The 105,957-nt window shown below is 44.0% G+C and overlaps 5 protein-coding genes across 7 annotated transcripts; 3 read left to right on the forward strand and 2 right to left on the reverse strand.

Annotated features, from left to right (window-relative positions):
* Positions 1 to 10,360: 10,360 nt before the first annotated feature.
* Positions 10,361 to 16,234, reverse strand: LOC120036765 (UBA-like domain-containing protein 1). The gene is made up of 3 exons (XM_038983138.1): positions 15,993 to 16,234; positions 15,587 to 15,646; positions 10,361 to 11,894 (listed from the first exon to the last, which is right to left on the reverse strand). The coding sequence occupies exons 1-3, from the start codon at positions 16,098 to 16,100 to the stop codon at positions 11,598 to 11,600; spliced, it is 465 nt and encodes a 154-aa protein (XP_038839066.1). The 5' UTR covers positions 16,101 to 16,234; the 3' UTR covers positions 10,361 to 11,597.
* A 127-nt stretch (positions 16,235 to 16,361) lies between these two features.
* LOC120044555 (E3 ubiquitin-protein ligase MGRN1-like) lies at positions 16,362 to 24,773 on the forward strand. 3 transcript variants are annotated; one of them, XM_038989215.1, is made up of 16 exons: positions 16,362 to 16,706; positions 16,982 to 17,100; positions 17,299 to 17,387; positions 19,103 to 19,249; positions 19,905 to 20,022; positions 20,123 to 20,189; positions 20,378 to 20,421; positions 20,564 to 20,611; positions 20,818 to 20,886; positions 21,134 to 21,293; positions 21,543 to 21,652; positions 21,844 to 22,058; positions 22,808 to 22,965; positions 23,139 to 23,249; positions 23,898 to 23,943; positions 24,189 to 24,306. In XM_038989215.1, exons 1-15 carry the CDS (start codon positions 16,619 to 16,621, stop codon positions 23,936 to 23,938), a joined length of 1,584 nt encoding a protein of 527 aa, XP_038845143.1. In that variant the 5' UTR covers positions 16,362 to 16,618; the 3' UTR covers positions 23,939 to 23,943; positions 24,189 to 24,306. The 3 variants fall into 3 exon arrangements, with proteins under 3 accessions (XP_038845143.1, XP_038845141.1, XP_038845142.1); XM_038989213.1 differs by lacking the exon at positions 23,898 to 23,943 and having other exon boundaries at positions 24,189 to 24,773; XM_038989214.1 differs by lacking the exons at positions 20,818 to 20,886; positions 23,898 to 23,943 and having other exon boundaries at positions 24,189 to 24,773.
* A 9,395-nt stretch (positions 24,774 to 34,168) lies between these two features.
* On the forward strand, positions 34,169 to 36,181 carry LOC120044756 (forkhead box protein J1-B-like). Its single transcript, XM_038989432.1, has 2 exons — positions 34,169 to 34,741; positions 35,342 to 36,181. The coding sequence occupies exons 1-2, from the start codon at positions 34,169 to 34,171 to the stop codon at positions 36,179 to 36,181; spliced, it is 1,413 nt and encodes a 470-aa protein (XP_038845360.1).
* Positions 36,182 to 59,824: 23,643 nt separating this feature from the next.
* On the forward strand, positions 59,825 to 61,000 carry LOC120044556 (serotonin N-acetyltransferase-like). The gene is made up of 3 exons (XM_038989216.1): positions 59,825 to 59,993; positions 60,363 to 60,517; positions 60,695 to 61,000. Exons 1-3 carry the CDS (start codon positions 59,828 to 59,830, stop codon positions 60,998 to 61,000), a joined length of 627 nt encoding a protein of 208 aa, XP_038845144.1. The 5' UTR covers positions 59,825 to 59,827.
* A 1,778-nt stretch (positions 61,001 to 62,778) lies between these two features.
* Positions 62,779 to 79,204, reverse strand: LOC120036772 (inactive rhomboid protein 1). Its single transcript, XM_038983142.1, has 17 exons — positions 79,069 to 79,204; positions 78,586 to 78,725; positions 70,348 to 70,567; positions 69,895 to 70,101; positions 69,116 to 69,241; positions 68,670 to 68,839; positions 68,174 to 68,425; positions 67,941 to 68,052; positions 67,600 to 67,674; positions 67,258 to 67,419; positions 67,031 to 67,131; positions 66,827 to 66,890; positions 66,631 to 66,725; positions 66,205 to 66,280; positions 65,450 to 65,550; positions 64,206 to 64,359; positions 62,779 to 63,943 (listed from the first exon to the last, which is right to left on the reverse strand). Exons 1-17 carry the CDS (start codon positions 79,183 to 79,185, stop codon positions 63,524 to 63,526), a joined length of 2,592 nt encoding a protein of 863 aa, XP_038839070.1. The 5' UTR covers positions 79,186 to 79,204; the 3' UTR covers positions 62,779 to 63,523.
* Positions 79,205 to 105,957: the final 26,753 nt, after the last annotated feature.

Genomic DNA, 105,957 nt, shown 5'->3' on the forward strand with positions numbered 1-105,957 from the left:
TTCACAGCCTTGTGGAAGTTACCTGTGGTGTTGCTGTTTAGGTTGAGGTAAGTATAGTTTGTGTGCTCTGGGGGCAGTGGTTTCCAACGCTTTTCAGTTATTGTACCACCAACTGAATTTTGCTCTGCCTGGAATACCCCCTCAGGTCCTAGTATCCCTGGTGGGGAACCACTGCTCTAGGGCAATGGTGTCTAGATATAATTTATATTTGTTATCCTGGCTACTGGACCATTTTTGGAACACCATTAGTTTTGTCTTACTGAGATTCAATGTCAGGGCCCAAGTCTGACAGAATCTATGCAGAAGATCAATGTGCTGCTGTAGGCCCTCCTTGGTTGGGGACAGAAGTAGCAGATTATCTGTGAACGGTAGATATTTGATTTCTGAGTCCAGTATGCTGAGGCTGGGTGCTGCAGACTATTCTAGTGCCCTCGCCAAATCTACAACTTCTGACTTCAGTGCGTTCAAGACAGCTGGGAACGTCATCTAACCCGGAATTCCAAGTCGAAACTCTTTCTAGTGCTCTGACTTTCCGACCTGAAGATCACTGACGTCATTATTTGACCCACTTTTCTTTCTTATTTTTTTGTCTTGAAGTCGGAGGTTTCAGAGTTCCCAATTGTTTTGAATGCGGCATTAGAGGGATTTGACTTAACCGTGCATAGCGAGATATATTAGAACTGGAAAATTGGACATCTCCGACTTCAGGCTTCAATGTGTTCAAGACTGAACTTCCGACTGGGAAAATCGTTTCGAACGGTCATCCAACTCGGAATTCGAAGTCTGAAACTCAGACATCTTTCTTGAGCCCCGTCATGATTTGACATGTTTTTCTAGTCGTCTTTAAAGCACAATTTCCCCAGCCACCTACTGCTCTGGGTATGATGACTTCTTTTTTTCCTGTTTTAGACACATTGTTGCACCTTTTGGAAGTGTCACGTTTGTAGACACCTATGATACATTATTGAGTAACAAAGATGAGAATTTAAGCTTTTCTTATGTAGACTGATTGCCTAAAATTAAATGTATTATGGATATGTCAACATTGGCAGTAACATAATGTTGAAGTTATTCTATTTGATGTAAAAACATTTTGAGCATAGGATATTTACTGAGTGTGTGTTTTATATGGGGGCTTTTGGATAGCTTATGTTCAGCAATCTGTAAATGTAGGGCAGAGGCTCTTCTAGGCTTGATGTGCATTCCCCGTAATACACTCGTGGACCGGTTCGTACTGTACATGAAGCATCCTCAATTCAGGCTGCAAATGCATCATTTTACTCCTTAACTAGCTACATTGACAAGAAGGCAGGTAAAAACACAATTTTCGTATTTTCTGACACCAGTGGCTGAACGCGTTGTGCAACATCCTAAATTGCCCCAAAATAAAACCAGTGAGTGTAACGAACACTGATTCGGTTGGGGAAATTACAGGACTTTCTAGTGTAGGAAAAAATAAGAATATACAAATGCATGGCATCTGAATGTATGGCACAGTTCTATACGAGCTAGGCTAAGTTATCCGTATTTGGCCTAAGGCAACCTAGATGAGGTCATGAGTTTGCACTTACTTTACAGTTTAATCAAACAGAACATGCATTTAGGCCTCATGCATTAATGGAATAGCTTTAGAATCAGAGAACAGAACACTTAGGCTTGATGGACATCCAGACAAGCTTCAGTCATGCACTTCATTATGTCTGGATGAGTTTGATTTGATCACAAACAGTTGCTATAACTTTACCTTGATGTCCAATTAGTGAGCAACAAAGTAATTAAGGATCAAGGTTGACACCATTTTCCACCACCATTTTTGTATTTTCTGACAATTTAGGATGTTGGACACCTGTGGCTGAATGGTGGTGGAAAATGGTGTTTCATAAAGAATGTATGCATAATTTCCCTGTTTCTGCCTTTTCCACTCCACTCTCACTCTAATAACAAGTTGCATAATTTAGTGATAGTTCACACTTAAACACTATGGCAAAATATTCACATTACATGTCGGTTAGGACATCTACTTTGTGCATGACACAAGTCATTTTTCCAACAATTGTTTACAGACAGATTATTTCACTTATACTTCACTGTATCACAATTCCAGTGGGTCAGAAGTGTACATACACTAAGTTGACTGTGCCTTTAAACAGCTTGGGAAATTCCAGAAAATGGTGTCATGGCTTTAGAAGCTTCTGATAGGCTAATTGACATCATTTGAATCAATTGGAGGTGTACCTGTGGATGTATTTCAAGGCCTACCTTCAAACGCAGTGCCTCTTTGCTTGACATCATGGGAAAATCAAAATAAATCAGCCAAGACCTCAGAAACGAAATTGTAGACCTCCACAAGTCTGGTTCATCCTTGGGAGCAATTTCCAAATGCCTGAAGGTACCAATTTCCAAATGCCTGAAGGTACCACGTTCATCTGTACAAACAAGAGTACGCAAGTATAAACACAATGGGACCATGCAGCCGTCATACCGCTTAGGAAGCAGACACATTCTGTCTCCAAGAGATGAATGTACTTTGGTGCGAAAAGTGCGAATCAATCGCAGAACAGCAAAGGACCTTGTGAAGATGCTGGAGGAAACCGCTACAAAAGTATCTATATCCACAGTAAAAACGAGTTCTATATCGACGTAACCTGAAAGGCCGCTCAGCAAAGAAGAAGCCACTGCACCAAAACCGCCATAAAAAAAGCCAGACTACGGTTTGCAACTGCACATGGGGACAAAGATTGTACGTTTTGGAGAAATGTCCTCTGGTCTGCTGTCTCCTGAAGGGACACGTTGAGGGACACGTTATTTTCCTGGCACCACTCCACCAGGGCCCTCACCTCCTCCTTGTAGGCTGTCTGGTTGTGGTTGATAATCAGGCCTACCACTGTGGTGTAGTCTGCATACGTGATGATTGAGTTGGAGGCGTGTGTGGCCATGCAGTCATGTGTAAACAGAGAGTACAGGAGGGGTCAGAGCATGTATCCTTGTGGGGCCCCTGTGTTGAGGATCAGCATAGTGGAGGTGTTGCCTACCTTCACCACCTGGGGGCGGCCAGTCAGGAAGTCCAGGACCCAGCTGCACAGGGTGGGGTTCAGACCCAGTTCTTACCCTGGCGAGACATTTTGATGTTTGTAAATCTCTCTTGGACAAGGTGATTTTTGCAATATATTCAGCTCTATTTACTCTCAGATTTGAAAATGCTAATTAGCATCAAAGTACACATCATGTACACATGATGCACATCATGCAAGACTACAAATCGCTGCAAGCTCCTGCATGTCATCTCTAGCTGGCACCTTTGTGAACAGGTTAATTTAATGACATTTTAAATAATTTTTTCATTACTACATTTAGATATTCTTACCTTTTCCTCGATTCATCAGTCTCGTCCAGATTATCAAGGCATTTGTAGTTCTTTATGATAGCTACATTAGCAGCTAATTAGCATTACATTTTGGGGGGGTAAATACAGGCAAGTATATTGATAAAATTCACCTTGTCCTAGAGAGATTTACATGGTTATTAAAAAGTCACACCGGGGTAAGCCTACACGAAACAGCCCTTATTTTAAGCGTTTTAAAATCCCCTATGGGAAAAATGAATGGTGGAAAAACAATTGGAACCATTTCCCTGTTTAACCACTAGGTTTTATGGGTATTATGACTCATACTGTGGTACTCTATGGACATATAGCAATGAACCGAACAGTGGCAACCCGTCATTCAGAGCCCCACAATTTTTGCAAACCCCCCCCCCCCCCCCCCATAATAATTAATGTTATTTTGGCATTAATACGTGTCACATATCAGTTTTCAAACAAAGTTAAAAAAACATATTTAAAAATCATTTGGTTAATAAAGCCGCATACAAACATGGTCTCTTTTTTGCTTTCTTGAGTAAGGCAGCTCCAAAATGCAGGTGTTTCAGCCTACCTTATTGCTTTCTGTGGTGGTGGGGCAGCCAGCGGAAAATACGGAGCGTAGGTCTTGGTAATGTTCTTTACTTGTGCCATGATTAGCTCAGTGTTCTGTCACTCGTGGGGACAGTATGTCAAGTCTAAGGGTAGACCTCGAAAATTCAAGCCCCTTGGGTGCTGCCATAGAGTTACATTAGAAGTGCCCATCCAAGAAGGCTCAAGGTCATTGGCCACAGATAAAATGATGTCAAATTACATTATCTCTACAGTAGCTTTGATTGGACTGTCAATATCATACTTTCAAAATCTTCGCTTTCAGGCATCATCAAGAATCATGTCGACTGGCAAATCCTTTTTAATCCTTGTCATATGAAGAGAAATTATAGGTAAAACGTATCGGTGCTCATGGGCCATTGGACATAAACATTACACGAGTTTGGAATCGTAAATTCAACAATGAATGGTTTGGAAGGAATCAGTGACAGTGACTAACTGCAAGCGTTGCAAAGCAATCACTAGCCTGCTATTCAGTGGAGTGGCTGTGTGGTCCCAAATCTGGGATTAAGTGTCTCTTTTCCAAGTTTAAAACGATAAATGATAAATCATGCTGTCAATGAAGTGTGACTTGTGCTGCGCTCAAAACAGCTGTTAACTCAGAATTGCGAAAAGTTGACTTCAGTGAGTTCAAGACAACTGGGAATTCTGGAAAAAATGATCTCCGACTGGGAAATACGTTTTGAATGGTCATCCAACTCGGAATTGTAAGTCGGGAACTCAGGCCTCTTTCTAGAGCTACGACCTGAAGATCATCATGATTCAACCTTGTTTTTTTCAGAGTTCCCAGTTGAAAGCACCATAAATCCAGAGAAGGCCAGACTTTGTTGACAAAATTTGCCAAGGAAGGACTGCCGGGCCACCTTCCTGTTCAAGTGAGTACAGCACAACAAGGTGAGTCCAAAAATGTCCAGTATGCTGCTGCATAAATTATGTAATATGCCAGGGAGATATGTACACTGTATCTAAGAAGGTAATGCTAAGTGTACGTTGTGTAGTAAGCTGTTAGTAGCCCATGTGCCTCACCCTAATAATTTGGTCTATTTACCGCTCTTAATTTCACCAACTGTTTTGACTTGGTGGTGCACATGTAGCCTATAACCTGTTTTAGAGAAATGTAATCAACAAATTTTGTAAGGGCCTTCATTGTCTGCTTATATGCCCCCTTTTATTTATCCTACGGTTCTGACTTGGTGTACAGGGAGAACACTGTAAGAATGACCCATGTTCTGAATTCTGTAGCTGTACATTTCAAAAGTGCTAAACAAATAGTTATATCAACTACGTCTGTCCTAGCTCGCTCATTAATGTCTCAATCGAAATTACGGATGGCCTCTTATCCGCTTGTCGTCCCCTTATGCCAGTTTGTACATCTCAATTGTCATTAGAAATCACATTTGTTTAAGCAAGTCAGCCATATCAGCTATGTTTTTTTAAAGGCAGTAAATGAGGCTGATTGAACTGTTTTGCTGGCAGACAAGGCCAGGTGTAGCAGTGGTAAGATGTTGGGACTGCTGTTGGGACAGCTTTATGTAGGCCCTAACAGTTTGTGGGCACCGTTTGTCACCGTTATAGTGCAATTAATGTATTGCTTAGTGTTGTGGCTTTGCTGGCATGCATCCCACTTATTATTCTTTTTTTTGCCCCAACAAGATTTAAATGCTAAAATCGCCACTGGAACCACAATGATTTGTCTTTCTTAACATATATTAATATGCCTCGTGTGTTTTGTTTGTAAGCTCAAGTGGGCAGTGAAGTTCAACGGGCCTTCGAAAACAAAATACTTTTTCTGTCTGTTATCATAGAATATGAGGTCATCCTGCAGGTTGTTTCTGAAACTAATGAAATATTTGTCAGAACCCATTGAGTCTAACATAGGGAGGGTTTCCTCCCAAGGCCAAGAGAGAATGCCCTGCCCTGTTGTCCACTCCAGCCACTAACAAGCTGCTTGTATCTGTGGTCTCATGTCAACAACATTGATGTGATGATTAAGCTCGTCACCTGGAAGCTTAGCCAAATATGGTCTACCTACCGGTTTTTTGAAACTCTACACTCAAGCTGATGTGATATGTTGAATTTGATTACTGTAACCAATTATTGCAAGGCACATTACGACGCAAAACCAGGTATAAACAGAGATGAACAAGAAAGTAAGGCTTTGAGAAAATGTACTTGAGACCTGTTCTAGAGTTTTCTCCCAGGGGCCCTGGCATGTATGTCTCTGCTTGTCTTTGTCAATAAAACATCTAATACTCTGAAAGCCATCTTGATCTTTCTTTATTATTGATTACCCCGAGACCTTCACTGTCATTGAATGTAACATGATAATTGTTGTTTGTACAGAACTGAAAAAGTGATATGTAGCCTCATATCTTTCTTATAATGTTCCATTTGCTTCAATAATAAGTGTGCTAATAAGCGAGTCAGAGATGTCCTTCCTGTTCTTTGGGAGATGTAGGCATATTTTCAGTCCTACAGAACCGAGAGTTATGAACCACTAGCTCCCTTTCCTTGCACAGCATGAGAGGAAGTAGTGGGTGGGTGCAAGCCAAAGAAAACCTCCTGATACAGTGCAACTCTGAAGCAGACTATCCACTGACTCTTCTCTCTGGCTCAGAGCACTCTCAGTTTCACTACCCCCAGATGGCCTCTCACAGTCTTTCTCAGACAGCTACTGTTAGAATACTCAGTAGACAGTTGAGAGCAGCTGAGCCCACAACCCTGTACCAGAACAGTGCCATGTTCTTTTAAAGCTTGGATCTCTGTTTAAAAAACATTCATTGGAGACTTGTGCATGTAAAAGGAACAAATTAGAAAAAAACAGTAACCCGCTATGTAAAGAGAGGATTACGCTATTGTTGCCGTTGGCCCTAGGATTTCCCAGACTCCCACTGTTTCCTGAGAGAGAATAAACTTAATTTAATTCCTGCCCTCTGTTGAAGATGCAATAATGATATACATCATGCTAGGGGGCAAAACAACAAAAACATTCACTTCAATACACAGACATAAACAAAAGAAAGAAAGCGGTTGAAATAGGTGTCTCAATGGAGGTTTGCGATTATTTATATAGCCTGAATTTGTATGGTGTTGCGAAGCAATGGCTCCATGCCTAAAATGTCCACTAGAGAGCACTGTGCACAATGCATAACTATAGTCAGAAGACACATTTAGTCTACCACTGCACTCAAATGCAACTATTTCCCCCGCATCTTAGGTGCAGATAATATGGACAATTTTATGCTGTTTTATCTTGAATGAGATAAAAAAAAAAATAGAGCATTCTGTATGTTTTTGTTTCACATTGCAATTTAGTCATTAGGCCTACTGTAGGTTTTCCCATGCATTCAAACTTAAACAATAGTGAAGTTCCAGGCACACAAGTTATAACAACAAAATACTGCTGTTGGCAGAGTAGACACTCCCTTGTTCTCTGGCAAGTTTTACATCCCATAGTCTGAGCCAAGTTTAGAGGCCAACCAACCCAATCTCTCCTTTTCTATCACACTCCCTGTGACTGGTGAACTTGATCGCAGTTTCCATGTGTTTATTGCCAGATAGATTTGATGTTGCTATATTAAGAAGGTTGTTACTATGTCTGGTTTTGCAGTAGGATACATATTGACACACTGTCCAGAAATAACTTGTTACATAGACTACAGTAGGCTACTAATTCATGTTTTAGTACTAATAAGAAGAGGCTGCTGTAACATGTTGAACCAGCAAAACCAGCTGTAAAGTACCCTCCCTGTCTGGAATCTCCCAAACCCACATGCCGGTGCTACAATTACTACAACTACTACACTAAAGCATGACTGGTGTCTGCTGAAACAATCTCACTCTGAACAAGGGGGTGAGGGGTCAGTCACATGCATGAATGGAATGAATGAAAGGGAGTGTTGTCTGTCCCACCAGAGCGTTATGAAAGGACATTTCTCTCTACCTGTGTTCCTGTGTCTGTTTCGTTTCACTGGAACACTACGTTTCTGTTCTCAGATCAGTCTGTATGATGAGAGACGGGGCACGCTGCAGTGCTCTTATGTAACAATGAGAAGTGGGGGTGGGGGGGGGGGAGCAAGAGAGAGAGAGAGAGAGGAAGGGAGGGTGGGAGTCATGGTGGAAAGAAAAGTGTCTCCTCCCCATCTGTTGAGAGTTGAACAGTCCTATTCCTCCCATTTACACGAGCAAATGTGAGATGTAATCAGCAGTCCCACAGCAGAAACGATAGATGCTCATGGTGTATGTGTGTCAATATGATCATTCCCTTTATGCAGTAGGCTAAATGCGACATGTTAATGCCATAGTAGCAGAGGGGCTTACGCGTGATAAACATAGCTCTTTTCTTCCTCCTCGTTGCTGTAATCTCTAGCTCCCTCTCCCTTTCTTCTATCATGTGCTGCTGTGTCCACTTTGTCCCCATCACCTTTCACCCACTTCCTGCTTTTGAGGGTTCACTCCAGGCTTACTCTCGAGTAGGTTTTTATCTCAGCAATCACGTCAGCTTCTCACAAGTTGTCCAGAAACATGTCTTATCTGAGATTGCATACTGTGACAGTCTATCCAAACAATGACCCTGACATAAACAATAGCTATCTTGTTATTGTATAGGCTAACCCACAATGTTCTGGAGATGGAGTGTGTAATTTCTGTATATTTGAACCATTTCCCATCAGTACAATAGCTGGAGCACTTATATTATGTTATGTCTTGAACACACCTACAATGCATAAGCTTCATAAACATTGCATGAAATCCATGTAAAGAACTATGAAGTCAGCCTAATGGTCATGGATGTGGTGGGTTGGAATATGAGCAGTACGGAGTAGCAGAGAGTGGGGCAGTGTATTGTAGGAATTTCAGCCATGTAGCTCTGCTCCTCCATCTCGTCTTGTGTTCCTGGCAGCTCCACTATCATCCATGGCCAACCTGGCAGCTGCCTGGTATTCATGTCACGCCCTGCAAACACAGAAACACACACAGCCAGCGAGGTGACGGGGATAGGGAGGGGGACTGGGTCCAGCAGGATGGGTCTAAAGGAGACTCAAAAGTTTTTTATGCACTGCTGCTGCCAGGGAAGTGGAGGTGAAACAAGGATAGTCATAGTCAGAAGAGACACACAACCCACCTCTCATTACTGCTGGTTATGTGGGGTGACCGAGAGATAGAGAGAGGGTGGGGTAGAAATAGAAAAAGAGGGAGAGAAAGAAAGAAAGAACAGGAGGGGGTTCTGCATTATGAGAGAAGCCGTTGTTTATGTTTGAATGCCTGAGTGTTCTCCACATTTTGGGGCAAAAGCAAGTCACATTGCTGATCTCCCCTGGCGCATGCTCTCATCATTTCCTCTATTCTATTTCAGGCTAAAAGTAAATCTCCAGTATGTATACCCAAACCATCATGTCTTAGTTTGGCTCAAACTAGCTTGTGCTTACAGTACTTGAAGAAATATTGTGCTAGCCTGCTTACAGTTTTACAGTGTAAACAAACACCAACACAACTCACCAATCCCATGAGTTTTGAGGAGTTATGAGGATGGGTGGACTGCTCGGGGGCCACTCACCTTTCATTGTCAACTCAGTACAGACAGACAGATCAGATCGATCAGTCTGATGTCAGCATGACATTATACAATGTATCAGACTAAGGCCTGTCCAGCTACAGAATACAGGGAGGTTCACCATGTGAGCAGAAGAACAATAATTGTTTGAGGTTGATAGGTGCACAGTCCAACTAGGCTCTGGTTAATGTTTGAATCCATGTCGCTATGTGTTATGACTGTTGGAACATTTAACCACACTCACAGAACTGATGACGATCTTCAAGAGTTAAGTGGAGATTTTGCAAGGATACAAAAACACTCAAGTCAAAATAGAGAGAAGTTGAATAGCATACACAGGGGATAACATGAACGAAGACAAAGTCTATCAAATGGGGAGAGCTGATTTCCTAAGCAGATGGGGGAAAAGTACAGTGGGGTGAAAAGGTTTGTCATACAAAAACAAATCTGTACCACATAGACAAGGAAGTGGCCATAACATAGCACTGTTTGGTCTCGGCTTGTCCCTGTCCTTGTAGTGTGGGATAAACAGTCTCTGACTCAACATCTCCTCCTCAGTCTGCTCTGAGGTTTTTCATCAATCCAAGGATGGAGAGAGAAGGCCAAACATTCATCTGTTTAGACCATTTCACATTTCCCCTGGTTTTTAAACAGTGTATCTCTCCTTGATGTGATGTGTGTGACTGAAGATTGCGTCATACCAACTCACTGGATTTAACATCCGCTGAGAAATAAACTGCCATCTGGAAAATACTAAAAGAGCACAGGATGTTGTGGGTTATAGTTCCATTAGAGTCCCATGTCCATTTGATACATAGTCAGACTTCAAGATCTAATGCAGTGTAATACATACAATATTTATTCAGAAACACAAAATAATTAAGTTAATTGTCTGGTAATCCACAAAATTGTTGTGGTAGCTGTCTCATGGAAAACGTCGAGGAACAGGCGTGTTCAGATTAACCGATGTGCAAAGCAAAACTAGTGTGATTATCAGATTAACAGATCGTAGAATAGAAAACGTTTGGATGGGGCCTTCCCTGAATTTATCAGTTCCTTTCAATTGCAATATTCATTCCATTGTACAAAATAAAAAAGATGATCAGGTGCCTAGATGAAACATTTTTGAGCCGAGAGTTCCTGAGACAGCATCACCAGATATGCTGTTTTTTTCTTATTATTTTTCTTTTTTAAATCCTATATTTTTTCAAATATATTTTCCCTCTTTATTATTTTCCCCTAATATGCTGATTTCCATCTTAAGCAACGACAACGCTGTATCAAAAACTATCTGTCTGCTACTTAGAGATGGTGCACAGCTGGAATATCAAGCAAGATGTCTCACTCTGACAGAAACATTTATCTCACTTTTCCTCTGAACACTAGTGGCTGAAAACAAAATCATACAAAAAACACTGAACCACGATTGAAGTATAACATCCTTTAGCATTCAACGCAGACAGAAACACTGTATATAAAGAGGAGCAGTTTGTAAAGTTGCTTATTAAACATAGTTGGATAGCTGGTGTTCCTTGATTGTGTGAGTGGGACAGTCAATGTCATTACCCAATGTTTGAAAAAGCAGATCCAAGTTGGTTTCTAAGCACATTAGAATAGTAGAACACATGATATTCACACACTTACACTGGTTAAAAAATAAAGAAGAATGATGTTATTTATGCAGTGCACCCCCAGTATATAAGGCATCCAGTCCATTGACACCACTCCAGAAAGACAAAGGAAAGATGATGACACTGTCATACACATCGGTGTGTACAACAAGAAGATCCGTCTTCGGCACTAGTCATACAAGTCCATCTTTGTCTCTGGTTTCAGATCAATGAAAAAAAATTAAACATATGCCTAACTAAAATTGTCTGCAGATTTTACAATGTGGGGTCATGTGAATGTTCATCAGCTGTATGCTCATAATTCCTCCTTTCTGTCCTCAGTGCATGTCCACAACATCGCTTGGTTTTCTGCTTTCCCTTGCAGCCAATTCATTTCTCATTTTGTCAAAGAGGACTGCCCGATATTGGTTCCTCTTGTTATCGCGAGGCCCCTGCAGTGCTCTCATCTCTCTGCCTCCATGGTGACGCTGGCCTGTTCACTGGAGTCCTGCTGAGTGACGGCTTGGGGCCACCCAGGGGGAGGCACCTGAGAGGGCAGCTGCCCAGAAGTCCACAGGCCCTGCTGGGTCTGACCTGGAGCAGAAGGGCCCATGGCCCAGTTGACCTGAGGAGGAGAGGTCGCCATGGAGGCTATGGGACTGCTGCCGTTGAAGCTCTCTGAGGCCTTGAGGCGGGAGAACATGGCCAGGGCATCTGGGAAGTTGGGAGGTGTTGCTGGTGTGTTGGCTGGAGTGTGCATCTGTGGAGAAAGGAGAGAACCATTACTAAGAGAACATCGATCTGTAAGCATTTCTGATTGCATATTTCACTACTGACTTTTGTAATTACTGGCGCATTGTCTCCAGTTCTAATTGACATGCTTGGTTTGATTTACCATCTTGACACTTATGTCCTCCCTCAACTGGTCCTTAGAAGTGCCTACATCATAATAGTTGTGGAAGCGAAAAAGGAAAAATATTTTCCCTTCGAAGCCTAACTTCCTCAGACTGACCCTTTGTCTTTCCACCAAATTCTACATCCTGCCCTGAGTCTGCCCTCTCAGCTGACACTACAGAGAGCAGGCCTCAGGAGACTGCTCCGTGACTGCCAAACACTGGACTAGTCAGCCAAAACAAACACCATCCCATGCGTAAGAACCTAAGAGGGTCCAAAGGAATCGTACCTTCTAGGACATGAAAGGTCAAAGCAACCAGTGTTAGGATTCACCCCAAACATCTGAAGGCTTCCAGACTGTCTGTTTTCTCATTGTGTGGACAGGATATCCACCACATAATAGATTATGCAATATCTCAAACAGTCATGTGATTTGTAGTGGAACTAGAGGAAACAGATACCCTCCCTCCAAGGCACATGCTTGCCTTCAGAATAAGTTTGGACTGCGGTAAACATATTTCTTTAGGAGGATTGTCAGACAATTTAACTACATTTTGTTAATGAGAGCTGAAATATGTACAAGAAGAAAAAGATCACCACAGGCTAATAAAGAAATCCTTATTACTTGATAAGAACATTAGTGGAGTATCCCACCCACATGGATTTCTAAGGTTTCTATGGTGCAGTAAGAATGAATGAGTGAATGAATGAACGAACATTGGATTTCCCACAGGCATTAGCGTTGACCTGCTTCAATAGGAACGAGACATGCCTTTATTCAACGTAATCATTTATGATGCACAGTGAAGCTAGTGTGTGCATTGCTCAGTTCAAGACAAGCATGTCTTTGTACAAAAAACAGGTCAGCAGCAGCCATACTAGCATAAGGCTGGCTGCTTCAGAAATGTCATTTAGCATTTTGCAGATCACTGGTAGCCTACATTTGCTTCAGTCAATAACACTGCAATAAATTGCAGCAATAAATTTTAAGTGATCATAACAGACTTCCTGTCAATTGACACACATGGAGGCAACAAAACCATGACCTAAGATATGATTTTGAACTTTTTTTTTGTACTGTATCGGTTTACAAAACGGTTAAAACTGTACAGCTGAAAAACACGTATAATACAAAGGCCTTCCGTTATTTGATCACAATAACAAGACAGCCTGGCCTGTGTGGGAGTTTCCACACAGGCATAGGGATAGGGAGAAGGGTGTTGAAGGGGTTGGCTATGTGGACACAGGGTGTGGGCCTCAGTGTGTGGCAGCTGCTCAGTCAGATCAGCTGGCTCTGTACACATAAACACACAGGAGACCGACCGTGCATTTTCTCATCTGGAGCTGCAAAGTTGCTATAGAAACAGTCCTGTTTGATAGGGATGGATCCTGTAATAGCAGCTGCAGCCAGGGAAACAGTACATGAGAGCTTGTTTTAGAGAGTGTGGTCTTTCTCATCCCTTTTCCTATTGTTTATTGTCAGTTTGCCATATTTGTGCCTCAGAATAAACAATGGCAAACTGTACCCTGTACTAAAGCCCTGCATCCTGCCAACAAGCATTGTCCATATTAAACACAATGTGCTATTGTACAACAGGCAGTCTACTCTGTCATTGTTCAAAGGGCTTGTAAACAGACACATTCTCCTTTCAAAATGATATCCCGCATCAGAGCACATCTAAATGTAGACACTAAACGTCTAATAGCATCCCAAATAGTAATAACAAGGGTAGTAATACAGTTTACAAAAGCTGTTTCTTTTGGACGATGTTATGAAGACTCTTTAACTGACTCGATTCATGACTGCCACAGACCTCCTGGCATCCTAAACATTGACTGGGACATTGTGATACGCCACACGTCTACAATATTGCCACCAGCCTATGCCTTATTAGCCTGCTGTAGTTAAAACCCCTATGTACATTTCAATCATGAGGGACGTAATCATCTGTGGATGTAACATCCCACAAGCACCTTGAGTTTCAACACTGACCTCCATTGTGTGATCTACAAGATACAATTGTTGAGGGCATCATGGGTAATCTGTCTTTAGCGAGGCTGCACCTGTTTCAGAGCCGTTTCACTAACTCACAGTCACCCTACACATTGTCTGCCTCCATGTATGTGGTCAACTGTCCAACGAGACGAAAGAAAGGAAATTCAAACAGCACGCGTCACGTGATACACAGCTTACATTACTGTGTCCTGTATCAACAAATCAATCTCACCAACCTCCAACACAAACAGGTCAATGAGCAACCACAGAGTGAGTCAATAATTAACCCAACACAGTCCCTTGTTGTTATTATACAGCCAGGGATAGATTAATATACAGATGCTGCTTTGTCATGTCAACTTGTTCAAGTGACAGAAGTGTCATTTTAAACCAAAGTCAGAGTGATCTTCATAGCAATACAACTCTTACTGACAACAGCAACAATAACCTACAGCACTTTCAAAAACATTACTTTTAATAGCCTTGGGTGTAACAGAGTTAGTTTCGTAACCTCACTCCCCAGCTTGAAATGTCTCCACATCATGTTACATGTGCATTGGGCCTCTCCTACGCTTGGCCTTTCTGCACTGGTCTGTTTAAGGACACAGTGAGCACATACTGCACCGTAGTTAACCTGTCAACCAATTGTCAATGAAAGGGGCTCAACTTAACCTTATGCCACGCCTGACAGCCAACCCCCTAATGTAAACAGACCACGCCAGATGTATTGCCAATGTCACTGCTTCTTATCTCATCTAATGTCTGCCCACATCCTGTTTATTTTCATCAGTTTGAAAATGAAAATAGAAGCAGAATGAGATCACTGGGAAATGGCAGAGCCAGTGGTAGGTTATGAGAGGTAAGGTTCTAGACCCAAATAAGCTGATATTTTATTGCTCATGAAGCCAGATGTTGTTTCGAAAGGAGGAAATCTATAGGCCAAATGGACAATCTATATGACAAATGGTCTAGATTAAACTGTGCTAATGTCCTGTTATACATGTGTCAAGATTTTAACACTGCCATTAAGTTTCAGTAATAATTTTGAATTAAAAGACAGTGTATGTATGTTTTGTATAGTATGTACAGTATCATAAGTGCTGTAGCACTTAAATCATTTTATTTTATAACCTTTTTTTTAAATTACTAAAACAATGTTCACTTTTGCTGGAACCATCCTCCCCCACAAGACACATTGTCAAGGCTTCAATTCAAGAAAAAGAATAGTAGCAGTACAGATCAATCATAACTCACATGACTTCATTTGACGACTATGAGTATTAGAAACATAGCAGCCTATCATGTCACCGTTCATGTGAAATAACACAGTAAGTAATATGCTACAGTACATGACAAGGCACTATGAACAACGTGGCCAATGTGTGTTTATTTTTGTCAGGCTTGTGTTTCGGTGCAACATGGCGAACACGGACGAGAAGTGCATGAATATAAATATAATCATAGATGTTGCAATAATCATCCTCATCATCACAATGTAATAATAATAATAATACATCAATCATTCATTGTTATCAATAATACTGTAGGTTTTCTATACTTACCATTTGATGATGGTGACTGTATGGAATATTGGTTTCTTGAAAAAAGGCACTTAATGCAGTCTATTGAAAAATAAAATATATGTGTCAGTAAGCACCAGTCCAGTGTGCATTAGCCTATTGCAGACAGATACAACCTAAGTCGATATTATACTATCTCCTGTGAAAATGTTACATTGTGCCATTAGGCTGCTGAATACCATAGTTAGCTACATTTTCATTGCATAATAGCATTACCCTACTGGGGTGTTGTAAAGATAACCAGATTATTTTACAATTTATTGGCATTACTGTATTAATTAGATGTATTTAATTAATGACTCCGAGAAACAGACACAGACTAATCTCTGTAACTGATCTATCTTCCATGCACCAAACTCAGACCATTGTCAAGAAAAGGTTCCCATACCTCGAACTGCCAATGTGCCGCTTGTAGAAGCTGTTTCGCTTGGTCTGCCGCGCATCCAGCAGTCAGGACGAACTGATTTATCATAACTTGGTGCTTTAGATCATCCATATTTGCAGAAGCGGACTATTCTAAACCTTTTCCCTTGGGTTGGTGCTCAGTCCTTGGGGTTATTCTCCCTTGCACTAGCCTTTCCTCTCATCGACCATGGAGACAGCACAGTCCGCAATGAAAACCCAAATATTTACTGTATGAACTATGTTCAATGTCCTTTGATCGGCAGCACGAGAACGCAAATCAGAGCGATGGGGAGTGGCGATCAGTAGGTCGGTGACAGAAAGAACTACAAGTCCCTAACACCATGTAGTTTGATGTATCACACATCAGAAGGCTTTTTGGCTTGAAACTTGTGTTTATTTTCTTTAGCGGACATCCAGTTATCCTTGGTTCTATCGTTATTCTTGACAGGTACACAATTGGATATATAAGTGGCTGTGTAATACCGAAGAAAGTCTAAAACTTGTTACAAAACGGTCCCTTGGACGATAAATACACTAGCGTAGGGGCTAGTAACGTTAGTAGTTAGCTAATTCTGTAGCTAATTAGCTAGCTAGCAACAACAAGGAAAGATGGGGTCGATTCTTAGCCGGAGAATCGCTGGCGTTGAGGATATTGATATCCAGGCGAATTCTGCATACAGATTTCCACCGAAATCGGGTAAATATAGCTATTAATTTGGATTGAAACGCTAAAACTCGAGCTATAGCTAACGTTAGCTAAACTGATATCATCAGCTCCCAACATTATAGGCATAACGTTACATGTGAACGCTATTAATGGTTAATTGTATGATATTCAGTCGTGGTGAGATGTTTATTTGATGGGGCAGAGTTGTGCATCGGTGCCCTGATCTTGTCCTGATTAAAGATAGGCCTTCCATCCTGATTTTATCCTGGTTCTAATCCAGTCACATACTTCTATTTTCTTTTAAGGGAATTACTTTGCCAGCCATTTTTTCATGGGAGGGGAGAAATTTGACACCCCCCATCCAGAGGGTTACCTATTTGGAGAAAACATGGATCTGAACTTCCTTGGAAATAGGCCTGTACAAGTAAGGACAAACAAGTTCGCTATACGATGGCAAAGGTTCTTAGCTATGTTAAGTTTTTCATCTTGCAAGCTGCTGACAGATAAGTAACATGTACAGTATATTAGTTGAAGTGGAAGTTCAGGAGTAGTCCTTGATTCACATCCCCCAGGCTATTGATTAGGCTAAAGCATCTAGTTGTCGTGTCTCACCTTTGCTTAGTTTCCGTACGTGACCCCGGCACCCCATGAGCCTGTGAAGACCCTGAGAAGTCTGGTCAATATCAGAAAGGACTCCCTGCGCTTGGTCAGGTGAGGAAAAACACCATCATATTCTACAGCAAGTAGTCTTCAGACTAACCTTTCCTCATTTATTTTTCTTAGTGGTTTTCATTTTCAAGTGATTCAGGGTCAAGAATCCTGGCTGATTGAGCTTAGCTTAACCTGTCTAGGACTGGTTCGCCAACAGCCAATGAAATTGCAGGGCGCCAAATTAAATCAACAGAAATCTCATGAATCAATTTTCTCAAACATACAAGTATTAGACACCATTTTAAAGATAAAATTCTCGTTAATCCAACCACAGTGTCCGATTTCAAAAAAGCTTTTCGGTGAAAGCAGAACATATCATTATGTTAGGTCAGCAACTAGTCACAGAAAGCATACAGCGATTTTCCAAACAAAGAGAGGAGTCACAAAAAGCAGAAATATTGATAAAATGAATCACTAACCTTTGATATTCTTCATCAGATGACACTCCCGGGACAACATGTTACACAATACATGTATGTTTTGTTCGATCAAGTTAATATTTATATCCAAAAACCTCAGTTTACATTTGGCTTTGCCTCCAAAACATCCCGTGAATTTGCACAGAGCCACATCAAATCACAGAAATACTCATAATAAACATTAATAAAAGATACAAGTGTTATTCACAGATTTAAAGATATACTTCTCCTTAATGCAACCGCTGTGTCAGATTTCAAAAAAACTTTACGGAAAAAGCACCCCATGCAATAATCTGAGTACAGCGCTCAGAGACCAAAACAAGCCAAACAGATATCCGCCATGTGTAGTCAACAGAAGTCGGAAATAGCATAAATATTCACTTACCTTTGATGATCTTCATCAGAATGCACTCCCAGGAATCCCAGTTCCACAATAAATGTTTGATTTGTTCGATAAAGTTCATAATTTATGTCCAAATAGCTCCTTTTTGTTCGCGCCTTGAGTTCACAAATCCAAATTCATGACGCACGAGCAGACGAAAAGTCAAAAGTTCCGTTACAGTCCGTAGAAACAGGATGTTAGGATGTTTTTATCATAAATCTTCAATAATGTTCCAACCAGAGAATTCCATTGTCTGTAGAAATGCAATGGAACTCAAGCTAACTCTCACGTGAACGCGCATGGTCAGCTCGTGGCTCTCTGTCAGACCTCTGACTCAATCGCCTCACTCGGCCCCACTTCACAGTAGAAGCATCAGACAAGGTTCTATAGACTGTTGACATCTAGTGGAAGCCTTAGGAAGTGCAACATGACCCATATCCCACTTTATCTTCAATACGGAAGGAGTTGAAAAACGACCAAACTCCGATTTCCCACTTCCTGGTTGGATTTTTTCTCAGGTTTTTGCCTGCCATATGAGTTCTGTTATACTCACAGACATCATTCAAACAGTTTTAGAAACTTCAGAGTGTTTTCTATCCAAATTTACTAATAATATGCATATATTAGCAACTTGGACTGAGTAGCTGGCAGTTTACTCTGGGCACGCTTTTCATCCAAACGTGAAATTGCTGCCCCCTATCCATAACAAGTTAACATCTATTCACTGTACTTGTTTAGGCTTACGTTTCGTTTGATATTGACATGCTTTCATAAGTGTGGTGCATGAGCGATTTTTTGTTGTTGTTGTTGTTGTTAACTTAATCATAGCTTCAGTTTCAAAGTTATGTCATTTTGAAATTGGCCACTTGAAAAAGCTAGCTTAACATTGTTTTGTTTATCTGCTTGACTACTAGGTACAAAGATGACACTGATGCTCCAGTAGAGGAAGGAGGGAAGCCAAAGGTTCTGTATGGTGTGGAGTTCACATTTGACGCTGATGCTCGTGTGGCTATCACCCTGTATTGCCAAGCTTTTGAGGAATTCACCAATGGGATGGCAATGTATGTAAGAGTCTGATTCAGAAACCTTTTCATTTACATGATAGACTATGCTTAGCATCAATATGCTATTTAAGTCATTCACTAATTAGAAATACATATTTTCTTCCACTGTCTCTTGCTCCCAAATATCTAACTAAATACAATCCAGCATTTTACATTTCTCATTTGAAATGAAATCCATGCCTTTTATCCGTTTCTGAAGATGTGCAGTGAAATTGATTTATTCACTTTAAAGACACATCTTATGATAGTGGCCAATATGGCCAATGTACAGCATAGCACGCCAGTCTCCAAAAAGCAGACTGGGAGATATACAATGGGTCCTTAGCAACCACCTGTTTCCATGGATACGGATGTCATATGAAGAGGGAATTAATATAATAGTTTATGCTGAGGTCATTATGTGAGTGGATGGATGTGTTATTCTGCTTATTTTGCATGTTTTTTATTGAGATTTTCCATTGACAAATTTAAGAGGGACATTTCAGGAATTGATTTTAGTTAGGCCTAATGCTGTTTTTCATTATTTGTGATCGAAGAAAGAGCTTTCAACAAGAGATCTGAAAAAGAACATCTTATATTTCCAGTGTACTAAATTAACTTTGATAGTTTTGTATTGATAAGATATTGACATCACTGTTTCTGTTCTGTGTAGGTACAACCCAAAGGGCCCAGCCCTGGTTTCTGAGACTGTACACTATAAGAGGGGTGTGAGCCAACATTTCTCCCTGCCTTCTTTCAAAATCGATTTCACCGACTGGAAGGAGGAGGATGTGAGTATATCTGGGCAGCAGCACTCAATCCTGTGGAGTGATGTCACCAGCTGACCGTTGATAAACTCATCTGTTGTCACCATTTATTTTATCTTTACAGCTGAACTTTGAGCTGGACCGGGGTGTTTTCCCCATGGTGATCCAAGCTGTGGTGGATGAAGGGGATGGTAGGTGGTCCAAACGGTTGACGCTGATGTTAATGTTCTTCGCTCCATATATATTTCAAGGCTGACCTAATAACGAACTTAGTTGGCAACTGTCTCTCCGCTGTACCACAATAGCAGGTGCTAGATTAGACATTCTGTATGCACAGAGTACAGTAATCCCTTATGAATTAGTGTTTGTCCTTTTCCAGATTGCTTGGGACATGCACATGTGCTGCTGGCAGCCTTTGAGAGAGTAAGTAACTCATTGTGATGATTCAGTAGAAGAGGACAGTGTTTGATTTTGACTCAAATTTGCATCCCGCGTCTGATGTCATGAAGTTCTGTTTTCACACATTATGAAATATGTGAAGTAAACACAATTTCTTCCTTTCAAGCATGTGGATGGCAGTTTCTCCGTCAAGCCTCTGAAGCAGAAGCAAATTGTAAGTTAACACAAGTTAATCCATGTCGTCTCTATTATATTAGTAGATTATTCAAAATACAAAATGCCCGAATAACAAAAACATGTTCATTTACAACACGTACATTTGTTAGCATGTGTGCTTACTTCTTGTTTATCTCCTATGGGACATAAGGCTACAATGTGTTCCTCCCATCATTCTCTGTCCTTGGCCACGTGTTGTTATAGGTGGATCGTGTGAGCTACCTGCTGCAGGAGATCTATGGAATTGAAAACAAAAACAACCAAGAGACCAAGGTTGTTATTCTAGAACTCACCTGGAACACTTTTTGTAGATGCATACAGTAGATTTATTTAACATGAATTTACAAAGGCTGTTGGAAAGCAGCACATTTTCACATTATAGAGGTGTAACCACACCTGGATCTTTCAGAAATGTAAACCAGAAATGTGGCTCATTATGCTGTAGGTTTTCAGACCGTTGGTTAGTCTATTTCTTTGTACATGTTCATCACTCAAACAAATGTTTTTTGGTTCTCTGCAGCCGTCGGAGGATGAGAACAGTGACAACAGCAATGAGTGTGTTGTTTGTCTGTCAGACCTCCGAGACACCATCATCCTGCCCTGCAGACACCTGTGTCTCTGCAACTCCTGTGCTGACACCCTGCGTTACCAGGCCAACAACTGTCCTATCTGCAGACTGCGTAAGGAGCGACGCTAGTTTGTTTCAGATAGGCTTCCAACTGGGATGCCTTAGCTAATAGGAAATAGACCTGCCAGGCTGCCATGTCTCAGAGCTCAGCGAGAGAGACACCTAATAGACGTAGAGATGAATGCCCTGTGGGGACTGAGCTGATTTAAGGAAAATGCTGTGAAGTTGACATTTTAGTGACGATGCAGTCACATTTGACAGTGTGTAGTGTAACCAGTGTTTGGTCTCTTTCTCTCCCCAGCCTTCCGAGCCTTGCTGCAGATCAGAGCTGTGAGGAAGAAGCCTGGGCCGCTGTCCCCTGTCTCTTTCAGCCCTGTACTGGCTCAGACCATGGACCATGATGAGCACTCGGTACGGCGCACACGACCCAGGCATTTGTTGTTAATACACACATGACATCATTGGTGTCAAGGATTGTTCCTTATTCAACTTGTATTTAACAAAACTCAATTCCATCACTATGCAATTACAAAGCCTTTAATAAATGACTGTGAATGACTAGTGAAGATATGAGCAGTCTTTCTGTGTGTGCGTCTCTCCAGAGCTCGGACTCGGTTCCCCCAGGCTTTGAGCCCATCTCTCTGCTGGAGGCCCTGAACGGCCTGCACTCTGTGTCCCCCTCCATCCCCCCCGCCCCCCTCTATGATGATATTAACTTCTCTGGGAGCCTGGTCGGGGAGGGCCGTCCGCTGGGCTCCCCAGAACACTCCGGTGACGGGGGCCTGCAGAAGGGCAAAGTCAGCAAGTCACCTGACAGGTAATCCTGGGACACAAGGGTAGTAACAAGCCCAGTTCACTTTCTCCTCCATCTGAGATGGACCATCTCCCTGAAGTGTACACTACACTCCCCCTCATGGATTTAAAAAGAATGGACAGGTGTAAGGGAAGATGGTGGAACCTCCCTCCAGCGAATATTTAAACCAATCCAAAGCTTTGAAATCTTTTGAGGTAGGGTGAACCAGTGCACACTTTAGGAAGAAGGGGGAGAAACTGAAGTGGGCTAAAGTGTCCCAGTGCTGCTCTCTACAGTCCATCTGCCTGCTACTGTAATTTTTCACACCATTACATTAACATTTGATTTGAACAGTCTCTAACTTGGAGCATATGCAATTTTGAATTATTTAGTTTTAGTATTGAGTTAATAGCCCTGACAGATTAACTGCCCTGGATGGATTTGCTTGTTGACATTGGGTTTGACTCTGGATTGATTGCTCATCAGTTTGTGTAACAGCTGGCCCAGGGTCAGAATAAAGAGTGTCCGTATGTTGTGGTGAGCTGCTGCTAGAGGTCTTCTCCTGTATCCAGCACTGTGCTACAAACTGATTAGACGACATGTCCTTGGCAATCCATCCAGTTGACATTGCTGAGCCTTGCCAACCTGCAGAAGAAAAAAAATACTAGGACAACAGTACAGAGTGCAGTCTGTTTATTATAAAGCTACACGTCGGTTGTAAATGTTTTTTTGTTTATCAATGTCACCTCATTGTAAGTGTTTGACCCCCGCAGCACCCTGAGGTCGCCCTCATCACCCATCCAGGAGGAGGATGAGGAGAAGCTGTCTGAGATGTCGGACGCCCAGCCTCACACACTGCTCTCCAGCAGCCCTGCTCCCACCGAGGCCACCGCAGCCGAGGATGTACCGGAGTCCATCTCCCCAGATGATGGTGAGTTCTGTCATGCTCTGAATGCACGTAGTTAGCTGTCCAGTCTACATCAAGTTTGGGTAGGTGACCCCTCCAAATAATGGCTTGAATTACCATTGCAAACCAGTGTAAGGACATTTAGGTCTTGTTGCATGTTGTGACCTTGTCTCTCCCTCCTGTCGTGGGTGGTCCAGAGGACAGGCTGCATTCTGGAGGAGAGAGACAGATCCTTCAGGACTACAGCAGTGAACACAGCAGCCTGACCAAAACAGAGAGTGACCCGCCAGGGGACCTGTCTCTGCCAGGTAAGCTAATAATAACACAAGGCCCAGGCCCGTGCATATCTGTGCACGTGTGCATGATTGTGTATGTTTGTCTGGATATTAAAGATATTCTCTGGTTCTTTTGTATATTCTTTAGCCAGTAGTTCTGAAAGTAGCGCCCAAGAGCCAAAAGTGGCCCCAGAAAATTGCGTACTATGTCACATATGTACAGATATGTGCACCATGTCTCTCTCTCGCTCTACTGTGTGCGTGTTCCTAGCTGTCACTCCCTTGGCAGGCTGAAGATCATTGGCTGAAACTTTAATTGCTAGGAGGCTGGCCCACGTGGGGGTCAATGGAGGGAAAATGGCACTGCACAGCTTCCAGAAAACAGGGATTTCTTGGCTAGTTCTGCTCATAGATTATGCATGAACTACACATTAACACATCAGAAACGGGAGGTTTAAAAAAAATACTTACTAGTTGCCAAAGTACCAGAGCATGTCTTTAATGCTCAAACCAATTGTAAACATACATTTTTCATTGCACGTATAACACCATTTGACTCTTTTTCTCTTTATTCTCCCTGGCTTTCAGTCCCCCAGCTTTGCATCTAACCTGTGTGCTGTTTGTTCTTCTCTGTTTCCTTACACCCTGCCCTGTCCCTTTACCTGGCCTTGCTATGGCCAGCTCTAGGTCCTGATGCCTGCTCTATTGGTATGGAGGAATAAATGTGGTATGTAGGACTTCTCTGTCCTGTCTTCACCTATCTGTTTTTCTGTCACGTTGCTTCAGAGAAACCGATCCCTCGCAATCTGTCAGATTCAGGACAGTTGGTTAATAATCTGCTGCAGGTTGTAACTCTGTTTATCATGCAAATTGACAGCAAGTTTGTATTGATAAGTATGCAACTGTTTAGATTTATTTCACCGGAGTTAGAGATCCTCTTGTTTAATTGGATCATGCTCCTTGTGTCCACAGGGTCATCAGAGTCAACAGAGAGCCTGAAGAGTCAGAGTACCAACTGCTCCAGCCAGCCCCTCCTGTGTCCCCCCAGCAGCCTTCACATGGAGGATGAGCAACTTGACCCCTAACCTCTGGGCCCAACGGTTCTCCCTCTCTGGCTGAGTCCCAATTCACTTTCTCGCATGGATTTAACAATGGTGGAAACTCCCTCCAGTCAATAATTACACCAATCCAATGCTTTTAAATCCATGACGGGGAGTGTGAAAGTGCACATTTAGCCTGAAGGATGAAACATTGGGACTTAGCCATGGTCTCCTCCCAAGCCCATCCCTCCCCCATGATCCAGTCCCCTTGGGCCTTGTAGAAGACCACTCTCCTACTTTGGTCACCGATTCATGCCATAACTGGCATTGATTCAAAATTTGGTTGTGGTGGTCACTGCAAGGATTTACTAAAACCATACTATACCTTAACTAAAAAAACAAGAAGTCCTTCATTAGATTGCTTTACATACAGTTGAAGTCGGAAGTTTACATACACCTTGGCCAAATACATTTAAACAATTTTTTTCACAATTTCTGACATTTAATCCTAGTAAAAATTCCCTGTTTTAGGTCAGTTAGGATCACCACTTTATTTTGAGAATGTGAAATGTCAGAATAATAGTAGAGAGAATGATTTATTTCAGCTTTTATTTCTTTCATCACATTCCCAGTGGGTCAGAAGTTTACATACACTCAATTAGTATTTGGTAGCATTGCCTTTAAATTGTTTAACTTGTGTCAAACGTTTTGGGTAGCCTTCCACAAGCTTCCCACAATAAGTTGGGTGAATTTTGGCCCATTCCTCCTGACAGAGCTGGTGTAACTGAGTCAGTTTGTTGGCATCCTTGCTCGCACACGCTTTTTCAGTTCTGCCTACAGATTTTCTATAGCATTGAGGTCAGAGCTTTGTGGTGGCCACTCCAATACCTTGTCTTTGTTGTCCTTAAGCCATTTTGCCACGACTTTGGAAGTATGCTTGGGGTCATTATCCATTTGGAAGACCCATTTGCGACCAAGCTTTAACTGTCTGACTGATGTCTTGAGATGTTGCTTCAATATATCCACATAATTTTCCAGCCTCATGATGCCATCTATTTTGTGAAGTGCACCAGTCCCTCTTGCAACAAAGCACCCCCACACATGATGCTGTCACCCCATGCTTCATGGTTGGGATGGTGTTCTTTGGCTTGCAAGCCTCCCCCTTTTTCCTCCAAACATAACGATGGTCATTATGGCCATTTCTCCAAAAAGTATGATCTTTGTCCCCATGTGCAGTTGCAAACTGTAGTCTGGCTTTTTTTATGGCGGTTTTGGGGCAGTGGCTTCTTCCTTGCTGAACGGCCTTTCAGGTTATGTCGATTATAGGACTCGTTTTACTGTGGAAATAGATACTTTTGTAGCTGTTTCCTCCAGCATCTTCACAAGGTCTTTTGCTGTTGTTCTGGGATTGATTTGCACTTTTCGCACCAAAGTATGTTCATCTCTAGGAGACAGAACGCGTCTCCTTCCTGAGCGGTATGACGGCTGCGTGGTCCCATGGTGTTTATTCTTGCGTACTATTGTTTGTACAGATGAACATGGTACCTTCAGGCGTTTGGAAATTGTTCCCAAGGATGAACCAGACTTGTGGAGGTCTACAATTATTTTTCTGAGGTCTTGGCTGATTTCTTTTGATTTTCCCATGATGTCAAGCAAAGAGCCACTGAGTTTGGAGGTAGGCCTTGAAATACATCCACAAGTACACTTCCAATTGACTCAAATTATGTCAATTAGCCTATTGGAAGCTTCTAAAGCCATGACATCATTTTCTGGAATTTTCCAAGCTGTTTAAAGGCACAGTCAACTTAGTGTATGTAAACTTCTGAGCCACTGGAATTGTGATACAGTGAAATAATCTGTAAACAATTGTAGGAAAAATGACTTGTGTCATGCACAAAGTAGATGTCCTAACCGTCTTGCCAAAACCTATAGTTTATTAACAAGAAATTTGTGGAGTGGTTGAAAAACGAGTTTTAATGACTCCAACCTAAGTGTATGTAAACTTCTGACTTCAACTGTACATTTAGGAGTGTGCAATTGTTTGTCCATTCTGGATGGGGTTGTGGTGCAGTGGCGGACATTGCATGATTCCAGTGGTTGAATATGACTACCATCATATGGTGGTACTAGAAGCACACTCACTTTCAGTTTACTCTAATCAAATTACTGCTTGACACTAATTGTTTTAGAGAGCATTAATACCATTCCTGTTGTATTCATCTAAACTAATAACTTTTTTAACATTTTATTTCTTGGTGCTTGTATGATATGAAACGTTTTGGAAAGCAAACTTGAAACATTTCGGTGGACATTTGACATGATTAAACATGACAATTTAATGGTGTCATTTTTAAAGGTTTTGAGGATTCATTTATTTTACTTTGTGAAATGGTGAATTCCTATGTCATAGCAAGTCAAATTGAGGCATTTCATTTCAAGTTGTCTTCAACGTAAATATTTACATTTGTTCGTTTTTATACTGAATTATGTGATGTCTTATATATTTTACCTGTACTAGACAATTATGTAGATTAATTTGCAAAATTGTATATTTGTGTATTGTAGAAGAAAATCTGGGGATTCAAATAAGGAGATTAGTAGTTACAGCTACATGCACAGTATCTCAAATTTAGCTGATAGATTTTTAGTGACAGTCCAGCTTTACACCTTAACAGCTGAACACAAAGAAAGATAGAGCCTGCAACAAGCCAATACGCTATGCTGACTGTATAGCACAAACTGTGTTATTTGTAGATGTGGCATATTTCTGTAGTTATATTGTGGCTTGTCATCCTGGCATAGTCATTGCCTTGCTCAAGTTCTATGACTTGCAGTGTCTGACTTCCCTGTAGATGTAGCACCATACATATAGATCTATGTGCCTTCAACTAAACACATATGGCTGCTGCTTGTTGCATTTTTGGTGTTCTTGTGATAAAACTGTTTCAGGATATACAGCTGTATGAGCCTGTAGTCTAGGAGGTTTTTATTCCCATTGGCTGATATACAGAGCTGTAAAGGTATGACATTTCTTTGCATTTTCAATGGTTCGTTAAATATTTTTAAAGAAACCTAATTGTTATTAAACCATTATTAAAACCAACTGTTCAGCAATTACAATTATGTTAAATCCATATATTGATACATTTAATCTATAAAAAATAAGTACATTATGATTAGACTTGGTTGTTATATGGTCTGTATTGTGTGTTTGTGTGTGTGTGTTCTAATTTTTTTCCCAGGAGGAATAAACTAAATGCTTCTTAACCATTTTACTTATGCAATATCTTGAGACATTGCATCTTTAACATTAGGTTATCTTTCGCTTGTGAGTTTTGTTGTAGAGGGGTGTAAAACTATCCAAACTGCTTTGGATTAATACTGTTCATGTCATGTGTCTTTGACTAACGATGTGCCATGTTAACTTTGATGATACACTTGTGCCTTGTTTCTGTTTCTCACTAGTATTGACCTGGTATCCAGGACATCACCACATTTAGTGATTCATAACTCTATCAATATTTGTCTGTCCCTGTGTACAGATGTAGGATCTTCATTTGCTCAATCTTCTGTTACTGAGAATATGCAAACTGTTACAGGAAATGCAAACTTGTAGTGTATTCAAGGTTTAAAAAGGCTTCTAAAGTTTGTAATTTCCACTTTAAAATATCAGACTAGATTTGCCCTAACGAAAAATGTATCAACCCCTACAAAAATGTAAATTTATTATAATTTATTATAGTCTGACATATCATTTAAATTTCCTGTTGCTGCAGGATTATTTTCCTGCTGTAGCGAACTGGCTCAAATTAAGATCCTACATGTGTAGCCTACAGCCGCATGTGAATAACAATTAAATAAATGTAATGTTGAACACTTCTGTTTTTAACTGCATGTCTCATGCTTGACTTCCATTGATATGTGAGGACCATTTAGGGTGAATTCGGAAAAAGTGGGACACTTTGCATTTCCATCTTCTGTAACCTCTTTCGACATCTATCCAACCTATTAGCCCAACACGATACATTTTTTAAATCCTCCAGCTGTTTCCTAATCACATAACACTACGGTTGATTTCATATTCACAGGAGGCATGACCATATTTTCAGTTCGCATTTGGTCGACTATGACACCATTATAGTCTTAATTGTACTTCAACGACGATTCAATTTTGTGTGATTAGGAAACATTTGAGGATTTCAGAAATGTATCATGTTGGTCCAATATGTTGTATAGATGTCTGAAGAGGTTACAGAAGATGAAAACGCAAAACGTGTCCCGCTTTCTGAATTCACTCAAATAACAGTACTACAAGACATAATTAACAGGATATAGTACTACAAGAACCAGAGCCTAACCTAAATACAGGTGGTCCCTAATGTAAACTGGTTATCTTTCCTCCATTAGAAAAGCCTACTCCATTCTGTCCTACTTTAGCTAGCTATGGTTGGTAATGCGGGACAACAACAAAAATGACAATTACAAAATTGAAGGATAATTTTGGCAACTTTATGTATTTTGATGCACCAGTACATAGTATTCACATTTACATCAACATTTGACACAGTACATTATGTATGAAAGTTTTATAACCTTAACAACAAAACAGAAAAGCTACGTCACTGATTTTAGCGTGTGCTTCCCGAGGTGAGCTTCCTATTTGAAGCTTTCTCTGCCCCTTACTGATGTCACCAATTAAGTGGTGATTTTGATCAGGCTTTTAGTAACAATAGTTTAGATGTTCTCTTGTCAGACCAGGAAATAAAGGCATCAGGATTAATCTGTCCCAGTTTATATCATGTCCAACTTTTTCCCAAGTCTCTTCTTATTGGTGTGCTTTAGTTGTGGCTTCTTTGCACACAGCAATTCGGCCATGAAGGCCTGATTCACGCAGTCTCCTCTGGACAGTTGATGTTGAGATGTGTCTGTTACTTGAGCTCTGTGAAGCGGCAGGTAGCCTAGTGGTTAGCGTGTTGTGCAAGTAACTTAAAAAGGTTGCTGGATCGAATCCCTGAGCTGACAAGGTAAAAATCTGTTGTTCTGCTGCTGAACAAGGCAGTTAACCCACTGTTCCCCTGTAGGCTGTCATTGTAAATAAGAATTTGTTATTTACTGACTTGCCTTGTTAAATATAGAAAGCATTTATTTATGCTGCAATTTATACGGCTGGTAACTCTAATGAACTCATCCTCTGCAGCAGCGGTACCTCTGGGTCTTCCTTTCCTGTGGCGGGCCTCATGAGAGCAAGTTTCATCATAGCGCTTTATAGATTTTGCGACTGCACTTGAAGAAACTTTCAAAGTTCTTGAAATTTTCCGCATGGACTGACCTTTATGTCTTAGAGTAATGATGTACTGTTGTTTTTCTTTGCTTATTTGAGCTGTTCCTGCCTTAATATGGACTTGGTCTTTTACCAAATAGGGCTATATTCTGTATACCAATCCTACCTTGTCACAACAAAACTGATTGGCTCAAACACATTAAAAAGGAAATAAATTCCACAAATTAACTTTTAAGAAGGCACACCTGTTAATTGAAATGCATTCCAGGTGACTACCTCATGAAGCTGGTTGAGAGAATGCCAAGCGTTTGCAAAGCTGTCATCAAGGCAAAAGGTGGCTACTTTGAAGAATCTCAAATATAAAATATATTTCGATTTATTTAACCCTTTTTTGGTTACTACATGATTCCATATGTGTTATTTCTTAGTTTTTATGTCTTCACTATTATTCTACAATTTATTTTATTTTTTAATATTTCACCTTTATTTAACCAGGTAGGCAGGTTGAGAACAAGTTCTCATTTACAACTGTGACCTGGCCAAGATAAAGCAAAGCAGTGTGACAAAAACAACCATACAGAGTTACACATGGGATAAACAAACATACAGTCAAAATCACAATAGAAACATCTATATACAGTTTGTGCAAATGTAGTAAGATTAGGAAGGTAAGGCAATAAATAGGCCATAGTTGCGAAATAATTACAATTTAGCATTAACACTGGAGTGATATTTAGCATTAACACTGGAGTGCAGATGATGATGTGCAAGTAGAGATACTGGGGTGCAAAAGAGCAAAAATAAATAATTTGGGGAATGAGGTAGTTGGGTGGGCTATTTACAGATGGGCCGTGTACAGGTGCAGTGATCGGTAAGCTGCTCTGACAGCTGATGCTTAAAGTTAGTGAGGGAGAAGTCTCCAGCTTCAGTGATTTTTGCAATTCGTTCTAGTCATTGGCAGCAGAGAACTGTAAGGAAAGGCGGCCAAAGGAAGTGTTGGCTTTGGGGATGACCAGTGAAATATACCTGCTTTAGCACGTGCTACGGGTGGGTGTTGCTATGGTGACCAGTGAGCTGAGATAAGGTGGGGCTTTACCTAGCAAAGACTTATAGATGACCTGGAGCCAGTGGGTTTGGCAACGAATATGAAGCGAGGGCCAGCCAACTAGAGCATACAGGTCGCAGTGGTGGGTAGTATATGGGGCTTTGGTGACAAAACGGATGGCACTGTGATAGACTACATCTAATTTGCTGAGTAGAGTGTTGGTAGCTATTTTGTAAATGACATCGCCGAAGGCAAGGATCGGTAGGATAGTCCGTTTTACGAGGGTATGTTTGGCAGCATGAGTGAAGGAGTCTTTCTTTGCGAAATAGGAAGCCAATTCTAGATTTAATTTTGGATTGGAGATGCTTAATGTGAGTCTGGAAGGAGAGTTTACAGTCTTACCAGACACCTAGGTATTTGTAGTTGTCCACATATTTTAAGTCAGAACCGTCCAGAGTAGTGATGCTAGTCGGGCGGGTGGGTGCGGGCAGCGATCGGTTGAAAAGCATGCATTTAGTTTTACTAGCATTTAAGAGCAGTTGGAGGCCACGGAAGGAGTGTTGTATGGCATTGAAGCTCGTCTGGAGGTTTGTTAACACAGTGTCCAAAGAAGGGCCAGAAGTATACAGAATGGTGTCGTCTGCATAGAGGTGGATCAGAGAATCACCAGCAGCAAGAGCGACATCACTGATATATACAGAGAAAAGAGTCGGCCCGAGAATTGAACCCTGTGGCACCCCCATAGAGACTGCCAGAGGTCCAGACAACAGGCTCTCCAATTTGACACACTGAACTCTATCTGAGAAGTAGTTGGTGAACCAGGCGAGGCAGTCATTTGAGAAACCAAGGCTGTTGAGTCTGCCGATAAGAATGCGGTGATTGACAGAGTCGAAAGCCTTGGCCAGTTCGATGAAGACGGCTGCTCAGTACTGTCTTTTATCGATGGCGGTTATGATATCGTTTAGGACCTTGAGCGTGGCTGAGGTGCAGCCATGACCAGCTCGGAAACCAGATTGCATAGCGGAAAAGGTACGGTGGGATTCGAAATGGTCGGTGATCTGTTTATTAACTTGGCTTTCGAAGACTTTAGAAGGGCAGGACAGGATAGATATAGGTCTATGTAGAATGTAGAAACTAGTAAAAAATAATGAAAAACCCATGAATGAGTAGGTGTCCAAACTTTTGACTGGACCTGTATATACAAAAGTATCTGAACCACCCTTCAAATTAATGGATTTGGCTATTTCAGCCACACTCGTTTCTGACAGGTGTATAAAATCGAGCACACAGCCATGCAATCTCAATAGAAACTGGCAGTAGAATGGCCTTACTGAAGAGCTCAGTGACTTTCAACATGGCACCGTCATAGGATTCCATCTTTCCAACAAGTCAGTTAGTCAAATTTCTGCCCTGCTAGAGCTGCCCCGGTCAACTGTAAGTGTTGTTATTGTGAAGTGGAAACATCTAGGAGCAACAATGGCTCAGCCGCGAAGTGGTAGGCCACACAAGCTCACAGGACGGGAATGCCAAGTGCTGAAGCGTGTAGCTCGTAAAAATCGTCTGCCCAAGGTTGCAACACTCACTACTGAGTTCCAAACAGCCTCTGGAAGCAACATCAGCACAATAACTGTTTGTCCCGAGCAGCCGCACACAAGCCTAAGATCACCATGCGCAATGCCAAGCATCAGCTGAAGTGGTGTAAAGCTTGCCACCATTGGACTCTGGAGCAGTGGAAACATGTTCTCTGGAGGGATGAATCACGCTTCACCATCTAGCAGTCTGACGCATGAATCTGGGTTTGGCGGATGCCAGGAGAACGCTACCTGCCCTAATGCATAGTGCCGACTGTAAAGTTTGGTGGAGGAGGAATAATGGTCTGGGGCTGTTTTTCATGATTAGGGCTAGGCCACTTAGTTCCAGTGAAGGTAAATATTAATGCTACCGCATACAATGATATTCTATACAATTCTGTGCTTCCAACTTTGTGGCAACAGTTTGGGGAAGACCCTTTCCTGTTTCAGAATGACAATGCCCCTGTCCACAAAGCAAGGTCGATACAGAAATAGTTTGTTGAGATCGGTGTGTAAGAACTTGACTGGCCTGCACAGAGCCCTGACCTCAAACCCATCGAACACCTTTGGGAGGAATTGGAACATCGACTGCGAGCCAGGTCAAAAAATGATGGATAGAGGACTATTTTTGGCCAATTTTGATGGCGATGAAATATAACACATTTTAGTGCGTCCTCCGGACATCGTTTGAAGACCGAATGCGCGAATGCGGTCCGCGGGGCAAAATGAGTTTGACACCCTGAGTTAGAAAGACAGAGTTTGTGAGCCTGTGTCCCAGACTCCCAGGATCAGAGAAAGAGTGACTGTGATGGAGTTTTCTACAATGATCATATTCATTTTAACGGAATCATAGTTTCCCTGTCAGCTGGGTATACCTACTGATTAAATAATGGGTATAGCAAATACGAGAACCTAACATCGACAATAACCAGTAGATGTCGCTAATAGATCATGTCAAAGCCAGAATTACCCAATTTCATCACAGAGCCAGTATGTTCGCAATGTCTACTACACACAATGTCATTAACTGTAACATTTATGTCTTCAATGTCTATAAAACGAGGAATTAATCAAAAGTAAATTCAAATATCGACCATGTGTAGGTAAAGTCACATCACAGTTGTAAAACATTTAACTCCAAAGGTGGCTGTTTTACAATTAAATAAGGATGTATTCATTATCTGCAATTATTCAGGATACAGTTTAAATATTATGTATCATTAACTGTCCAATAGCCTACAGAAGACCCTTAGTAACCAAACTGCACTTCCGTTTTTAAATCAAAACTCATCCTTCTTACAATTCATGAATGCACAACGTATTCAATGACAGTCAGAAGCCAATTTATTTCAGATTAATAAGGTAAAAAATATTACATAGAATATTCAGTGTAATTACATTCTGTTTGTTTTCACTGATTTAACACATTTTTCCTATATATGCACTCATACAGTGAGCCGTAGAAACAAAGGTGAAACCTGTAAATCACGGAGCCAATCAGCGACCTGCAATTTGTTTAGGGCTATTAAAACTCAAGGCGGTCTTTTCTGTCTTTCCCTCAGTATGTTCTGATCTGTCTCTCCGCCGTTATGGGATTATTATCACACATCGACAGGATCTGAATGAATGTGGAAACATAAAGGCTACTTTTGCAAATTAAGTCTTGGGTTTACATGTTTAGATAGCAGTTCCTCTCAAAGCCATCTGTACAGACATCGCAATAACGTGTAAGAGGTTTGGGTACCATATGAGAACAGTGGAGCTGATCACTCAAGCTGTACTGCGGAGTACACCAAGACCAGGGTAATTGTACTGCTTTTGCTAACACTTCTTCATGAATGAATGGCCACTGTTCTTTTATTTTTATGAGTTTATAATGCAGTATTTCATATTGTAAATTCAAAGTCAGCTGAGTGAGATCACACCAATATGTAAAGGATTCACAGGAATGACAGCCAGCAAGAAATGTAATACAGTAATCCTTTGTGGGAATTTATTAACAGGGACACTGTACAATGCCAGTACTACCAAGTCAGGAGATTGCCACCAGATTCAAGGAGAAATGGATGAAGCTTCACCCAGAAGACCAAGACAATGTGAATGGTTCAGTGCACCTGGATGACAGTCTCACCAGCCTCCAATGGCTCCAGGACTTCACCATAGTCAGTGGGAGTCTAGAAAGCCTACCGGGCTCCACTTGCCAGCCGTACCAGCTGCCTCAGCCCAGCCACCTGCATCCTCAGGGCTCCGACTCCCCCTCCAGTCCACCTGCTGGGGACACTGCAGCCTCCGGCATGCCTCAGAGTGCAGGCAGCCCCATCACCTCCAGTGCCTCAGCCAACAGGACTAGTTACTACTCACTTCACCCGACAGTGACCAACAACCACCACCAGATCACTGTGCCAGCCAAGTCCCTGGAGGAGGTAGACTTCAAGACCAACCACGAGGTGAAGCCTCCCTACTCCTACGCCACACTGATCTGCATGGCCATGCAGGCCGGCAAGAAGAACAAGATCACACTGTCTGCTATCTATCACTGGATCACAGAGAACTTCTGCTACTACAGACATGCTGAGACCAGCTGGCAGGTTAGTGACTCAGTCTGTCTTCTACATTATTGATCAAACCTGAGAGAGGTACACAACACAGGGGGAGAGAGATGTGTGGGCGATTGCATGCAACTAATCCCTCAGAGATACAGTATTTATTTTGATGTTGTATGGAAAATAAGTTCTAGGCCTATCGTGGTTATATTTGTTCATCACTGACGTAATCGTGGGTTATTTGTTGTTTGATTTTTGGGGGGAAATAAGTAGAAGGTGCTCAACCAACGTGAGCAGAGGTGCAACCTAAAAATGGGTAGACATCATTGGGCAGGAAAAGACAGGAAAACGCTCGCTCACCATTCAAAATGTGTAGTTTTATTAGACAAGTTTAAATGATTGACGTTGTTTGATTTTCTTGGAATCTCTGTGATGGGGACTATATGATTCAGGAGTATAATGAACTTAAATTGTTATTACCTTGTCCTGACGATGCACATTTGACATGTTATAACCAATGATTTATATGTACACGTCATTAGTTATAACATTATGACGATCCAGCAACAAATGACAGAGAATCTTTAGTAAGACTACTATCAGTTAGCTCATCTTTTCATGAACCCCATTCTATTCTCTCCTCAGAACTCTATCCGTCATAACCTGTCACTCAACAAGTGCTTCATGAAGGTTCCCAGGCAGAAGAATGAACCAGGAAAAGGGGGATTCTGGCAGATTGACCCTCAGTACGCAGACATGTTTGTCAATGGAGTCTTCAAGCGCAGGCGGATTCCAGCCATCCATTTCAACACCCAGAGACACAGCAAAACCCAAGGATCATCCCGTAACCAAAAAACCCAGGAGTACCACCAGCATTTCCCCCAGGCCCACTACACAGTGTCCCACAGAGGGGCAGGTGCTGGGAACAGACGCAAACTTAGTGGCACAAAGTGGGAGACAGTCCATCAGTCACCACTGTTGACACCGGATCTCATGGAACCAGAGGCACCGAAGGGTGAACTAGACTGGGCCATGGTGTTTGACGATGTTCTGAATGGGAGCAGCAATAACTTTGAGGATCTAGACATTAACCTAGCTCTGAACTCCCTGGGCTGTAAGGTGGAGCTCTCCCAGCAGGATCAAGGCCGGGGCTGGCACCTGGGGAGGTGGTGCAGTGGAGGGGCTGACCGGGACCACCAGCAGGCCTGCAGGTACATGGAGGTGACCACCATGGGCTGCTACAGCATGGAGGAGATCCAGCAGCACTTCAACCCGACTGGGCTTCAGCAGCCGCTCCCTTTGGCGGTCCACCCACAGCACTTTGAGGAGCTGACACTGTTCCCTGATGAGCAGCAGAGGCACCCCTGGGAGGAGCTGAAAGAGGAGGTGCAGGCAGTGCCTATCACCCTGGACCATAGTCTCAGCTTCTGTGAAGGCTTCTTCACTGAGATGCAGCCATGGGGGACAGCAGAGTCTTATATGTGACACCCTCACCCAGCACCAGCCCCAAATACTGAACAAGCACTCCAGCAGGAAGCCAGAGGACCTATAGACTACTTTTTTTTTTATCTGAGTCACATTTACTGTGTTTTTTATGTGAATTTTCTATTTGCTTTTTGATTGTTTGCATCTATGAAATAAACATGCTGCTTTCATTGTAGCATTGAATGTCTGTTATAGAACAAAATCAATCTATCCTAATTAGCAACCACTTCATTCCAAAAATCTATACACTCAAATCTATACACCGGTCAAAAGTTTTAGAACACCTACTCATTCAAAGGTTTTTCTTTATTTTTTACTATTTTCTACACTGTAGAATAATAGTAAAGACATCAAAACTATGAAATAACACATATGGAATCATGTAGTAACCAAAAAAGTGTTAAACAAATCAAAATATATTTTACATTTTAAATTCTTCAAATAGCCACCCTTTGCCTTGATGGCAGATTTGCACACTCTTGGCATTCTCTCAACCAGCTTCATGAGGTAGTCACCTGGAATGCATTTCAATTAACAGGCGTGCCTTCTTAAAAGTTAATTTGTGGAATTTCTTTCCTTCTTAATGCGTTTGAGCCAATCAGTTGTGTTGTGACAAGGTAAGGGTGGTATACAGAAGATAGCCCTATTTGATAAAAGACCAAGTCCATATTATGGCAAGAACAGCTCAAATAAGCAAAGAGAAATGACAGTCCATCATTACTTTAAGACATGAAGATCAGTCAATCTGGAAAATGTCAAGAACTTTGAAAGTTTCTTCAAGTGCAGTCGCAAAAACCATCAAGCGCTATGATGAAACTGGCTCGCATGAGGACCACCACAGGAATGGAAGACCTAGAGTTACCTCTGCTGCAGAGGATAAGCTCATTAGAGTTACCAGCCTCGGAAATTACAGCCCAAATAAATGCTTCACAGAGTTCAAGTAACAGACACATCTCAACATCAACTGTTCAGAGGAGACTGTGTGAATCAGGCCTTCATGCACGAATTGCTGCAAAGAAACCACTACTAAAGGACACCAATAAGAACCAACTTGCTTGGGCCAAGAAACATGAGCAATGGACATTAGACAAGTGGAAATTTGATATTTTACACACACATGAAGGATAAACAATAATTTCTGATGAAAAAACAAATGTGAAAAATGTGTGTATATAGCGTTTTGGAACTCTTCACATATTAATATAATATAATTTCATAATCAGTATTTTGTGGGCAATCAGATCAGACATAATGCAAGAGAGAGTTGTGCCGTGACAGTTTTCTGGCTGTCCAACCGGCTGCATTATGCTCTGAAACTGTAAAACTTTATGATTTTTTATATTCTTTCCATTAGTAGATATTCTAAAAAGGGCTCAGGATGACCTAACATTAGTATAGCCATGGTTGTAAGGGTATGTTATGTACATGATGTTTTATGTATGATTCAAGTAATACAGTTAAAATATGAAAATACTGAATAACTTTTTCAGCATAGATGGTCATTTCTTTGGCAGTAAGTTTATCTAAACGTACATGTGATGAATGGGGTGATGAATTATTGAATTATTCATTAAAAGGCTGTAAATAATGCATCAATTAAATAAATACAGTGGACTTAAAAATAAATGCTTTCGTGATGTAGTTTCTATGATCTTCCTAGGGATAGGAAAAAGATGGAACAGAGTAAATAGGTGTTAACTTGTGGAATAGACACCGGCTGGAATAGGTTTTAACCAATCAGCATTCAGTATTAGACCCACCCGTTGTATACATCTCATTATAAACTGGGTGGTTCGAGCCCTGAATGCTGATTGGTTGACAGCGCTGGTATATCAGACCGTAAACCACAGGTAGGACAAAATATATATTTTTACTGCTCTAATTATGTTGGTAACCAGTTTATAATAGCAATAAGACAACTCTGGGGTTTGTGGTATATGGCCAATATACCACGGCTAAGGGCTGTATCCAGACACCCCACGTTGTGTCACGCATAAGAACAGCCCTTAGCCGTGGTATATTGGCCATATACCACACCCCCTTGTGCCTTATTGCTTAACTATACTCTATTATCTATTGTTAATGTATGTAGACAGACAGATAGGACAAGTACATTTACAACTCTTCTACCCTACCAGGAATGAACTGTCCTATCTCTATCCCCTACCTACACCCTCTCACCATACACCACTGAAACGTTGTCTTATGAGGACCAGCCTGCCTAAGCCCCGGTCACTCAGTGCATTCTGAAATGGATGGTACAAAACAAAGCACTTCACTCAGCAGGGCAGATGAACACACTTCCATCTCTGCAAGATGAAACGTTGCTTTCAGATCCCTCGAGGAGTTGTTTATTTATCAGCCTTTCCCAACAAATCCAAATTCCATTTCCAGAGGAGGATCCATTAGCAATAGAGTGTGATGAGGTATTGTAGCAGTGCTCATTCAATTTCACTCATGGTGGAGAAGTTCTTCCAGGATAAAAATAATCATTTGGTGATGTGGGTGTGTGCGTGTGACCCGTTCTGAACACTTCCCTCCTTCTCTTGCCCCATGTTATAATGAAGATAACCTCTTTGTCTTTCATAACAGAAAAAAGTACATATTTCCCTCAGGCAAGTCTGAGCTTGTCGAAGCTTTATAAGATGGCCAGACCCACTGGACTAATAACCATGGTGCAACTTGGTCTGTCTGTGTAAGTCTAATGTTTATGTAATCGTCACCCTGAACATGAGCAGCCCAGAGGCAGGTGTTAAGGAAGAGTGTCAGGTCAGGTGGAGGTAGTGGAGCAGGTCTGGGCATGCAGGGGCCATTGTGTTATTATGCAATTCTGAGTACCGGTAAACATAAACCAGTTGGATGTGTAGGTAGGTTAGGTCATCCTGAGGTCCATGGCCAATCTGCACATCACTTAAACTGAACCACACCACAGCTTGTGGGCCTTACGACAGTTTACTTTCTAGACAATCTAATGGAAGGTACAGCTGGGTGGTGAGCTCAAATCTAACATTCCCCCTGGACAAACTTCTTGTCTGGTGTCGAAGCCAACCCTCCTGAGCTGCCCTGATAGACTTATCTTCCAGCAGGCAGAACCATGGGGCTCTATTCAAACAAGGGGCTGTGGCACACTGTCGGCCCAACATGCAGATCTGTCAGGGTGAACAAGCAGGGCGGTCAATGCACCCTGACCCTGGCTGCTTTATGTCCTCCTGGTACTGCTGATTACAGGAGCTGACTGCTGGGGGGCACAGGACAGCCAAGGAGGAGCTGCAACAAAGGGTGAACTGATACTGATGGGTTCACTCACGTATACAATACATGAACAAAACAAATCAGTTAGGTTTTAATTAGTCTTTCCAGTGATATACAGTAGAAAGCACAACACAGAGTGGGGACGGCCTGAAAGCTCTATGGCTTGTTGTGTGTATGTTTCTATTACATCTGTGCAAACAGTCCCGACCTGACATACATATTATTAAACACATGGTCCCCAATCCCCAGAGTCCATTCACTCTGAGAATGATTGCTTCTCATTGTTCCCTGCATCTTCATCCAAACCAAGTGGAAGTCTTTGTGTGGTGGAGAGATGTCTGGGGATCCATCTCCTTCAGATGTGTGTGAAGCCAGAGCAGAGAAGGGGATGAGGAGCTGCATCTGACTGCATAGTGCCTGGCATTAGTCAAGTAAACATCTGTCTTAATGCACAGCTCTGCTGAGTTTAAAACATCATTCTAAATATATTTCTATACTCTTGAGCATGGTTATAGATATCAAATCAAAGTTTATTTCTCACGTGCGCCGAATACAACAGGTGTAGACCTTACAGTGAAATGCTTACTTACAGGCTCTAACCAATGGTGCGGGGGGAAAAGTATGTGTGTGTGTGTGTGTGTGTGTGTGTGTGTGTGTGTGTGTGTGTGTGTGTGTGTGTGTGTGTGGGTAAGTAAAGAAATAAAACAGTACAAAGTCATTTGAAAAAAGAGTAGCAAGGCTATATACAGACACCTGTTAGTCAGGCTTATTGAGGTAGTATGTACATGTAGGTATCGTTAAAGTGACTATGCATATATGATGAACAGAGAGTAGCAGAAGCGTAAAAAGAGGGGTTGGCGGGTGGTGGGACACAATGCAAATAGGCCGGTTAGCCAATGTGCGGGAGCACTGGTTGGTCGGGCCAATTAGGTAGTATGTACATGAATGTATAGTTAAAGTGACTATGCATATAAGATAAACAGAGAGTAGCAGCAGCGTAAAAGAGGGGTTGGGGGGGGGGGGGGGGGGGGGGGGGGGCAATGCAAATAGTCCGGGTAACCATTTGGTTACCTGTTCAGGAGTCTTATGGCTTGGGGGTAAAAACTGTTGAGAAGCCTTTTTGTCCTAGACTTGGCACTCCGGTACCGCTTGCCATGCGGTAGTAGAGAGAACAGTCTATGACTGGGGTGGCTGGGGTCTTGACAATTTTTAGGGCCTTCCTCTGACACCGCCTGGTGTAGAGGTCCTGGATGGCAGGCAGCTTTGCCCCAGTGATGTACTGGGCCGTACGCACTACCCTCTGATGTGCCTTGCGGTCGGAGGCCGAGCAATTGCCGTACCAGGCAGTAATGCAACCAGTCAGGATGCTCTCGATGTTGGAGCTGTAGAACCTTTTGAGGATCTCAGGACCCATGCCAAATCTTTTTAGTTTCCTGAGGGGGAATAGGCTTTGTCGTGCCCTCTTCACGACTGTCTTGGTGTGTTTGGACCAATCTAGTTTGTTGTTGATGTGGACACCAAGGAATTTAAAGCTCTCAACCTGCTCCACAACAGCCCCGTCGAGGAGAATGGGGACGTGCTCGGTGCTCCTTTTCCTGTAGTCCACAATCATCTCCTTAGTCTTGGTTACGTTGAGGGATAGGTTGTTATTCTGGCACCACCCGGCCAGGTCTCTGTACTCCTCCCTATAGGCTGTCTCGTCGTTGTCGGTGATCAGGCATACCACTGTTGTGTCATCAGCAAACTTAATGATGGTGTTGGAGTCGTGCCTGGCCATGCAGTCGTGGGTGAACAGGGAGTAAAGGAGGGGACTGAACACGCACCCCTGGGGAGCTCCAGTGTTGAGGATCAGTGTGGCAGATGTGTTGCTACCTACCCTCACCACCTGGTGGCCTGTCAGGAAGTCCAGGATTCAGTTGCAGAGGGAGGTGTTTAGTCCCAGGATCCTTAGCTTGGTGATGAGCTTTGAGGGTACTATGGTGTTGAATGCTGAGCTGTAGTCAATGAACAGCATTCTCATATAGGTGTTCCTTTTGTCCAGGTGGGAAAGGGCAGTGTGGAGTGCAATAGAGATTGCATCATCTGTGGATCTGTTTGGGCGGTATGCAAATTGGAGTGGGTCTAGGGTTTCTGGGATAATGGTGTTGATGTGAGCCATTACCAGCCTTTCAAAGCACTTCATGGCTACGGACGTGAGTGCTACGGGTCTGTACTCATTTAGGCAGGTTGGCTTTGTGTTCTTGGGCACAGGGACTATGGTGATCTGCTTGAAGCATGTTGGTATTACAGACTCAATCAGGGACATGTTGAAAATGTCAGTGAAGACACCTGCCAGTTGGTCAGCATATGCCCGGAGCACACGTCCTGGTAATCCGTTTGGCCCTGCAGCCTTGTGTATGTTGACCTGTTTAAAGGTCTTACTCACGTCGGCTACGGAGAGCGTGATCACACAGTCGTCCAGAACAGCTGATGCTCTCATGCATGCCTCGAAGCGAGCATAGAAGTGATTTAGCTCGTTTGGTAGGCTCGTGTCACTGGGCAGCTCGCGGCTGTGCTTCCCTTTGTAGTCTGTAATAGTTTGCAAGCCCTGCCACATCTGACGAGCGTCGGAGCCGGTGTAGTATGATTCAATCTTAGCCCTGTATTGACACTTTGCCTGTTTGATGGTACGTCGCAGGGCATAGCAGGATTTCTTGTAAGCTTCCGGGTTAGATTCCCGCATCTTGAAAGCGGCAGCTCTACCCTTTAGCTCAGTGCGAATGTTGCCTGTAATCCATGGCTTCTGGTTGGGGTATGTACGTACAGTCACTGTGGGGACGATATGTCTTCAATTATCACTGTTGTATACATTATGATAGGAGAAACCTGACAAGTTCCAACTTTTAAATTCTCGACTATACTTAAAAATCTTTTGGTAGACCAAATGTCATGGTTGATATTCAGACACACAAAAGAGATCCATTTTTATCAAGTGGGATGACTGTCTCTCTATCTGTCACAATATGGGTTAAAACAGACGTATCTAATTTTCTCACATGGTCATTTCATTTCCACGGTCCATTCCCAATTCTGACTTGGGCTGACTGATCAATGACATCCTCCAGAAAGAAGGACCATCTAAATATAGAAAAAAATAGTATTCGTTTTTACCATGCTGTTTGAACGACCAGGTTGCAGACCAAGTTGCCTACTGTTTGTGACTGGAATCTTCACAGGAACTCAAGAAAATTGTATTTTTCTCTCAAAGACAAAGCATTGTTGAGAATAATGGTTTAATATCCAATGGTCTTTCATTAACTTCCTCTATGACGGTATGTGGTCTCCCACATGAAAAAAATACTGTAGTATAGATGGTGTTAGGAGGTCAATGGAACGCAGACCGTGAGGGATAGAAGGAAGCTGGATTGGGGCAAGTTAAACACATTTTTTTTTATAAAGTGGATATTCATCAACTCCGTCATGATTGATAAGAGACCCAGAAGCATTTCGCTACACCCGCAATAACATCTGCGAAATATATGTATGTGACCAATACAATTCGATATGATGTGGTTACTAAAGTCCAATTTGGATATATTTGGCTGTTTTCACTGCATAAAATGTAGAAGTTGTCCCTGTTCAGGTTTAGAAGAAGTGACTGCTAAATGCTAACTCCCATAAGTATAAGCTGGTAGCATAGCTAGCATACAGAAATCGATGCTGGTAGTCAAAGTTGTTTTGAACTGTAATGCAGTTGATTGATGACATATATTGGTGAACATATATCAGATGAACATATATTGGGGTTGACGTCCATACAAAAATTATACTCCGATTTTTACCTCAATATAGTGTGAAATACACATACATGTATAAAAAATTGTATAATGTATAAATTCTATCAGCATATCGATTGTGCTACCAGGGCTGGTAAAACTCTGGATCATTGCTATTCTAACTTCCGCGACGCATATAAGGCCCTCCCCCGCCCTCCTTTCGGAAAAGCTGACCACGACTCCATTTTGTTGCTTCCAGCCTACAAACATAAACTAAAACAAGAAGCTCCCGCACTCAGGTCTGTTCAACGCTGGTCCGACCAATCTGATTCCACGCTTCAAGACTGCTTTGATCACGTGGATTGGGATATGTTCCGCATTGCGTCCAACAACAACATTGACGAATACGCTGATTCGGTGAGCGAGTTCATTAGAAAGTGCATTGGCGACGTAATACCCACAGCAACGATTAAAACATTCCCAAACCAGAAACCGTGGATTGATGGCAGCATTCGCGTGAAACTGAAAGCGCGAACCACTGCTTTTAACCAGGGCAAGGTGACCGGAAACATGACCGAATACAAACAGTGTAGCTATTCCCTCCGCAAGGCAATCAAACAAGCTAAGTGCCAGCATAGAGACAAAGTAGAGTCGCAATTCAACAGCTCAGACACAAGAGGTATGTGGCAGGGTCTACAGTCAATCACGGATTACAAAAAGAAAACCAGCCCCGTCGCGGACCAGGATGTCTTGCTCCCAGACAGACTAAATAACTTTTTTGCTCGCTTTGAGGACAATACAGTGCCACTGACACGGCCCGCTACCAAAACCTGCGGGCTCTCCTTCACTGCAGCCGAGGTGAGTAAAACATTTAAACGTGTCAACCCTCGCAAGGCTGCAGGCCCAGACGGCATTCCCAGCCGCGTCCTCAGAGCATGCGCAGACCAGCTGGCTGGTGTGTTTATGGACATATTCAATCAATCCTTATCCCAGTCTGCTGTTCCCACATGCTTCAAGAGGGCCACCATTGTTCCTGTTCCCAAGAAAGTTAAGGTAACTGAGCTAAACGACTACCGCCCCGTAGCACTCACTTCCGTCATCATGAAGTGCTTTGAAAGACTAGTCAAGGACCATATCACCTCCACCCTACCTGACACCCTAAACCCACTCCAATTTGCTTACCGACCCAATAGGTCCACAGACGACGCAATCGCAACCACACTGCACACTGCCCTAACCCATCTGGACAAGAGGAATACCTATGTGAGAATGCTGTTCATCGACTACAGCTCAGCATTTAACACCATAGTACCATCCAAACTCGCCATCAAGCTCGAGACCCTGGGTCTTGACCCCACCCTGTGCAACTGGGTACTGGACTTCCTGACGGGCCGCCCCAGGTGGTGAGGGTAGGTAACAACATCTCCACCCCGCTGATCCTCAACACTGGGGCCCCACAAGGGTGCGTTCTGAGCCCTCTCCTGTACTCCCTGTTCACCCACGACTGCGTGGCCATGTACGCCTCCAACTCAATCATCAAGTTTGCGGACGACACTACAGTGGTAGGCTTGATTACCAACAACGACGAGACGGCCTACAGGGAGGAGGTGAGGGCCCTCGGAGTGTGGTGTCAGGAAAATAACCTCACACTCAACGTCAACAAAACAAAGGAGATGATTGTGGACTTCAGGAAACAGCAGAGGGAGCACCCCCCTATCCACATCAACGGGACAGTAGTGGAGAGGGTAGTAAGTTTTAAGTTCCTCGGTGTACACATCACGGACAAACTGAATTGGTCCACCTACACAGACAGCGTTGTGAAGAAGGCGCAGCAGCGCCTCTTCAACCTCAGGAGGCTGAAGAAATTTGGCTTGTCACCAAAAGCACTCACAAACTTCTACAGATGCACAATCGAGAGCATCCTGTCGGGCTGTATCACCGCCTGGTACGGCAACTGCTCCGCCCACAACCGTAAGGCTCTCCAGAGGGTAGTGAGGTCTGCACAACTACCTGCCCTCCAGGACACCTACACCACCCGATGTCACAGGAAGGCCATAAAGATCATCAAGGACAACAACCACCCGAGCCACTGCCTGTTCACCCCGCTATCATCCAGAAGGCGAGGTCAGTACAGGTGCATCAAAGCAGGGACCGAAAGACTGAAAAACAGCTTCTATCTCAAGGCCATTAGACTGTTAAACAGCCCCCACTAACATTTAGTGGCCGCTGCCAACATACTGACTCAACTCCAGCCACTTTAATAATGGGAATTGATGGAAATGTATGTAAAAATTTACCACTAGCCACTTTAAACAATGCCACTTAATATAATGTTTATATACCCTACATTACTCATCTCATATGTATATACTGTACTCTATATCATCTACTGCATCTTGCCATCTTTATGTAATACATGTATCACTAGCCACTTTAAACTATGCCACTTTATGTTTATATACCCTACATTACTCATCTCATATGTATATACTGTACTCTATACCATCTACTGCATCTTGCCTATGCCGTTCTGTACCATCACTCATTCATATATCTTTATGTACATATTCTTTATCCCTTTACACTTGTGTGTATAAGGTAGTAGTTGTGGAATTGTTAGGTTAGATTACTCGTTGGTTATTACTGCATTGTCGGAACTAGAAGCACAAGCATTTCGCTACACTCGCATTAACATCTGCTAACCATGTGTATGTGACAAATAAAATTTGATTTGATTTGATTTGATAATAGACTAAATGTAGGCAAATTTTGCTGGGGAGCAATGAGGAGATTCAGTCTTTTTCCCCCATGGCATCTTTCTGCTACGCGTTTATATGGCATTTCCATTGTTTTGGTCGAGTTCCATTGACCTCTTTACTGTATCTATACCGCATAGTTTCTAAACATGCTGTTCTGTCTTTGTCTATATTATGGTATAAATACTATAGTATTCACTGAAGAATTTTGCCGACTTTGCTGTAGTATTCACTGTAGTGTTTTGTGCAAAAACACTACAGTGAATTCTATGGTATTTACAGTTAACTATAGTATAAATATTGTAGTAAAAAGAAAACTGTAGTATATACTATAGTAATTATTTTTTCTTCACTCTAATCGTGAGTGTAATGAAAACAGAGGCCGGTTTAAACTTTTCAAGTACATTTATGAAGAAGGTAGAAGGATGCATGTGTGTGAAAAGAACAATACAAGGAATGAACTTGGAATGCTGGAATGATAACCCCCCATGAATAAACAACTTAATTCCCAAACAGCATCTCTTTATTGTGAGGGGAACTAAATAGGCCCAATGAGTGATAATCCAATCTGTTGTGGTAAAGTATTATCGGAAGTGGCATTCCTGTTCTATTATTCACCCAGGAACATGGAAGTGCCTCTGTGGTGTCCTGCAGTGGTGGTTCACAAGTTCAGAAAGCAGTTGATTATTTTTATGAAACGGTAGCGGGAGCATGTCTCACCCCTGAGGACTCCGGACATAAAATAAAACCACAGCATGGGCTTAATGCCAATTTTAATATAGCTATGTTCTAGATCTCTCTGTGTATACACCAACACAAAGCTGGGGTCATGCAGTGTGCCCTCTGGCTTTGATGGGCAGCAGGGTAAAGGTCAGAGGTCACAGATCTGTCAGATAGTTCTCCTGTTGAGGCTGTAATTAACTTGGGCCCCTCTGAGAAAGGGGGTGAAAGGATTGTCTCCTTTAGATTTGGTCTGACTAGATTTGGTCTCATCCTTGGCCCTATAGATAGTCCAGTTTGAACATCTCCCAATCTCAGTGCATCAGCAGGATAACTGACCATTGATGTCAAAACAAAAGAGGGGTCCAATTAGAGCAGCATCATGTCAGAGAATCCTGAGGTGACAGGCTGGGGGTGAAACATCTTCACTGCTGTTTGCGAACCTCTGTTCACGTCTGTTTGCGAACCTCTGATCAGGTGATCCTTAGTCATCATCATTTATGTCACATTTTAGTCATTTAGCAGATGCTCTTATCCAGAGCGACTTCAGGAGCAATTAGGGTTAAGTGCCCCACCTCTACACCAGCCTCCACCTGCTGTGGGTCTGCTCTATCCCTATGGGGAATGTGGATTATCATCAATAAGGAATACCAAACAACAGCCTCCATTCCAGACCAGACCGAGGAAAGAAGGGAATGCCCTGTAACACAGCATGTTGAATAATTATTATGTATTGTTATTGAACCTTTATTTAACTAGGCAAGTCAGTTAAGAACAAATTCTTATTTTCAATGACGGCCTACACCGGCCAAACCCGGATGACGCTGGGCCAATTGTGCGCCGCCCTATGGGACTCCCAATCACAGCCGGTTGTGATACAGCCTGGATTCATACCAGGGTGTCTGTAGTGACGCCTCCAGCACTGAGATGCAGTGCCTTAGACCGCTGCGCCACTCAGGAATTAGCTCTTGCAAATCTCTTGATCGTTATAAGAAAGTATTTTCTGCCACATCATTGTAGTCGCCAATAAATTCATGTGTTCATTTGAGTTGTGTGCTGTGTGTGTGTAAGCGCAGATGCTCAGTCCTCTTTTCTATTTCCCTCACCTCACATCTCTCCTGATGAGTAAGAAGGTGGGTTTACATTGCAGGCATTGTCTGGGTCTTGAAGAGAGTCTTATTTGATTAGCTGCTCCCTGCTTTATGAAGCCAGGCATCTGGCTCCCTGGGCCAGCTAACTGGTTAATACAGGGTAACACTACACCTTCCTTCCCAAGGCCTGGGGCCAGGTGACCGCACTGGGAGCTCCCCTAATCAGCTGTCTGGATGGAGGGATGTGTGTATGTATGCTGGAGGTAGATGTGATGGGAGCAGAATCTCTCTCACCTGCTCTCCTCTTAGGACATCATCATACTCAACACAATAATCTCTCTCTTTTACTATCAGACTAACAATCAGTAGTCAATATTGACCAATCCAAGGAACAAGTGCCTACCATGAATCAGCCAGTAAAATCAGACCTGTTTAAATATTAGAATTACTTCCTGGAAGGACTATTCTGCTTTTGAAAACGTTTTATGTAACTGGCATTCACAAAACATTATAAACCGGACTATACTGTATATATACTGAATAACAAAGCTCATATTGTGGAACACTTCTCAACCACTAAGAAAAACATTCTAAATGTAAAATCACGCAGATTTTAATACATTGCAGAAATGATAGAGGCAAACACAAGATGTAAAAAGCCACACACCAGTCCGTAACACCATTGATCAAGATACGGCCAACGGTGGCCTCTCTTGCAGAAGAGATCAGTGGGATTCATTAAAAGCGATGTAATTACTGTAGCTGGGACTACACCTGTCCCCGGCAGACTGTTGATCTAACATGCAGTACATCTGCCTGCCTATTGTGATTGGCCAAGAGGCACAGCAGGGAAGTGCGTGCTGTGTGTGCAGCTCCTAGAAGCCTCAGTTCCTCCAGGAGAGAGAAGGGTACCCTTTCCTCTCCATCAGCGCTACTTTAAATATTCATGCTGGATCAACAGTGGAACACAATCCTTCTCCTGGGTTTTCTCCTTCCCTTCTTTGGGAGGCATAGGTCTATGGTGGCAGACCCATTATGGGCCGTTATCTCGCACATACACACAAGCAGAGCACACACAGTAAGCCATCATCATACTTAATACCTGATGAAAGCAGGCATTTGCAAGTGTTAAAGTGCATTGATCAGACAAATGTCAATTTTCACAGAAAAACAGAAAAATGGATATACACCTTATCCTGTTGGACAGCAATGTTATAAAAAGCTATCATTGATCACTCTTGACGAATTACTGCACTGTCAAATATTTGAGTCAGACGGCTCTTTTTCATCTAAAACCAGACGACGGTGTGAGACCTCAGAGAGGAGAAGCTACACTGTGGGTAGGAGCATGGCTGGTATCTCAGGAAGGGGTATCAGGTACCGGGGGACCCTGGGAGTCCCTAGGGGCCAGAGCTCATTAGGCAGCTGCTTAATGAGAGAGCTGAGGGAGAGATGGGATAACTTGTGGCTCTCGTTAATGCTGTACTAGATGGTAACAATGGGAAAGAGAGGGAGAGATACCTGGAGACCATTCTGACCTAAATAGACAGGGTGAAGAACATTGTGTGCAAATATTGGTGATGTAACAAGCACATTTACATCAGCCAAGATCTCCCTCATCACCACAGATTGGCAAAGTCATTTTGAAGTAGTAGTGCTTGGTGAAAGTATGTGTAAAGCCTAGTATGAATGCCTTATTCCAACAGACTTTCATTTTTGACATTTTGATATTGTCTTCTAGAGAGCACAAACAGATTTCAGTCACAAGGGCATATATTACACTGCACAATCAAGCACACAATTTGGCCAAATGATTCAGTGCACTTACTAAAAAACGTGTCCTCGGCCAATCCTAATTATGGGGCTTGGATACTTGATGAAAATGCAGACCTCCGCGTCATTCAGAGCATTGTTTCTGGGGTATTGTTCAATACCCCTTTTCTGATCATATGAATACATAATTGAGTAACTCTTTAGCATTTGAATCTGTCCTGAGAGAGGGGTCTTTGTGTAGTGGTAATCATGGGGGCTTGCTCTGGCATTAGGGTCAGGACCTGTCCACACTCAAGATGCCTCCCTTTTTTTTATGTCACAGCACCAATTATCCTGGACCACAGGGACACACATTAGCCAGCTTCTGTCAGGAGGAGAGAGAGAGACCAAATACTGCTGTAACCTTTGGGAATAGGACTACCCTGTATTAGAACATCTAAGGTTACAGCAGTATTACTCTCTCTCTCTCTCTCCTCCTCCTCCTCCTCCTCCTCCTCCTCCTCCTCCTCCTCCTCCTCCTCCTCCCCCCCCCCCCCCCCCCCCCCCCCCCCCCCCCCCCCCCCCCCCCCAGTGGGCTCAGCGGGGGGTGGCATTCCAAAAAGACCATGCTAACCTCCCATTGGTCAACCGCAAGCTCAAGTTAACAGCTCATATGAACACCAACTGGCTATTTGAAGAGGAGAATGTGTGCACTTATGTGGAGGGTAAACATGTGGGTAACAATAAAGACTGTCACACTAATAATAAATCATGAAATAAGTATAGAGATGGCTGGTTGGCTTTTTGGAGAACAGACAAAAAATGATTTGGGTCCATCCATCTGTAACGTGTTTACTTGGATATGACTGAATCTGTGTACAGAATTGGAATGGACAAAAAGGTGAACACTGTAACAAGAATGTTGAACCCCATGTCAGATCATAATCAATGAACAGTACTGTCAATAAGATCTTGCTTTTCTGCTCCAAAGTTATATTGGCCCTAGAGTAACTGAAGCTATTTGTTATGCACCTGTGTTAGACTAATAATGTACTAGAGGGACTGATTGAGACATTGCCGGGTCATGCAGGTTTCACAGTGCCCCCTGCTGATGGTCTCCATAAAACTGGCCTTCTGGTACTCATGGTTGCAGGTAGGTGACATAAGCCTGTGTGTGTTTACTTCAATTATACTTCGTCTTCTGCACATCAACCACACAATAAACCTACACAACCACTTACCTGAAATATGCTAATAGAATTCACAAAGTGTGGTCTCTCTGTTATACGCTTCCTCTCATCTCCATTTGACTATCTCTTTATTGCTCTCCAGTTTACATATATAGCCCTCCTATATAGCCCTCCTCTCCTCCCTGTCTGGCCAAAGTCACTATCGTCTACAAAATGACCCTGTATGTCCTTAACATGATGTCTAATGTCCGGTCCTTCATTTTAGACAATGACGATTTTATAGTCAACATGTAATACATATGTGAACGAAGAAGAGGAACAACACTTACAACACGTTTAAGAAATAGGTCTTCATAATACTAATGTTGTTATAGCAATACTGCACGGTACAAATTCATTTGATAGTTTACACCAGAATATGTGTCTGTTGAAAGAAGAGACAGGTCAGGGCTGACGTGGATACTGTGAAATGTTTGGTGCTGTCTTGTATGGCAATATACCAAAAATAATCAGAGGGGTAATATGATAGGTCTGGAACGTATAGTTACTTGGACAAGGGACACTGTTCGCCAATATTGCAAGTCTGGGCTTGAGGTGGAGGCGGCCATGGGTCAACACTGGTGGCCTTTCAACTGATAATAGAAGATTGGATCATGAACAACCTTGACAGTTTCTGACAAGCCGTTTAACATTAACTATTGTTCTTCAAAGTTTGTATTCTTTTATGATTCCTAAATATTGTTAATATAGCATGTATCATTTCTAGAATAGCCCTGTACAGATAATTCTCAACATAATTCTCAAATTCTATACCCTCCGAGGCGCCCTCTAGTGGGGAAACTGCAGTATAACCAACGGCAGATGAGTAAATATGGTCCTTGCATTAAAAACCTTAACAAAATGCATTGTAAACGATGGGCTGTCAATAAATAACATACGGACACATTTACTGAGAACCGATGATGCACATCACAACTGCAGCCGGCTTCCAAAAACAGGCGTCATGTTTGAGTAGACCAGTATGTTAGGCAAGAACCCGCTGAGACGCATAATTGTGCACCATGGATACGGACTAATAACTACTTGTCTCACTGTCCATTATGTGTTGATGTGAATGACCTATACTTCTGAACCACACCTGCTACCACAGCAAGTCCGTACATGCTCTGACTGAGTGTTGATTACTGATTGACAGTTCAGGCACATACATTCCAAACAGGAACTAGTGAAACACCTGTAACAATAATACGCTGCAATTGTTCTTGAGTCAATGGATTGGTCACATTAGGTATTATTTTGCCCATATCAGGTGTGCAAGGGGTGATACAATTTCCCACGTTGATTCAATGTCATCGCATTGAATTTTGGGTTGAAATGACGTGGAAACAACGTTGATTAAACCAGTTTTCGCCCAGTGGGCAGATACTCAGAAAAATCATATAATGTTGATAAAGATCTGTATCACCCCTTTTCAGTCCTTACTCATAATATCTGTATACACTGAGTGTACAAAACATTAAGAAGACCTTCCTAATATCGAGTTGCACCCTTTGCCCTCAGAACAGCCTCAATTAGTTGGGGCAAGGACTCTACATGGTGTCGAAAGCATTTCACAGGCCCATGTTGACTCCAATGCTTCCCACAGTTGTGTCAAATTGGTTGGATGTCCTTTGGATGGTGGACAATTCTTGATACACACGGGACACTATTGAGCATGAAAAACCCATCAGCATTGCAGCTCTAGACAGACTCAAACCTGTGGGCCTGGCACCTACTATCATACCCCGTTCAAATACACATCTTTTGTCTTGCCCATTCACCATCTGAATAGCAATACATGTCTCAATCCATGTCTCAATTGTTAAAAATCCTTCTTTAACCTGTCTCCTCCCCTTCATCTACACTGATTGAAGTGGATTTTGTGACATCAATAAGGAGTCATATCCTGGATTCACCTAGTCAGTCTGTCATGGAAAGAGCAGGTGTTCTTTATGTTTTTTACACTCACTGTATATTACGTATTTTCAAGCCCTCATACTCCCTCCCTTCATTAGTCCAAGTATGACATTGTGTGGTTTCTGTTATGCAACAAACTAGATACTGGACACTGGATAACTGCCTCTAAGCACAAAGAGGAGAGTGTCTCTCACTGGACATTTGCCAGGCTTGGCTACGGTCTGCGTCAAGTTACAAGGTCAGTCAGTCAGCAAGTGCAAGGCCAGGTCCCTCCCCAAGACAATCAACTACCCTAACCTCAACCCTAACTCTAACCCTAGCTTCATGTCCCCACTCCGTCTCAACCCTAACTCTAACCCTAGCTTCATGTCCACACTCCGTCTCAACCCTAACTCTAACCCTAGCTTCATGTCCCCACTCCGTCTCAACCCTAACTCTAACCCTAGCTTCATGTCCACACTCCGTCTCAACCCTAACTCTAACCCTAGCTTCATGTCCCCACTCCGTCTCAACCCTAACTCTAACCCTAGCTTCATGTCCACACTCCGTCTCAACCCTAACTCTAACCCTAGCTTCATGTCCACACTCCGTCTCAACCCTAACTCTAACCCTAGCTTCATGTCCACACTCCGTCTCAACCCTAACTCTAACCCTAGCTTCATGTCCACACTCCGTCTCAACCCTAACTCTAACCCTAGCTTCATGTCCACACTCCGTCTCAACCCTAACTCTAACCCTAGCTTCATGTCCACACTCCGTCTCAACCCTAACTCTAACCCTAGCTTCATGTCCACACTCCGTCTCAACCCTAACTCTAACCCTAGCTTCATGTCCACACTCCGTCTCAACCCTAACTCTAACCCTAGCTTCATGTCCACACTCCGTCTCAACCCTAACTCTAACCCTAGCTTCATGTCCCCACTCCGTCTCAACCCTAACTCTAACCCTAGCTTCATGTCCCCACTCCGTCTCAACCCTAACTCTAACCCTAGCTTCATGTCCCCACTCCGTCTCAACCCTAACTCTAACCCTAGCTTCATGTCCACACTCCGTCTCAACCCTAACTCTAACCCTAGCTTCATGTCCACACTCCGTCTCAACCCTAACTCTAACCCTAGCTTCATGTCCACACTCCGTCTCAACCCTAACTCTAACCCTAGCTTCATGTCCACACTCCGTCTCAACCCTAACTCTAACCCTAGCTTCATGTCCACACTCCGTCTCAACCCTAACTCTAACCCTAGCTTCATGTCCCCACTCCGTCTCAACCCTAACTCTAACCCTAGCTTCATGTCCCCACTCCGTCTCAACCCTAACTCTAACCCTAGCTTCATGTCCCCACTCCGTCTCAACCCTAACTCTAACCCTAGCTTCATGTCCACACTCCGTCTCAACCCTAACTCTAACCCTAGCTTCATGTCCACACTCCGTCTCAACCCTAACTCTAACCCTAGCTTCATGTCCACACTCCGTCTCAACCCTAACTCTAACCCTAGCTTCATGTCCCCACTCCGTCTCAACCCTAACTCTAACCCTAGCTTCATGTCCACACTCCGTCTCAACCCTAACTCTAACCCTAGCTTCATGTCCCCACTCCGTCTCAACCCTAACTCTAACCCTAGCTTCATGTCCACACTCCGTCTCAACCCTAACTCTAACCCTAGCTTCATGTCCCCACTCCGTCTCAACCCTAACTCTAACCCTAGCTTCATGTCCACACTCCGTCTCAACCCTAACTCTAACCCTAGCTTCATGTCCCCACTCCGTCTCAACCCTAACTCTAACCCTAGCTTCATGTCCCCACTCCGTCTCAACCCTAACTCTAACCCTAGCTTCATGTCCACACTCCGTCTCAACCCTAACTCTAACCCTAGCTTCATGTCCACACTCCGTCTCAACCCTAACTCTAACCCTAGCTTCATGTCCACACTCCGTCTCAACCCTAACTCTAAAGTTTACCGTATACTTCCCAGTCAAAACAGTGTGTGCATATATTATATATTTTTTGTTAGTTTTGGTCTTTGGCAGTTTTTTTCCGTCTGTTCGTGCACACAAAAACATTTCTTGAGGCAAGTCGAAGTTCGGTAGCCAAAGTCTACGCCCCTTAGTCTGTGATTGGTCAACAGTACTACTCCTAGTAGGAGTGGGAACATGAAGAGTTTGTTCTCATTCAACGAGAGACGACTAGGTTTCATGCATTTTTTCACTTGAGAAATACTGCACCAAACATCTTAGTTAAATGTAAAATTGCCTGACAAAGATCACCTCACCAAAAACGTCAAAATTAATGACCGATTTCTTGAGTTATCTTAGATTAATTCGGACTATTTTGAGGAAGTATTTCTGGCTATGTTGTTGCTACGGTGACTCAGGATGGACAAATGCTTTTTTCTTGTTTTTCAAGCGAAGGTCTTTAGGGAGTATGAGAGCACAGACGGTCGTTTCGCCTTGCCAAGTTCTGCTAGGAGCAAACCAAACCTACATTATGTATGCGGATTCCTTAACCCTAGCTTCATGTCCACACCCTGGCTCAACCCTAACCCGAACTTCATTTAGGAGGACTCAGACCATATTTACCCATGGATTTCAGCCATCCATCCTCCCTTTTCCCATTGGTGTTGACCTGTAGCCCAGTCTCTGTGTCATTTGTTAGGCCAGGTAGAGCTACTAGCCTCATAACCAGCTAGCGTAATCTCCCAGCACAGAAGGGTAGAAGAGTTATGAGACTACGCTGTCAGAGGATGGGTGATCCTCTGGATGTGCCTGAGCAGGCAGCAGGTCGGTACAGATTAAAACAGTCTGGCACACCGTGCCAACCTCACCCACTAACCTTATTAAGCTGACACTGCCAGTACAGCTCAAGAACCAATTCCATTTGCACACACACTGATGCACATGCAGGCACGCATGTGCACACATACACTACCGTTCAAAAGTTTGGGTTCACTTAGAAATGTCCTTGTTTTTGAAAGAAAAGCACATTTTTTGTCCTTTAAAATAACATCTAATTGATCAGAAATACAGTGCAGGCATTGTTAATGTTATAAATGACTATTGTAGCTGGAAACGGAAGATTTTTTTATGGAATATCTACATAGGCGTACAGAGGCCCATTATCAGCAACCATCACTCCTGTGTTCCAATGGCACGTTGTGTTAGCTAATCCAAGTTTATAATTTTAGAAGGCTAATTGATCATTAGAAAACCCTTTTGCAATTATATTAGCACAGCTGAAAACTGTGGTGCTTATTAAAGAAGCAATAAAACTGGCCTTCTTTAGACTAGTTGAGTATCTGGAGCATCAGCATTTTTGGGCTTGATTACAGGCTCAAAATGGCCAGAAACAAAGACCTTTATGCTGAAACTTGTCAGTCTATTCTTCTTCTGAGAAATGAAGGCTATTCCATGCGAGAAATTGCCAAGAAACTGAAGATCTCGTACAACGCTGTGTACTACTCCCTTCACAGAAGAGCGCAAACTGGCTCTAACCAGAATAGAAAGAGGAGTGGGAGGCCCCGGTGCACAACTGAGCAAGATGACAAGTACATTAGCGTGTCTAGTTTGAGAAACAGACGCCTCGCGTCTGGCAACAGACGTCTCAACTGGCAACTTCATGAAATAGTACCCGCAAAACACCAGTCTCAATGTCAACAGTGAAGAGGCGAATTTAAATCAGCACAACAGTTTTCAGCAGTGCTAACATAATTGCAAAATGGTTTTCTAATGATCAATTAGCCTTCTAAAATTATAAACTTGGATTAGCTAACACAACGTGCCATTGGAACACAGGAGTGATGGTTGCTGATAATGGGCCTCTGTACGCCTATGTAGATATTCCATAAAAAAATCAGCCGCTTCCAGCTACAATAGTCATTTACAACATTAACAATGTCTACAGTGTATTTCTGACCAATTTTATGTTATTTTAATAAACAAAAAAATTTGCTTTTCTTTCAAAAACCAAAGCATTTCTAAGTGACCCCAAACTTTTGAACGGTAGTGTACACACACACACACACACACACACACACACACACACACACACACACACACACACACACACACACACACACACACACACACACACACACACACACACACACACACACACACACACACACACACACACATACTTTTCCCCCCGCACCATTGGTTAGAGCCTGTAAGTAAGCATTTCACTGTAAGGTCTACACCTGTTGTATTCGGCGCACGTGAGAAATAAACTTTGATTTGATACACACACACAACATTCTGTAACACTACATTATAGTGCTCTTATTATTCTGTCATTACTTATTGAAAGTATTGTCACATCCTGATCCAGTGATCCATGGTTTTAGGTTATCAAAGTATTTAGGAATATAATGATATTCGTCAACAACTTTGTAAGATGGAGTCTTATATATCTGAGTGTAATCCAAAACATTGAACACTAACAAACAAGGACATGATGTCACATGGAAAACATATAGGAGGTGAGAACCTGATATGCCGTCCCAAACCACCATTGCACGTCACCACAGCATAATTTCCTCCTCAACTCTCATTTAAAGTGGCTAGAAGCTGCAGCTCAGAGGTTTGAGTGCTCCTTGAGATAATTACCTTCCTGACAACAACAGTGAGACCCTACTCTCCTCTCCTCTTTCCTTTTCAAGCAAACTAGTGAGATTAGGAAGACAAGAGCTTTAGGTGGATCCCAAAAAAATCACACCATCATAAAAAAAACAAAATCCGTGCATACGCTTTAGGCCTAATATCCAGTGAGCCCAACAAGTGGGGGTTTTCTCATTGTGATTGTCTTGGAAAGACGCAGCTGTTGGCTGGAAATAGAGATTTCACCATCCGTTTCTAAAGTAATCCTACAGACAATGCTTTTTGGTAGAATAGTGGTCTACAGAGCCGAGTTACTCCACATTCAGTGGTGTTAAAGCTGTTATGGCTTTGCTAAGCCTGTGTGGATGAGACTATGGGGGGTATCTTTAAAAAAAGTCATGTTGACGTGGGCAAAGTTGTCTTAGTTGTCTACAATATCATCTTAATGTGAACAGTATGACAAGTAATGAAAGGCTATACTAATAACTGATACGGAATGGGCGGCATGACATTATTTAGCTTTCTCATCATAAACTACTCAAGGAAGATTGTTTTGGGGATTAATGTCTATTTCAGTCACTATGTGAAGAAATGCTGCCATCTAACAATTCATCTGGCAGCCTCAATATCTAGAAACCAACGGACAATGATGCACCTTACAGATGGCCCTGGTAGAAATGTAACAGTAAAATGATCAATTACTCCATAAAAAGAAAATATAATATTCTACATGTGGATTAGCTGCATACAGCACAAAATAAAAATCACATAAATGATCACCACAGTGCTACATAAATGATCACCATAAATAACTAGCACAGTGCTACATAAATGGTCACCATAAATAACTAGCCTAGTGCTACATAAATGATCACCATAAATAACTAGCATAGCGCTACATAAATGACCACCATAAATAACTAGCATAGCGCTACATAAATGATCACCATAAATAACTAGCATAGTGCTACATAAATGATCACCATAAATAACTAGCATAGCGCTACATAAATGATCACCATAAATAACTAGCATAGTGCTACATAAATGATCACCATAAATAACTAGCACAGTGCTACATAAATGATCACCATAAATAACTAGCATAGTGCTACATAAATGACATCATCATATTTGATCATACTACTTTATTTGACTACAAATCTGTTCATCTGTCTGGTGACATCAAGAGTAGTCGTTCTGTAACCTACTCATCCTACCCTGTTCCTCCAGGCCCAGTAGATATAAACAGGTTTACTCTACTCCAGGCAGCCCAGCAAACAGGCTGCTTTCATTCTCATTAATTAGCAGCTGAGCTAAACCTCTAAGCCATGAAATCAGCCTTACAGCAATCCACCCAAATCTCCCTTTCTCTTTCTCTCTGGGTTTGTTACAGTGAAAGCCCACATGTCCTTGGAACTGCACACACATGCCTATCACGCCAGTAAGCCAGAAGCCACGCTACATCTCTTTCCATGGGGCCCTTGGGGGTGTCTCCAAAACACACCCCCAAGGGCCCCACGTGTCAACACAATGTGAGCTACAGTATATCGGCTACGTTTGCTACATGCACATACCCTGGACCAGATCCACGACATACAAACGTGGGAATATTGTAGCTCTAGGCCGGCACATGAGAGCCGTCCAGAAAAGACGATGTGGGCGCTGACGTTAGCGTGCCAAAATGACATCATCAATGTGAGAGAAAAAAACATTGGTGATCTTGGTCACACTGAGCTTTAACTTCTAAAGCTTAATGAAGGCTTCAAAACTCTTTAAGCCTACACAGACGTTTCACTAATCATGTTTTAGTATATCATATAATGGTGATATAAGGAGCCCTTACATACAGTATGGTGCTTTGAAGTGTGAAGTGTGAAGTGTGAACTTGGTGGTTTTCTTTATGGATGGATTTAATAACAGTACAGTGAAAGGGAGAATATATTAAACACTGGCCTTCAATTGAGTTTTGAGAAAACCCTGAACAAAATGAAGACTGAATGAATGAATCAATCCCTAACATAATGTATATCACAGAGTTCAATGGTTTCCTTTAATCCAGACACTGCGCTGCATAAACATGTGTGTCACCAGATTTTGTGAATTTTCCACCTCACGTGCCCAGACAGTGATCCCCTCTTTGGAATGACCACTTTGACAGATCAGGGGATGGGCCAATAAGAGAGAGAGTGCATGAAGGAGGGGGATAATGAAAGAGAGAGATAGCAAGAGAAGGAGATCAGGGAGGGTAAGAGCTTGCAGTGGAGGTGTTGAGACAAAAGGACAGGTACTATTCTACTGGTGAGGAGAAAGACTAGTCAGTTGACAGAGACAGACAGGCAGATAGAAAGCACAGAGCAAGATAACCTCAGATGTGTTTTTAGTGTTGGATTCAAAGACTATTATCATCATCAAACCACTCTGGAACAAAAAAAACGGTCAAGAGGAAACCAACATCTAACCAAGAAAATATCTACAGTATTCTCTACAACAGAAGACTGGAAAGAGAGCTGCTATACTTGTAAAGACAGCACAGAGACTGTTTCATCGTTATTATTCGTCAGCCCAGTAACTGACCATCATGACACATCAGGTCAGCCGCTCTCCGTTCCTCAAGCCCTTCTACACGAGGACCCCGGTTGGTGGGGTCATTCCGCGAACCCAGAGACGCCACACGCTCCCCGCCAGCGAGTTCAGGAACCTGACCCCACAGGACGCCATCAGCGTGTTCGAGATCGAGAGAGAAGGTAAGAGTGTCTCCAGATTCTACTGGTTACTCAGAAAATGTTGATTGCATAGGATTTGTTGGATTAGAGAGACTTTTGAGTCTTATGTTCAACAAAATGCACATTTATCTTATAATTTCTAACACATAATGACAATCGCTGTCAGTCTCCACAATATAAATAGCTCAGGAAACTAAACAATGCCTTAACCACCAAATGTGTGTTTATCACAGATTTTTGTCCCAAAAAATGGATTGTGAATAACATCAATAAACTGTGATAAGAGAACAAGCAGCCTGTAATCCCTGGTTCGTTTGCTACTCTTCCAAAATGCTTCATCTGCTCACTGACTGACTGACTGACCGTGTGTCTCGTCTTTCCTCCCACCAGCATTCGTCTCTGTGTCTGGCGAGTGTCCACTCACTCTTGACGAGGTGCTGAACTTCCTAAGTCAGTGTCCGGAGCTCTCCCTGGGCTGGTTTGAAGAGGGCCAGCTGGTGGCGTTCATCATCGGCTCAGGCTGGGGCAAAGAGAGACTGGAGCAGGTGAGACAGACACCACAATTTACAATAGCTACCTCCATTGCATATTTGGAATTGTTTTGCCCCCAAAAAACAGAAATTTGTTTTTCATAATCTAAAAGGTAACCATCAATAAAATACATGTTTTTTACTCTGATCATACCTGGTCATTAACCCTACCTTTGCCTTTCCCTACCCCAGGAGGCCATGACCCAGCATATCCCAGAAACCTCAGCAGTGCACATCCATGTGCTGTCTGTGCACCGCCACGCTCGCCAGCAGGGTAAAGGTTCCATCCTGCTGTGGCGCTACCTGCAGTACCTGCGATGTGTGCCAGGCCTCCGGAGGGCCCTGCTGGCCTGTGAGGAGTTCCTGGTTCCCTTCTACCAGAAGGCAGGCTTCAAGGAGAAGGGGCCTTCTGCCATCACCGTGCCCAACCTCACCTTCCAGGAGATGGAGTACCATATCGGCGGAGCGGCCTACGCACGGCGGAACAGCGGCTGCTAGTCACTGCCGGCCGTCACCACCCCGCTCATAATCACATCAACCCTAGCACTGGAACTCATCCACCATGTAAACATAGACTCTGGTCATCACAGTTGACCGTCCAGACCACACTATACCAGACAGACAGATCCAAGCACCAACCTGGTCTCAGAGCATTTCATAATATTCTGTACGTAAATTCGAGACACTCCATTTAGTATGATAGGTTACATTTGGTATGGTTACATAAGACAGATGGTTACTTAAGGAGGGTGGTTGGTCAGGATGGGTGGGTGTACAACACGAACATCTAGCAAAGGTTTGCGAGTTCAAATCTCATCACTGACAACTTTAACAACTTTTCACTACTTACTACTTTTTAGCTACTTTGCAACTACTTGTTATCCAAAACTTCCCCTAAGCCTAACCTTAACCCTTTTAGCTGACCTTTCACGTATAGCTAACCTTTCACGTAACTTTAACCTTAACCCTTTTAGCTAATCTTCCCCTAAACCTAACCCTAACCTTAACCCTTTAACCTAACTCATAAACTTAACCCTAACCCCTAGTCTAGCTAATGTTAGCGAGCTTGCTAACGTTAGGCACCTAGCTAGAATTAGCAACATATCATACGTTTTGTAAAATCCCAATATATTGTATATTTAGCAAATTCTGAACATATAATACGAATTGTAATTTGTAACATATCATATACGAAATGGGTGATGGACGTCTACCAATCAACACATACCATACCAAACGTAACATATCATACTAAATGGATTGTCCCAGATTTACATACAGAATCATATGAAATGCTCTGAGATCAGGTTGCAACCACAGGTGCTCCATGAGAGAAGGCACTGCCCCATCAATCTCAGCTGCAGCACCAGCAGGCTCCGAGACACCATCTTTCAGTGCCTCACAGACAGCATCCCGACGCCCTGCAACATAGAGAGGGGACATGCACCATCACATGAAGGGGACAAGAATGGGTTTTCTAAGAAAACAGCAACAGAAAGCAAAAAAAATGTCTGTTAGCGATAGAAGACAGAATCAGAATATGTTTGAGATGCAATGTGGAGTTTCAGCATACTTTGTGTACAACACGTCTTGAATTAACAAAGTTCTAATTTTGCAGTCCCGACATTCTTCTTTTTTATTATGCTTAATTTTGAGAGTATTTAAATGAAATATTCCTTGCCACAAATTGTACTTTGTAGTACTATTCTTGTTTGAGGTCTTTATTATTACTAATGCTACTATTGTTATTGAGATACTAATACTTACTATTGTTATTGGGATACTAATACTACTATTGTTTTTGGGATACTAATACTACTATTGTTATTGGGATACTAATACTACTATTGTTATTGCGATACTAATACTAGTATTGTTATTGAGATACTAATACTTACTATTGTTATTGAGATACTAATACTACTATTGTTATTGAGATACTGTTACTGAGATACTACTATTACTGAGTTCTCTGAGTGTGATGTAAATACCATTTTATTTTTGTAAACCCTATTAGTCCTCTGGTGTGTTGAAATCTTAGGCTTTTGCTTATCTTTTTTGTATTAACACTATGATGTACTAAGGCAATAAAGGGAAACGATGCCACTGATTTTATAGCTCCTCATATTCCCTTTAACATTGACATACATCATGAAAACAGTGGTGCCTTCAACAAAGCTGATTGTTAGCGAACGGTAACTAATGTTCATGTCTGAAAGTAAAGGGCAGCATCAATCACCATAGAAAATCAGACAGACTTCACTGACGGATTTCTTTTCAAGTTTTTTTTACTGTTGTATTCAGTTACATATGAGTAGATAGGTAGCTAAAACACTACCTTGTTTCAATCAATCATTACTTCTTAAGAAGCAATAAACAAATAAAAGGATAGCATTCGAGTGCTCAACGTATTGTAACAAAAATATGGCAGTAGTTGGTACATTTATCAGCAAGGCACCAAAGGTATTAATGTCTGATTTGTTTGTCCCTGGTTGTTTTGAGAGGTTGCCTGAATAATTACAAAACCTACTCCTGGATTGTGAGTGTTAAAAACATGAAAATAAAATAAAAAAATAACAAATTGAAAAAAATACAGAAATATTTCCTTCTGTCTATTGTACCAGTGATGACTCCTCCAAACCCTGCCTTACACGTGAAGAGAGAGATACATGTGGGAGGGGCTTAGATAAGTGGTTAGACCATACCCTTCTCTCATTGGTCAGTGGAGGAGAGAAAATGGTGTGTGTGGGGGGGTGAAAAGAATGTGATTAATGCAAGTCCTCATGACGAGTGCAGTGGCATTCCTACTTATTCATACAGACAGACCGAGTAAAAAACACAAGCATATTGTCATCAGAGTTCAGTTCACAGAGCCAGAGGAGAGGGAGCTCCACACAGGACCCTCCCCTCCTCTTTAGCCACACTATAAGGGCAGAAACAGAGACACGGATTGCTTGATAACACCTGCCAATCAATGCCTCTAGACCTGACGCCCCTCCTCAAGCGCTACCTTCCCACTCCTCAGTGGAGGTGGGCGTTGAGGTCATACTTCTCACAGAACTTATCTGTGAAGGGGATGCAGGTGAGCAGTTCACACCAGTCACACTTGATGGGGTAGACATAGAAAAGCACCACGAGGCCGGCGAACAGCCCCAAGAACACCACCAGGAAGACGATGATCTGCAGGCGCTTGCGGTACATGTCCATGCGTCCGAAGCTGATGTAGGGCAGGAAGGCGAAGGACAAGAAGAAGCCAGAGATGAAGCCAAAGATGTGGGCAAAGTTGTCGATCCAGGGCAGCAGGCCGAAGGCGAAGAGGAAGAGCACCACACACAGCAGCTTGATGAAGGCCCGCCACGGCTGGGCCAGGATCTGCCAGCTCTGGAACAGCTCCACAAACAGGCAGGCCAGGATGCCAAACTGGGAGCCTGCCGGACCCACCTGACGGAGGGAGGGGGAGAGAGAGGGACCAGTCAGTCAGTGGAAAAGGTCAACATAGAAATACTCAGCACCTAGAGTGGACACATTCTATTAGACACATTCTATGAGCTGCACAAAACAATGAAAAATCACCCCCAGTCTGAACCATACATCTAGTCTGTCTCATCTGACACTATTACCAGTCATGTGTTCTGAACTGTCCAAATTGAACCCTACATATTGAGGTGTGCGTGTTATTGTGTTTTATGGGGTTTATTGAGACCTCTGCTCTGTAGGGCAGGAAGATGGCGCTGGCTAGGTTTCCGGTGATGCCAGACAGGATGTATATGATGGAGATCCTCAGCCAGCCTGCCAGCTTCTCTAGGTCTCTCAGGATGGTCATCTGGAAGCACACTGACACCATGCAGTGAAGGATCCTACAGGGGGACAGAAAGACACGTTACACCATGATGTGAAGGATCCTACAGGGGGACAGAAAGACACGTTACACCATGATGTGAAGGATCCTACAGGGGGACAGAAAGACACGTTACACCATGATGTGAAGGATCCTACAGGGGTACAGAAAGACACGTTACACCATGCAGTGAAGGATCCTACAGGGGGACAGAAAGACACGTTACACCATGATGTGAAGGATCCTACAGGGGGACAGAAAGACACGTTACACCATGATGTGAAGGATCCTACAGGGGGACAGAAAGACACGTTACACCACGCAGTGAAGGATCCTACAGGGGGACAGAAAGACACGTTACACCATGATGTGAAGGATCCTGCAGGGGGACAGAAAGACAAGTTACACCATGATGTGAAGGATCCTACAGGGGGACAGAAAGACAAGTTACACCATGATGTGAAGGATCCTACAGCGTGTATGCTCGTGAATGTAAGAGTATGTCCTCTGCATGTGATGTAGGGATCCAGCTAATCCAGCTGCTGTGAGAAGACACCTCCACAGCCAGCCAACCAGGGATCTCTAGTTTATCCAGCATCAACATTTCTCTGCTGTCTGTCTATCTCCTCAAGCCTAATGAGGGTTGCTGCCTGCAGAGAGGACACTTCCTTTAATTACCCCGGAGAGGAGAGAGAGGAGAGCAGAGACAGATAAGAGGCAGCAGAGATATGAAGGAGGACTGCTACTCTGCTACTCTGCTCCCTCCTCTTCCTCAGAGTGGTACGTTAGTGTACACTCAGCTCCTTCTACTAATAGGATCACGACATCTGCGCTGTGGAACCACTGACATTCTGACTGAAGAAGTCAAAGACATTAATGAGGGGCTTGAAGAAGGAGTTATTGGAGAACGTGTACATGAAACATAATGAATCAGTGAGGGGACACATAACTGGTCACACAATGGAATGAATCGTAGGCCACCCTTCTGCCTTATTATAATACAGCTGCTCCAGGGATGTCTAACAGTACAGTACCGGTCAAATGTATGAAATGCTGCTAGGATGGACAGAGGATTTGTGATGAAATGGCAGAGGCAGGCAGCCACTTACCCAGCGTGCAGGAAGAGAGAGAGCCACAGTCTGTAGAACTGGTCTGGGATCTCTGGGTTGAGGAAAGGCAGCAGGCCACACACATCATCCATGCAGTGAACCTGGGGGAGGAGGTAGAATACATCACCTACAGGACACCATCGCTCTCTTTGTCTCTGTTGGCACACTCACACACACTCACACACATGCACATATTCACACACACACACACACACACACACACACACATTCACACACGCGAAACCGCACACACAATAGCATAACTGATACCCACTGAATTTACAATAACTTTTTTTTACTGTCAAGCTATTCTAAGATAAGGATGTCACTGCAAGTACTAGAGGATGCATTTTCATTTGACACATATTGTGGAATGAATATATCATATTTATAATGAAGAACCTTATGTGTGAATAGATTTACTTGTGCCCTGGATATTCTATACCTCAGAGCAGAGGGGATTACAGGGAGGACAATTTGCTTACTCAGTAGGGAATTGTATGGCACCCTTTATGGTGATTAAACACTATCCACTCTCACAGCTTAGATCTTCCTCTGCTCCTCAACGGCTGCCTCCGACTCAGCCTGTCTCATTAGCCTAGTTGGAACGGGGTCGGGGTTATGGTCTGGGTTATGTCTTTGTAGGACTGGGGCTATCGTATCCATCATACTAGCTAGCCACTAAAGATGACTTGCCAATTTCCTAATGCAACGTAATAGTCAGATGTTCATTGAGTAGAGCGATGCTTACTTACTTGGGAGCAGAGAGTAGCCTCCTCGTGGAAGTAGCCCATCATGAAGTCACAATACTCCCTGGACGTGATCTCACACCTGAGGAACAGGAGAACCACAGCATGACCTCATGACCACACACTCCCTTGACTCCTCCCCGTCATGTGCACTGATAGGTCATGAACAAGACACATGGTGACCACTACACTGCTTACATACTGCTGCTTTACCAGATCAGTGAAAATGAAGGCAAGAGGGGAGAGGAAGTCCATATAGATTATTGAGATGCAGCCCCTGCCTTGTTTAAACATCCATCTACCAACTACATGTACCACAGACAAAGGCAAATCAACACCACAGTGTCAATAGTAAATAGACTCACAGGAATGTGTGTGTTGTGTCTGGCGTGAATGTTTGCATGTTTGGTTTTGTATGTAGGCTCTCCTCACCTCCCTTTTGTGCCGATGCAGCAGGGCCGGCCTGTGATGGTGCAGTCTATGTGAGGCAGGTTGGTGTGGTTCCCTGTGTTGTACCTGGTGCAAACCTAAAAACACAGCCAGAGGAAACAGTGAGACACTGACTGATTAACAGGTCCTCTGACCTCTCACCCTCTCATCATGACCAATGGGGTTCCACAATACTCACTGGCCACTTGGTGATGTCATCAGGCCATTCATGCGGTGCCACCGAAGCTGGCTCTAGACAAATCCTGTTGTGGGGTGAAAAATATGAATGAAATATTAGTATGGATACACAGTTCAGTCAGTGGTCCCAATAAACACACAGTGTAACTACAGTAGCATGAGGAGTGTGACGGCGTACTGCTGAATGTAAGAGTGGTTCTCTCACCGGGGGTCCTGATGGCACACTGAGCCGTACTGCCTGTCTTGGCCCTCCAGGTGAGGGGTGCTGTGATGCCGCGGCCACTTCACCCACACGGCCAGAGTACTCTGAGACAAAACAAAGATGGAAAGGTAAAAATATTGACCCCTGAATAGATCACTCGTGGAGGTAGAGTACAAAAGAGTGAGGTAGAGAGAGTGAGTGAGAGAGACGGAGAGAGATTCACGACTCACCGAACACTCCTCCTCTGAGGTCTGTAGACAGCCGGAGCGGTCGTTGCGTACACAGCAGGCAGAGTCTCTCTCTATGTCTCTCTTGTCCCGGATCAGGTCGTGCACCTGCTGGTCCTGACGCATGCAGGGAGAGTACTTGGCCCCCAGGTGGATCAGAGCCTCCTAACGAGGGAGACAGATGGCATGCAGACAGTCAGGAATAGACACATAGAACACCATCACTTTATCAGGCCTAGTTAAAGCGCTCAAATAAGTACCTTCCAAACTGAAAGGATCGGACATATCTGGTCATGGAACAGAATGCTTGAATGAAAAAAAGGGGAGCAATGTGAATGTGCTTACTGAACTGGGCCCGACCCAGAAGTTCTCTTGTTGTACAAACTTGACATTTTCATATACACCTTTGTTTCTTAGAACCTGGGGAGGAAAACATTTCACATTTCAAGTTGCTCCTGGAAGGATGTAATAGAAGGTCATAACGACAGTAAGACCATTGTAAAGCTGTAATGATTCGTTCAGAGGACTCTTGAATACAGTTTTTGATTATTTGATTCATATTTTACTGCACGCTTAGGAGCTAGTAACACAAGCATTTCACTGCACCCGCAATAACACCTGCTAAACTGTGTACGCGACCAATAAACCTTGATTTGATTTGACTAGGGAAGTGAGGTGGTACTCACAGAATCAACCGTCTCGTGCTGGGAGAAGCCCACGGGGGCGATGCCATAGATGCAGACAGCCAGGATGGTGATCAGCAAGTGGACAACAGTGATCCAGTACGTAAAGAAAGGCCTGATTGAAACACAATGTCCATATTAGAAAACAACGGTTTTACACAGAAGTGCTGTACTCTACACCAATGGTCTCATATATTGGACACGCTGAGCCTTAGCATGGTCTTAGAGACCATTACCTATGGTCATCCATGTCCTCTATCTGCCTCTTCACATAGCTGTCGATGCGCTTGCGGTAGGTTCGGTTGGTGAGCTTCCCCACCATGCCCAGCCCGTAGGGCCTCTTCTCCCGAGCGAACAGCTTCTTGACGGGCACAACGATGCGCTGACCCCGTCGCTGTCCGTTCACACTCACCACCTCCTGCCGCAAGGGCACCTTGGGCGGTCCTGGGGTTCCCTCTTTGGCCTTACGCCACCCTCGCTCCAGAGGCCTGGGAGGGGAGGGGAGACAGAGAGGAGGAGGGGTAAAGTCAGTTTAAAGAGGAACCCACCACAGAACCACCCTTGGAGAGAGTGTGGGTTCTCTTTAAACCAAACACTGTGTCAACACAACTGAATGGTTCACTGAGATGCTCTGGTAGTGTATTGGATTTTGGCAACAGGAAACCAAAGATACTGTAGTCATTTCAGATGTTTCTGTGTACTTGTTGTCAGGAGTCAGTGTGACAGACTCACAGCATGAGATGGCTCCTCTCCAGTTCACTCTTGTCCAGAGCGCTGCCGGTCAGCTCCGTCTCGTCCAGCATACTGCCCTCCTCCCGCACCACATCCATCATAGTCGCGTCCGACGGAGACTCAAACACCTCGTCAGCGTATGTGGACAACTCTTCCTGCATCAGACAGTCCTGGGGGAGGAATTGGGAGGGGGTTGGCCAGGTCTGAGAACAGTAGTGGGTGGGAACTAGGCACAGGAGATTTCCCTGGTCAGCTCACACATGGTTTAGGAAAAACTCCTGGCCGTAATGAAAACACACACTAACTGGTCGGCCAATCACAGGCCTTTAGACTCTATCCCAGGCTGCAACTCTGTTAGAGACCTCCAGGGGGTGCTGTATGTTCTCTTTTAGATGGAGGCTTGAGATGAGTTTCTAACTACAGAGTAGATGAGGACATGTCCTTACTCTGGCGAAGAAGGATGTGTCCAGCTCATCAGGTAAGTCCACCCCGTCCTCCTCCATGAAGCTAGCAGGGGTGAAGCTGCGTCTCTGCATCCGCCGCAGGGTGGCGTTTTCCCGCAGGGAGCGCCCCTGAGACGCACACACACACATAACAACACAACACACACTATAAGCTGTCACCTAGCACAGCAGGCTGTAGTGTTTTGTCTAGTGCCATACAGCAAACAAACGGTGCAGACACACACACACACACACACACACACACTAACATTGAGTTGAGTTTCTTTTTGCATGTCAGAATTGTTGGAGACAGTACCTCATAATTATAACACATGCATAGTAGGCATATCAGAGCTTGAGTACCCCTGTTTGTTCATTCCTCCATGTCACTCTTGCACTTCCAAAATGGTAAGCTCTTTCATAACAGTAGTCCTAAGCACAGCACTGCTGCTCTTGAACATGCAGCACAGCACATAGTGGTCTCCCTCAACACTGAATGACACAACACAACACAGAGATAATGTCTCCTTTAGAAAATAAATGTATCCGCCCCGATGGAACTCAGTGTTGTTCTAGAACGCCGGAGGCTGACTGATTCCACACAACTGATCAGGCCATGCTGTTTCACTGAGGGTACCTTATCGATTAAGGGAAGAGTTTGGTCATAGTGGTACTGGGTGGGTATGGTTTGGATCTGTGTGTACAGTACAGTAGAGGGCTTTAGCAGCTGAAATAATGAATCACTTCCTTCAATAGGATGTCTCGTCACACAGCAAGCTCACCTTCACCAGAGCTGTTGCTGCCCTGAAGCTCATCTTGGCGACAGACTCCCTCTTGCGTCGCCGCGGCAGCCGGTTGAGGCCTGAGCGGGAAGAGGTGAAGGAGCAGAGGGAAGCAGCGCCGGGGGTGACAGGGGTCTGGGGCACGCTGTAACCGTCCACCTCCTCCACCATACGGAACGCACGCCCCCTCGCCAACGGGTCCACGATCTGAAGATGACAGACACAGGCAGGGCGGTTAAGAACAGGCTATCTAGGACTGAGTTTATATTGTGAAACTGGATTATGTTCGAATAATCAACCTAGATTCTAATTGAAAAAACTACTGTGGATGCCACAGATAAATATTGATACATCCTAAAATATGTTATCAAGATCCACAATGAAACCCTCACTGAGGTGCAAAAGTACTACAGGTATAATGACCCAAATATATAGATGACATAGGTATCATACCTTCTGCATGCCAAAGGCGTGTGCTGAGGAGGGTACGTAGAGGGGCGGGGGCGTCTCGGTGCTGGTCAGAGAGATGTTGTCCTGACTGGACAGGTCCATCTCCCGGATCACCTGGGGCTTCAGGCGGCCATAGCGCATGCTGCAGTGGCGCAGACTCTTCCTCTGCCATTTCTGGGTGGCATCGCCATCCTTACTGACCCCGAACCAGTCCGCTGTGCCCCTGACACCACAAACACCAGCCACTCAGTCCGCGGGAAGCACACATCTCATCTCACAAACTCCAACCTATCCACAGAACTCTCTCTGATCACCTAGTTCCGCAGTACTTCTCTCGTAGAGGGAGTCTGCTATCTCCAGCTATCTAGCACAGAGTGCGTCAGTTATTGGCCTGAGAGATATAGAGCTGTTATTAGATGTCCCTCCTCAAAGCCCTGTTTGGAAGACTGGGTGGGCAAACATGCAATGGACTGATAACGCCACACTTCCCAAGAATGGAAAAAATGACTAATTGTTCTTGACTGCACTAGTAATAGACCATCAGCATGAGAGAGGGAATAAGCCCGGACATGTTCCAGTCCAGGCACACACGCACACACACACACCCACACACACACGCCCACACACACACACACACACACCACACACACCACACACACCGTCTCTCTCATGGGTCTGGTGTATATTGTATTACTTTGTCTGCCTTTGCAGCATTACAGCACGGTAATAAAGTCATAAACATTTGAATAAATGTAAAGACTGAACTTGCATGCTGGAGGCATTCTGTTGCTGGAAACCGCTAAAAAAATCTGTCAATTTCCTCCAGATCACTACCTTTAGAATAAAGAGATTTTTGGAATGGACTATTCTATTTCAATTTGACCACATTAAAAGGAGTAGTTCACTATTTTACAACACGGTTCCTGAAAGTAGTAGTAGTCTTAAAGTAGTCTATGGGCCAGGAGAAACTGTAATCTACAGTTCAGTTCTCTTTAAACATCCATTACAAACTTCAGCTAACTTTAGCCACTACGGCCTTTTTTTTCCTTTAAAAAGTCCGACGAGAATGATATACTGCTCTCCCGGGAACAGACCCAGATTCTTCTGAGAAATCATAGGCAATCGAATAAACCCCCACTTCTGTATTTTTGAAAATAATAGCTGGTGCACGATATCTAAGGAAGTCTCAAGGTTTTGCTCGCCTGAGGTAGAGTATCTCATGATAAGCTGTAGACCACACTATCTACCTAGAGAGTTTTCATCTGTATTTTTCGTAGCTGTCTACATACCACCACAGACTGATGCTGGCACTAAGACCGCACTGAATGAGCTGCATTCCGCCATAAGCTCCTCTCTCTCTCTGCTCCTCTCTCTCTCTGTTCCTCTCTCTCTCTGCCTCTCTCTCTCTCTGCCTCTCTCTCTCTCTGCCTCTCTCTCTCTCTGCCTCTCTCTCTCTCTGCCTCTCTCTCTCTCTGCCTCTCTCTCTCTCTGCCTCCCTTGTACCCGGGGACTTTAATGCAGGGAGACTTAAATCCGTCTTACCAAATTTCTATCAGCATGTTAAATGTGCAACCAGAGGGAAAAAAACTCTGGACCACCTTTACTCCACACAGAGAGACGCATACAAAGCTCTCCCTCGCCCTCCATTTGGCAAATCTGACCATAATTCTATCCACCTGATTCCTGCTTACAAGCAAAAATTAAAGCAGGAAGCACCAGTGACTCGATCAATAAAAAAGTGGTCAGATGAAGCAGATGCTAAGCTACAGGACTGTTTTGCTAACACAGATTGGAATATGTTCCGGGATTCCTCCAATGGCATTGAGGAGTACACCACATCAGTCATTGGCTTCATCAATAAGTGCATTGATGACGTCGTCCCCACAGCGACTGTACGTACATACCCCAACAAGAAGCCATGGATTACAGGCAACATCCGCACTGAGCTAAAGGCTAAAGCTGGCGTTTAGTGGGACTCTAACCCGGAAGCTTATAAGAAATCCCGCTATGCCCTCCGACGAACCATCAAACAGGCACAGCGTCAATACAGGACTAAGATCGAATCGTACAACACCGGCCCTGACACTCATCGGATGTGGCAGGGCTGGCAAACCATAACAGACTACTAAGGGAAGCACAGCCGAGAGCTGCCCAGTGACACAAGCCTATCAGACTAGCTAAACTACCTCTATGCTCGCTTCGAGGCAAATAACACTGAAACATGCATGAGAGCACCAGCTGTTCCGGAAGACTGTGTGATCACGCACTCCGCAGCCGATGTGAGTAAGACCTTAACACAGGTCAACATTCACAAGGCCAGACGGATTACCAGGACATGTACTGCGAGCATGCACTGACCAACTGGCAAGTATCTTTACTGATATTTTCAACCTCTCCCTGTCCGAGTCTGTAATACCAACTGCTTTAAGCAGACCACCATAGTCCCTGTGCCCAAGAACAGTAAGGTAACCTGCCTAAATGACTACCAACCTGTAGCACTCACATCTGTAGCCATGAAGTGCTTCGAAAGGCTGGTCATGGCTCACATCAACACTATTATCTCAGAAACCATAGACCCACTCCAACTTGCATACTACTCTAACAGATCCACAGATGATGCAATCGCTATTGCACTCCACACTGCCCTTTCCCACCTGGACAAAAGGAACACCTATGTGAGAATGCTATTCATTGACTACAGCTCAGTGTTCAACACCATAGAGCTCTCAAAGCTCATCAATAAGCTAAGGACCCAGGGACTAAACACCTCCCTCTGCAACTGGATTCTGGACTTCCTGACCGGCAACACATCCGCCACGCTGATCCTCAACACAGGAGCCTCTCAGGGGTGCGTGCTCAGTCCCCTCCTGTACTCCCTGTTCACTCATGACTGCACGGCCAGGCACGACTCCAACACCATCATTAAGTTTGCCGATGACACAACAGTGATAGGCCTGATCACCGACCAAGACTAAACAGCCTATAGGCAGGAGGTCAGAGACCTGGCCGTGTGGTGCCAGGACAACAACCTCTCCCTCAACGTGATCAAAACAAAGGAGATGATTGTGGACTACGGGAAAAAGAGGACCGAGCACACCCCCATTCTCATCGATGGGGCTGTTGTGGAGCAGGTTGAGAGCTTCAAGTTCCTTGGTGTCCACATCACCAACAAACTAACATGGTCCAAGCACACCAGGACAGTCAATGAAGAGGGCACAACAAAACGTATTCCCCCTCAGGAGACTGAAAATATTTGGCATGGGTCCTCAGATCTTCAAAAGGTTCTACAGCTGCACCATCGAGAGTATCCTGACTGGTTGCATCACTGCCTGGTTTGGCAACTACTCGGCCTCCGACCGCAAGGCACTACAGAGGGTAGTGCGTACGGCCCAGTACATCACTGGGGCCAAGCTTCCTGCCATCCAGGACCTCTATACCAGGCGGTGTCAGAGGAAGGCCCTAAAAAATGTAAAAGACTCCAGCCGCCCTAGTCATAGATTGTTCTCTCTTCTACCGCACGGCAAGTGGTACCGGAGCGCCAAGCCTAGGTCCAAGAGGCTTCTAAACAGCTTCTACCCCCAAGCCATAAGACTCCTGAACATCTAATCAAATGGCCACCCAGACTATTTGCATTGCGCCCCCCCCCCCCCCCCCTCTTTTACGCCGCTGCTATTCTCTGTTGTTATCATCTATGCATAGTCACATTAATAACTCTACCTACATGTACATATTACCTCAACTAACCGGTGCCCCCGCACATTGACTCTGTACCGGTACCCCCTGTATATAACTGTTGTTATTTTACTGCTGCTCTTTAATTACTTGTTACTTTTATTTCTTATTTAGATTTTTTTTTTAAACTGCATTGTTGGTTAGGGGCTCGTAAGTAAGCATTTCACTGTAAGGTCTACACCTGTTGTATTCGGCGCATGTGACTAATACAATTTGATTTGATTTGACAAGCTAGCAATCAATGTAAGTAATGTTTTTTTAAATGGCCAAATCTTCTTTAAGTAACATCAAACCAAATATGGAGTTGATTTGATTTGATTGTGTTTCGATGTTCCAAACATACTGCTCACCATGTGTCTTCTACAGAGGGACAAGAGAGAGCCATGAGAAAATGAGTTTTGATCAGTCATGGAAATAAAAGTGCTGAAAACAAAAAGTCTCTCTATTTAAAAAGACGATGGAGAACAAGCTATGAAGGAAAAATACTTGGAACTTTGGTGTAAATTAATATTGCGATAGTTGATACGATATATCGTCAAAAAAAGATATTCCGATATGTAACTATCGATTTCTTCCCTCATCACTACTACCCACTGAACACGTTTTCTCATGGCTCTCTCTTGTTCCTCTGTAGAAGACACATGGTGAGCAATATGTTTGGAACATCGAAACACAATCAAATCACAGCATCAAATTGCAATACGTATATAATCGTGAGAATCATGATAATATCGTATCATGAGGTCCCTAGCAATTCCAAGCCCTACTCCCTAGCAACAGTTACTATAGCCCACTAAACTCCTACTGTACCTGTTTCATGTAAAGGATTATTCTGGGTAATATGGACAGATCATTTGAAATACTGTGTCCTGTGTACCTCTGGGTTGTGGATGGATGTACTATCTCCATCAGTCTGTTAGTGACATGATTGAATTTCTGGTATTCCAGACCAGCTGCCCTGTCCTCCAGGTCGTGGAGTGTCATCAGAGTGTGTCAGCCTGCCATCCTTGACCTCTGAGGCTATAAATAGACCTCTGCCTGATGGAACATCTGGAGCGCCTCTCTCCCTCTCCCTCTGGCTCTCTCTACCTCTCCGCCTCTCTCGCTCTCTACCTCTGCCCCTCTCTCTCACTCTCTACCTCTGCCCCCCTCTCTCGCTCTCTACCTCTGCCCCCCTCTCTCGCTCTCTACCTCTGCCCCCCTCTCTCGCTCTCTACCTCTGCCCCCCTCTCTCGCTCTCTACCTCTGCCCCCCTCTCTCGCTCTCTACCTCTGCCCCCCTCTCTCGCTCTCTACCTCTGCCCCCCTCTCTCTTGCCTTCTACCTCTGCCTCGCTCTACCTCTGCCTCGCTCTACCTCTGCCTCGCTCTACCTCTGCCTCGCTCTACCTCTGCCTCGCTCTACCTCTGCCTCGCTCTACCTTGGTCTCTCTCTCTCTCTTTTCAGTGGCATGGGAAACATATGTTTATCAAATTAGATTTGTTTTCAAATTCTTTGTGGGTCTGTGTAATCTGAGGGAAATATGTGTCTCTAATATGGTCATACATTTGGCAGGAGGTTAGGAAGTGCAGCTCAGTTTCCACCTCATTTTGTGGGCAGTGTGCACATAGCCTGTCTTCTCAAGAGCCAGGTCTGCTTTGGCGGCCTTTCTCAATAGCAAGCTCTCTCTCTCTGCTCCTCTCTCTCTCTGCCCCTCTCTCTCTCTGCCCCTCTCTCTCTCTGCCCCTCTCTCTCTCTGCCCCTCTCTCTCTCTGCCCCTCTCTCTCTCTGCTCCTCTCTCTCTCTGCTCCTCTCTCTCTCTGCTCCTCTCTCTCTCTGCTCCTCTCTCTCTCTGCCCCTCTCTCTCTCTGCCCCTCTCTCTCTCTGCGCCTCTCTCTCTCTCTGCCCCTCTCTCTCTCTGCCCCTCTCTCTCTCTGCCCCTCTCTCTCTCTGCTCCTCTCTCTCTCTGCTCCTCTCTCTCTCTGCTCCTCTCTCTCTCTGCTCCTCTCTCTCTCTGCTCCTCTCTCTCTCTGCCCCTCTCTCTCTCTGCGCCTCTCTCTCTCTCTCTGCCTCTCTCTCTCTCTCTGCCTCTCTCTCTCTCTGCCCCTCTCTCTCTCAGCCCCTCTCTCTGCCCCCTCTCTCTCTCTCTGCTCCTCTCTCTCTCTGCTCCTCTCTCTCGCTGCCCCTCTCTCTCTCTGCCCCTCTCTATCTCTCTGCCCCTCTCTATCTCTCTGCCCCTCTCTATCTCTCTGCCCCTCTCTATCTCTCTGCCCCTCTCTATCTCTCTGCCCCTCTCTATCTCTCTGCCCCTCTCTATCTCTCTGCCCCTCTCAGCCTTTGCCTCTTTTTTCTATTGAATCATATCATCTGTACATTCAATAAGGATCACAATACAATGTTCTCTGCCTCTGCCAGTCTAATCAGGTGCTGCAGAAGGCCACGCTAACCCAACCCTGCCGCTATACACACATTAACCAGAATGGCTTAGTTTAAAGAGCAGCTCAGGTTATTTTAAGACTCAGTCAAACGCAAGTATGGTCTTTTAGTGACTGTAACATCGAATCAGTGGACATGTATTCTATGGTCCCTAACTCACACAGAGATTCATAAAGTCTGAGGCGACATTATTGCTGCTTAGTCTTTGGTCTGACCACAATGGAATGCGGTGGTTGTTGTGTATTCCAGGAAAATGGCAGCTCCCTTTGTTAGGCTCCTTTATTATGACTAATTCAGTGTGAGTCAGATGTGTCAATGAGGTGAGTCATATAACAACCCCAGTCATAGCACAGAGAGAAAACAACAGCACCCCTGAAGAGAGGCTTACAGCTATAGGCAATGGAAGACAGTTCATTCAGTTCATTCAAGCTGTGTCTTTATGCCTGATGCAGTATTCTATCTTACGGAGACCCTGCACTCTCTTGATAATTCTCTCTGTTCTGAACTTCATACTCTTTGTACTCCCTAGATCTGAGCCATTACCAACATAACCTATGACACAAACATTGGTGGGGTAAACACTTAGCTAAACCTGTGTCAGTATGTTATCCATCACAAGATGTTCTGGCTCCCCATGGTTGCATACTGTATGTTACTGTAATCAGACAGGAAGTGCTGTCCTCATTGGCCAGTGTACTGTAGGCCCAGTCTGACCTCTGACCTCTGGCCTGCAGTACCTGAGCAGGGTTCTGGAGAGAGAGTGATGCTTCCTGGGGCCGCGGCGAGATGCCCGCTGACCCTTAACGGGCACTGTGTTAATCCGCTCAAAGTGCACCCTCCTGCTGCTGGAGACGGGCAGGGGGAGAAGGTAGGAAGGTGAGAGGAGGAGGGTGGGAGGTGGAGGAGGACAGGGCAGGGGGCGGGGGAGAGTGTTGAGAGGAGGAGGGTGGGAGGTGGAGGAGGACAGGGCAGGGGGCGGGGGAGAGTGTAGAAAGGTGAGAGGAGGAGGGTGGGAGGTGGAGGAGGACAGGGCAGGGGGCGGGGGAAAGTGTAGGAAGGTGAGAGGAGGAGGAGGACAGGGCAGAGGGCGGGGGAGAGTGTAGGAAGGTGAGAGGAGGAGGAGGACAGGGCAGAGGGCGGGGGAGAGGGTAGGAAGGTGAGAGGAGGAGGAGGACAGGGCAGAGGGCGGGGGAGAGTGTAGGAAGGTGAGAGGAGGAGGAGGACAGGGCAGAGGGCGGGGGAGAGTGTAGGAAGGTGAGAGGAGGAGGAGGACAGGGCAGAGGGTGGGGGAGAGTGTAGGAAGGTGAGAGGAGGAGGAGGACAGGGCAGTGGGCAGGAAAGAGAAGGAAAAAGAAAGGAGAGAAGAAAAGAAGAGGTGGTGAGCAAGAAACAGCATCTAGAAAAGCGATAGACAGAAATAGTGCAAAAGGAGTAAAGCTTTTCAAGCACTGAAATTGTGAAGGGAAATAAAGTTTGAACATGCATTAGAATCATACACACTGACCAGACAAAGAACCAGGCATGCAGAGGGTTTCCCAACTCATTCATTCAGACTGTTGAAGAATCAATGCACACAATCACAGCCACAGTTATTTAAAGTTTTAAACACTGTAATATGAGCCCATCTGCAGACCCAGACAGGCACTATGATAAAACACACTACAAACAAACACCTACAAATACCAGTCCGTCCTGTCAAATATCCACTGTCCTCAGTTCAACCAGACAAATTGCAAGCAAATACAGAATTCTGGTAAAAATCAATATGCAATCAAACCACCAAACTGAAGTGGGTGGGGGCAATCAGGCAGAGAAACGGACACCATGGTCTCATGCCTTGTTACTGGCATCACACAAGTAGCCTACAGTAACAAACTGGTCAAAAACATGCCATCCATGACTTACAGATCTGGATAAAACATGCTTATTTCACACCATCATGACAAGTTCATAATCAAATATTTTCAGTGGGCCCACTGCTCAACACCAAAGATAACCAAATCCCATGGCGGTCGTACGATTCCGTGTCACAACCATGATCTAACCAACCAAGGTGTCCTTCAGTAGCTCCAGAGCTTTGATATGTTCCCCTTACCTCTTGATGGTTTGTGTGATGGAGGACTGGCGTAGCAGGGGCGGCCGGCGGGGGTCAAAGAGGTCGCGAGGCGGGGACCGGAGGTGGGAGGGCTCCACTGGCATGCTGATACTGCGGAGGAAACCCTGGCGCTTCACCGGCTGCAGTGGGGGGGGGGGCATGGAAAGAGACAGAGATGAAGTACACACAATGAGAGCCATATTGCGTGCAGAGATTCACATAGAGTTACAACAGACCACAACATAACTCTGTGGGAGAGACAATGAGAAAGCAGGGAGAAGAATGAAGACCCAGAGAATAAGTGTGGGATACAAGGAAAGGCATGCAGAGAGAGAGAGAGGGAGAGGGGAGGGGGAGAGAGAAAGAAAGAGAGAGTGAGTGAGTGAGAGAGAGAGAGAGAGAGAGAAAGAGAGAGAGAAAAAGAAAGAGTGAACAGTAGGGAGAGAGAGATAGAGAAGGGGGGAGAGAGAGTGTGTGCTGTACCTGGACGAAGGTGGGTGGCTCATCCAGGGACACCTGAGCAGTGGGAATGTCCAGTCTGAGCCATGGAGGCTTCTTCCTCTGCAGGCTGCTGGTGCTCTCACGGCGTGGTTCAGCCATGCTCCCAACCCCACCCCACGCCTCCCACCTACAGGGAGAGAGAGACGAAGGGAAGGATGAGACTGATACATATCCATCCTACAAGTATAATCACATCCTCTTTGTCCCTCAGGAGTTTCAGTTAAAAGTCTAATCAACAATTTGTAAATGAAAGCCTGAGAGCATCCCAATAACAGCTTGTGTTGCAGAGTCATTACACAAGATGGTGCTGATGAGCCTTGAGTCACGCCATGTAACAGGGTCTGTACTGCGATCATAAAACCAGTTAGAAAAGCAGAGAGCGCCAAATGGAGATATTACCAGACCACAGCTGTGTACTCTTACCCAGAAAGAAGCACACGGAACCATTTAACAAAGCAATAAATATTTGTGCAGCGGGGGTGGGAAAGTTTATGATCTAAGGACTAATCCCGAAATGCCAGAGATTAAATTGAATTTAATCCCACCTTGTTGTTATATATTAATCTATTCTAGGCCTATCCCCCGCCAGGCATTTGTGGGAGACTAAATTGCTAGGTCTTTTCCCTGTGCATTCCCATGACGCAGCCTAGAGACCACAGGAGGTGCAATGTACCTCGCCGGCCTCCGTCAGAGAAACCTCCTCATCCCTAGAACATTGTTATCAACAATCCTTCACTTCAGCTTGGGTTCTCTCTCCCTGTTATTTGGTAAAATAATACTGTGACCTTCAAACACAAGGGTGGCACTCTTAAAGTGCTCTGCGACATTCTCCCCAGGGGTATCATAGGACAACTGAAACAGTTATTCCCGCAGTGAGATACATGAACGCGTAAATAAAGACTATTTCCCCCGAGAAAAACACTCAAGCGCGCGCCATTGGTTAGTTCCTCACCAGAGAAGCTGTTATTAAACCCTTTGAATGTGAGGAAAAACACTCTCCTTACGTGTCACATGATATTTGTCTTTCACAGACTCTCATTTTGCTCAAATGCCCCACAAGACGAGGGATGGGGGCCCTAATGTGGTCTTGTGCTTTCACTTCAGCAGCATCAGAGGGCTATGAGCGGGCTGGCAGCAGTCATACAGGGTCACACATTCCCTTCTACGGTTACAGAGCTTTAGGTCCTTGGAAAGTCCATGGCAATGTCAAGCACATCTGCTTTGCGTTGCATTTTAACACACTGCAGGCTCCTGTTTTAGCCCAAGTGATGATGGGAGCGTTCATGTGAAACATAAATCCTGCCACAGAGCCAGCGAGGCTGACAATGGAGGGCAGTGGAGGGAGGCAGGAGTGAAACCCCAGGCCGGAGGCGCTGTCCACAGATAGAGAGGAGAGGAGAGAAGGTGAGGAGAGAAGGTGAGGTCAACCACACTGTGCTAGTAACAGCAGCCTGGTCCCAGTCAGCCAAGTCATCATTGACGGCTGGTGTTCACGAGCCATCGGTTCACAGCAGGACACACATGCAGTCAGTCCCATCCTGACCTGTCCTATCATGTGTGAAAAGGGTCTACTACACACAACTGGGTTCAAGTGGTATTTGCTTTCGGTAAAATACTTTAACTGAGTTTGATTGAGCTTGCCTGGTGCAATGGAACCAAGGGAATAGAACCAAAAGTGCAATCCAAGCCAATATTGCACTCTATGTATGCTCAATCAAATTCAGCAATCATTTGAAAGAAAACACATACTATTTGAACCCAGGTCTGACATAGAGAGAGCATACTGAACAAGTCCATTAGCGTGTGGTAAATAGCTAGCTACTGTGAAGACAGAGCCAACAAGAGGTCGGTCACTTCACCCATGGACGCCATGCTGAGACATTCTGCCCCACTGCACAGAGTGGAGAGAGGGCTCTGTGGTGGAATGCTGTCCGAGCTCACCAGCCTTTATGTCTGGTCAGGAGCTCTGGGTTGTGATGACTGGCCAGGATTAGCTGTTAGCTGAGCCAGACGGGAACAAAGCAGGCCAGCCTAGGGTGTGAGGGAGGGAGGTGTGAGGGAGGAAAGAGGGGGAGACCGCCCTCACTGACTCACAACCAGGTTTTTCTGTGCAGAGGAAGATGAGCAGAGAAAATATCACAAGATGACACATTTCAAAGCACGGTCACTCAGCTCCATATGAGCTCAGACTTCTAGTGACGGTACAGGTCATGACTGTAGGTTTTCTGACTGGGGGTATAAGGCGTAGTGACAGCCTCCCCTGGTCTCCTACTGGGGTGAGTCATGGACCAGGTGAAGCTCTGTTAGACCAGCTAGCAACCAACGCCTGGAGGAGGGAAGCTTTAGCCTTTGCACTTATACAAAACACCCACTACAACATTTCTGCCAGAACAACACACACAAACCCTCTCTTCTATAGCCCAGACAGCCCTGAAGCTACAGCTCCCATAATTTGCTTTTAACTACAAACTCCAGGGATCTTAGTGCTTAGTGATCCAACACAGCAGAGGCATATGCCCTGGTTCTGCAGATTGTATCGAGGGATGGGAGCCTAATTGTCTTCCACACTCAGTCTCATGTGATTCCAGGCCCTGGAGCCGTGACTGTAGTGTGTTTGAACTGGGCCTCAGCCTCTGTCTACTGCTGAATCTACGCTCCACTATCTCCTGGGTTTGTAGCTAACACTGGGGGCTGGGGGCTTTGGCGCCTCCGATTCTCCCCACGGTTTTCCTACGGCCAACCCACTTAAATCCTCCTGCCTGGCTTTCCTCTCATCCTTACTACCCTGTGTACACACTCTGAGTGTAACTCTGAGAGGCAAGGTGGTTGACGGGTCTGGCACACTGAGGCCTATGAAAATCAGAAACCGTAGACAGACCTACTTACAGACTGACAGACACAGAACTGCAGACAGACAGACCTACAGTCAGCTGTGTGCTTCGGAAGCCTGTCTCCTTCTCTCTTGTCCTTCAGTCCAGTCCAAAGTCAACATGGCAGCTGACTTGGCAGAGTTCTGAGGCTTGTGTCTGGGGAAGAGGATGGGAGGATGGCAGCCGCCAGCCGGATACTAGGTCTGCAGGCTCCAGGACACCCAGCATGGACAAGCTGTGGTTATGGCAGTGATCTGGCTGCCTGCTACCACGTGGGAGTCTATAACATGGCAGTCATCTCCTCTCACCAGGATAATGAATGAGTACAGTACATTAGGCCTGCATGAAGGCCAAGGGCCTAGCTAGTATTCAGGGTCATCCATCCCAGTCTGAGAGGCACACTGACTGGAGGAAGTCCTTGAGCAATGGAGATATCCTTGAGGAGAAATTATGTTGATTGAATTCTACATTTTGGACCCCATCCAAGGACACAGGATTATAATTTTCCCTGACTCCTTATAGTTTCAATTCACATTGAAGTTCCAAAAGGGTTGAAAACGCCATCTTACTGTAATGCATGTGCCTCGACCATTTATTTGATACTATCACATTAATGCTTATTACAGCTTAATATTATTAATTGAGTTGAAGAGACAGTGAAGCCAATTCTATGTGCATGGAATACTATACGTCTTATCTAAAGGTCAAAAGGTTAAAAGAACATTGCGTGGCAACAATTCCATGCCTGGAGATAGCAACAGTTTTCCCACCATGATAACTACTCTGTCTGTCTGTCTGCACTCAGCATTCTTAAAGTTAACCATAGCCGCGGGAAGTAGTTTTGGGGGTGGGGCTGGATAAATCTTTTTGCCCACTCTGGCGCTGCAGATGGATATATTTTTTTATTGATATTTTTTTTTAATTCCGATTTTTCAGGGGGTGCTGCAGCACCGTCAGCACCCCTACTTCCCACGACTATGAGGTTACCGTGATTTAATCTGTGGGCCCTTTAAAGAGATTTGTTTTAACTTCCAGATCCACATCTGAAGAAGGAAAACACCCACTCCCATCCTTGCAACATGCACACTGCAAGATTAGCTTCCTGCTGACGCTTCAACTCCAGGCTAATGGATGTGAGAAACGAACGCTTCCTACTCAACCATGAGATGCATTTACAACAAACTCGATTGACTGTGTTTTTACGTTCTGGTGTTGCTGTTGCCCTACAAGGCTATTGCTCGCCATTAGCGGGTGGGCGGGGAAGACTGACAGGCAGACTAAACCCAGAGGACAGACCCGGGTCTCTCCAGGTGCAGGGTAGGACAGAGACGTCCATGAGGCTTTCAGGTTATCAAACTGACAGCCTGGCTCAACCACAGTGCTTTACCTCCCTGGGGAGCCATGCAGGTCTATTGTTGGTGTGTGTGCTCTCTCTCTCTCTCTTGATGTGTTTTGGTTTTTAGGCCATCTATTAATATAATGACTTGGTAAATGGGTGCCAGTCATGCATAGAAAGGCAGTGAGTTGTGACAATGGAGGGCCCAGCTGTAACAGGTAAAGCTTGAAGACAAACAGTGGTGAGGAGGGCTGGGGGCTGCAAGGAGCTTTGTAGATGTGACTGCCTTCCTTCACTGCCTCTTTCAGCTGCCTGTCTGAAAGGGCTTTGGTGGGCGAGTGCAGGGGTTAATTCTCATTGTTCACTTTTCAACAGGACCTAGTTCTCCTGCTGCTATCTCACAACAACGTTTCCTTAATTGACACATCCTGTCTCACGTTAACCACATTCTAAATATAGCCCTTTTTTGATGCCTGCTAAGCAGAAACAAATGTTCCACTGAAATATCTTCCTTTTATCTGTTTAAACTGGTAGCCGTAACTTCCTGATAGGAAACACCCCTCGACATAAGATCTAATCGATATAAAATGATTTATAAACTTGATCCATCCATTTAATTTTCCATGTGTACAGGAATGCATTTGTCAGCAGCCTCTCTCATCTAATGCCAGCCCAGATTTGGAAATAGAAGTGATACATTATACAGTTGAAGTCGGAAGTTTACATACAGCTTAATTAACCAAATACATTTAAACTTAAGTTTTTCACAATTCCTGACATTTAATCCTAGTAAAAATTCCCTGTCTTAGGTCAGTTAAGATAACCACTTTATTTTAAGAATGTGAAATGTCAGAATAATAGAAGAGAGAATGATTTATTTCAGCTTTTATTTCTTTCATCACATTCCCAGTGGGTCAGAAGTTTACATACACTCAATTAGTATTTGGTAGCATTGCCTTTAAATTGTTTAACTTGGGTCAAACATTTAGGGTAGCCTTCCACAAGCTTCCCACAATAAGCTGTGTGAATTTTGGCCCATTCCTCCTGACAGAGCTGGTGCAACTGAGTCAGGTTTGTATAGGCCTCCTTGCTCGCACATGCTTTTTCAGTTCTGCCCACAAATGTTCTATTGGATTGAGGTCAGGGCTTTGTGATGGCCACTCCAATACCTTGACTTTGTTGTCTTTAAGCCATTTTACCATAACTTTGGAAGTATGCTTGGGGTCATTGTCCATTTGGAAGACCCATTTGCGACCAAGCTTTAACTTCCTGATTGATGTCTTGAGATGTTGCTTCAATATATCCACATAATTTTCCTCATGATACCATCTATTTTGTGAAGTGCACCAGTCCCTCCTGCAGCAAAGCACCCCCACAACATGATGCTGCCACCCCCTTGCTTCACGGTTGGGATGGTGTTCTTCAGCTTGCAAGCCTCCCCCTTTTTCCTCCAAACATAACAATGGTCATTATGGCCAAACAGTTCTATTTTTGTTTCATCAGACCAGAGGACATTTCTCCAAAAAGTACCATATTTGTCCCCATGTGCAGTTGCAAACCGTAGTCTGGCTTTTTTATGGCGGTTTTGGAGCAGTGGCTTCTTCCTTGCTGAGGGCCTTTCAGGTTATGTCGATATAGGACTCGTTTTACTGTGGATATATTTACTTTTGTACCTGTTTCCTCCAGCATCTTCACAAGGTCCTTTGCTGTTGTTCTGGGATTGATTTGCACTTTTCGCACCAAAGTACGTTCATCTCTAGGAGACAGAATGCGTCTCCTTCCTGAGCGGTATGACGGCTGCGTGGTTCCATGGTGTTCATACTTGCATACTATTATTTGTACAAGTGAATGTGTTACCTTGGCTGATTTCTTTTGATTTTCCCATGATGTCAAGCAAAGAGGCACTGAGTTTGAAGGTAGGCCTTGAAATACATCCACAGGTACACCTTCAATTGACTCAAATGAGGTCAATTAGCCTATCAGAAGCTTCTAAAGCCATGACATCATTTTCTGGAAATTTCCAAGCTGTTTAAAGGCACAGTCAACTTAGTGTATGTAAACTTCTGAGCCACTGGAATTGTGATACACTGAATTATAAGTGAAATAATCTGTCTGTAAACAATTGTTGGAAAAATGACTTGTGTCATGTGTAACGGATGTGAAATGGCTAGCTAGTTAGCGGAGGTGCGCGCTAATAGCGTTTCAATCGGTTACGTCACTCGCTTTGAGACCTTGAAGTAGTGGTTCCCCTTGCTCTGCAAGGGCCGCGGCTTTTGTGGAGCGATGGGTAACGATGCTTCGTGGGTGACTGTTGTTGATGTGTGCAGAGGGTCCCTGGTTTGCGCCCGGGGCGAGGGGACGGACGTAAAGTTATACTGTTACACATGCACAAAGTAGATGGCCTAACCGACTTGCCAAAACTATAGTTTGTTAACAAGAAATTTGTGGAGTGGTTGAAAAACAAGTTTTAATGATTACAAACTAAGCTTATGTACACTTCCGACTTCAACTGTCTTGTACAGTATGTTTTCCAAGCCCTCCATCCAGGGACAAAACCTGAATTCATAATAAGCTGTCACTGGAACATTCCATAGCAACATTCCATATGATCTTCAGTTGAACAGCCCCCCACCATCTCTCCCCCTCGAGATTGCTGGCTCAGCTGTTAGCAGGGCTGAATCATTCAAATTCCTGGAGAACATCATCTCCCACAACCTCAAGTGGGAGGACATGATCACAGCGGTCACCAAGAAGACACAATAGTTGATGTACTACCTGCGGCAGCTGAAAAAAAACTCAAAATCGCCTAGGCAATCCTGATCCGGTTTTACGCATCAATCGTTGAATCCATAAATCACCTCCTCCATCACCGTCTGGTTTGGGTCTGCCCACTGCAAGGGAAAACTGCAACGCATTGTCCGTTCTGCATAGCGGTTCATAGGCAGCCACCTGCCCTCCAGGACAAGGAAGCGTGCAGGAAAGATCATCGCCGACTCCTCCCACCCCGCACCCCCCCCCCCCCCCCCCCCCCCCCCCACTCCAAAAATTCACCTCTGGAAGACAGTTCAGGTCACTCTTGACCAAAACCTCCCACCACAAAGTTTCTTCCCCCGGGCTATGGCCCTCACCAACCAGCTATCTGGCGCAAAGAGACTAAAGGACACTCTATGCTGCACACCGCATCAAGCCATCTCTGAACTGTACATAAAATAACTGCATTATACGGCATTGCACTCTGTCCATCTCTCTGCATTTAGATATATTCATACTGATACTGTAAATTTGTACATCCACTGTATATCAACCGCATACCCACTGTATATCAACCGCATACCCACTGTATATCAACCGTATACCCACTGTATATTTATATATCTGCTCATTCTCTGATAGCGCTATGCTCACTCTACCTAGTTGTATATAATGTATGTAAACTTCGTATAAACTCGGTTGCCTGTATTCTGTCTCTAAATGTTGTCTATCACTAGTAGCACCATATCACCAAGTAAAATTCTGAGTATGTGTAAATGTACCTGGTGAATAAAGGTGATTCTGATTCTGAAAGTGAGCAGCATTGCTGGAGAAAGCACATCAAGTCTAACCAGTCTGGTCAGCCAGTGTCTGGGCTGGGCGAGGGATTTCCTCCCTGCTGCCTCTGTGTGCTCTGCTGCTCACTCCCTGCTCCTATTCCATTACTTTTGGTCATTTCAGTAGGCCCTGTGTGTGGACAGTCACCGGAAAATGATCCGTTTTATTGTAAGTGACAGAGCTCCAGATAGTGCAGCTGGCTGCGGGGCAGAGCTAAGGCTGAGGAGGCAGGCTGGGTAGATGAGGGCGGCTGGGCAGAGGGAGGCAGGCTGGGCAGAGGGAGGCAGGCTGGGCAGAGGGAGGCAGGCTGGGCAGAGGGAGGCTGGCTGGGCAGAGGGAGGCAGGCTGGGCAGAGGGAGGCTGGCTGGGTAGAGGGAGACAGGCTGGGTAGATGAGGCAGGCTGGGTAGATGAGGCAGGCTGGGCAGAGGGAGGCAGGCTGGGCGTAGGGGGAAGAGGAAGAGTAACAGAAGAGGCATGCTGGCTTGCAGGCTGAGGCAGGCGCCATGATGGATGATCTCATTAATCTGGGTACTGAGAAGGCTGGAAACTTCCTTCCTGAGAGAGAAACTGAACTTCCTGACCTCAGGCTCTGGTTCCTCGCTCTCTCATTCTCTCTCGCTTCTGGTTTTCTCTAAATGTCTTTGTGTATAATTGTATTCTTCCTTCTTTTCTCTTGATGAGTGATACACTTGCTTACTCATGACCCAAGATACACTATGGAAAACTATAAGACAATGACTTAGCTTTAGTACCACATATCATGTTCCATAACAGAATATGCACCATAAATACTGTAAACCTGGACAAAAACAGAGATCCTCTCTGGTAATGTTGACTGTCACCATGCTGGAGTCACTAACAACAATGCAGCCTATCCATCATGGCTGCAGTCAGCCTGCCTCATTACATGTTGAAAGCAATGCAAAGCCTGATATTAAGGAAACAATGGAAGGAAAATATGCCATTGAGCAACTCACTCTCTTACCCAAACACTGACCTCACTCCTCATATGACTCTATAGGCCTACTATGCTGCAATCTGCATGCACCGTAGGCAACAACACTCCCACAAAGTCATTACTGCCAAGGAGCCCAACAAGACCTCATCCTTCAAGTGTGTTTGGATGGACAAGGAACGTGCTAAGCAATTAGAACACGCATCTGATCTAGCAATGGACCTAGATGGGAGATCTAGAGACTGTCAATCAACTGCACTTAATAACAACGGCCTCAGTGTTGTGTAACACCTGATCCATCTGAGGCACATCTGGGAATTTATTACAGCATGGTGCTGCTTTTGGTCTTTAAATAGCACACACACCGCATGTGCACACCCACACACACACACGCATGCGCACACCCACATACACACCACTGTCAAGCAAGACCAATTAAGAAGCTGATCGAACCTGCAAAGCTGCAGTGTCTTAGTTTGGGAGCCTTTGGATGACTTCTGAAACAGACGCAGATTAAAGGACTAAGAATATCAACATAGCATTCATGTTGGAGGAGAGACAGCAAGACCAGGTGACCACGCTGATTGTGGAAGCAGAGTTTGGATGCAGACTAGAGTTGCCTTTATGATATAACCACAGGTGTAAACGCAACTCTGTTTCTCTTTCCCTCCTTCACACCTTCTCCCTGATGACTAACAGAGCAGTGTGACTCTAAACCATGTGGTTTCCATGAACATGGCGCCGGGATGACAAGGGGATTTTCACCAGGGTTTTTTAAGGGGAAAAGGAAGGAGGGTTCAGCTCTGGTTCCTCTCCTCAGTCTGGGCGTATGGCCTGGTGGTATGCTCCTCTTACATGGAAGGAAATACTCCACATAGCTGCAGACCAGGCCTGGGTAGCGGAGGCCAAGGAGCCGCCCTGTGTCCGGCCCGCTCCGCACCATTAAGATTCAGTGTGTGTCTAGCCTGAGGCAAACTGACACAGTGACATGTGACAGGCTGTCACCCCGAAACATCCCCGTCTGACATTAAAACACAAACACAACAGGAATACCCTCTGCAGCTGACCCAGGGATCCAGTGTCATGGCTGGGGAGGGGCCAGAGGGGAGGGGGGAACTGGCATGACAGGCCTGTCTGGTGGAACCTCATTCCATTCCCCATGTTTACTCACTGACACCCGGGTCGTCTCGCCCTACCGTCCGGGAAAACACACGCACGCACGCTCATACACACACACACACACACCACAGGGGGATTTTACAGTGCAAAGTCAACACTTGAAAGTGAGTGGCTTTCAATCCAAAGTGAGTGTGAACGTGCTACATACGGTGCATGGGAAAAACCTCTGCTACTGCTGTCCAAACAGTATTGACTGTATGCTAAGATCTAGTGCCAGAGGTACTATGTATGAGAGGATAAGTAGGTCTCTGACGCTGTTCTGTGTGCATACAGTCTATTTATAGAACTTCAATGGCCAACGTCCTGCTGGAGATAGACTATAGACAAGCTTACATAATGACAGACATGCTAGATATCAAGGCAGTAGAAAGTACTGTAGGATGATATAACGGCAAATGCTACTACTGTAACTGGCAAAATGATGGCTGCATCCTCTTAACATCTCACTAGTGACTTCACAGTACGATGTGCACTGTACTGTACAGTGACAGTGTTATGCAGTTCAACACTCTGCCTCATATACAGCATATTTAACCGCCCGTGTGGGAACTCTAAAATGAAACAAAGTTGAGCAGGCAACATCCCAATGAATACATTGAGAAAACAGTGCATATATCTTCCTCTGGAAATCAACGTGAAAAAAGGGAGAGATGTGTTTTATATCAGGGAGAGGAATTAGCCCTGAATTGCCACGTCTACTGATTCAGTTCACTTGAAGTTGAGTAAGTTCTCCCCAGGCAAAATGTTTTTCCACTTTTCTTTAGGGGGTGAAATATTATTGCAAGGGTGGATAATTCAACGGATAAATTATTAAGCCATCCTATACTTGTGAATAATTCACTGTGTATTTCCCATTGGAGCTAGCATGGCACACACACACACACACACACACACACACACACACACACACACACACACACACACACACACACACACACACACACACACACACACACACACACACACACACACACACACACACACACACACACAGCAACAGAGAGAGAGAGACAGAGAGAGAGAGAGAGAGAGAGAACCACTTGGCCCATAGCTCTCTGTGACTACAGTAGTACACTTACTGCCTCTTTTCTCAAAACTCTTAGCGTGCCCCTCTTAGTGCAACTCTTTAGCATGCCCCTCTTAGCGCAACTCTTTAGCGTGCCCCTCTTAGTGCAACTCTTTAGCGTGCCCCTCTTTGCGCAACTCTTTAGCGTGCCCCTCTTAGCGCAACTCTTTAGCGTGCCCCTCTTAGCGCAACTCTTTAGCGTGCCCCTCTTTGCGCAACTCTTTAGCGCGCGCCTCTTAGCTCAACTCTTTAGCGCGCTCCTCTTAGCGCAACTCTTTAGCGTGCCCCTCTTAGCGCAACTCTTTAGCGTGCCCCTCTTAGCGCAACTCTTTAGCGCGCGCCTCTTTGCGCAACTCTTTAGCGCGCGCCTCTTTGCGCAACTCTTTAGCGCGCGCCTCTTAGCTCAACTCTTTAGCGCGCTCCTCTTAGCTCAACTCTTTAGCGCGCCCCTCTTAGCGCAACTCTTTAGCGTGCCCCTCTTAGCGCAACTCTTTAGCGTGCCCCTCTTAGCGCAACTCTTTAGCGTGCCCCTCTTAGCGCAACTCTTTAGCGTGCCCCTCTTAGCGCAACTCTTTAGCGTGCCCCTCTTAGCGCAACTCTTTAGCGTGCCCCTCTTAGCGCAACTCTTTAGCGTGCCCCTCTTAGCGCAACTCTTTAGTGTGCCCCTCTTAGCGCAACTCTTTAGCGTGCCCCTCTTAGCGCAACTCTTTAGCGTGCCCCTCTTAGCGCAACTCTTTAGCGTGCCCCTCTTAGCGCAACTCTTTAGCGTGCCCCTCTTAGCGCAACTCTTTAGCGTGCCCCTCTTAGCTCAACTCTCTAATGTGCCCATTTTACTGAAGCTCCACTCCTAACCCACAGCAGCACTTGAGATGGTTGGTGCATATCTTTACTCTGGTGGAAAAACCTCACTGTAAATCTGTATCTTGTATGGACACATGCCAGTGTTTGTACATCTCATATAAAGAGAGACAACTCTAAACTTTCCTCATGGGCCAAATGCCTTATACTATTCTAAGACAAGTAAATGTAATTTGATTTAACACAATCAAATACTGTGTCTTCTTGTGCATGGACAGTGATTACATCAGCTGATTCTTAGGGCACCCACACACACACACACACACACACACACACACACACACACACACACACACACACACACACACACACACACACACACACACACACACACACACACACACACACACACACAACCTCCTCAACTCAAGATGTGGTGGGAATAGAGAGGGTGTTCTAGCCTAGCCTGAAGTCCCTGAGACTGCTGCTATCATGCCAGGGTCCCAGATGGTACTTTTTCGCATGGAAACTCTCCTTATCTCCCCCAGCAGACAACCCAGTGTGCCCACGCAGAAAGGCCTGTCACATGGGGAGAGAGTGGGAGTAGAGATCCACCTAGACCCAGGGCCGCTCTGACATCCACCCCCCAGACCACTGCAGCCTGGAGGACAGGGTGTGACCATGACAACAGCTTCTCCATGTAGCCTGTATAATAGCCTTGATACAGGTATATCTACGATTAGACCGTATTTAACAGCCTGGAGATGGGTAGGAATGCTGTGGGGATAAAGAGCAGAGTAAAGAATGGAGATAATGAAATGAACATGAGCATGACACTCACAATGATGTGACCTCATCTTACATGACCTCAATTTAAGGAGAACTAGGAGATCTGGGTCAAAGGTTAAAAACACAGAGGTGGCGTGTGATTGGACTAATTCAACCATGACCATTTATCAACATGAACCTTTTAAACTGGGTTGGTTTAACTGAGGTTGAGTGGCTTAACAAGATAACGTCTACAGTAGAACAATGCTGACACCATCTTCTGTCAAACTAAATGTTAGATAATAACGATAATAACATAACTTGTTACTCAAAATGCCAAAAGGGTTATCCAAGTAAGAACATTACTAAATATTTCATGATAGATTAACACGACACTTTTACACTCCATAATAAATCACAGCAATTACATGTGTATAAATAAAATACTGTCTCTCCGCTCTCTGCACTGACAGTTGACAGCTAAGAGATAAGATAATTGTTTCCATTACTTAATCACAAATTCAAAACACTGCTGTAAAACCGGCCTGACAGGGCAAGGGAAACCACTGGGTGAGCCACAGCATGCAAATCTGAAACAGCCCTCTCTCTCTCTCCATAATCAGTCAATCAATAACATTAGCATTTGACTTAGTGACCGGATTTTAGCGTGTTTGACCTCTTGACCTCTCACCGTTGGACATAGAAGTGTCTGTATGGATTTACATCCTCTTGAGAGACTGGGCAGCTTTAACAAAACAAAGGAAAAGAAACTCAAAGCAGAATGTCTCTCCTCCACTACTATCCCCGTAGAGAGGCTCCCAGATGCATCCCCAAACTAGCTTAACAAGCGCCTTATTGTCTGTAGCAAGCAGTCAGAAGCTGCCCTTCCTGTTAGCCAAGTGAGCTAAGAGGGGACTCAGCAGCAGCATGACCAAACAACATGTGATCCCCATCTAAATAGTTTCCAGCATGATATCAGCCTGAATCGCTCCCGCCCACAAAAGGCTGCATTGTGTGCTGGGCATCAGGCTGATGATGTGCATGGGGCTGAAGGAGGGTCATTGTTGTGGAGACTGATCCAAAATTCCTCCTCAACGTGAGAGAAGGAAGGGGAAAACCAGGCTGACTGAAGGATTCATTCCTTTATCGATCAAAACTGGGGTGTCAGCAAGTTCTGTGTTTAGCTAATGACTTTCTGTGTGCATGGAGTTCGGTAACCCCATCATGGTTAGGAGGGCGTAAATGTGGACAGACTCCAGCTGTATCCAGCATGTTATGAAGTCCTTCAGACGGTGTATTCTGGAGGTGATACGGCCTATCACCACCGTATTACTCACTGTGGGCACTCCTAGGTTTATTTCCACGCTCTGGCCAATCAACACGAGTAAAAATACTTCACAAAGAGACACCATCAACTGTGTGATCTCACATCCTCCCTAAAAGACCACCAGCATGGGGAGGTCAGATGACTGCTTATTTAAGATGTGCTGGTAGGAAGTGGGGAGGAGAGGAGGAGCTGAAGAGACCTCCGAATGGGAAAGCAGAAAACACACTGCTCTCTGGGAGGCTTCTCCACAACGTCCACTGCGCACAGCCACAACACACACACTAATCAATCTCATCCCATCACCGGCCATGAGGCATCCCTCCCCTCCAAATACCACAGTAGAGAACAATAGCCACCCCTCCCTCCTCCCTCTGTCCTGTCCTGTCAGCCCCCTCTGGCATCTCCATGCAGTGTGAAATCTAAGCTGTTGTCTCTATTGAGGAGAGCAGACGAAGCGTGGCCTGTTGCTCTGGGACAAAGGAATTAGCCAGACTACACACGGATTTAGCCAGGGGAGAGAATGGGCATTTGGCCTGTCCAAATCAGCCCTCTGATCTCCAATCAAAGCCAATGAGGTCAAACCTCCTGATAAACTGGCCAGGGAGGGACTGGCAGGAACACCCACCCTCTGTCTGTCTGCTGGGGTGGGGGATTCATTGACACACCATCAGACCTGGGTCCAAAAAGTATTTGTTTACTAAACTCAGGTTTAGTCTTTGAATACTATTTGAACCCACGTTTGACAAACCGCCAGAGAAAATTAGCTTCACCATGTCCTAAAAACATAGGCATATACTGAAAGGTTAATTTAATGACATTCATAATCCATGGATTCATTCATTTATCCATTTACTACTAAAACGTTCATTCATATATTATATAAAAACGTTCACTACTTGGTAATTAGTTTTATTCCGAAGGGAATTCTATAGTGATTGTAATATGATTCAAAGCCTCTTTTAAATCCCTTCATACAGATTTGCTTGACCTTTATGGTTAATTAAGAATTCTCTATATCTTTCATTCGTTTTGGGTTTGGAGTGAGTCAAATATATATTGGGTTTGGAGTGAGTCAAATATGTATTGGGTTTGGAGTGAGTCAAATATATATTGGGTTTGGAGTGAGTCAAATATGTATTGGGTTTGGAGTGAGTCAAATATATATTGGGTTTGGAGTGAGTCAAATATGTATTGGGTTTGGAGTGAGTCAAATATGTATTGGGTTTGGAGTGAGTCAAATATATATTGGGCTTGGAGTGAGTCAAATATGTATTGGGCTTGGAGTGAGTCAAATATATATTGGGTTTGGAGTGAGTCAAATATGTATTGGGTTTGGAGTGAGTCAAATATATATTGGGCTTGGAGTGAGTCAAATATGTATTGGGCTTGGAGTGAGTCAAATATATATTGGGTTTGGAGTGAGTCAAATATGTATTGGGTTTGGAGTGAGTCAAATATGTATTGGGTTTGGAGTGAGTCAAATATGTATTGGGTTTGGAGTGAGTCAAATATGTATTGGGTTTGGAGTGAGTCAGATATGTATTGGGTTTGGAGTGAGTCAAATATGTATTGGGTTTGGAGTGAGTCAAATATGTATTGGGTTTGGAGTGAGTCAAATATGTATTGGGTTTGGAGTGAGTCAAATATGTATTGGGTTTGGAGTGAGTCAAATATGTATTGGGTTTGGAGTGAGTCAAATATGTATTGGGTTTGGAGTGAGTCAAATATGTATTGGGTTTGGAGTGAGTCAAATATGTATTGGGTTTGGAGTGAGTCAAATATATATTGGGCTCGGAGTGAGTCAAATATGTATTGGGTTTGGAGTGAGTCAAATATGTATTGGGTTTGGAGTGAGTCAAATATGTATTGGGTTTGGAGTGAGTCAAATATGTATTGGGTTTGGAGTGAGTCAAATATGTATTGGGTTTGGAGTGAGTCAAATATATATTGGGCTCGGAGTGAGTCAAATATATATTGGGTTTGGAGTGAGTCAAATATGTATTGGGTTTGGAGTGAGTCAAATATGTATTGGGTTTGGAGTGAGTCAAATATGTATTGGGTTTGGAGTGAGTCAAATATGTATTGGGCTCGGAGTGAGTCAAATATGTATTGGGCTCGGAGTGAGTCAAATATGTATTGGGCTTGGAGTGAGTCAAATATGTATTGGGCTTGGAGTGAGTCAAATATGTGTTGGGTTTGGAGTGAGTCAAATATGTATTGGGTTTGGAGTGAGTCAAATATGTATTGAAGAATACCGAACTCTTCACGGTATCACTTCCCTAAACCAAGAACATTTTTGCATGGAAGGAAGTGACCTCAACTGGTTTAGTAGACCGGCGGTTTCTGGTGAAACGTGTACACAAATGAGAAATAACACACAGAATACACACAAGCAGATCGAAGGAATTGATTTCCTGACCAGCATCACAACAAACAGGGTCTGAGGCCTAATACCTGCTATGACCAGTCGTAATATTAAGACTGGGGGCTTCCTCTGGGATGTTACAGCTAGTGATAGGGGCAGAGCACTCACTGTTAGTGCTTGAACAGAGGACAGGCAGGGCATGGGATGGTGGTCTTAAAGCCAAGTGACAGGGGATGGAATGTCCCAGAGCATGTGACACGTCTTTCAGCTGTAACCCCCATCACAGCATGGGCCATAGATGAACCACAGACTACTACAGCACACAGACTACTACAGCACACAGACTACTACAGCACACAGACTACTACAGCACCGCTGCTGTGTTGTACCTGTCTCCATATGGCAACAAGGCAATTCAGCAATGGGGGCAACAATCTAAGGTCTCAATGTAATCAACACATATACAGTCACTTACACATTAGCTGTTGAGGATGTGTACTATGGATCTTCAATCTTCTACACAGAGTGACTCCAACCAGACAAACCCATTTACCTTTGACATATACACTACCGGTCAAAAGTTTTAGAACACCTACTCAGGGTTTTTCTTTATTTTTACTATTTTCTACATTGTAGAATAATAGTGAAGACATCAAAACTATGAAATAACACACAGAATTATGTAATAACCAAAAAACTGTTGAGAGCCAGTTTCATCATAGCGCTTGATGTTTCTTTTGCGGCTGCACAAATGTTCTGTATTGATGTACCTTCATGTCTTAAAGTAATGGTGGACTGTCAGTTCCCTTTGCTTATTTGAGCTGTTCTTGCCATAATATGGACTTGGTCTTTTATCAAATAGGGCTATCTTCTGTATACCACCCCTACCTTGTCACAACACAACTGATTGGCTCAAACACATTAAGAATTTCCACAAAATTAACTTTTAACAAGGCACACCTGTTAATTGAAATGCATTCCAGGTGTCTACCTCATGAAGCTGGTTGAGAGAATGCCAAGAGTGTGCAAAGCTGTCATCAAGGCAAAGGGTGGCTATTTGAAGAATCTCAAATATAAAATATATTTTGATTTGTTTAACACTTTCTTGGTTACTACATGATTCCATATGTGTTATTTCATAGTTTTGATGTCTTCACTATTATTCTACAATGTAGAAAATAGTAAAAATAAAGAAAAACCCTTGAATGAGTAGGTGTTCTAAAACTTGTGACCGGTAGTGTATATATATATATCCCTCCGGTGTTATGTCTCTCTGTCTGTCCTAGACACAACAGGGTGATTTTCACATCCCTCCAATGTTTAAATCCCTTTCATCTGTAATACATCGCAGATATCCAGGAAGATAAGAGGATAAAAGCAGAACAGGTGAGACTCATCAATATAGTCAAACCCAAAGGTAGAAAGAGGAAGTGAGTCTTTGAGGTGTATCGCTGTTGCCATGCGGTGTACTAAGACAGGTGCTCCACTTCCACCTTGAACATGTGCACTGATTCCCACAGCCAGGCAGCCAGCCACCCAGACTGCCTGTTTACAAGTTCCCACATTCCCACATTCATCAACTTCAACGTGTACGCTCTGTCCAAACTAGTTGCTGTGTGTGAAAAAAGCAGCACTCTCAACTATACTGATGCTATGCTGATATGATCTCTTTCTCTGAACCTCCAACCCTTATAGAGTAAACCTCTAGGCCTGGAGTTCATGAGGGTTTCTTATTAAAGCCTCTACTAAAATAAGGAACATTATTGTGGTCCTGTGTAACTTTGTATAAATAGAGATAAATAGCACAAGTGAGTATTTTTGTGCTTGATACACTGTATCATAGTCTGCTGAGCACCATCAACAGACCGTGAAAATAAGATTCAAACGTTACAATGACAATGTCGATGCGGTTTACACGCTATGTCTGTATTTCATATCACTCAGTATTTAATATGTACACCGTATTAGATGAAGAGGAGAAAAATACAAGTTAATCATCTCTATTTTAGTGATTTAAAAAAATGTAGCTACATTTGGCCATTCTCTCAGCTCTCCCATGCCCTGGGAGAGCTGAGAGCCCACTCCCACACACACAACCTTTGATTGACCTGTTTCAGACAAGTCCCTCACCTGTATCTTTACATGTTATTCCCTAATCTAACAAGGTGCCATAGGATTCTCTATCATCAAGTCATCTCTGAGGAAGTGAAGCTGGCCCTGGGGGATCATCAGAAGGGAGGCCAGCCAGGGTTCAGGTCTGAGGGGTCGGGGAGAGAGAGCAGGGGCAGACGGGCCTGCTGCAGCCAGCTGTGCTGCACAGAGAGTCATGGAAACTCCCAAACACAGGCACAGGAAGGCTGGGGCTAGGGCTGAGGCAGACCCCTTGGGAGATACAGTAGGCTGGGGGAGGCCTCCTCAGTCCTCACCCTGTAGATTGGGCTGAGGAAAACACAGACTCCTCCACAGAGATGAGCTCAATGTTTTGACAGGGGAAAAAAGGGGGGACAAGGGATGACACATATCCCAGCTTCCCGGGTGTACTCGTCATTGTGAGATAATCCAAATAAACCCTCATCAGTCAGGTAACAGGTTATGGTGTGACTGAGTGATTAGGAGAGATACTGTCGAGTGGTGGTGATGAGTGTGCATTAGTCAACCCCTACAGCAGCAGAACCAACTTGACTCACTGTATCTGGGCTACGTCCCCAGACTGAAGAACCTGACAGACGCTGTTCTACATGCAAATGTCCTTCACTACTGTGCTCCCAGCCAGAAGAATCCAGAAGACGGCTTCATTATTGCAGTGAGTGATGTGATCAACTGGGTGGCAACACTGGCATCATTGGTAGGCTTTACATCATATTCCTGCACAACCTCTGACAACTGGCCAGTGGATGGAAGAGCTGGCATGGATCTGAAGTGTAGCACAGGCAGCAGACAAGAACAGGAGAGCAAACTAACGGAAAGGACAAACAGAATTACAGGAGGACGTCATCAGCAATTTCAGCCATTGTGACACAAAGATCTTAAAACACAACCGAACAGTTCAACTACAGAACCTTTCCAAGTTGTCTCCCTGTCAGTTATCATTAGTCATTCCTGGATCCACCTCCTCCCACAGGGCCAGGCAAGGCCAAGTCACAGAGCTGTTCCAAAAGCACACCCTCGTTTCTTGGAAACTCCATTACAGAGTGAGTTGCGCCCAAGGTATGTGATGGAGGTGGTGGTGGGGACTGTTGGTTGAGACTGTCCAGATATTACTGTGTATGACTCTGTGTGCTCTTCCATTCAGGGGAACAGTCTACATGAGTTTACCGCTGTGATACACCATGAGGATCCGCAGTCCCTAGGGCAGGGTTTCCCAACTGGCGGCCCATGGGCCGAATTTGGGCCTTGGGTGATTTTATTTGACCGCCCCCAAGTTTACTAAGCAAAAAATGTGTTTTTGCTGTTGGACATAAAAGACTGTAAAAACACCAGCAAATCAGCTCCAATTGATCTTCATTATGGAAATCTGTTCCAAAGTATTCCCACGCACAGTAGAGAGTAATACAGTCCCCTCTGAAATTATTAGGACAGTGAAGCATTTTTTCTTCTTTGAATCTGTACTCCAGCACTTTGGATTTGAAATGATACAATGACTATAAGGTTAAAGTGCAGACTGTCAGCTTTAATTTGAGGGTATTATTTATCCATATCAGGTAAACAGTTATAATAGCACTTTTTGTACACAGTCCCCCCCATTTTAGGGGACCAAAAGTATTGGGACAAATTCACTTATATGTGTAGGTGGTCAAAAGTTTAGTATTTGGTCCCATATTCCTAGCACGCAATGACTACATCAAGCTTGTGACTCTACAAACTTGTTGGATGCATTTGCAGTTAGTTTTGGATGTGTTTCAGATTATTTTGCGTCCAATAGAAATTAATGGTAAATAATGTATTGTGTCATTTTATTTTTATTTTTATTGTAAATAAGAATAGAATATGTTTCTAAACACTTCTACATTAACGTGGATGCTACCATGATTACGGATAGTCCTGAATGTATTGTGAATAATGATGAGTGAGAAAGTTACAGATGCACAAATATCATACCCCTGCAAAAATGCTAACCTCCCCTGTTATTGTAATGGTGAGAGGTTAGCATGTCTTGGGGGTATGATATTTCTGCGTCTGGAACTTTCTCACTCAACTTATTCACGATAGTGAAACTCATTGTATCATTTTTGTTTGGGCTTCTTGCGGTCAATTTGCAGTCTACAAATTATTTATAATTATATTCTGGCCCCCTGACCATACGCTCAAGAAAAAATTGTCCCGTGACTGAACCTAGTTGATGATCCCTGCACTAGGGGCTGAAGGCTTGCTGGGCCAAAGATAGCGTCGGAGAAGGCAGGCCGCCCTATTTAAAAAATGTGCTCTCAACTGTAACAGTCCTGGGATAGTAACTATAATTGTCCCTCTCCAATCCTTGTGTCTGTCTGGCCATTCAGTCTTTTAAAGAGATAGTGTGTGTAGTAAGCTAACACTATGGACAGTCTGACAGTAGACCTGTGCTAATGGGCTCTAACTGAAAACTGAAGAACAAGGATTTCTCTTGAGGATTTTGCAATAATGGAATGGACTTTGTTGGTGCACATGAGAACGCTCACTTCCTAGCAAAAAGGCGATGAAAAGTGCTGAATGTGGTATATGTTATTTTTAGTCCTGCACTCAAGATTCCTGTCGAAAAAGAACACTAACTGACTGTCCACTTGACAACCATAAAAAAATGAAGCCTATATCTCATCTGTTTTGACTGGCAGGATCTGAATTGGACTAGAGATTCTGACTTGTTGTGTAAACTCTGTGTTATGAGATATTACACAGGTCAGGATCTGAATTGGACAAGAGATTCTGACTTGTTGTGTAAACTCTGTGTTATGAGATATTACACAGGTCAGGATCTGAATTGGACTAGAGATTCTGACTTGTTGTGTAAACTCTGTGTTATGAGATATTACACAGGTCAGGATCTGAATTGGACTAGAGATTCTGACTTGTTGTGTAAACTCTGTGTTATGAGATATTACACAGGTAAGGATCTGCACTATACACATGCCAACAGCTATGGAACAATACGATCCTATGGACCCTATTTTTTTTATCTGTGAAAAAGAAAAACACCCTTACAGTTACTCTCTACAGACACAGAGCCGGAAGATCAAAATACACAGAGCAGTTCCTCCTCCTCGGAGCTCTAGTCTGCTTGGTGGGAGCACCCACAACATTCCCATGGTCCTGAGAATGACGAGTGCCGCCAGGTTAACCAGTCTCAGACCAGACGCCACCCCATTGAGAACAACAACCAATGGAATCCATAAAAACCTCAGCAGCAAGGATCATGCCCTAAATTTCATCTCATCAGACTAAGCCCCACCTAAAATCAGCTTTAAACAAATAATAACATAAAACAATCTATATTAATCCCTATATTCAGTTAAAGGAAGTTTGAGTTTCTTGGGATTCCTGACTGTGGATCCCAACATAGGCCATGGCTGAGTTTTGATAGATGAGGTGCTAACATGGGGACTAAGAGAGAGAGAGGAGCAGGCAGAATGGCTTGCTGGCAGACAGAGCCTTGGAGACCAGAGGTAGACCTGAAATAGCATTACAGCATTACATCATATCTGACTGAGTTTGTAGTCCTGTCTGTCGGCCGGGCCTAGCTTCTGCAGCACAGGCCCTACGTGCAGCACAGGCCCTACATGCCACCTCCAAGATGTAATGGGAGGGTTACAGTTAGCTGCTTCACGGCTGCTTTCCTGGGACTCACATAATCAAGGCCTGAACACTGACAGGAAACTCACAGACCAAAGCAATGTTCCATTTATTCATACACGGCCAAACTCAAAGACACCCGAGGGAGGACGATTGTGAATACAAACAAGTAGCCTCCATGGCCACGCCAACTCCGCACACAACACAAAATGGTGGGGGATTGGTTTTGATGAGGCTTTTTCATTGTGACTGTTGAGAACTAATGTGAAGGTTTGTGTTTTCACGTGCATGTAGAGAAAGGCGTTCAGTGTCTGACAGCGTGAGGAAAACATCTTCCTGTTCACAAGTATTCCACATAAAGCGTAATCACCACGACATATTCTCCCGGTTCATAGATTGGCAGATTGACGTAACAAGTCATTTTTGCAACGTCTGAAAAGAGTGGTCTGTTTTTGCTTATCAACCATTCCTGAAGCCTTGACACAATCTGACACAAACTCCAGGCCGACTACAAGCACATCAAAGTTATTGACGGTCGTGGTTGAGCAAGCACCAATGGGGCCCAGATCAAAGAGAGCGCATAGGCAGTAAATTGTTCTTCTCTCACCGTTATTCTTCAGTGAAACTATACCTGCCATGCTTGTAAAGCATCTGTCTGCCGTAGTGGGAACACTTAACTGATCTGCTTTGAACACCCTGCTTATTGTTACTAAAGCTGTTGACCAAGTTGTTTGACATGTTTAACTGCAAGACAAGAGATACTGCTGCTTTGCCCTATATTTTACAACTGCAAGCACGGTTCCACAAACAGAGGAATCCTCATTTGAGATATGGATACACATACATAACTCAGATTGTTGGGTGTGTGATTCACGTTGAGAGTTCCGTGTTAGGATTTAGCCCACACTAATGCTACAATTAACCCAAAAGGGTAAAGCATTTTCAACCACAGATATGCCTGTGGTTGAAAATGTCTTCTCTTCAACAATTGATATGACTTTGATTAATACTAACACTATAATTATTAATAAGAGAGCAATAATAATCAGCTATTACATCAATCCTATGGCATTATAACACGCCATAGTCATCACTACATGATTATAATCTCTGGGTCTCACATGATGTAGCAAGACCTTTTGAAGCCGCAGCAGGCAGCCTGGGGTGATTTAGAGAAGCTTGTGCTCAGCACACACACACACACACACACACACACACACACACACACACACACACACACACACACACACACACACACACACACACACACACACACACACACACAAAGAGAACAAGAAAGAGAGACCGAGAGAGAGAGAGACAGAGACAGGGGGGAGAGAGAGAGTGAACTGTACAGAGACCAGGGTACATACCTGAAGGCCATGTTATGAAACTACATTGTTCTCTCCCAAGACAGGCTGGTCTTATAGACTAGACGTAACATAGTAAACGTATGATATGTTATGTTTGGTATGATTACATAAGATAGAAGTAACTTAAGGCAAAAACGAAAAGAGGGTGGTTGGTCGGCGGTGGGTAGGTGGGCCCAAAGGTTGCGTGTTGGTAACAAATTTGTAACATATTGTACGTTTTGCAAATTCGTAAAATATTGTACAAAATGGATGATGGACATACACAAATTAATACATACCATATGAAACGTAACATATCATACTAAATAGAGTGTCTTGGGTAACATACAGAATCATACGAAATGCTCTGAGACCACGTTAAACAAGAAGATTCTTCCAGGAAATATGCAATTGCTTAAGGGGCTGCATCATCTCATTGACTGGACAGAGCAGCAGAGGATCTGCCATGACACATCCACATCTGAAGACTGGTCAGCTTTTCAATGAATCATCATGAGGTGATTAGAACAAACACCTACACAGAACACAACCTCATGGCTGCCTTAGAAGGCCTTAAATATAATAGAGATGCATGCATGCTACCATGCTAGTGTCCTTCCCCTAAATATAAAAAAAAACAAGGCTGAAACAAGTCTGGCACAGTCTGGTGGGTTCAAAACAGGACTCCTGAGGGTGAGACCGGTTCAACCCAGTAACCCAAGTGAAAACAACACCACATGGAGAGAGAGTGAGTGAGTGTCACATGGAGAGTGAGTGAGTGTTGCACACTTAGCAAGACTGACTGATAGATAAACAGATACTGCACCATGACTCATGTGGGCATGACTACAGTTCAGTGTGCCCCCTCAGCAGCTCCCTGCTACACCCACATACCAACCAACCAACACAGGCCTGGCTAGCCCATTCCCACCTGCTCCCTTCAATGCCAGCTCCAGAACCCATCGGTTTTTCCAAGGAATACTCCCTCTCGATTGTACGGCACACAAATGCCACACACCTTCTTCCACACATGCCTCACGCTGTACACACACAGACAACACCCCCCCCACACACACACAGTCTCTTTCTCAGAGAAACATTCCCTGTACCTCCAGTCCAGTTGGAACGGTAAGTGAGGATGAACATGACCATCACTATCACACATCATGGCCCTGCCTGCTGTATCTGTGTCATGACATCAGCCCTCATGATGATCCTCTGGATGCGATCATGTTTCAGCAGGCCATGTGCTGCCTGCCTGGCCTGCTGCTCCTCTCACTTTGCCAAAATAACACATCTGAATACATCTCTCATTCCTGTTGCAGACAGGGGGCTATAGTGCAGTGTCCATTGATCAGGTAGCACAGTGGAGTTTAAACAGTGGCATTGTATTCATGACATGTATGAAAATGTTAACAACCAATCAATTACCTAATAATTACTATCAATAGTTCATAACAGAATATTGATAATGGTCGTCATGAACAATCGTTGAAGTACAAGGTGAAAGAGTAAAGCCATAATAATTGTATTCCAATGATTTTGCTTAGAAAACACCTGAAACCACTTATTCCAGGAGAAACATTATCAGAGGAGAACTGTTACATTCATCACCTGACAAAATACCTAAGGTGTAAGCCTTGCTATGTGCTCCTTTACAGACCGGTCGTGCTACCATGCTACAAACGAACATGCCGGACTGTCGTGAAGCCTATAGGCGCTCGCGGAAATGACAAACATTTATAGAATAGAGGCACTGGTATTGAGGTGATGACAAGCTGTCATTCACAATCATAAATATGCAAAACGAAAGAAAGGTCTAATATTGTATAGCGATACACGTAGATCTTTGCAACCTACAGCACAAATGCATGTGAACCAGGACATTCAAAACAGGTTCCAATATCAAATAGTACAATTCGTTCGATACATTCCCTTTGGATCGTGTGAGTAGGCTATCGATCCTGGTGTAGGCTATCGATCATACAACTGTGCGCACACGAGACAGAGGGACAGATCGCTTATTCAGGATCGTCTTCTTAACATTCTATTTCTGATGTTTTAAATCCTATATAGCCTAGCACTCTAAACCCAGCCTATTCATGTAGTATACAAATAAACTTACCCTTATCAAAATCAAATCCTATGTTTTCCGGTGTGGAGAAAAAATATTGTTGTAAAGATTTCAGATCCCAGATCCCAGTTACTGAAATGTGATGTGGTGTCACTTCATTCTGAGAAGGAAAAATAATAATTTATTTCGAGTCAAACAAGAGTCCTATTCTATATCCTGGAACTAGCCACAAAACGTTAAGACATTCCCAGATATGTCTATTGGGCTCCTATTTTCACGGGCAGTGTCCAGCGCATTCCCACACCGCAAGGCTCAACAAGGGTAAGTTTTCTTCAGCCGGTAATTCAGTTTCACGGACCGAGAACCCCGCCCTTGAGCATAGGACAAGACTGTCAAACCCACCAGCCAATCGGTTTACATGGGCAGCCACTGCCGCGCTCGGCGCTAACCGGCTGACGGGCGTGACTAAGCAAGAAGAGATCAGGTTTAAAAATATTAAAGAGACAGGATCATAACAAATAATGTATGCTCTCATTTGGCACTTCTCAGACATTGGCCTATCCAGGGAAATCATATGACATGACATCATAGGACATACCTGACCAGCCGTGATCAATAAATAGTTGATCATGTGTCTGTAATTGAAGGTTATTAGCCTACTATGTTATTACACCCCTCTTCATACATTTGTAGGCTACTGATTTTGTAGTTAAAGTAAGGGCATGATCATTTCAACAGATCTGTTCAATATCTGTTCTTTATATAACAGTCATAACAACATCATTTGTAAAGCATGTTTCAAGCCTTAATCAAACTGGGGAAAAAACAACGTTCCTAACATGTTAATGAATAACAGATGTGGACAGAATGACTCTGCATAGACATGGATGGTCCCGTGTCTCAAGGGTCGCTGTTGTGAGAGCAGTCATGTGATACTGTTTCACATCACATCCTTTTAGATAACTGAACCTAGAAGCTTGACGTAACTAAAACCCCATCCTGTCTGTGTTTGGTAAATTCCATGGACAATTGGCTAGACACCTCTAAAAATAGATACATAAATGACTATCTTAGGCAGCCTGTCCTATAATAAACTACTGTAGCCTAATGAATTCCCAAGATAATTGTATAGAATAACATCTGTGCTGTCTACTGTGTACGGTCCTAAAGTATTCTATCACTTGAGTTTTAGTTAGGCATTGATGGGCATATGAGCAGGGTGTCTGCTGTGAGACAGGTTCCCATCACAGTCAGTTGAAATGAAGATAATTTCTTCTAACTCCACTGCAGGCATTTGATAGCTAAGACAAAGATATCACAATGACGTGTGACATTCCATTATTGTCACCTCAGGTACCTGAGATTCCTCCCATATCTACCCTCTGGGACTTTCCAGCCATGTCTTTATGATTACTCACTCTACTCTCC

This window comes from Salvelinus namaycush, chromosome 3 (assembly GCF_016432855.1).
Source record: "Salvelinus namaycush isolate Seneca chromosome 3, SaNama_1.0, whole genome shotgun sequence".
In the NCBI taxonomy this organism is placed as follows: domain Eukaryota; kingdom Metazoa; phylum Chordata; class Actinopteri; order Salmoniformes; family Salmonidae; genus Salvelinus; species Salvelinus namaycush.

Excerpts from the sequence above, each read along its gene's own strand:
- LOC120044555 (XM_038989213.1), top strand. The coding sequence starts at position 16,619 with ATGGGGTCGATTCTTAGCCGGAGAATCGCTGGCGTTGAGGATATTGAT. Across the intron at positions 22,059-22,807 it reads GTCAGCAAGTCACCTGACAG|CACCCTGAGGTCGCCCTCAT; the intron begins GTAATCCTGGGA and ends TGACCCCCGCAG. Across the intron at positions 23,250-24,188 it reads AGGGGACCTGTCTCTGCCAG|GGTCATCAGAGTCAACAGAG; the intron begins GTAAGCTAATAA and ends TTGTGTCCACAG.
- LOC120036772 (XM_038983142.1), bottom strand. The coding sequence starts at position 79,185 with ATGGCTGAACCACGCCGTGAGAGCACCAGCAGCCTGCAGAGGAAGAAG. Across the intron at positions 70,568-78,585 it reads ATCACACAAACCATCAAGAG|GGGCACAGCGGACTGGTTCG; the intron begins GTAAGGGGAACA and ends TTGTGGTGTCAG. Across the intron at positions 68,426-68,669 it reads GAGAGGAGCCATCTCATGCT|GCCTCTGGAGCGAGGGTGGC; the intron begins GTGAGTCTGTCA and ends CTCCCCTCCCAG.
- LOC120044756 (XM_038989432.1), top strand. The coding sequence starts at position 34,169 with ATGCCAGTACTACCAAGTCAGGAGATTGCCACCAGATTCAAGGAGAAA. Across the intron at positions 34,742-35,341 it reads ATGCTGAGACCAGCTGGCAG|AACTCTATCCGTCATAACCT; the intron begins GTTAGTGACTCA and ends TTCTCTCCTCAG.
- LOC120044556 (XM_038989216.1), top strand. The coding sequence starts at position 59,828 with ATGACACATCAGGTCAGCCGCTCTCCGTTCCTCAAGCCCTTCTACACG. Across the intron at positions 59,994-60,362 it reads GTTCGAGATCGAGAGAGAAG|CATTCGTCTCTGTGTCTGGC; the intron begins GTAAGAGTGTCT and ends TCCTCCCACCAG. Across the intron at positions 60,518-60,694 it reads GCAAAGAGAGACTGGAGCAG|GAGGCCATGACCCAGCATAT; the intron begins GTGAGACAGACA and ends TCCCTACCCCAG.
- LOC120036765 (XM_038983138.1), bottom strand. The coding sequence starts at position 16,100 with ATGGATGATCTAAAGCACCAAGTTATGATAAATCAGTTCGTCCTGACT. Across the intron at positions 15,647-15,992 it reads CGGCACATTGGCAGTTCGAG|ACTGCATTAAGTGCCTTTTT; the intron begins GTATGGGAACCT and ends ATTTTTCAATAG. Across the intron at positions 11,895-15,586 it reads ACAGTCACCATCATCAAATG|ATGCACACTCCAGCCAACAC; the intron begins GTAAGTATAGAA and ends CTTTCTCCACAG.